At 49.9% G+C, this 144,179-nt stretch overlaps 1 protein-coding gene across 2 annotated transcripts; it reads right to left on the reverse strand.

Annotated features, from left to right (window-relative positions):
- Positions 1-8,226: 8,226 nt before the first annotated feature.
- Positions 8,227-107,613, reverse strand: PPARGC1B (PPARG coactivator 1 beta). Of its 2 annotated transcripts, XM_069483935.1 has the most exons (12): positions 107,535-107,613; positions 32,646-32,819; positions 26,494-26,706; positions 22,992-23,108; positions 20,533-21,637; positions 19,613-19,649; positions 18,943-19,007; positions 17,087-17,882; positions 13,773-13,848; positions 11,522-11,643; positions 9,412-9,566; positions 8,227-8,496 (listed from the first exon to the last, which is right to left on the reverse strand). In XM_069483935.1, the coding sequence occupies exons 1-12, from the start codon at positions 107,610-107,612 to the stop codon at positions 8,396-8,398; spliced, it is 3,039 nt and encodes a 1,012-aa protein (XP_069340036.1). In that variant the 5' UTR covers position 107,613; the 3' UTR covers positions 8,227-8,395. The 2 variants fall into 2 exon arrangements, with proteins under 2 accessions (XP_069340036.1, XP_069340037.1); XM_069483936.1 differs by lacking the exon at positions 22,992-23,108.
- Between the last annotated feature and the right edge of the window lie 36,566 nt (positions 107,614-144,179).

The following is a 144,179-nucleotide window of genomic DNA, read 5'->3' on the forward strand; positions in this document are numbered from 1 at the left end:
CCTAAGTGGAAACATCCCCGTTCATTTTAATGGGGAAAATCCTGACGTGTTCCCTTCCAACTGAAGAAATCCAAACAGTTTTCCCAGATTGAGAAAATAAATCACCTGAACAATGAGAATGTCTGTACGTGAGTTTATATATGTAATAACAATTTGAAAACAGCTTGCCCATAACATGAAATGGAATGGTTCGTTGTGCCTGTTCTTGTTTGTACGTAATTCCCTTCCCAGTGTTTCAACACTGTGGCTAGTGAGTACCTTGCACTCAAACTGCACTTAAAGGTAAAGCAAAGAAACAGCTTTAGGGCAACATAAAGGCGAAACCCTTTGAAACATGAGGAAATGACACACACGCGCAAGACTGAGTCTTGGGAGATGCCGCTTCCTCACCCCACTTGCTGGAAACACGCACAGAAAGGAAAATGTTTCCAGTTCACCCAGATATGGCACACGATTCAGATCTGCTCTCTCTGATCCTCTGACCAGAAACCGCTTTGTAATTATAAATTGATGATTGCTTTGCCTGAAACCATAACGTCAAAATAGCTCTTACAGCACCTCTATTTAGTGTGCTTGGGTGCAAAAGCTGGTATTACCAAAACAAGGAAGTCTTTGTTCAGAAAGTGGTATACCTTTATAAAGTCATGGCAAAAAGTTGTTAATAAACAGCTGTTACGTGAGATGAGTCGGAATGGTTATTATTAACCTTGAAAAGTATTGCGAAGGAGGGAAAAGTAAACTGAGAGAGTTTGGGGGAGGAGGGGGAGGGTGGGCACACCTTGACTGGGGTCTTGTCTGAGAAAGTGACACTGAAACTGGGATCTCCTCCCCACTGAGTGGCCCGTGTCCCTCAGTGAGCTCGCAGGACCAATAAAGACACACCTGGGCAGGGCTGTGGGTGGCATTTTCTTTTTAATCTCCATAGTGTATTTGTTAAGTTTATTTATAAGCAGATCACTTCACTATTTACAGTACATGAGCTTAGAGATTCTACAGTTTCTGTGATGTAAACAATAACTCCGCAGTGGGAGTTTGAGAAAAGAAGCCAGTTCTGAAGTATTTACAGACGTTAAAATAGAACTTTATACTCACAGAATAATAATACATAGAGCAATTTGGTTAAATTATCTATGAAACTATAGAATCTGACAATGTACAAATACAGGAAAACATTTTCTCATTTAGAAGGTAAGACAGATAAATCACACCAGAAATAAAACAGGGACGATGACAACCACAATAATTAAAAGCAAAGAAGGTTTCTTCCTTGCCTCTTACAGATAAAGTATTTATATAAATAAGGACACAACCCAACAAAATGGAAAAAATATATAAAAATCCTCTACCAATTAAAAAAAATAGCAAAACTAAAAACTCGATTCTCAATCATTAGCAGTGTCCTTTAAAAAATTAAAATTTAGCTTTCTATTATAAATAACAAAGCAGATGTGTCCCTCTGTGTAGGTGAAATTCTTGCACCTTTCTCAAGAAATGCATCAATGTAATTCCACACCCACACACACGCACACATGCAGACACGCGTGTGCACACGCACACACACCCACACACACAACACAAACACAGCCTTACACTCACACACCCCAGGCTGTAGTTACCTTATTGAGCTTCCTAATAAATAATGCCCCCTACGGTAGTACCCCTGGGGATGACAAAACCTCACAAGTTTAGCCATTCCCTGGTTTGACCCTGTCTCAGAGCCAGGGAAAGCCCTGGCTATTGCTCAGAATTCTCTAGGCTGCATGGTCACACCAAGAGAAAAGGATTTGAGTCCAAGATTTGGAAATGCTGGAAGGGACCATAGGGACCACCTTGCCCAGTCAATTAAGGCAAGCTACAGACACCTTCTCTAGAAACCTGGGGTTGGGGAGAGGGATCTTGTGTTGGTTTCAACATTAGCAGCTGCCTCTGGCAGAAGCAGATGCTCCAAGCCAATGCTAAGAACATGGCACAGGAGGTGAGGGCGGTGGGTGTGAATTTCCAGAGCAGACTGCACTAAGCTGGACTTCCGGATGGCCATCTTCCCCAGAAACCATCTGGAAATCCAAGCGGCCCACGTCTCTGTTCCACGTACCACCCTGACCACACTCCCCTCGAGATTTCCAACCTGTTTCCATCAGAATCAGAATATCCTTCAAGAAACAAAGTTGGGAATAGTTTATGACTTTTTATTCCTAACACAAAAACATCTGACAAGATTTTAAAATACAAAATACAAAACCAAAAAAATCAAACAAAAAACCCTATTTGGCTATTCAGTGGACCATATCAAAGGTCATGGCTAGGCCCCCCGCCCCAGAATCCTTACAGCCAACCTCTTCGTGTGTCCCGAGGGTGTAACGCAGGCCACCTAGCAGAGGTTCACCTAACAAGGGCAGCAGCTGGGCTGCCAGTATTGCAGTTACAGTAAACCCCTCCCGGGCACCTGGACGCAGGGTCCGCTCCAGTCTCCTCTGCCCACAGCGGAGGCTAGTGCATCTCTCCGTCTGCGTGAGAGCCTACGGAGTGGTTGCTTCTGGAGTCTTGCGACCCTAGCGTCACGCTGGGCTCTGAACACACAGACAGTTCGTCCATGCTATTACATTTCACTCCATTCCCAAAGTGTTGGACAGCAAGGTGGCCATAAAGATGTATTTGCCTTCCATCTGGGTAGCTGGTGGATACAGTCTCTGGCCACTAGATGGCGACCACATGTTGATAAGGCAAAGTGCTGAGGTGGAAACTGACCAATCCCCTCCACAAGTAACCCATAAGCGAGGCTGGAGAATCCTTTGACAAAAAAATATACCAAGGAGGGGGTTCTAGCTATATAAACACTCCTTTGAGGAGGAGTTGTTGCACAGGCCAGGACTGACCACCTGTAAAACCTTATTTTCCAAGCCCCAAATTCAGGCAGTTGGATTTTTGTACTCCTTCCGGCTGTGCAGAGCATTCTAATGAAAGAGAATGTCTGAAAATCTGTCCCCCAAATCCCGAAGCCTCAATCACTGCTGCTATACCATTAAAGAAACAAAAAAACAAAAGCTGCCCCAAACATATGCAGTGTGATCGATGCCTCCTGTCGCCCCATATGTTTTACAATCATTTGAAAGAAATGTGTGAAAAAGTGCCTACGTTAAGCTGTTTGGAAAAAACAAGTGTATTGCTAGTATTGTCTGAGAACCAGAGAGAAACAGCTGAGTGGTCACAACATTCAGATTAAAAGCTGTTCGGTGGGGACAATGACAAGGCTAATGTGAGATTGATTCCACATCGCCACATAGCCAACCTGGGGGTTTCATTCCTCACCATCCCCACTAAGAACTATGGCTTAGATCTGTCCTGGGGAGCTGGCCTCCTCGTATAAGGCAACTCAGTAAGGACCGCGTGGGATTGAACCTGTGGCTGGTTGGTTCTTGCAGAGAAACCTCACCCTGAACAAGAGCTGGGCACAGCCAGAGCATGAATCTGGTTGCACAGGGGAGTGATGGATTCCCACGCCCCAGGGTGGGATTCCAGGCCTCTCACAGGTGACAGGGACTTCAGTGCTCATAGTCAACATTCTCATTGGGTAGATGAGAAGATGGGCCCAAGGTCACACAGGAAGTAAGGAACATTGGCGTTTCTCACACTGAGATGGCTTATAGTTAAATGATTTACTCCACAAACCCTTTTCACTGGGCCGGGCTGTTTTTGTCTTTCTATAATACGAAAGTAGGTACCAAGATCCAAACCCGTGGCTCCCTGTTTCTAGGGCTCCTGACAAAGAGGCCACCCAAAGGCTGGCCCTGGCATTGGCTCTCCTGTGGCCGATGCCTCAGAAGGCATCTCTGCCCCCTCCTCCCTCACACCCCCCCATTCCCGGCCTCCTGTTCCAATCCCTAGGAGAGCACCTCACACAGCCCAAGGAGATCCATATTTTCCAGTGCAGAAACATGGAGCCAGGCTAAGTGTTGTGGTTTTCTCCAAGTACTTTTATTGGTTCATCAAAATTAGGCTCTAACTACTTCCTAGGCGTCCCACAGCCGGGCCCCGGGGGCTCCCCCAACCCATGTCCGTTCTGGGACAAAGACATCTCTGTGCACGTGAGTTTCTAGCTCCCGAGCTCTCTCTCTATTTACCCTGTACCTCCAGAGTCGCAAGCAGCCCTGGAACCATCTGTGTGTGCAAATGTTTCAGGGAGTTGGGGACCAGCTTTAACATATTGCACATAGTACGAATCGGTTTCCTTCCGCCCCAATGGGAAGGAGTGAGGGTCCCTCTTCTTTGGCCAGTGAAACCATTAGGTTCACTTTCTTTGCTATTGCACATCCAATTTCTCTCCTTGATCATATCTGATGGTGGGATGTAGGGTTCCCCCAAACTGAGGGCAGCTGCTTAATCTCATATGCTAAGAAAAATACCGTAATGTTGACATCAGTGAATCAGATCAACACGTGCTCTAAGTTCATTCTGTTTCACAGTTGGGATGACCCATCTCTCAAACCACAGGCTCGGCTGAGATTTCAACTGAACTCAAGGCCTAGGATGGGCCATGAACTGAGCTGTCCATGTGGAAGGACTGGGCTGCCCTTCCCAGCCCCTCCACAGTGGCCCTGGCAGGCATATTGCCCATGTCTAGGAGAAATAACTAGAAAAACTAACAAGCACAGGTTTTAGGCAATGAAAGATGTCTTATTGCATCTCTTCCCACGCCAGGACTCGAGGACTGAGTCTTTACAGCTCAGAGCGTTCCTCCCTTCCTCCTCCAGCCCCCAAAGCCCTGCCTCTTTTCTGGGCACATCCGAAACTCAGTGCTGTGAGATCTCAAGGCAGATGCAGACCCAACCAGTGCTCTTTGACTCAAAGCCATTTTCTGGTTGGGGGGCCAAGGTGTGAGGGGGGGAAGAGGGTGGGGGTCCTAGCTGCACTCCATCCACTCATATTCTTTACCTCTTTGATGCATTTTCCTTCGGTAACCAGAGCCCCCGAGAGTGAGGATTCTGATTCAGCCTTGTACAGACTGAAGAAGGAGATGGAAGAATTCCACTTAGTGTTTGGATCAGACATTTTTGGAAAACACCAGCACGGCACAGAGATGGACAGCACGACCTGCCCCACGAGGGCGGCTACTGACACAGTCTACAGTAAGCTTGTAGGGTGATCACATGTAAACATCATTGAGAGCAAACACTAGGACAGAGCTACAACGAGATGGTTGCCAATGGCAGCTGCTCCCTCTGGGTTACTCCTTAATTTGGTGGGAAAGAGACAAAAGTTGACTAGTTTTGCTGGAGAGACCTTGGAGTTTCCTTGGTAAATAATCACAGCACCGAATGAGTCCTTCCGGATAGAGGTTGTCTGCAGGGTTGGTCAATTTGAGAACTTATAGCCTTTTATGTATGGGATGGCAAACAGAGACTGCTTGGTGCCCTTGGCAGGCAGTGTCCCTCATTCGTGGCCACCAGCCCTAACATTAGGCATGTCACGACCCAATGCCACACTCACATCTCTGCTCTGCTCAAGGGCCAACACCTAAGTAACTTCAAGTGCCCTGGATTAATCCGATGTGAAAGGGCGGCTTCAACTGACCCCAAAAGGGGGTGGGGGCGAGAAACTCATCCTTCGCTAAAAATCTGTATTTCTTTACCCTAAAAGACCACCAACCAGCTCAAGGCAGACCCTCTGGCCAAATGCAATCAAGCAAAGAGGAGGGGCTTAGAGACATATCATCCAACTCCCTCCAGCATACTGAGGCCAGGCAGGGGAAGGGACTTTAATTCTTGGTGAAGTCGGGACTCTTCCCAGCTCTCCAGACTCAGCATCTAGTGCTCTCTCCTACTGGCTTCCGCAAGGTAAAATCTTTGTTTACTCCTTGATGCAAAGCACGACTTGGTGACTTAAATTCGACTCCATTCCTAACTGTTTATTGTGTGCCTACTATGTGCTAGGCAGTGAATAGCTATAAAGGAATTCTGAACGAACAGGTCTGTGCTGCGCAAAATTTCCTTTTTGGTCCATCCTAAGCCCTGCCTTCCCCTAATATGTTCCTGTCTGCTATTCCACTACCTGCCACCACCACCCTGCCCTACCCAGGTGCAGCTGTGTGTCACAGTAGTATTAGGGGTCTTGTGCCAAGGAATGGCTTTAGGAGAGTTTTCTCTCATGGATCAGGACATGAAAGACAGGGATGGGCCAGCAGGAAACCCAGCCAGCATATGTTTCTATGTGATTGACGGAAATCTTCCAAAGATTAGACCAGCATGTCAAAGAGATTAAACTTTGATCAATTAGTAATGGCTTCCCAGAGCACTGTATTGAGGATTCTTATCCAGGCTCAAAGAACATGAGTGCTGTGATTGATTAGTTATGTCTGCATGGGCCTGGAGACGTGTGGGAATAGTAGTACATGTGCTGTGTATTTGCCAACTTGAGCCAGATACCGCCTTAGCAGAAGCTAAGACTGTTGGAACTTGCCTAATTCTCCCCCTCAGTCCATTTCATGGAAAAGGGTCCAGAGAGGTCAGTGGACTTGACACACAGGAGCTCAAATTCCCTATCCCTGCTAAACCCTGTCTCCCCCAGCCTTATCCAAGGGCTGGGAGTGTGCTCACCACCCAAGACGAGATTGTGGGCTCAGTTTACCTACCGAGGTATTTGATAATCTTAAAAAATAAAATGAGCTACCAATTCTCAAAGGACTAAGCTTGGCATTAGCAAAAAATTCAATTAGCTTGTTTAATGAGTCACTTTCAAATTTTTTAAAGCAATGGGACTTTTTTTTTTTTTTTAAATACAAAAATTTCCCAAGGAACCCTGATGTATGAAAGAGATCAGGAAGAACTGCTCTGTCTGAAGCAGAAGCAATGTACTCATACCCTGCCTGGCCACGCTCTCCCTCACGAATGGCCCCCAAGGCACCTGCAGAACATCAAGCTGGACGTAGCTTTGACATCACTCAAGAACATAAGGTTTAAAGTAAAGCCCAATTAGAATGTTTTCTAAGTTGGAGGGAGCTAGGAGGGAGCTAGGAGATTGTCTTATCCATCCCCGACCCTCACGTCCTCTTCCTGGCTCCCCCTGCCCCATGCCACCAAAACAACTTTCCAGACGAGGAAAAGCTCAAGACAAGGGACTAGCTGAAGGGAGTGGGACGGCTTGGGAGTTGGCTCCCCAAAAATGATTGCTCCCAGACCTGTCTGTACCACTGCCAGGAGGTCACTGAAGCTGTGACGGTGTGTCCACAGGCAGAGGCAAACCGCAGGACCATCCGGGATTAAAGCTGATGGCACACCAAGACGCAGGCCACAGCTTGAATTCGCCCGATGCTGGTGAGTCAACTGCCAACTTAACCCCTGAAATGGGCCCTCAGGCTACTAGCCTGGTGCCCAACGTAGCCAAACTCACCTCTACCAGTCCCTGAAACTTTGCATCTTTACCCCACCTACTGCAAATGCATGGGACCCGGAATCAGAAGGCCTGGTCTGGGTCACCGCTCTGCCTTCTCACTGGCTATGGGACCTTGCTCAAGTCATTTTGCCTCTCGGGGCATGACCAGCCCCACCCGGAAAACGGGAGCAATACAGCTCACGCCACCTTCCTTCCAAGGTATCTGAGGGTCTGCGTACTGATAGACGGGCACCCACTCTATGCGTGAGCTGGGCACAAGATAGGGGCTCTCGTTGTCATTCGACCCAAACTAGCTCAATACAAGACAGGGTAGGGCTTGACAGAAATGGCCTGGAAACCTCTCTCCATGGCTCCTCATTGTGGCTGCAGGCCATGCTTTCCGGGGACCAGCCTACCGGCCACCCAGCACCTCCAGGGCGATCTGGCAAGGGGAGCAGGGCAGCTCAGTGGCAAACACCTCATGCCAGTGCATAGTTAAAAAATCAAGGAAGCGATACAATAATCCCAGGCACAGGACATCTGAGCCATAAATACATTATTTTAAGGATATACTTTTTTTTTTCTTCAATTAAAAATGAGTTTATAATCCTGATTCTATTCACAAGTAACGAGTTCATCATCACACACTACAGACAAGAAATGGTAGGGGGAACACAGCTGCGAGTCTACGAGAGGAAGGCCGTCGGGACGGCGGGGACAATGGGTGACCGACCAGCACTTCAAGGCGCACCCGGGACAACCCGTTGGAAGCGCGGACACTAATGTGGCAGTGGAACGTCAACACCATGGAAACTCACAGACAGAAGCAGCTTTGTTCAATGTAAACATTGATCTTTTTTTTTTTTTTTTTCAAAAGGACAGTAGTTTCAAGTCTCTCTCTCACGTGTGTTCTGTCTCACGCGCGCTCGCTCTCTCTCCTTCTCAGATACTTGACTTCCTTGAAAACGTAAACATATTGGAAGGGCCTTGTCTGAGGTATTGAGGTATTCCTCGAGGGTTAAGGCTGTTGTCAATGCAGGCTCTGCTGGGCCTCTTTCAGCAAGCTGTCGAAATCCATGGCTTCGTACTTGCTCTTTGCTGACGCAGGAAGGGCCTCGTCTGAATTGGAATCTGCGCGTGGGGGCGGAGAAGTCAGTGAGGGCGGAAGGCAGCCAGAAACGTAGAAAGGCCAATCGCAAGATCTGCCACTAAGGGTCACCCCGTGGAGTGTTGTGGCCCAAGGTCTTGGGGGGCAGGCATGAGCACTGACTGACCTGTAACCACAGACTGCCATCCCGTTGTGACATCTTGGCCACGTTGACAGCATCTCGGGGCTTTGGCTGCCCTGTCTTGTAGAGCCGGGGGGCTGAACCAGAGCACTCCAGAGCGCCTGTCCAGCCCCGACACTCTGTGATTCTACTTCCCCTAACAGCTTCTCGCTCCTTAGTAACCTGGTGCAGGGTCCTGTAACTAGATAGGTAGCCAGGTGGGGCACCGCCTGGCCTGGAACCCACCTAGGTCCCTGACATAGCCCTGTCCTGTGAAGGCTGCACTGGACTCTCCCCTATAAATAACGCTTTCCTACATCTTTGCCCTTCATCACTGTCTTGTCCTCAGATGGCAAGGTCATGATGCCGGCATGGTTTCACTGTAGTCCATTAATGGACAAAGCGGCTGCCTTGTCAGGGGTCACCATGGAATGCGCCAAGGAGGCAGGGCAGCAGCTGGCCCTGTGAGACCAAAGAGACAGTGGCCATAGTTCTACCGGCTGGCTGTGCACACAAGGTCAAACCTTCCTAGAGGCCACGGGAGGCTCGACTCTCTTTGGTTCCAGTCATAAGACAAGACAAGATGGACCAGAGACCAGAAGAAAAACAAGATGGTAGCCTCCAGGTAAAGGGCTGCTGAGTCACACCAATCAGCACACTGGGGGCTTGGGTACGGGAACTGTGTCCGGAGGGGCTTTAGGGCAGGGTTTCATTCAAGGAGTCGCTGTCCCTCGTGCTTTGGGTCTCACTAGATGGTCGCTGGGCCTTGGGGACTTACCGTAGTCAGTGAATCTGGGCCAGCAGAAGTGCCGGAGCCCTCCGGAGCTCAGCTGGAAGGCGGGCTCGTTGCGCTTCCTCAGGGCAGCGCCCTTCCTCAGAGAGAGGGCTGCGTGCTCGGAACACCGGTAGGTGATGAAGCCGTACTTCTCACCTCTGGGGGGCAGGACAAGGGGGGCATGTTACCGGACCGGCTTGGTGGACGCTGTCAGGCCACCCGTTACTAGATGAGGCGCAGAACGCCATAAGGATTCGGTACCCACGTCACGTGGCCGCCTAAATAGAGATGATGCTGATGGCTAAGCTGAGCTCCGCAATATAATCGTAATAAGGGCAGCTGACTTGTTGAATTTGTGCCAGCTGCTGGCCACCACAGCTGGTCTCACATGCTCCTTGGATGACCCTGTGAGGCGGGTACTGCTGTTATGCCACGGATGAGGAAGCAGGCTCCGTGGAGTCTGGTAATTTACCCAAACGCAGTGGTAGAGCAGGGATGCGAACCCAGGCCTTCCTGACATTAAAGTCAGTGCCCTTAAAAACCTCTACTTCCCTCATTATTCCCATTTCCCTGGACTTGCCATTCCTACCCTCGCAACTATACCACTCTCTGCGTCCTTCAAAGCTGGGCTCAGCCGTCACTTCCTTGGCTGCTAACTTGGCTGGCACCTCCCCTAACACGGCTGGTATCATCCTTCAGGGTAGATATCTATCATGTCTGCCTGCTCAGCATCTACTCCCTTTCCTCTGACAGCAGCACTGTGTGGTCAACCAGCCTCGGGATGCCAGGGTAAGTCACATGACGATAGCCGTCCCAGACACAGTAGTTTGTTCAAGGATGAGCCTGCCACCCAAAGCTGAACCCTAAAGAATCCATCCCAGGTCTTTGCTGGAGCCATGCCGGTGACTCCTGCTTCCCCCGGGGTTGGTCTCTAAGCTGGTGGGCGGTAAGCTTGGAGCTAGAGGCAGCCACTTTGCAACCAGGAGGAAAGTCTGCGTATGAAGGGCCCAAAGTCAGTTCTACCTCAACTTTTCACTCTTATGAACAAGAAATTAGGTTGCAATGAGCTACTATATTCCAGCCTCAGTGACAGAGAGACCTTGACTCAAAAGAAAAAAAAAAAAAAGAATGAAAGAAAGATTCTGTGGTTATGTACCCGTAAGTGGAAATGCTGGATCATATTGTAGTTCTATGTTTGATTCTTTGAGGAACTATGATATTGTTTTCCATATCATCTGCATCATTTTACATTCTCATCAACACACTATATATAAAGGTTCCAATTTCTGCACGTCCTCGCAAGCATTTATTTTCTGTTTTTTTGACAGTCACCTTTCTAATAGGTAAGAAATATGTAATAACTCTTACATAGAAACTATTTTCTTGCTGAAGCTTTTTATTATTATTATGAAATTAGAATTAAAAAACCCTAGTAACTTAGTTTGCAGATATAATGGGAGTTAATTTAGAAATATTTCAGAACTGACAAAGTTTTGACACCTACATTGTGCATTCATAGGCAATCTGTTCTTTTTGCGGATCCCCTGACAGAGGAAACGCTGCTTTTCCCCGTGAGTGAGGAGAAACGGGGGCTGTCAGCAAGACAGAAGGCTGGGGGCTTGCTGCTGCCGAGGGAGGGGGGGATGTGGGTGGCACGGAGCTTGTAGAACAATCGGGCCCCAACGCAAGCGTGTCTTCTAGCTGCCAGCAGCTGTCTGCTGGCCTGCACTGTCTCCAGGGCAAAGGCCCCGAAACAGACATGCCGGTTCTAGTTCCTGCTCTGCCACAAACTAGCTGCTCAGTTAACTTGTCTGGGCTCCTCGAGAAAGGAGAGCCATGGAAAGAGTAAGAGTGCCCACTGCACAGGCGTGCTGGGAAGTCCAGATGCGAGACTGCGTGGAGACTGCCTGGCGCTTGGGAAACCGTCAGCACGTGCTGCCGTCACTGGCTGCACCATCGTCATCGGTCCTTCCTCTGGGCCGAGTTTTCCAGGTCCAGGCTGTGGATCTCATCAAATTCATTTCGCAAATCTTCCTGGGCATCTTTTGTGTGCCCAGCCCTGGACTGGGACCCTCCCCCCTTCCCACACGTGCCACGGCTCGACTTGACTCACCTCTTACTTCTCGTCAGCACCTGGCACTCTACGATCTCGCCGAACACTTCGAAGCGCCTCTTCAGCTCTCGGGAGCTCATGTCGCTGGAGAGATTTTGAACGTACACCACGCGGCCTTCGCCCTGCCGGAGAAGAACACAGAGAAAGAGAACCAGTCATCGCGCCTGGCTTCCTGGGCCCCCGGTGGTGGGCGCCTGTGGAGTTTTCCCCCAGTTTGTGACGCCTGAGCAAGCAACACCAGCTGGACTCAAAGAGAGGACAGTGACAATCTCTACGCCAGAGGACCTGCCCTTGTTGGAGGACGGGGCCTGCAAGTGTTGGATGGGCAAGTGGCTCCAAAGGAAGCAGCTGCTTACATGGAGGGAATGAGCAGAGCTGGGCTGAGAGGGACAGGGACTTATCGCCATTAACATAACTGCACACTCAGTAGCTTCCGGACTGTGGTGAGTCTGAGGAGGGCAGGTGCTGAGCACGGTAACGGGGCATGGGCAGTCAAGTCGTCAGTGGGAGTCAGAGTGGGTTGCAAGGAGAGGTAACGAGACAGGGGCATCAGGGCTGCTGGAGCCACCAATACCTTTGGTTTTCCCTGGGCAAAGTGGCTGAGCTGAAAGCCACAGTGTAGACGCTGTGACCAAGAAGTCGCCTCTGGGAGAGCCTGATGCTAAGCCAGCAGACACCCCCAACAGGCCGGCAGAGGGAGGGGATGCGGGAAAGCCCAGGCTAGAATGTTCCCTCCTCTCCTCTCAGATCTGTGATTTGATCGAGTTGAAGCCACTGCTACTGGAAGAGTCACTGTGACCCGCTAGAGAAGTCCAGCCTTGTTCCTGGAGACCTGTGCTCCCCTGGGCACAACTGACAGTTTCTGGTTCGGACAGGCTTTTTCTGGGAACGGTAACAGCCCGTGATTCTCCAGCCATCCCACCCACAAACTATAGGTGGCAAGGAAGAAACCCCAGGCCCGGGGTCCGCAAGCAAGGTCACGGGAATCGTTCATCCCACGCCGTAACATGTCTAGGTTCAGCTCAGTAGAGAAATCCCCTCCTCCCGGCCTCCTTGCAGCTTCTTGAATTCACATAGCTGTTCCCTGCCACCGCCCTAAACACTCGTGCCCCCGAGTCTTTGCTGGGTTGCTCCTTTTCATCCCTTAGGGCCCAGCTCCTTGGAGATGCCCTTCCCTGACCACCTACATAAGCACATCCTCCCCAGCCATCCTAACACGGCTGTTTATTTCAGATATTTCAGTCATGACATTATTAATTTCACGGTGCTCATCCTGCTCTGTAATTACACTGTTTACTCCTTTGTTTACGAGTCTTCTCTCCCTTCTGCCCAACCACAAGAGTGGGGACCTCGTCTGTCTTGTTCACTGCTGTCACCTAAAGCCTAGGACAGAGCTTGGCTTGTAACTACTGAACGATCACTCAGGGACTCCAAGAAGATGCTCCATGTGCAGCCTGTATTAAGTACCTGCTTACAGACAGCTGCGCACCTCTGGGGTATGTACACGTCCTGTGTACCCCACTCCTCCAAGCACCATGTCATGGGGGACAACCCAGTGGGAGTCTGTTTGTCTGAGTTCCTCTCCCTCCTCTCCGGTAACATGGCATAGCCGGCCGGCTCCAGCTCCCCAGGGCAGGCTCCTGATGTATTTTCTCTATGGGGAGCTTTGCAGTGGGTTCGCCAGGCAAACCCACAAGGCCAGGCAGGGCCTGTGGACTAACTCTTGCAGAGGATCAGGGAGGTAGAGGGGGAGGAAGGGACAGGCTCTCTTGGTCCCTTAGCCCTGATCGGGTTGGGGGAAGCCACAGCAATCACAGGCCCAACTCTCTTATGTACAGATGAGCAAAGCAAGGCTCAGGGAAGCCGGGGGACCCGCCCAAGGTCACACAGAAGGTGGTGGCAGGGCTGGCTTACGACCTGGTCAGCCTGGCTCTGCTCCCCCCACCACAACCCGCCCTCTTGGCCCTCTCAAGGCCCCAGGTGCTGAGCCTCAAATCACCCCCCAGCTGCAGGCCTCACGGCCAGTCTCTTGGCTGGACTTCACATGGTGCCACCTTTGATGCCCTTTGGGGACCCTCGTGCTTTTCAAATGAGAGAAATAAAATTGTCTTCTGTAGGCCACAGTCTCTTCCTCCCCAGCCAGGGGCTGAAGGCTGAGGAGCTCACCAGCCAGCCTCAAAGGGCTTTGGGTCCATGAAGCCCCCACCCTTCCTCCTTGTCCCCGCTCGCTCTGGGGCCCCAGGTCACTTACAATGGCCTTTTCCCGCCGCTTCCTGGCATGCCGGACGCTTGGCGTTCTGTCTGAACACGGCCCTCTGCTCTCACATCTGTCGGTGAACAAGCAAAGCAGAGGCACTCACTCTCGGGAGGGACCACGGGGCAGGGGGACGTGCTCCAGGAGGCAAGGATGCTGCTTTGGGGCTCATTCCAGAGGGCACATGTGTCCAAACACACTCCTGCAGAAACCCAGCTTCCCTTCAGCAAGGATGGCCCGGGGCTGAGTGTGGGTCTGAACATTTGGACACGGTGCCTTCTGCCAGCTTCCAGGGCCACCTCACTGGGAGCCACTGCATTGCTAATTATAACCCACCCTTCTGAGCCTTGTCTGCGCCCTCAGGGGTAGGAAAGCCCTTTTGCTTCATTACCTTATTTGACCTGATGAAAAAAACCCTAACAGGCCTTACGCTTCCCAATTTTCCAGATAAAAAGTCTGAAGCTCGGGTTTGAGATGGGATTTGCCTAAAGTTAGAAGGTAGAGAAGTCAGAGCTAGAAGCAAGTCTTCTGATTCTAGAACTACTGCTCTCTCTATAGGTTTGTGCCTCGGCCAAGCAACAGCCCCCTGCCCACAACAGCCCCCCACTTCCGGTCCGGCTATCAGGCTAATGAGTCCGCAGAGCCTACGCGGGCTCCTGGGTGCCACACGCCTGCAGCCTTCCTCGCCCGTCTGCACGCTGCCCTTGCTCCTCCAGTCTGAGTCCTCGAGAAACAAGGCCCAGAGGACAAGAACTCGGGCCCATGAGTCAGACAGCCTGTGTGTGGACCCCGCTCTACCGCCTCCCTGCTGGGTGACCTTGGGCCAGGTACAGAAGCCCTCTCAGCTTCAGTTCTTCTTCTACAAAACAGGAATAACCAATTGTGTCCACCTCCTTGGCCATTTGTGAGGATTAAATTAAAAAAATGCATGCAAACCCTTAGCCCAGGAACTGCTCAATAAACGTTTCCTCTATTTTTCCATTTAACCTCGCTGAGCCTCAGCTTCCGCATCTATAAAATGGGGATAAGAAGCAGACGCACCTTCCAAGTCCATCTGTGAAGCTCAAACACGGTAACAGAAGGGGGTGTGACTTGCAAACTTTAAAGTGCTATATAATTATGGTATTCTCATCCCTCTGCAACTGCGCTGGTAGACCGTCCCCACCTGAAGAGCTGAGTGTGACTGGAAGGCACTATGGAGTTTAGGGTTTGTGTTGTTAAACTGGCTCAAAGTGCTTCCTGTGGATGGATGTTTGGTGGTGGAAGCGCTGGTCAGGAGAAGGCTGGTTACTAGTTGACCAGGCTTACCAGGTACCAAACTCGGCAAGAACCCAGTTAACCAATTAACTTTCTTCAGTGAGCAGAAAAAGCCAGCCTTGAACCTGGCCCAAAGGTGAGAAGAGGAAAAGGAGAATCCATGTGGGTTTCTAGAGAGGTTGTTAACTGTCCCCTGACAAGTGCAGGAATACAAGCCCTGCCCGAACACCCCTGAGCTGGGCAGGAGAGGAAGGAGCCCAGGGAAGCTCTGGCTTTGGCCCTGAGGATGTGTTTCAATACGAGGAGAGCCCTGGAAACTGCCAGTGTGGATACTGAGCGGTTTAGCTCACAGCAAAGCAAGGCTAAAGCCAAACCCTTGACCTTGGAGGGCAGTAAGGCCAGGGCTCCTCCTGGGGAAAGAAGGGAGCCAGAAAGAGGCTCAGAGAGGCCTGACAGACGCCACCTTTGACTGATGGCTCCTGGCTTATTATACAGAACGGTTTGTGGGAGAAATTGCTGGGGAACTCATTGAGGAATAGAAAATTTAGGGCTTCTTAATATTAGTTTGTGGGGAGCCCACGAACTCCCTAAAATTGAATGCTCAGTTTGATGTTTTTTTTTTTATTTACTTATTTATTTTTTTTTTTTGAGACAGAGTCTTACTTTGTTGCCCAGGCTAGAGTGAGTGCCGTGGCGTCAGCCTAGCTCACAGCAACCTCAAACTCCTGGGCTCAAGCGATCCTCCTGCCTCAGCCTCCCAAGTAGCTGGGACTACAGGCATGCGCCACTATGCCCGGCTAATTTTTCTATATATATATTTTTAGTTGTCCATATAATTTTTTTCTATTTTTAGTAGAGACGGGGTCTCGCTTTTGCTCAGGCTGGTCTCGAACTCCTGACCTTGAGCGATCCACCCACCTCGGCCTCCCAGAGTGCTAGGATTACAGGCGTGAGCCACCGCGCCCGGCCTCAGTTTGATGTTTATGCACATTTTATTGGGGAGAGGGGCCTTTGTTTTAATCAGATTTGCAAACAGCTAAGAGCCATTGGTGTAGACATATAAATATAAAGCTAAAGTGCTCTAAGAAAAGGTAACTTCATATGACCTGAATCCTGGTCTCAGAGTACGGTACTCTGGCAACACCATCGTCACCTGGCATTGTTAGGAATGCCAATTCTCCACCTGCACCCCCACCCCACACATCAGATGCTCAGGGTGGGCCCTGCAAATCCAGCCTAAGCCCTGCAGGTGATTCTGGGCTCAGCTCCGTACCCAAGAGCAGCACCTAGTGGCCACTCAGGCTCTCCTCAGGCACAGGGCTGGAAACCAGCCTCCCCAGGAAAGACCAGGACCTGCTGTCCCGCTGTGATCAGAGACAGGCACCATCTCCCCACACCCCCTACACCCAAGCTGCCAAACCTCTATTCTTTCCGCCCAGCTCCCTGGCTGACTTTTGGACGGGCGCCTTCTCCAGTCTGGCTCAGGGAGCACAGAGGGTTTGGGTGAGCAGGCCCCTGGCGCGCCGTCCCACACTCAGGTAAAGCTCTCACGGGTGGCTGACTGCCGAAGCCACAGCGCAATTCAGCAGGACCCAGAGATGGGAATAATCACTGCTTTGAATCCAGGGACTTTTCCAGAACACAGATTAGCGTTAGGCTAATCTTTCTCTTACACGTAAATATCACATAGGTTTTCAACTGGGCACGTATATGTTTGCACAAAAACCTATCCATTTTAAATAAAAAAAGATGAATAAGGCACAAGTTCATTTAGGCATAGTGCCACAATCAGCCAGGAATTGGGTTTTCTTTTTCTCTCAGGCCAGGAAATTTGGGACACTCACGATTTCACAGACCAGGCTTTGCTCCGGGACTCACCTACAGCTCCCCGGAGGAGGAGGAGACCACCTTCAGGGCCTCTGACCAGGACACAGGCCGCAGAGGGAGATGTAGCCTCAGTTTCCAAGCAAGTCTCCTGGGGCTCCTCTCCCCGCTCACACCCTGGAACCTGGGGTCCTCAGCTGCCCACTGCCCCTGAGGCCACCCGTCCATACCTGAAGTTCCTTCGGGTGGCTGGTGACCAGGAGCGGCAGGATGAGGAGCCAGAGCTCGAGCGGCTGCGGGAACAGAGTGGCCGACTGGCCTTGCTTGGTGGGCTCTGGTAGGGGCAGTGGTCAGAGCGAGGGGGGCTGACCCCTGAGTCCTCTTCTTCATTGTCCTCCTCCTCCTCTTCCTCCTCCAGGAGGAAGCTGCTTTCGCCACTGCTGCTGCTGCTGTCCTCAAAGACGGTGTCATATTCAGGGCTCTTACACGAGGCCAGGTCTTCATCGTCCAGGGCGGTCTCCAGCAGACCAAAGTGCTTCGTGAGGCTGGCGCGGATCTCGTGGTCTCTCAGCAGCATACTGTCCTTGGGTGGGATGCCAGCATCACAGCTTCTGTCTTCCTCCCTGCCGGGGGCCTGTGCCTCAGCCCGAGGGGCACCCAGCTGGCACCAGTCCTCAAGGTGGACCCCAGATGGCTCCCAGGACCTCAGCACCTTCCTCTGCAGGGCGCCCTCTGGCCTGAGCACCTGGCAGTAGTCATGGTCTCCGAAGGAACAGGAGAAGGGGCGCTTCTGGCCAGCCCGGGAGGCCGGCTGGGCTGTGGCATGCCGCAGGTGGGACAGGAGCTCACTCCGCTCTGGGTGCTTCTTTGGCAGCTTGTGGGCAGGCCCCAAGGTGGCCCCGAGCTGGAGGCCCTCAGGAGAGGGGAGGCTGGGAGCTGTGTCTTTGCCCAAGCTGTGCTTGACGTCTGGCTTGAAGGGGTCCTCCTCTGTGGGCTTGTACGGGGGTGTGGTGGGTGGGGTGAGTCCTGCCCAAGCAAGAAGAGAAATGTGAGGTCAAGACAGGTCGCTTCTCCAAGGGACACTAAACCCTACTCTGGGATTGCAGGCATCACTAACTGATCCCTGCCCTGCTGGCTGAGCCTGGAGGTGGCCTGGGAATCCTTCAGTCCTCTCGAGTTGGTATGTGATGAAATCCATTTGCCATCTCTTCTGCGACCTGGTAATGGCAGCTGGAGCCTCCAAGTTATCTGAGATATCTCTTCCCGCTTCACATCTGGTCATCCAACTACACCTCCTAAATGCCTCTGGGTCTCCCTGCATGGAGCCGGGGCAGATGCCAAAGACTAAACTGCCCACTGGATCTGACAGTGCCCTCTGGTGCTCCTGCAGCTGACTCTGGTCTCCATTCTCCCCAACTTGCCAAAATGCCCTTCTCTTCCTCGCTGGGGCTCCTGAAGCCTATGGGAGAAAGAGCAAACACCTCTGCCCTTTTGGCCCATTTGTCTCTGCTCCTTCCTGCCACCTCCCTTCTGCCACACAGCAAGCCCAGGTGATTAGTGTCTCTGATGCACCCTGGGCTTTCACTCCCCAGGGGCTTTGCTTGCCTGACCCTGGTGCCGGGCACACCTTTCCCTTCTTGGTCTTTCCAACGTCTAATCATCAAACCCAGCTCACATGTCCCCTGCTCTGGGCGCCCTGCAGTCTTCCCAGGCCACGTTCCTACCCAGCCCTGCTCCTCTTCTGTGACCCAGAGCTCCTGCACATACTTTGAAATGAGTCACATCAAACAGTGCTCGCCATGGTGCAAGTCTCTGTCTCTCCCAAGAGACTGTGGGCCCCTCTGGGGAAGATTCGTGTCTCTTTGCGTCCTGATCCCGATATCACCTTATGTGCCGATTACTGGCAGCTGAACGGCTGACCCCTCCTTGGGTATCTCAACACCCAGCACAGCCTGTGGGGCGGTGGCAGGGAGGGCTCTCTGGGTACCCCCTCACTGCCCGAGGGGCTCTTCAGTGTGGGGGATTCATTGCCAGGGGGCTCTCCAGCTCCCTCAAAGGTACCCCAGCAGCGACCCCCCCGGCTCACCTGCTGTGCCACAGAGCTCCACTGTCAAGGTCTGCTCAAAGCTCTTCTTGCCAAAAGGAGGGTCGCTGACGGGGGCAGGGGAGACAGAAAGGAAAGAGGCAGGTCAGCAGCAGCCTCCACTTCCCCTGCAGGGCGGGTAGGGACACAGGGATGGACCCGCTTCTGCTGCCCATGGAAACGGAGCCTGGGAGGTCTGCTGGGGGGCCCCTCCCCCCACCGGCTGTGAGAGGAATTCAAGCTGCACAATTCTTTTAGGAGATGCAGGCGAGGTTTGCTGGAGTGTGGAGAGAGGACAAGTGTTGTCAGCCTCCTTGTTTTACAGGTGGAGCCACTGAGGCCCAGAGGGAAGAAGGGACTTGCCGGAAGTCACACAGCACTGCCAGCTTTTCCCCAGGGCCAAAACAACTCTTTTCAGGGTCCCAAAGAGGACAACTTATGAACTGGCCTGAGGCCTGATGCCCCGTCTTTCTGCTGGGCCTGCAGAAATCAGCTTCTAAGAACCAACCCCCTCCAAAGGAGCACAGCTCCTGGGGGCCCCAATGACAATGAGGGCAGGGGCCTGGGGACGGGGCCAGGTTCAGCAACTGATGAACCCCTCCCACCCCCGAAACACACACCCAACAAGACAAACTCTCATGGAATACTACGCCAATAATTCCGAAAAATCTACCTTTGTGACAAGGCCAGCATGAGGCACCTGGGAGAGTCTGAAAAGAAGACCAAAAAACAGAAAAATCAGAATCCCCCACATGGCATCACTAGCAGATGTTTCCCCTCTGGAGGAGACCCCCGACTTCCACTTGTGCCAAGCCAGCTGCCCTTTGGGCAGGTGACCCAAATGCCTCTGCATTTTTAGGGACGGGCAGGAACAACTCAAACCCACCTTCCCCCCCAGGCTCTCAGCCCAGTTGATTTTGCGGGAAGAACAGATGGGCACGAGGCTGACACCTTCTGGCCAAACAGTGTAGCACAGGGAAGAGCTCTGACTCCCAAGTCCCACAGCCTGGGGCTCTGGACAGAGTCCTGCGTAGGACTGATGGCTCAGCAGCGCTGTGCCTGTCTGTGTCACTCGCCGGAGACAAGAACTGTGCCCACCATACAGGCTTCTGTGTGGAGCCACCGAGCATAACCTGTGTCACATCTGAGACCAGTGCCGGGCACAGGAAGTGCACAACAGCTAACTGTTACTGTTATCGTCACCACGATTATTAGCCGACTTTATAGACACATGTCCGTCACACCATCCTCACAGTACCGCTCACAATCTGTAATTACCTTCCTTTTGTGTTTACTTTTTGACCGTCCCCCCTCTGAAACATAAGCCCCATGAAGGCATCGTGCTCCTCGTTTGTTAAGTGGCATCCCGCCCTGCACGACGAAAAACTCAGAGACCTGTGGCTGTTTTCCTGGAGATCTGCTCTAATCAGCCCAAAGAGAAGTCGAACCCCAGAGCAGAAGGGACTTGCCCGACCTCGCAAACATGTGGCGGGGGCCAGGGGGGCTTCCACGCAGGGCCCCTGCTGCCGGTGCAGAGGTATGCCACCCCTGTCCCTGCCCCTCCCCTCCTTGCAGACCACCGACTCTGACTACCTCTGGGAGGGAGCCTCGGGCAGCTGGGGTCCTCATCCGTGTCCCCACACCCACTCTCACAGGGGCTCTCCAGGGCGGGAATCTGGGGTCCCAGTAGAAGCTGCTGGTCTTGGCCGGTGTCCTTGTCCGTGGGGCTGCCCAGCTCCCCCTCAATGTTGTAGGCCTTGGGAGCCAGGCACAGCGAGGGCAGAGCACCCTGGGGCTCCGACGGGACTAGCGACTCGTCAGCAAATGTCAGCCAGGGCCCCAGCTCCGGGTTCAGTCTCCGTGACCGCCGCACGGGGCACACAGAGCTCCCCAGCTTCCTCCCCAGCTTGGTCCACAGCAGGCCTCGGCCTGGCCTTTTCCTGCCCCACTCCTCCTCCTCCTCCTCCTCCTCCTCCTCTTCTTCTTTTTCTTCTTCCTCTTCCTCATCTTCTTCCTCCTCCTGCTGCTGCAGCCTGGCAGGCCGGCGGACATCCCCTTTCACCTCCAGCCGCAGTGGGCGCAGGCTCGGTCTGGGCCCGGTGTTCTTGGGCGAAGCTGCGATCCTTACCTCCTCCACAGGGGGTGGGTGGCCAGGGGAGGCCTGGCCGTCTTTGGGGGGCCGGGGCTTGGACTGTGGTGTGAGGGAGGCGTAGACAGGCGTGGCGAGGCGGTAGGGTTTGCTGACATCGCAGAGGACATCTCGAGCCAGAAGTTCCCTCAGAATGGAGAACTCAGCCCAGGAGGCTTTGGAGGGGTGCTGGGGCCGGGGCCTGACTTGTGTGGAGGGGCTGCCGCAGGGCAGGGGGCCCGGCAGCTTCCTCTGGGGGAGGCAGTAGGTGTGCATGTAGTGGATGAGCTGCACCACGGCCTGCATGTCCTCCTGGGGCACCCGGGCACCAGGCCCTGTCCTGGCTGGCTCTGGGGAGTCCCGGGGAGAGGCTGGAGCTGGCTGGGGGCTCGGGCAGTCCTCACCCGGCTCCTCGTCCTCCTTGGCAGGAGGCCGGGGACTCCAGGGGGGTGGCAGCTGCAGGCCCCTGTCCGGGGAGTGGGCTTTCGAGGTGAGGTGCTTATGCAGCTCTGTACAACTCCGGCTCTGAGGCTGCGTCGTGGGGGCCTTCTTGTCGTGGGTGCTGTCTACCTAGAGAGGGAAGACGCCAGAGTGAGGAGGGACACCCACACCGCTCCTCCCTTCTGCCCCATCCACGGCCCCTGGCCCACCTGCAGTCTCACCCCGACCGTGGGGACAGGCAGGTTTCCTTCACTCCATCCCAGCCTCCAGTACAGAGCCGGGCACCGGGCCGTGCTCAGCAGATGAGGAATGAGGGGATGGCCAGCCTCCTACCAGGTCTCCCAGCCACGCAGACCCTTCCAGGTTCACTGCCAAAGCCCTGCTCTGACCATCCCACTCCCTGCTCCGTACCCTCCAGTAACAGAGCCAGGAAGTGGACTCGTGGCTGCCTAGGGCTGGGTGTGGGAAGGTCACACTGTAAATGGGGGTCTGGGGGGTCTTCTGGGATGATGGGTATGTTCTAAAATGGGATTGAGGCCATGGCTGCATGACTGTAAATTTACTAAAGATTGCAGAATTGTATTTTTAAGATAGGTGGCTTTTATGTGTGCAAAAGCACCTCAGTAAAGTTGTTTAAAAGAAGCAGAAATTCACTAGCTCCCCCGTATCCACGGGATCCCGGGGAGGCTCGCTGGCTGGGCGGCTGAGGCCCCCTGCAACCTGGCACCAGCCGACCCCGCTCCAGCCTCATCCGCCCCACTTGTCCACACGGCGGCTTTCCTCCCAGCGTGACCAGTCTTTCTGGCGGGGCCTTCTAGCGATGGCTGTCGGTGCAGCTCACCATCTAGGGAGCTTCCTAGGCTCCCAGAGGGCAAACAGGAGGCTCAGGAAGGGGCATGGTTGCTGCTCCCTCTACAGAATGGCACACAGGAGGGTGGGCCTTTGTTTCAGGTCAGCCAGGACAAGCAGGGAGGAGTGGAGGCTTTCAGGATCAAGAACCCTTGGAAATCACCTGTTAAACCTCTCCTTGTTAGGCCTGGAAGATGGGGCTCAAGGGGGAAATGGGACTTGCTGGGACCCTGTGTGTCCACGACAGAGCCTTAAACCCTCCAATGGCTCCCAGAAAAGAAATCCAAGCTCTTTAGTTACTGTGGCCTCTACAACCAGCAAGGACCTTGCGTTTGGGTCTGTCATAGCATTAGAATATAAGCCCCCAAGGGCAGGCCACATCTTTCTCGTCCCTGCTCTAACCAGTGTCTGGAACATTTAAGTGTGAGAATTCCAGGGCTCTTTCTAGAACTCCAGACTGGGCTGGGTCGCAAGGAGCAACGCCCAGGACGCCGGCTACAAGGGCTGTGGGAGGAGCAGGAACTGAAATGAGAAGTTGATTGAACTTGACACCCTTCACCAGACCTGAAGGCTGCGTCCCCAAGAGGTCACCTGGGGGGGGGCTGGGCAGATTTGGGGGCATGTGCAGAAATACCTTGACATAAGGCCGCTGACTTTTGGACCTGAGGCCTGCCTGGCGCCAGGAGGTCCCTTCCTTCTGGGTGTCAGAGCTTGATGCTGGGGAGGATGTGGCGAGGAGGAGCTTCTGCAGCTGAGGGAGAAGCAGAGAGGTCAGGAGCTGGGGCGGAGCCACAGACCACACGGTCAGCCCCTCCAGACCAACCATGCTCTGACCCTGGCATCACAGATTCCATGACCTGGGGTGATGTCCCCACGATATTAAGTGCTGATGGGAGACTGTCTAACAATCCCAGACACACACAAGTATCCCAATGATGTGTAAATCCTTTTCTGAGTTAACGACCCTGGAGAATAGCTGTGACTTTGAGAACCCGAAGAAGTCTTGGGTAATGTCTGTCTAACGTCTGTCCATTCTATTGTTAAAATATTGTGCATACTTTATCAGGACATAGCATGTACTTGTGGTACACACACACACACACACACGCACACGCACACACTCTGGAAGGTTAGGTGCAAAATGATTCTCAGCTGTGGAATTCTAGCTGCTTTCTCATTTGTTCTTTTTGCTTACTCATATTACCTTTAAGAAAAAAGACAGGCCGGGCGCGGTGGCTCACGCCTGTAATCCTAGCACTCTGGGAGGCCGAGGTGGGCGGATCGTTTGAGCTCAGGAGTTCGAGACTAGCCTGAGCAAGAGCGAGACCCCATCTCTACTAAAAATAGAAAGAAATTATATGGACAGCTAAAAATATATATAGAAAAAATTAGCCGGGCATGGTGGCACATGTCTGTAGTCCCAGCTACTCGGGAGGCTGAGGCAGGAGGATCGCTTGAGCCCAGGAGTTTGAGGTTGCTGTGAGCTAGGCTGACGCCACGGCACTCACTCTAGCCCGGGCAACAAAAGCGAGACTCTGTCTCAAAAAAAAAAGAAAAAAGACACATCACAAATACTAAAGGGTGGACAATTAAAAGCAAGTCTGCCTCCTGCCCAAAGTCCCTTTCTCCCTCCCAGAGGCAACTACCAGTAGCCACTTTCTTGGGAACCTATCACGAGGTGGGCTTTGTTCATACAAGAATACACAATGCATATATTACCTCCAACCCACCCTGCTGTCTGTGCACAAGTGGAAGAATACTGTAGACTTAGCTTGTCTTTTTCTTCCAACTGATTTTTTTATAAAAATAATTAAAACTCTTCTGCACCCTGAGGCCAGGTGCACAATGTGTCTAAGCCGAGAGAACAAGAAGCTGAATACACCTGGAAGTTCCACCAGGGATCCTACCATAGCCCAAGTGGGGACAAGTTGAGAAACATAATGAGATTTTTAATACAGCACTGAGTGTTTCCTTGGGGTATGTGCCACCCAACTCACCCCAGCAAGGAGCCAGAGAAAAGGCCACCCCACACCCTCCCAAGGAGCTGGCGGATCCCCACCACCCTACCTACATGTTTGTGACTCCCTGGCTTTGGACAGATTCCCTGGACCGGAGGAATTAGATCTCGTTCTAGCCTCACTTAGGCCCAACTCACTGTGAGACCTTGGGCAAGTCATTCCCCTCTCTGGGCCTTGGTTTCTCCACTGGTACAATGGGGGCAGGTAGACTAAATGACTGGATCTGAAGTTTTTTAAGACTCTAGGAAGACGACAAAAGCTGCTGACCTCAGAAAAATGCACAGATATGTAGAAGTCCATGGGTCCTTGTAAGTCCCTTGCTGGACTCTGGGATCCACGGCCCAACCTGGGGTCTGGATGACTTCTCAAGGCCTTTCTAGAACTCTGTCTGTATGCTGGGAGTCTAGACAGGGAGTCTGTTTCCTGTGTGCCTAACACAGCACTCAGTAAACATGTGTGGAATGCACGGCACGGGAGGGAAACAATCTGTGACCAGCAGGGGCCACTCTTTGCCTCCCCAAGGTTCGGGCCCCCGCCAGAGGCCCCACGCAGAAATGGCCCCGAGAACTCCTGTCATGACTAATGGCTGCGCCAGAAGTATTACTTAGCTAGTGTGTACTGAGCAACTCTATGTGCCAGGCCCTGTTTTAAGTGCTTTACATGTATTATCTGCTATGATCTTCCTAAAACCTTTGACATAAGCGCTGTTATTAACCCCACCTTACGGATCAGGCATCCACGCCTTAGAGAGGTTCAGGTCACGTGCTGGAGGGACACACATGCCCTAACTGGCAGGGCTGGGATTCAAACCCAGGCGGTCTGACTCCTGTCTGCAAGCAAGGAGGAGCCACAACACAGGACCGAACACACTCCGTGCCCAGCACGTGCTGGGTGCTCACTCCATGTGTCGCACTGCTTTGGGGAACTTGGAGGCAGCGGGAAGGAAGGGAAAGGGTCCTAGACCAGGAGTCGGAACACCTGAGTTCCGGTCTTTGCTGGCACACTGACTTGCTGTGTGACCGCAGGAGATACCCTCCCTGCGCTGGGCCTCGGTTTCCCCAGATGGGCCTTTCCAGTGCAGACTCTGCGTGACTTGAGAACCCTCTCAGCTCCGGCGGGCTCTGGTTCCAGCTAAGGCCACAGCACACGACAGCTCAGCTTTGGGCACCAGGGGCCCAAGTTGAGGGCAGCGGCTTTCAATAATTTTTAAGGTCCAGATCCTTTTTCTGACAAAAGCTGAGATCTTCTCCTTAGAAAGCTGCTATTCCATGCGCACATTTCCACATGTGCTCACAAAGCACCTAGCTCTTGCTGATGGGACTGTAAACCAGTCCAACCTCTTTTGGAGGGCAATCCGGAAGTATCTGTCTAAACTGAAAAATCACGTATTCATAGAAGCAGAAATTTCATTTCCAGGAATTCACTTACGTGTCGAAAAGGCCTGTATGAGGAGTCACTGCACCACTGTTTGTGATAATGAAGGAGTTGAAACAACGTAATACCCAGGGACTGGTTAAATAAATCCTTAGCAAGGAACACTACACAGCCAACAAAAAGAATGAAACAGAGTACTAAATGCTCATCTGGAAGAGTTTCTGAGATACACAGTTAACTGAGAGAGCAAGGCACAGAACAATATCTAATGTAGGCTCCCTTTTGTAGTAAAAAAACAAAAACAAGTAGAAGAGGAATGTCACATAACAGATCAGTAACCATGGTTACCTCTTGGGAAGGAAAAAACCATTGAGAGAGGGCTAAGGAGGTTTTGCTTTTAACTGTTCACATTTACTATTTGGATTTTTACCATGTGCATATGATCTTTAGGAAAATGTTTCCATGTAATTTCAAGGATTTAACACATGACTAGGTCAATCCTTGAAATCCCCAAGAGCCTGCAGGATGCAGGTGAAGCCTGTGTTAGTCCTCCCGTCCAGGTGGGAAAGGTGAGGCCCAGGGCGGCCTCCCTCCTCCTGCCCACACTCTCCGCTGTGAACCAGGCTGCGGGTGGTGCACGGGGACCCCTGCGGGGCTGGAGCTGATTGCTCTGTGCCCACCCCCTACAACCAGACATCCAATCCCAGGGCAAAACCTTCACTTCGGCTGGAAACAGGTTCTCACCAGCGAGAGCTCATCCACCTCAGGGGCTGGGGCCGGGGGTGTCTCCAGAGCAGGGCTGGGGGGCGCAGATGACGGGGCAGGTGAAGCTGAGGTGCAGGTTGGCACGTCTCCACCGTCCAAGGCCGGGAAGGCAGCCAGAGCCACGTCATCCTCAGGCATGTCGTCCAGGGTCTTGGTGAGCTCTGCCAGGAGGGCCTCATTCTCACTGTCGATCTGGAGTGAGGAGGGCAGGAGCAGTAGGAAGGAAGAGAGGGAAGATGGTTAGTAACCACTTTAACCTTGGCCTTCACAGTGAAAACCGACTCTTCCCATCCAGCTGGGCCACCATCACTCTCCGGCCACCACACCCCCCTCACCAGAGCTGCTCAGTATCCCTGGGATAGTAGATGACGGTGGAAAGGGCCTGCCCTGGAAGTCCCAGTCTTGGCTCTGTCGCTCATCAGTGTGTGACCTTGGGCACAGAGGCCGTTCACCTGAGCAACGCCTGCCTCCTCCACCAAGGACCGAGGAGGTTCCACACACTGGCAGCAGCACCCCATTGCGGGCCCAGCCCTCGGACCCTGGGACCCAGGCAGTGTGAAGGCCAGAGCTCCACGGTTCAACCATCACAATGACAGCCACAGCCACGCTTCCCAGAGCCTACCCTCCTCGTTCACTCAAGGACAGCAGTGAGTGTGGTGGTTGGAAGCCTGGGCTCGGGAGCCGGGCCTGAATTCCAGATCCCACGCTTATCAACTGTGGGTCCTTAGGCAAGTTAGTTTCCTCGTCTGTCAAATGGGATAACAGACAGTATATATTTCATAGGGTCATTGCTGAGGGCCAGATGAGTCAACATAGATAAGACGCTTAGAAAATAGCGCCTGGCACAAAAGAAGCACCAGCTACTATGACGACTGCAACCTTGACCATATCTATTGCTGCCACTACCATGATGCCTGCTATGATGATGACGATGACGACGACGACGATGATGATGATGATGATGATGGTGGTGACGGCAACTCCTCCCCTTCCTTTTTCTTCCCTTCTTCCCCCTACCGCATGGCTACGCTGCACCCTGGTGACACGGCATGCCAAGGGGACATGCACCCTGCCCCTGTGGGGCTCACCCTCCGTGGAGAACAATAAAGAAACAGGATCATTTCAGAGAGTGAGAAAGGCTGGGAAGAAAATCAAAGGAAGCCGTGATGAACATGGTGGAGATTTATGGGGCACTTAGGGTGGTCGAAGAAGACGTCCCTGAGCAGCTGGTACTGAAACTTAGGCTCGAAAGACACCAGCCAGGCAAAGGGCTAAGGAGAGAAGATCAGGCAGAGGGAAAACCCAGTCAAAGGCCAGGGACGCAGGGCTTGGCTGAAGAGAACAGAAAGGCTTTTCTTTCCGTACTGCCTCGGGCAGCCCCCACAACCCCTCCGAGGGAGCACGATTCTAATCGCCAGCCTGCAGTTGAGGAAACAGAGACTCACGGAGGCTCAGCAACTTGTCAGGGGTCACACAGCAAATAAAGGGCAGAGCCAGGCCTTGGAACGAGCATCCCTCGCACAGATGAGGCAAGGCTCTTGCTCTCCTGCTGTCTGAAATCTGTCAGGAGGACCGGCGAGCACGCCGGTGCCCCAGGCCCTGCACCGTGATCACACTCTTCCAGGGGAGGTGGCGAGGGTCTCCCTCAGCACAGCCTGGCCCCGGCCTGCTCCGGCGGAGGCACATTCTGCCACGTGACGCCCCCTCGGCACTCTTTCCCACCCCGGGTCGGGCTGTTTATCCTTCCTTCAGGAAGTTCATCTGAAATACGCATCTCGTGACGGCCTTTCGGCTGCACTAAATCTGTTCCAGGCCTTGCAGCCAGAGCAGCAGCTGAGTAATTCGAAGGGGGGACACGGGGAGAGGAGAACAAACACGTTTGTAATTTTTAGAACAGCTAAGAATAAAAGAAAGGTCAAAAGAAGATTTTGGTTGGGCCTGACCCAGGCCTTGGGGGATGGGGGCCCAAGGCCAGATCAGGACTGCCCCGGTTGGACTCCAGCTCTAGAATGTGATGGGGCTCACTTGGCTGCCCCCCACCCACCACCTGTGAGTCTCCTTCAACCCTGGGGCCGGACTCCCAATCCTGCGTTCCCAGAATAATTTCTCCAGCTTGACGGAGAGTTAAGATCCTGGAACTTGAGGCTCAATGACCGCTCTTGGGGCTGAACACATGGCGCTCTGCCATCGACGGGGTGACCTTGCGCAAGTCGTTTCCCTCCTCTCTGCCTTTTCCTGTGAAATGGGAAGACATGATCCCTGGCCAGCCTCCCTCCCAGGGGTCCCACAAAAGCCAAGTCTGGAAGTGGTGGCGAGGGGGCTTTGTAGAAAGCTCAGGGGCCAGCTCAGTGCCTGGGAGGCTGGGAGGCGCAGGGAGCGCCGTGGCAGAGCGATGAATGGACCAAACAACGGACAATGGCGGGAGGCTGAGCTCAGTGTCTCAAAGACCAGATTCTGGAGGGAAGTCATCCAGAAATGACATCATCAGCACTGCACAAACTGAGAATTCCCACTCGTTTCCAGGGCGGGTAGCGAACGGCCCAGAGACATTGTGAATTATCACAAATATCAGAGCCGGAAGGGCTCGCAGGAATCACGTAGTGCCCAGGGATGCCAAACGCACGGCATGCGCGCTACCGCTCCCCTGTACTGTCAACCGGCTGTGGCACCGGTTCTTCCACCCCAGCATTTTCCTCGGTGCAGGGCTCCAGGGGACAGCTGCCAATCAATCACAGCTGGCACTCACGGCCATTCTTTATTTTTTGGTGTGTTGGGGGGGAATGAAGCCCCAGGAAAGAGACTTTTCAAAGTCACACAGCAAGTCGGGGGTCCCGGGGTCAAGGACTAGAACCCGGGGCCGAGAGTGCCAACACTGACTTATGGAGCGCTGGGTACAGAGCTGAAATGAGTCCAAAAGGGCAAAGACTCAAGAAGCACCCGTCAGGTTGGGTACAAACGGAAATGACTAACAAAATTCTCCCCTTGGCCCACTCCTCCCTGGGCTGTTCAGCTCTGGAACTGCCAAGCGGGCTTGGAGGCCTGAGCCCGGCTGGGAAGCACGGCCACCCCTGGCCATCCCTGCCCACGGCCACCCCTGCCCACGCGGCCGCGGCTCCCCCAGGCCAGCCGTCGGCACCCTAAGGCAATCCATCTCGGGAGCCCTACCGCCCCTCTCCTCTTCCCCAGGCCCATTAGCTCGGCTCCTGCTCCGCTTAGAAACAGAGTGCAAATTAATGGAGAGTTAATCAGCTGAGGAAGGGATATTAATAGACTCGCCCCACCCCCAACTCTCCTGAGCTGATCTCAAGCTGGAGGAAAAGGAGCCTTCAAGAAATCTGAGGGAAAAATGCTTCATTTTGAGAACCTAGAGTGGCTTGAAGGAATGTCACAGAACAGAATTAGGTTATCAGGGCCGGAGGAACACTCAGAGATCCTCCGCCACCCAGGGGGCTTAACTGAGGTCCAAGAAACCCAGGAAATTGCCCCCCCCTCATTTTTCTAGGAGTGGGTCCACGATTTCATCAGAGTCTAAAAGGACCCACTGACGACTCCTCCACCCCAAGAGATTAAGAGCCACAGATCTGGTTCATGTTCCTTCCTCACTCCGCCGCCAGGAAACTCAGGCCCAACCACACGGAGCCATGTGCCCAAGGCCACATGGCAAATTGTGGCAGAACAGCCAAACACCTGCCGACTCCAGAAATATTTACCAAGTGCCTGCCGTGCCCAGCCCGAAGAACTCCGGTCATACAGAGGTGGCAGGCAATGTCCCTGTCGCTGAGAAGTTGTCAGCCCTTATAACTATAGCATGCTCTCCACTCTCCCGGTTTGTTTCCATAGCAATGGTGCCATCTGATTGTCAGAACACAGGTCCCACACAGGCAGCAAGCCCAGCATTCCCACTGGCCTCGAGGGAAGCGGCCCGGCTAGCACCAGGAGGAGGATTAGAACCTACGGCCCCAGATCCCAGCTCAAGGTTTTTGGAATGGGCCAAGAGATGAACAAAGTATTGTTTGCCCTCAGGGAGCACACAGTCTGAAGGACAAACATGCGTGCACACGCGTGCGCGCGCACACACATGCACGACAGACGGGAGCCCGTGAGCGGAAGTAACCGCCCAACTGCCTTTGGAGGAGGCGACGTGAGAGCTGGGTGTTGAAGGGTTTGCTCATCTGATGAGGAATGGATGGAGCTGGCTGGCCTGGTCTTGGGGGAGCTGGTGGGGTCTGCAGCCATGCAGGGGAGAGGGGCGGCGGGGGGCAGAGTTCTGCCAGCTGCAGTCATTAGTAGCCCCTCAGCAGGGGCTTGCGGGTGGGTCTGGCCAGTCTCTGAGGTGGGGGTCTGTGCAGTCTAAGTGGGGATGGTCTCCAGGCAGCACCCAGACCCCTCTCGCTCGTTAGCCCTCTGCAACCTGAAAGCATTTTCTGGAAGTTGGCCCCTTAAGAGGAAAGGAGGAACACAGCGAAGATACCAGCCCCATTGTTCACATAAGGCAATGGAGGTCTCTAGATGGAGCCAGAAGTACAGCCCAGCCCTGCTGACTCCTCACAGGGTGGGTGAGGGGGTGAAGGTATGGGTTTCCTACGTTAGAGTCTTTGCCCTGATCCTTCCCAGCTGTGTGACCATGGGCCAGTTGCTTAACCTCTCTGAGCTTCACTTTCCTCACTTATAAAATGGATTATCAGTAGTATGCAACTTATAGATTAGAACAGTCTCAGGAAAACTCCAAACTGCTCACCATGGCCCACAAGACTGCATGATCTGGCCCCTGCCTACCTCTCTGGCCTTTTCTCTTATCACACTCCCCTTCGCTACTACCTTTCCGCCTTGCTATTCCTCCAACACCGCAAGCCTGTCCGGTTTCGTGGCTCTGCACTTACTGCTTCCTCTTTCTAGAAAGCTCTGTCCCTGCTCTCACGCGGCTGCCTCTTTCTTGGAGAGACCTTTCCTGCCCACTCAGCCTGCAGATCCTTCTCTCCTCCTGGGTTCATTTCCTTTTTTGCCCTGGTCACAAGTGATCACTTTCTGTTTACATGGTTACTGATCTAAGGTAAGTCTTCCCCTCTAGACTGCAAAGTCCACTTATGAACATGGTGCCTGACACACAGGGGGCTCGACAAACATTTCTAGAAGGAATGATAACATCCATCAGGGCTCTTTGAAATGATGCTTGTGGAACACAGAATGTTCTATTGCTGCTGTTATACTGCCCAATAGGCAAAGGAAGCTTCTGCCCCTACTCTTTATGGGGAAGAAAATTCCAAGAAAAGAATAGTGGATCTGAATGTGCAAGTGCCCATCATACAGCTAAACACGGCCAATCTTTTTTCATCTCTTACCCTCCAAGCCACACACTCCCACCCACACATGCAAATCCACGCAGAGCTTGCTTTATTCTGAAGCAAGTCTCAGATATCATAATGTCAACCATTACGTGCCCGGGGCTGGGTGCCGGAGCACAGAGGGGTGGGAGAGGCACGTGCATAGCGCTTCTTGGCACTGCCTCTTATTAAGAACTTCTAGGCACCAACTGAAAAATGGAGATAACTGTATTTATGACTGAGAGCAGTTAAGAGATTTAAATGAGTAAATATTCACAAACAGGGACAGTCCTACCACAAACTATTGCTCAATAAATACATTCTCACTATGGTGTTGTCATGGTTATAAAGTTCTGGCTCCGGAGGCAGAAAGACTGGGTTTGAATCTAGTTCAGCTACTGGCCAGGTAAATCGCCCAAGGCACATGCCTCAGTTTCCTTATCTGTAAAATGGGAAAATAATGGAGCCTGACTCACAGGGTGGGGATGAAGATTCAATGAGATAATGTAGGGAACAGAGGATCTGGAGACCCCCTGGCCCACAGGAGGGGCTTGGTTCTGCCTGGACGGCACAGAGAACAGCTGATCCCAGCCCTTACTGTCTGGAGGTGACAGCGCAGGCCAGGTGAGGGGTGAGAGCTGCCTCAGATCAGGCGCAGATCCAGCATGAGAAACAGGGTCCCAGAGCTTTGGGACAAGAGGACATCTTTGCATGAGTATGTGCAGGAGAAGGGGAGCAGGGCAGAGCCAGGCTTGGAGGGCAGAGAGAGGCACAGTGGGGTGGGAGGTGAGGAGACCTGAGGGGGCATACCTGGAAGAGCTCAGAGTCATCGGGGCTGTATTGGCTGGGTTCAGTTTCAGAGTTCTCCGGGCACCACTGCAGCTCCCCAAAGCAGGTGGCCGAGTCAAAGTCGCTGGCATCCAGCTGGGAGAGGTCGAGCTCCGGAAAGTCTGCACACAGTTGCTCCTCCCCGGAAGCCCCAGCCTGAGGAGACAGGAAAGAAGGAGGCAGATCAGAGCTGAGCTCGGCTATACCCAACAGGGACCCCCTTAGCCACGATGCAGCCAATCTGGACCCTTGGCCAAGGCCCGATTTTGCCAGCTGACCAAGAAATGGAAAGATCTGCCCCACCCCTTGCAATGGTGAAATCTGCTGGTAGCTAAGCCAGGCCCTGGCAGCACAATCCCCTCTGCTGCTCTCTCGTCTGCACTCCTACACACCCCTCAAAGCCCTGCCCACATGCACCTCTTTCCTCTTCCCAGAACTGTTTTGTTGGAAACTTTATTAGAGCCGGTAAATAGAGAGCTACTCCTTTACATAACTGCCCCCACCTAGAAAGGGATTTCTTAAAGCTAACAAGCCCCCTGTATCAATAATGAAATAAACAGCAATAACAATGGCTGACATTACCGATGGATACTAGGTTCTGGGCAAACACTCGCCCATGCTCCCAGGGATTTTACAGGAAACTTCTGTAATGTCTAAAACGTGGAAGACCACATCAGTAGATGATAGGTAAATAAAACCACAAAACACCTGTATCATGAAACGCTACAGTGCTGTGGAAAAGACTGAGGCAGATGTATATGCTCTCCCTAGCCATGATAAATAAAAAGGCCATGTTGTAGAATATCAGCACGTAGAATAGAATCCCACATATATGATCCCAGGATCCTCGGCACCAACATCACCTGGGAACTTGTGATGTTAGCAATAATGCGTATCCTTAGGCCTAATCCCAGAAGGCGATCGCTCTCTCACCCTGGTCTCCCAAGTTTCACAGTTACCAACAGGAGGGCTGCCCCGCAGATGAAGAGCTAGTCTGCACGGAACAGCTAACGGTAATATAACAAACAATAATAATGATAATCAAAACAACGGTGTTTTGTGGCAGGAAGAAAGGGGTGGGAACTGTCTCAGAGAACAAAAAGAGGCGTGTATGTGACACTTAAGAGAAATAGGTTTTGCCCAGGCCTTTTCCTTAATTGTTCCCACTTACTAGGCCTCATAAATTATGAATAAATGTATATTATTAGCTCAACTTGACACAGGAAAAAGGCTTTTATCCAAATTTGGGTCAAATGTCTTAATTGGCATTTTGTAAGAATACTGCCTGCACCGGCAGCCCCAGGGCGGGGTCCTCTCACGTGGCTGGTCCCTGCTCTCAGGCCAGGCAGCAGGGTGCCCAGCAAGTCTGTCTCCAGGGACACGCCCTCCCCTGTCCCCGGCCTGCCCCGTTCTTTCTCCAATCCACATGCATTCAACCACCCGCAATAGAGGGCCGCTGCCACCAGGCACTGTGCTGGGTACTACACACAGCCAGGGGTGGAACAGACAAAACCACTGTCCTCTTGAAACTTACATGCCAGGGGTGGGGGAGGATGACACTAAATAAATAATCACACAAACAGAACATGTTATTATAAAGTTTGACTTTCCAGAGAAGAGCTGAACGCTTCTGAACCCGGTTGGGAATTAGAACATGAGAGGGACACAGGCGCTGCCTGAATCTCTGGGTCCCCAGGGAACCCCCAGCTGTCATCCACCCTGGCTGTGAACCCCCAGCACTTAATGGATGCACGAGCTGCAGACTCAGGCGGACTCTCTCAGCTGCCTTTTGAAACTTCCTTTCTCCTTCAAGCCCAGTCAGGCTCTGGGATGCCGGAGGTTTTGCCTGTTCTAGATGGACAACTGGTTTGTTTCTAGTTCTTGGCCATTTCGAATAAGTTTGCAATATTTGTGTACAAGTCTCTGTTTGGACATATTTCTACTTCATTTGGGTAAATACCTAGGAGCGGAATCGTTGGGTCATACGGTAAGTGTGTGCGTAACTTTATAAATCTACAAATTCTTCTCCAAAATGGAAGAACACTGACTCTGTCCACCCACCCGCCTCAGCTGTATAAGAGTCCAGCTGTTCCACGCCCTCACCAACACTTGGTATTGTCAGCCACTTTAATTTTAGCCACCCTAGTGGGCGTGTTCAAGCATTTATTCAATGCTGCTATGAGCCAGGCACTGTGACGTGTAAGACTCAGTTCCCTCTTTCATGGGTTGACATTTTAGTGAGGGAGGAAAATACATAAATATTTCCTTCCAGATTGAGTTAGTGCTATGAAGGAGAAACAAACCAGGTACACACTGATGGGGGACAACACAGGGAGTGGCATTCCTTCGATGGGTGTCAGGAAAGGCTTCCTGGAGGAGCTGCCATCTGAGTTGGGACTCGAAGGAGGAGAAGCCAGGCAACGGAAGAGGTGGGAAGAGCGTTCCAGACAGAGGGACCAGCAAAGGCAAGGACCTCGGTAGAGACCGAGCCTACGGCACCAGGTGCTGAGGTCAGTGCGGCCGCAGCTCGGTGAGTGGGGGTGGCAGGGACGGGAGATGACACCAGAGGGGCAGGTGGAGGCTGGGTCAGGCAGGGATTGTAAGGGATTTGGGCTTTACTCCAAGTGTGACGGGGGTGGGGCCAGCACAGAAGCAGGGAGATGGGCTAGGCCAGCGGCCCCCAACCTTTTTGGCTCCAGGGACCGGTTTCATAGAAGATAATTTTTCCACAGACTTGGGGGGCGGAGGTTTGGGGGTGGGGATGGTTTTGAGATGATTACATTTATTGTGCACTTTATTTCTATTATTACTACATTGTAACATATAATGAAATAATTATGCGACTCACTACAATGCAGAATCAGTGGGAGCCCTGAGCTTGTTTTCCTGCAACTAGACGGTCCCATCTGGGGATGATGGGAGACAGTGATTTATTATGGTCTCTGTGCAGTCAAATCTCTCTGCTAATGAAATCTGTACTTGCAACTGCTCCCCAGCGCTAGCATCACGGCCTCAGCTCCACCTCAGATCATCAGGCACTAGGTTCTCATAAGGAGCACAACCCGGATCCCTCGCATGCGCAGTTTACAGGAGGGTTTGCTCTCCTATGAGAATCTAATGCTGCTGCTGATCTGACAGGAGGCGGAGCTCAGGCAGTGATGCGAGCGATGGGGAGTGGCCGTAAATACAGATGAAGCTTTGCCTGCCACTCACCTCCTGCTGTGCGGAGACAAGCCAGCGGCTGGCTGGGAAGGTATTAATACCTCTCAGACACCACCTAGGGCCTGCGGGACAGGAGGGAGGGCCCAAAGCAGAGACACACGGGTGATGGGCAGCTGGGGCTTCCCTGGCCAGCAAAGGCCCAGCAATTAAGGTCTTGGGGGAGCTCTTTCAATATGTTCCTGATCCCCAGTAACTCAGAGCAGCCACTTCTGTAGAACTTACTTCTTAGAAACAGCTTTAGAACCAGAGTCCCGGAAGCCCAGACCAGCCAGGAAGCAGCAGCCCTGAGAAGTTATCCAGGCCAGTCATGGTGGACAATTAGAGAGTCAGAGGCCCCTTCAAAAACCAGACAAAAGCTATGAACACTTTTCTGCCAAGATGCAAGTATGTGTACAAAATTTATACTCAACTTTTAGGCCTTCACAGACCCAGCTTAAGAACTCCCGACCGTTGCAGTTCTATCTTTCTTTCTATCTCCTTCACTTTGCAGAGATAGAAACTGAGGCCCAAGGAGGATAATGGACTTGCTCAGGGTCATCCAGGGAGTGTCCTTCCCTCGAAACCATTCCACCTCCTTTATAAAATGCCCATAAAATGGCTGTGATGACTGCATTTATTGATTCCCCATAGCAGCTCAACATACTCAAAGTGTACCCAGTATATAAAAACAAAGAAACCTCATCTTCTTGGCCTTGTCAATTAGGCCTAAGACCACTCTCTAGCTAAAAACCATTAGGCACTGCATTAATAGTGATTTCTCTGGCCATCTCCATTTTCAGAGAGGCTTTTGAGGGGGTGCCTCAGGTGACCCAGTTCTCTTTGAAAGGTCTGAACTAAGGCCTTCTTGTCTGGCCTGGCCACCTTCCGCAGGGCCTGCCAGTGGACCTGGGAGGTCACAGCACAAAACTAACAGCTGCTGCTGTTATTAAGTGCTTACTCTACACCAAGGGCCATGCTAAGTACCTTACGTGCATCTTCTCATCAGAGCCTTAAAACACTACTGCAGGGTAGGTGTTACTGTCCCCATGTCACTAAGCAGTGAGTCATTTAGTCTGCTATGGCTTCTGCAACAAAGGACCATAACTGCTGGCTGGCTGAACAGAGTCTGAGATCAAGGTATTGGCAGGGTTGGTCCCTTCTGGTTAAGCAAGGACAAGTCTGGGGCCAAACACACCAAACTGCGCACCAGCCTTGTGTGCACGGCCTCTCTGGCCCCTTCCTCTAGCACCACTGCACTCCTTCTCGAAAGGCCTGTGGCTGCCCCATGCCAGGGAGATAAATGACCCTGGCAGTGGATTAATGGGGTTTTTCGTCCAGACTCACATAAGTAGCTTCATTGGAAGCTTGTGTATCTTGTTGGAAATCGATTCCCTGCTTCAGAAGGAATGCATCTTCAGGAAAAATTGGTGGCTCCGCTTTCCTGGCTACAATCAGCAAATCACCTAGCTCAGTTCCTGGCCCAGAGCAGACTCTCAGAATTCCTGAGTGGAAGGAAGCAGGAGGGGACGGGAGTGGGGGTGGGAGTGTGGCTGCAGTGACAGCTTGGGTTCTAAGCCCATCAGTACTCACTATGCGTCCTTCAGTGGTTCACCTCCCCTCTCTGGTTCTCACTGTCCCCTCTGGAAAAGAGAACATAAAACTAGACAGACCCTCTGGACCCCTCCTGCTCAAGCACGTCCTACAATTCTGTCCTTATCTAATTTCCGAGAGCCATGTAGGCTTTGGGGAAATATTTAGGTAGAACTTAACATTTAAAAAACAAATACAGGAATGAATGAATGAATTTCCAGAGGGGAGACAAAAGTGCAAAACGGTCTGTCTTCAAATGAAAAGAAGCCTAGACAAGGGGGACGGCTACACCCTGGCTGTGCTACTAATAATAATTCTTTGAGATCAAGACACTAACTTTTACCGCCTCAGTCTCCACTGACAAAATGGGAATAATTAAAAGAATTCTACCTCCAAGGGTTCTTATAAAGTAACACAGGTTGGGAGCCTGGCATGTGTCAGACACACATGAATGGTGGTCACAGATTACTATGGTCTGAATAGCAATCTGTGCCCACCCACTCCCATCCCCCACCCCTGGTCAAATCCATGTTGAAATCCTAACCCCCAGGGGGATGGCATTAGCAGGTGGGGCCCGTGGGAGGTGACAGACCCAAGGGAGCTCGTTCACCCTTTCCACCACACGAGAATACAAGAAGTCACCATCTATGAACCACCAGGAAATGGGCCCTGGTCAGACACCAAATCTGCTGGTGCCTTGATCTTGGACTTCCCAGCCTCCAGAACTGTTGAGAAATAAAGTTCTGTTGTTTCCAAGTCACCCAGTCTATGGCATTTTGTTACAGAAGCGGGGACAGACTCAGACACAGATATGGCACTTTATAGTTCCCAAGTGACACTCTCAGCTATGGTCTCATCGGTACCTTCCCAAGATGCAGGGGAGGGGAGGGGAGTGGAGGGTCAGTGCTTAGCATCCCCATTTGACTGATGGGAAAACTGGGGCTCCGGAAGGGTCTTGTCTTCTGACCCACATCCTCAGTCCTCAACCTGCTGGCTTTCCCAATCCTTTTCTGCCAACCTTCACCAACCCGATCCTGGTGTTATGGTGGCTCACGGTTTCTGTTGGGGGAATGATCTTGCTCTGCCAGCCAGAGCACGCGGGCTCCCTCCAGGCCTGCCTGGGAGGATAGCGTGTTAGGCCCTCAGCCAGGCTGCCCTGCACCCCTGTGACTGCCATCAGACACCCTAAGTCCTGACCTACCACCAACTTGGCACCTCTTCTTCCGCTGACAAGAAGCCGTATTCGATGATCTGAGGCAAGTTTTCCTTTTTAAACTGCCGTCAGGAACACCCAGCCCTGCAGTGAGGCCTGCTGGGGAGGCAGGTACACAGCACTGGGCTCCCCTTCCCTCTCCCCTCTCCCCTGAAGATACCATTGGCTGACCCCAACCCCACCTCCGGCTGAGCCCAGGGCCTTCTCAGCAGGAGCCTGATCAATTAGAACTGGCCTAGTCTAGACTGTGACCCTGTGCCTCCACCTGCCTTCTAGGAAGGAAGGAAGGGAACTACACAGGAAGTCCCCACAAAGCCATTTCACTCTGCAAATGTTTTGCTTCCTTCTCCTCCCACCTCTGTTATTTGGCCTGCCTACAGGTGGGAGCCCGTCCCCTACACCGCAGGTAAGCACAGCCTGGCCAATTAACATACATTGTCCTCTGGCCACACCAACTGGTTCAACCGGGTAAGTCAGGGTGAATACCAGGAATTTGCTGGAGTGTTTGGACAAGGGGACTCAGCTGCCTGAATTTCATTCTAGAAAGCCAGCAGCCATCTTCACCATAACCTGCAAAGAGCCTGCCTGAGAAAGAAGCCAGCACACAGAATGCAGAGCCAAGAGAGGGACAGAGATGGATTCCTGAAAAAAATAAAGTCAACACTTGGATCCAGCCGTGCCTGAAGCCAGCTATTCCCTGTGCCCCGCAGCTATGTGAGCGACTAATCCATCTCCCTTACATTAGAAAAAAATCCAATCTTCCCGCTGTTTTCCAAATTAATACAAAACTCCTAAAGAGACTTCTACTAGAACAGTAGGAAGAATAGCTGATCTTGGTCTCCATAGAAATACAGCGTCATCTGAAATAAGCCTCAGAAGCCACAAACGCAAAGTTAAGCTCCAGAAAAAATAAGTAGACAAAATGGAGGGGCTCTTAGCCCAGCCTAGAAGACAGAACACCCTGAACTCAGAGATAATCCAGACCACTCGCAGGGCCTCCCACCAAAACTAAGCATCGCAAGCTGGCATTCGAGGCCCTTTCCGTGTGGAAGCATCTGGCCTCAGGCCTGCAGAGCGCCATCTTGGTGAGCTCAGCTCGTTATGGCCAGGTTCCAGGCCCCTGCCGTGCAGGTGTCTGGTCAGGGCTTGGCGTAAGGTGATCCCAGAGGTGGTAACCAAGTCTGACAAGAGGGCGTCCTCCAGCCCAGAGGCAAGATGGGGTCCAGTGTTCAGATATGGGCCAACAGGCTGGGCTGGACCCAGCCAACCAGGAAGGGACCCTGTTCTCAGTGACCTTGAGAAGGCAGCTCTGCATGGTAGCCATGGTGATGGGATGGGGGAAGTCAGGGTCCCTGACGCTGCCTTGGGACATCTGCCCCAGGATCCCAGAGAGAGGACTTAACTCTGAGTTTGTTGAACTTATCATTTTGGGGGAAGCTTTCTGTTACTTGCAGCCCAACCTAATCCCGTCTAGGCTCCCTCAGGCCTTTGGTAGAACACAAGTTCCCCTTGACCAACTTCCACCTAACCAACCAGCCGGGTGAACCAACGCTCTCCATCCTCTCCCGTAATCACACCCGTCACTGACACCCAAGGCACCCAGAGCCCCGGCCGGTCTGCTCCCACCAGCTGAGCGTTTCTTTACCAGGACTCAGTTGTTCCTTCTCAGACCCACTTGATACTATAATTACAAAATTTGACTACGTGGTCCATAAACAGAAAACGTGAGTACCAAAGAAGAGATTTCAGTGAAAACTAAGGCGAAGGCTGTGGAAGGATTCAATAAAGCCGAGTTGCTAAAAACAAAACAAAACAAAACCGCTGTCAAATTTTGTATGAATGAGATCATGGTAAAAGATTAGGAGAAATATGCAGGAATCTCGAAGGATTCTGCACTCACATTGCTTCACAAGAGTCTAAGTTCTGTATCCAACTGAACGAACCCCCAGACTGGAAATTGGAGCCCGGGCACTGCGGCGGTGACTTAGAATCTCCACCCTGGCACCACAAGCAGTCTGGCAAAAATTACGTACAGGTCATATGGCTTCGCTAAAGACAATGTTGGGCATTATGTTTCAGGATTTTGTGCTTTGTCTGACTTTTCCCAGGAATTCCCCTCCCCAGCTGTAGCTCCACTCTCATCAGATAAGAGGGTGACGGCTGTACACGCCTTCCGGCCTCCACAGCACAGGAAATAAAGCCTTACGCTGGACAGGGGGCTGGGTGCTGGCAGAGTCTGTTGTAACACCTTTAGAGACAGATCTCTTATTTTGCAGATAAGGAAATGGAGGCTCAGAGGGAGGGAATGGGGAGTCACCCAAGATCCACACAGCCAGCTCTTGGCAGGGCCAGGCATGAACTGGGATCTCCCGTGTCCCCTGCCCATAGCTCTTGCCAAAATGACACGCTACTTCCTCAACAGCTGTGGTCCATCTACCAGAAGTTCTGTGTGAGATCCTTCCCCCTTTAAAGGGCAAAGGAAAGAAAGAACAGGCAGTCTCCTGGGGCAGGTGTTATCTTACACAGTCACCTCTTCCCCCACTCCCTGTGGCCTGCAAGCAGCCCCTTATCCAGCGGAGATCTGTAAAGTCTCTCATTGCTATACCCAGGTGAGATTACCTGGGGTGGGGCAGGTCCGGGATGGCCTGGCTGCGCAGAGCCCAGAGTCCCTACCCTGCCACTGAGGTCTCAGCGGGTGCTGTCAGCAAGGTCTCCCTCCCCATTTTTGGCAACATGGATCCTGGCACCTGCCAGGGGCCACCTGTCAGAAGGTACAAGGCCGCTCTAGGCTCAGGAAGGTGGCATTTTTTTTTTTGAGACAAGAGTCTCACTCTGTTGCCAGGGCTAGAGTGCCGTGGCATCAGCCTAGCTCACAGCAACCTCAAACTCCTGGGATCAAGAAATCCTCCTGTCTCAGCCTCCCGAGTAGCTGGGACTACAGGCATGTGCCACTATGCCCGGCTAATTTTTTCTATATATTTTTAGATGTCCAGCTAATTTCTTTCTATTCTTTTAGTAGAGACGAGGTTTTGCTCTTGCTCTTGCTCAGGCTGGTCTCGAACTCCTGAGCTCAAACAATCCGCCCGCCTCGGCCTCCCAGAGTGCTAGGATTACAGGCGTGAGCCACCGTGCCCGGCCTTTGTTTGTTTTTAAACCATAAAAGGTTGAAGTATATTCTGTACAAGGTGTTTCAGGGCAGTGAAATACCCACATTGTGTTTGCCTGCACTCGCAGTCAATTTTATGCACTTGAACTCAAGGGCCTCTTGAATTCAAAGGAGAGCGGCAGGAAAAGCACTTGCCGAACTGCGAAGTGAGGTGCAGGTATATGTGGCTGAGCTTTGCTGAGGCAGGGCTGGCCCAAGCCTGGTGACAGGGAGTCGCTTTGCCTCTCTGCATCTCCAGAGACCAGCCTCCCTCGTGGAAGCATCGTGCGGCTGGAGTTTCCACCCTGGGGCCTCTGTGCTGGCAGCTCCCTCGGCCTGGAACGAGTCTGCTCTCTCCATCTTCCCATAGCTGCTTCCTTTAGCATCCCCGTCCCAGATCAAATGTCCCTCCCATGGGCCTCCCTGACCCCTGTATGTGGAAGTGGCCACCCCACCTCCCGCTAGAATGTCCTCAATTAGCACTATCCATCCTCTGATGGTCCCCTGCCCCCTTTTTTCAGTATGTTTTTAAATTGTGGTGAAATATACATAACATGAAATTTACCATTTTTAAGTGCACCGTTCCGTGGCAGTAAGTACCTCCCCATTGTTGTGCAACCATCACCACCATCCATCTCCAGAACTTTCCCCCATTTTTAATTCATCCACTTATTTCTTGTTGCATCCCCCAGTGAGCAGCTCCATTCGAGCAGGGGCCTTGTGTGCCTAGATCCTGCTGTGTCCCCAGCACCCAGCACGATGCCTGGCACGTGGCAGGTGCTCAGTAAAGGTGAGTTCAAACACAAACCCAGCGCCTTGGGAGCTGTAAAGCATCAGAGTGCAACATGTGAATTTTTGTCAAACAGCCTCGGGACAAGGCCCAATTGCCTTGTGGCCTCAGTTACCAGATAACGGATGTCAGGTTTTGTCAAAGTCTGCGGGGGCAAAGCCGCTGAGAGCTCCATTCCTTTCCAGGCCCCTCTGCGAGGTCAAGAAGGAAGATACACGAGCACACAAGCCACCTGAGAGCAACACTCACCATTTCAACACACCAGCTCTACCCAGAGCAACACGCTATCAGTGGTTGAAGGGCAGGCACAAAAATAGACCGCAGGGATCAAATGCCACCCTCAGCTGCTCTCTTGACACTTCAGAATGGTTGAAAGGCCTTGGAATACGAGGACCCCGAGGCCTGGGGACCCGAGAGCAGGGGTCATCTGTCACAGTAGGGCACTGAAATTAGAAGGTAGAACTCGAATTTGGGTGATGTGGACACCAAAAAACTCAGTCATCAAGGCAGGTCCTATTTTAATGCAGTATTTTTTTAAAAAATAAAAATTAATGTAAAAAACCCATCCATGGTTAACAAAATTCCAAAATTCTAAATAAAGGAGGGGTCAGTAGTACTGATGTTTCTCTTTGGCCCCAGGCTCCTACACGGCTATGCATGGTGCTCTTACTGTTCATGCCTTTGTTTTTAAATCTGTTATTTTGTTCAGCATGGATTTTTCACATCAATTATTATTTTCGAACAATGAATTGAAATATGATTTATCTTGATTACTGAGTTTTTTGGCATCTCCTTAAATTTCGTGCTGGAGCCAGGTGCCTCCTTTGCCTCACCCTGGTCCCCGCCTGGTGGAATGAGATGGGGAAAGAGTTACTGTCTGTGCAGGTGACTAAAATGGGACCATGTCCCCTGGTCACGTCGCTTAGTAGAGCCTCAGTTTCAACATTTTTACAACGGGGCTCATATCCTTCCAGTTGCTGTGGGACTATTCCAGCCCCGTCCAGGGAGGTATTCTGGATGGGAAAGTGTTTGGGAAAACTATAAAGTGCTGTCCCGATGTGAAGGACTGTTACTAAGTTCTCTCAAAGGTAGTGAATGGCCTACCAGAGTGGTGGGTGTGAGGTCAGTTGCAAAACATGTGCCCCATTTATAATGAAAGTTTGCAAAATGAGTTGATTTTGCTTAAGAAGAGAAGAGAGATTGGAGCAGATCCCTGGGTCTCCCTGCAATCAGGACATTCTCCGGCGTTCCACTCACTAGAATTCTGACCCCATTCGTGAACGGGAAGGAAGGCAAAGGGTTACTGCTAGCCCTGGGCAATGTGCCCATTCCACACGGCCAAACGGGGCAACCACCACCATCATTCTCATCACGAACCAGCAGGTGCTACCCTTCCTTGCCACATTTTGTGGAGTTTCCTCAAAATATGACTGTGCCTGGGGACAGGGGAGGAGACTGGCATGTGCCAGCCATCTCCTGTGTCAGGCACACGAACAAGTGTGGCTTTGGGATGATGGAAAAGTCCTATAAATGCAGACTGATGACAGTTTTACAGCATGGGGAATATACTTAATGGCACTGTTTTATACACTTAAAAATGGTAAATTTTATAGTATGTATATTATACAGCAAGAAAATAAAAATTAAAAAGTCCCAGAGACCTGGAAGACCAAAGTGCCCATCTGGAGGTGTTCTCTGGCTCTATTTTCTGTCTCTTGCCCTGGCTGGCAGGAGGGGCCAAGGGAGCGGGGCCAGGGCTCGTCTGAGAAGCCCTTTTGCCTGTAAACATTGTTATAAATAACCCAGAAAGAGGCACAAAGGGGGTCCTGGCAGGAGACTGAAGGTCAGGCAGCCCCTCTGTGGCATTTGAGGAAATGTCACACTCAACAGGCCAGCAAGGTGCCAGCTCACACCTTCAGCCCAGTGCTGCTGGAGGCTGACCGCGGCCCTGCTGCCATGCCAGAGCCCTCGGGTGGCACTCCCTCCCAGGACGGGCAGCCCGAAGGTTCTGTGCAGGCAGGGGACCCTTGGGCGTGTGGAGGGGCAGTGGGTAGCTGAGGAGTCCCCCTTCCCAGTAGGCTGATGGCCTTGGCAGGCAGGGCTGAAGTCAGTTCCCCAAGCACCCAGGCCAGGGCTCCACACCAGCCTGGGCTTGTCAGCCAACACATGACCAGGCCAAGGGAGAGATGACTCAGCAAAGCTCAGCCCACAAATGCCCCCACTGCTGCACGGCGTGGGAGCTGGGGGGCCTCACAGCCCATCTGGTCCTGCGGTTCCCACGCTGGGCTCCCTGGGGAACCCCTGCAACCCCCGCCATGGCCTTGGGCTTTGAAGTGGGAGGGATTACGAGGGAGATAATTAGGTTTTCCATTTTTACTAACCAGAAGCCATACAGTAGCAACCCATCATACTCCTATTTAACCTGAATGAATTCAACCTTATGTGCTTGGCAAAAACAAATTAAATGAAAAGCCAAATTTCTATTTCTTTCTTACACATTAGAAATAGGATGTCATATTCTGCATGTGAATTCTCTATTTGCATATACTCACACACATACCTATTATTCATACACACTATTTCATGGGCAATTTAAGAGCTTTATGAGGTTAATTTGACTCAAACCCCAGACTAAGAAACCACTTTCCAAGTACACGGTAGCCACCACTCAGAGCACCTGGGTGGCACATGAGAGCCCAGCAAAATGGGTGTTCTCCCATTTTACAGATGAAGAAGACGAGGCTCAGGGAGCCGACGTGACTTTACCACGCTAGAATGTGGATCTAGAGTCTAGACCTAGGCCCCGAATTCTCTGCTGCTCCCACTCTGGCTGACCAGGGCTGTTAACAAGGCTGCAAGATTATCTGTTAGGCCTTGAAGTAACGGGGCAGGGGAAGTCCTCAATGCCTGCTAGGACCTCCGGGAGTCTTTCTGGGTTCAGTGATGTACATCCACGGAGACAGCACAGGCTCCCAGCAAGAGGGGCCGGGCCTGCCCCCCACACCCAGCAGGCGGCGCGCATAGCCGAGACTGGGTTATCACTCACTCACCTGCTGAAACCCTCCCCTGGCTTCCCACTGACCTTGACAAAAACCCGAAGTCCTCATGGGGCCTACAATGCTGAGCGCAGCCCGCGCCTGGCCTGCTCCCCCATCATCTCCAACTCTCCTGTTTCCTTCCCCGGAAACACGACTCTCTCGGCTTGGGCTGTCCACGTGGGACACCTCCCCGCCCAGGTCACCGTCATTCTCAGTGAGAAAGGCGTTCCTCAATACCCCTGCCCACTCGCTCAGTCCACAGCATGAACCCAGGGACCGTCTCTCTCCCCTCCAAAATGTGAACTGTGCGAGGGCCCAGCCTGGAACAGGGCCCAGCACAGAGTAGGTGCTCACTGAACCACTGGGGGTGGGGCGAAGGGGCAGAGAGCCCCCATTTCCCAGGTCAGTTTTGGCATCCCTGTCCCACACTGTTGCGAGGCCGCAGTTTCCCTCACGCTCACCCCCTTCCCAGGGGTGGTGGGGGGCGGTTTCCTTCCGCATCCATTTATTCCCCACGGAAACTCCTGCCTTTCCTCTTCCAGTGGGTCAGATGATGAGAAACCCAGACCCACAGGCTCCCAGATAAAGCCGGTGGGAAACAGTCTCTCTTTGGCCCCAGCCGGCTCTCCTCGGTCACGTGGCCAGCCAGGGCCCCAGGCCAAGGCGGCTGCCGAGCAGACCCCGCCACCAGGTCCTGGGGGCCCAGGCACCGACTGGCCTCCCAGCCACCGCTGAACCTGCTTATGTAAGTGTGTCCCAGAGTGAAGACCTGGGCACGGAAAGTGAGCTAGTGTCAACCGAATCACATGTTTCCACACGCCTTTTTCTGAAGAAATAGGGATGGGTCCCGCGTTGGGGTGGTGTCGCCACGGGCTCCCCGCCCCCGGCCGCTTTATTGCGCACTAGCAACAGAACAACGAGCACCTGAATTAAGAAAGGGAAACGCTCTGACAATGCTTGATTATCACGAGAGCCTCAGAGGAAACAAGCAGGAAGTGAGGTGCTCTAAACACAGAACAATGAAATCTTTTGGCGAGTGAAGCCGCCACAGGCCCTGCATGTGAGCACAGGCCACTTGAACCCTCTTTCCTGCCCTACTGGGTTTCCCCCACCCTACTAGGACCGGGGGTCTCGGGGTTCATAAAAGTCCTTTATGCTGTAAACTAGATATTCCCCCATTTGATCCCCACAGCAGGGCAGAGGTTAAGCCATTTTTTCCAGTAAGCAAGACGAGGTTCAGAGACGGAAAGTGACTTGCCTAAAGTCATACAGCAAGTAAAAGAGAGGACCAGGACTAGAACTCCAAGATCTCTGACTCCTAAATGAAGCAATAACAGAGAACACTAGACAGGGAGTCACAGCCCTGAATCCTCTGTGCTAATGGCATGAGACCTTGGACAAGTCCCTCCTACTCCTCTGAGCCTCAGTTCCCTGTATTACAACACTGGTCAGCCTTGGAGACGATGATCAGTCAACCAGCGCCCTGGGACACACAGGGTCAGCACGTGACATCGTCGGCATGGTAGGAAAGCGGCAGGTGCCCCATTAGCAGATCCTAACAAGGAAGAAAGACAGCGGAGGTGGTGACTATCGAGGGCGGAGTGGTGGTGTGTGCCTGCACGGGCATCACGGTGGGCATGCTACTCAAACTGTGGTCCACGGACCAGCAGCACCGGCCTCATCTGGAGCTTATTAAATAAGCTGCAGACGCTCATCCTGAATCCTGCACACATTCAAGCTTGGGAAGCAAGAATTTTAAAATCAGGATCCTATCGTGTGTGCAACACCCCACCATGGGTGCCATACTTGAATCCTCCCAGCCCCTGTTTCCTCATCTGTAGACATGATGGCGTGTACGCCTCACAGCGATGCCATGAGGTCGTGTACGCCAACAGCCTCGCCCGGACCCCCACAGGTAACAGCTGCCCAGACCGCTAGTTTCTTTCCTTCCTGGGAAGACAGAAGGAAGGAGCCCCCTGCTTCCACTCCAAGTCCTGCCTGCACATCTGGGAGGCGAGGAAAAGACCCCCACAGGACAGCAACAGCTGGGGACAGGGTGGGAGCAGAGGGAAAGGAGGAGAGGAGAGGAAGTCAAGGAGAAAAATAAAAACAAGCAGCAGAGACCATCTGAATCCCAGGAGACAGGCCACATGCAAAACCCAGAGACACAGCCAGTTCAGCTCACGTGCTAAATCAAGTGCTGCCAGAAGCCAGCAGGCTGGGAGGGACAGAAGAGCGAGGGCCACACGGCTGTGTCCCCTCAGGCCACATGTGACAATGCTTTCTCAGCCCAGCTCTGCGCTGGTTCTTGTGGCCGGGGCAGACATGACACCGAGGGTCACTGGAGCAACCAGACAGAAGCTGGGGCCTTGGGCCAAGCCCTGAAGAGGGTCAAACTGGACCAGAGAACACTTATCCAGGGGACTTGTCAGAGGAGCTGGAGGCGGGGGGCGGGGGGGGGGAGCGCTGAGCTGTGCAATCACGGCCAAATGATTTAAAATGGAGGATAACAGCCCTACCCACCCCCGGGATTCCTATGAGGATTTTTTTTTAATTATTATTTTTTCAGACAGGGTCTTGTTCTGTCACCCAGGCTAGAGTGCAGTGGCGTCACCATAGCTCACTGCAACCTCAAACTCCTGGGATCAAGAAATCCTCCTGCCTCAGCCTCCCCAGTAGCTGGGACTACAGGCGCGCATCACCATGCCTGGTTAACTTTTCTATTTTTTGTAGAGATGGGGGTCTCGCTCTTGCTCAGGCTGGTCTCGAACTCCTGAGCTCAAGCAATCCTCCCGCCTCGGCCTCCCAGAGTGCTAGGATTACAGGTGTGAGCCACTGGCCTGGCCTGGCCCCTATGAGGATGTAACGAGAAGGGCTTTGCACAGTGTCTGGTGCAAGTAAGTGCTCAAAGACAATGGCCGTTAGTGAGACTCCTACACAGGAGTCCTGAAGCTACTGCTAGAACAGCTGTAGCCTCTGCAGACTGCCGGGCCTCCCTGCAGTTCCCGATCACCCAATCACTGAGTTAACCCCTCACGCCTGAGACTGACCCCGTTCACGCCACGATCCACTCACACCTCAAAGGCAGCCGTGGCCTCCTGCCTCTACCCTGGCCTCCACCAGGATGCTGGGCACAGAGCAGCCACAGCCATCTTCTCAAGATGTAGATCTGACCCAACCGGCTCCCTCTGATTCCTCCTGGGTAAAGACCGAAACTCTTCCTGTGACCTGTGAGGCCCCGCACGGTCTGGCTCCCACCTGCCTGTCCCGCCTCATTTCACAGCCGCACCCACTCCCTACAGCAGCTCTCGGCCCTGCTGGCTTCTTTCCACCCCTGGCCAGATCTGTCCCCCCACAGAGTCTTTGCCTGTGCTGTTCCCTCTCCCTGGAACACGCCTCCCACACACACAGGCTTTGCCTACCCATCTCCTTTTCATCCTTGCCTCTTTGCTTCCTCGCGGAAGCGTTCCTTGAGGCTGCAGACCACGTGAGGAGCCCTACCATTCCCGCTCACAGCCTTCTGGAGGGCTGGACCCTTCTAGGGCTTGTCACGGTGGGTAATTAAACACTTACGTGTGCATTTTATTAACACTCGCTGCTGTATTCCTGGCGTCTGGCACACAGTAAGTGCTCAATAAACACTTGGAGAGCGGATTAGGGGCCTGGCTGGTCCCTGGCGACCATGTCACCCGCTCAGTGGTGATACATGAGTGTGTGATACAAGGTCCTGCGTTCCCTCTCTCCTCCTTCAGCCCCAAGGCCTTAACCCTCCACACGTGGGACAAACCCCGACACGGCCTGATCCCCAACCTACGTCCACGACCCACAGGCCCCGCTCCAGAGATCCAAACATTTCTAGATCTGATTTTCTTGAAAGCAGCTCTGGGCCATGGCCAGGGGAGGCGTGTGCCGCCGGCCTCAGCAGTAAACGCTGATGAAGCTGTCTGGACCAGCTGAGCAGAGATCAGGAAATGCCAAGATTTAAAAGCATCCGGAACCCGTTTATTTATTGTTGTTCTTGCACTTCCAGGCTATTCTGAGCCTCAGATCGATCGGCTGGCCCGCTTCCCTTTGCCTCCCTCCAAATATCACTCCTGAAACACTCAGCGAGCACCTGGCCCCACCCATCACATGACAACAATAGTAGCAAAAATGGGTGGTTATTCTCATTTCCTGGGTGCCTCTGTGGGCAGTAAGTGCTCTCACCGAAAGTCCCCAACGGTCTCCAGGGGAGGTATTATTAGCTACATTTGACGGATGGGGAAATTGAAACTCAGAGAGGTAAAGAAACTTGCCCAGGGTCACACAGCTAGAAAGTGCTGAAACTGGGATTTGGCCCCAGATCTCCTACATCCAAAGGCCAGGCTCCTAATCACTGGGCAATACTGCCTCCCTCATTTTGCCTTCAAAGCTCCCCATTCATATGGTGGCTTTTCTCATCTCTGAGTTCTGGATGACACCTTTCCAGCCACCTGCAGTGACCACCCCTGTTCTCACACCGCTGGTCAAAGCCATCCCTCCCCGTGAGCACTGCTACGGGAACACTGCCAAGAGGGCTGTTACATCGAAAGGGACGTTAACTGTACGATCCTGTTTGAATTTTTTTAGTGATAGATGGATGGGTAGTTCGTATATCCATAGATTATTGCTAGAAGGACCCATAGGAAAATACGAAGAGTTTGAAGGAACAGGCATACAGAGTTGGTTGGGGATGGGGGAGGTCAAAGAGTACTTTCTATTTTATGTCCTTCTTTGCTCTTTGAAGGTTTTTATTTTTATTTCTCATATACATGCTTCAACACATTCTTCAAAACCCAGTTCCTATGTCACCTCCCCCATGGAGCCTGCCCTGATTGTTCTAACTTACCCCTCCTCTCAACCTCTCTCTGGACACTCAGGCCACTGAGCCTGTGTTCTCGATGTGCGTGCATACTGGAGCTCACAGACAGGCAGAGCCCCGGGGCCTGGGTCAGTGTCCTGGGCCTCTGGGGTCTCCCCTCCATACAGATCCTGAGCCTCTGCTCAGGTGGGGGTGCGAGAGCCCCGATGAACGAATGACTGCTTTGCTGTCTATCTCGATCCATGGCCTCCTGGAGCCCAAGGAGCTGGGAACTCTAAAATGGAGCTTGGGGGTGGGGAGGAGAAGAGGACAGCAGAGAATCAGACGGTAAATTCGGCTCCTGGAAGCCTGCCCAGTGCTCCTCCCAGGGAGAGGACTCAAGCGCCGCTTATGCCAGCAGACAGTCCATCTGGGCCCTGAGGTCACCAAACCGCGTCACAGCCCCGCTTATTAAATCTAGAGGTGCGTGAAATAAAGCCACCACTTCTTGTACTGGGACTCTGAGGAAGGGACAGCGAGACAGGGATGAAAGGCGGGGAATCTGTCCCCCGTCCCCTATCTTTGACTGCTCACCTCGGACGATCTCGGCTGTGACGGAGCCTGAACCACCAGGTCAGACTTGGCTCTTGGCCTAGGCAGGAGCTCAGCAATTGTCTCATTTTACCTCTCAGGCAGCAAGGAGGTCTCTGCCCTCCTCAGCACCCAGCCCCTGCCTGAGGACCTCTGGCAGCTTGATAATATTTAGCCAGTAATAATCCCTGCCCTTTGTTGAGCCCCTCTTTTGTGCCAAGTACTTTACAGACATCTCATTTATACTGTCCAAGAAGCAAGTAAAGGCAGGTAGACATAGTATCCAGCCCATTCTACAGATGAGGAAACTGAGTCCCAGGGATGCTAGGTAACGTGCTCAAGATCACACAGCTAAGTTAGTGAGAGTCAGAATTGGACCAAGGCCTCCTAGCCATCTGAGCCATGCCAAGGCAGTAGCAGGGGAAGAGCCGGAACCAGAACTCCACTGGCTGGAGCTGTGTGACTACAGGCAGGCCACCACAGGGCCTAGGGGTCAGTTTTCTCATTTGCTCAGTGGGCCACCTGCTCACAAGGCAGCACTGGAATCAGGTGAGCTGAGGCCGCACTTCTCTGTCTCTGACCACACAACCACTGGGACATGCAGCACAGGGCCATGCTCAAAGGCACAGGACAGGCTGGTGCCTCTTCTCGGAACTCCATTTTACCCCCGAGGTTTGACATAACAGAAAGTTAAATCATTTAACTGGTAAGGAGAACATTCTTCTATTACAAAAAAAAACAAGATCATGTTAGAGACTAGAATACAAAAGCTGTGTTAATTTTTTCAGATAGAATATGAATTATTTTGTAGTGTGGAGTCTGCCCAAACCAGCTGTAGGTTTAGCTGCTGGGGCTACTTTGGAGGCGAAGATGGACTGTTAAGAATATTGACTTTGGAATCAGAAAGATCTGTATTAATTTGGGGTTGGTCAATCAACCAGCTGTGTGATCCTGGCTAAGATACTCAACCTCTCTGAACCTTAGCTCTTTTATCTGTAAAATGGGAATGATAAAATCATGCAGGCTTGTAAAACAAGGGTCCTTAACCTTTTTTGAGCCATGGGTCCCTCTGCAATGTGGTGTAGGCTATTAACTTCTCACAAAGTTTATGAATATATAAAATAAGTGTTTTCAAATGCATAAAACATACAATTATAAAGGAAACCAATATCAAAACATTTATAAAATATAAACAGTGAATGTATGTTATAGTGATATATATTGCCTTGTTAACATATTAAATAATGAGAGCTATTTGCAAGCCTAATAATTACCTATAAATTCATAGTTGCAATGAGTAGCAATATCTAAATATTTCTAGATATCTGCAACAACTGTAATGTGATGTGGAAATACCTGTGATTTCCATTGGTGACAAAGTCACAGGTACCACTAATACTTTTTTTGTCACCTACATTCATAATTAAAGGAAATGCTAAATTTCAGTTAGAGGTTAACGAAAAATAAAGACGTAATTTTTTTTTCCCATCCAAGTTCACAGACCCCCTAAATACGAGGTTGTAAAGCATTTTACAGTGTCTGGCGCACTCTGTGTTCTCCAGGGCTGGGTGGGTCACGCTACACCAGGCTCTGTACCCAGACACAGCATGGTTCACGGCTCCACCTGTGTGCCAAAAGGGGTCCAGGAGAGGAGTGTTTTGAGCAGCCCTGAGCCCACCCAGGGCTCAAGGAGGGATGTGGGTCACGCAAGGCTGTTGGGTGAGGGAGGGAGGTCCTTAAAGCTAATCCAGAAGCTTAGAGCTGGACGAGGGTTAAGCCCCAGCTAGATAGCACACAGTCTGTCTCAGGGCACTGCAAGCCACGTCCTCCCATGCGTGAGCTCTGTCCTCGGCTACACCAGCAAAGGACCCTTTCAAATCCTGCCTCCTTGACATCTCTACCTTAGGTCCAAATGGAATTCTATTTCCACCCAAGCCAGTTTCTCCTTCAATCTTCCCCAGGTCAGCAAACAGCAAACCCTCCGCCCAGCTGCTCAGGAGCAAAACTTAGTAATACTCTTCCCTCACCCTCACATGCACGTCAGACAGCCCTGTCGACTCTGCTCTCTCTCCAAAACACAGTACTAATCTCTCCCTCTCTCCTGCCACCGTACTAGCCCGGGCAGTCATCCTCTCTTACCTAGACGTCCAACAGACGCCCAGCAGGCCTCGCACTCCCACACTTGCTCACCCCACCCCAAGTTGGTCTCTCCCACAGTAACCAAAATTATCTTTTTTTTTTTTTTTTTGAGACAGAGTCTCACTTTGTTGCCCAGGCTAGAGTGAGTGCCATGGCGTCAGCCTAGCTCACAGCAACCTCAAACTCCTGGGCTCAAGCGATCCTACTGCCTCAGCCTCCTGAGTAGCTGGGACTACAGGCACGCGCCACCATGCCCGGCTAATTTTTTCTATATATATTTTAGTTGTCCATATAATTTCTTTCTATTTTTAGTAGAGACGGGGTCTCGCTCTTGCTCAGGCTGGTCTCGAACTCCTGACCTTGAGCGATCCACCCGCCTCGGCCTCCCAGAATGCTAGGATTACAGGCGTGAGCCACCGAGCCCGGCCCAAAATTATCTTTAAAAGTTGCAAATCAGACTATGTCACTCACTCACTGCCCAAAACTCCAGATGCTCCTGTTGCTCTTACAATAGAATGAAATCTAAATATCAAAATGGCCTATAAAGTCCTTGCCTACCATGCCAGCATCCTCTCCTGTCACTTTCTGCCTCACTGCCAGGCTGCAGGCATCCTGGCATTCTTTAGGGAGTGGAGCTCAATAGCTGGTCAGTGCCTCAGGGCCTTTGCACAAGCCATCTTGTGCAAAGCATGGCTGGCTCCTTCCGTTTAGATCAAATGTCACCTCTTCCAAGAGGCCTTCCCTGACTGCTCACTCTGAAGTGACCAGCACCTCCCCAGACTCTGTCACATCCCTGTGTCTTATTTTCTTCATGATCTGTATCACTGTCTGGAATGATCTTGTTCACTCAGTTCACGTGTCTGTTATTTGGCCTCCCCCACCACAGTGGAAGCCCCTGAACGCTGCCTTGCTTCCCGCTGTACCTTAGCGCATAGCAGGCACTTTTCTGATTTTACTGAGGGGCTTATTTTGTGTGGGAAAATGAGCTGCGCTCTTGACATGCATTATGTCATTTAATCTTCACAACTGGTATTACTCCCATTTTACAGAGAAGGAAACTGAGGAGCCCAATGAGGTTGCCCAGCTGGTTGATGGATGTCTGACTCCAAAGCCAGGTTCTTAATCACTGTTATTATACAGCTTTAAAAAAACATATATTATCCCCAAATAGAAGACATGAGAAGGATGATTCCACAGAAAAATGCAGACAGGTGGGGCTGAGGTGATGGCATCACAGGCCTCGTGACGCTGTGACCTCATCCTGCTTAGCAGCTGCTGCCCTCCTGACCTGCTGCCAGGGGAGATGCCGGCAGGGACGGGCACCCTCACCTGCACTCACGATTTGCATGCAGTGCCCTGGAAGCTCCCCGGGGCTTCGGGCCTCTAATCACCAGCTCAGGTTTCCCGAGTGTGGAGTGTCCTCTGCTTAGGAAACTCCCCAGCCTGAGAGGTGGAGGTCTGGGATGTAGAACTACAGAGCCCCAGGTGGGAAAGGACCCTGACAGCCACCGAGTCCACCCCTCCGCTTTCTGCTTTAACCACAATAGCTGCAGGCACCTCATGGGGTAGGTTCCCTTTGCATCTCCCCTTTCACAGGTGAGGAAATTTGAGGCCCAGTGAGGTTTGCTAACTTCCCTTGGGGACACCCAGCTAAGCAGGTAGTAGAGCAGGGACTGGAACCCAGGAAATCTGGTGTCCTAAGCCATGACACCTAACCCCTAAGCTAGAATAAGAGCAAAGCCTTTTCGTTGAGAGTGAAAGGGAACCTTAGCCACAACCGGCTCCAACTCTCCTATTGCACGTGGAAGAAACTGAGGCCCAGAGTGGGCAAGTCTCTTGTGGAGAATGTGGCTGGTCCTCTGACTGCACCAAGCTGCCTCTTGTGTGTCCCCGAGGCCCTGGACACAAGACAGGGTGCACAGGTGGCATGCGTCAGTAGGCACCGGCCCCCATAAAGGACCCACCCCAGGACCACACCCCCAGTGGAGAGCTGGGAAGACCCTGGTGCCCGAGTTCCGATCTGGTTCCAGCAGGAAGGGCAGGTGTTGGGCAGGTGTTGGGCAGGCAGCGCTGTGCCCACAGGGCCGAGAGGCAGCTGTTGTGCGGGAGCCGGCCTAGAACTCCCTGTTACCATTCGAGCCCTGCTGCCATGGGGTGGGCCTGGCTGAACAACAGCCTCCTTATATAGGGCAAGGCAGGAGTGCTTGCCCACCCTCCTCCTGCCTCAAAGCAATGGGCACAGAAAAGATAAAATAAGCAACTGCCTCTTAGAGGCAAACATATCTCTTTGCCATTTTACTTCTTGGAGAATTTTGGGGGGGGGGTGTGTGTGTGTAAAAGAGCAATCAGAACAAAGCGTTCTGGCCTGGATGCCCCGAGACCAAGTTCTGCCACCCTATGCTCTCCCAAGCAAGCGCCCTTGCCTCTGTGGGCCCGGCCTCCTCACATGGATACGTGTTAATAGAAGAGTCACACTAGACACTAACGTCCTTGGCTGTAACATTTGACAATTGTATGAAGTCCAGAACCAACACCTGGGGAGACATCATCATCAGCCCGTCTTCTTGGAAGGCCTTCCCCAAGAGATGTCACAGCTCCTGGTCTTTCTCCAACAGACGCTGAATTTTAACCTTCCTTGATAGCTCAGATCATCAGGAGTCGACACACTTTTTCTGTAAAAGGCAGTTAGTAAATATTTTAGAGTCTTTTGAGCCATAAGGCCCCTGTTACAATGACTCAACTCTGTAGTGCAAAAGCAGCCACGGACAACACATACACAAATGGGCGTGGCCGGGTTCCTATAAAACTTTACAAAAACAGGCAGCTGGCCGGATTTGGTCCGCTGGGCCAAACAGTTTGCTGAGCCCTGGAATCACCGTGATGCATACGCGCCCTGTGGTCCTTTGCTCTGAGCCGCAAGCTGCCCTAAGGGCACCGGTCTTCAGACCTGCTCATCTCTGCCGAGCTGGTCAGTCTGAGTGTCTGCCCGTCAGTTTTCTCCTCCTTGGGAGAGAGATTCTCGGCTTACACATCTTCTGGCTATGAGTCTGCTGTCTTCAAGAAGTTCTGTTCCCCTCTGCCTAGGTCCTGCTCCTAACCTGCCGCAGACTGGTGAGCCGGCTCTCCAAGCACAAGGCTGTATCCAAAGCGAGAGTCACTGGCTCTGAAGGAGGAAGGTTTTGGGGGACAGCAGTGCCTGGTCTTTGTGACGATGGTTTTAGCAACCACAGCATTCTGCACCAGACTGCAGAAGGCAACCTAGGATCTAGGATCCAGGAGGCTGCGGGATGAGATGTGTCCGAAGGCATGGGGAAACCGGGGTGGGATCTGTCCTCCCCACGGACGAGTGCTGCATGAATGCCAAGCGGGGCGGCGTAAGGGCATTCTTTTAAACAGTGCTCCGAGCTTTTTCAGAAGACAGGATGCCCTGACGAACCGACTTCCTTCTGTTTTTCCCCTGGGACTTGATGATATAATCACTTCTCCCTTCTGGCAGGAAAACATCTATGAGTCAGGGGCTTCTCCTGGCAGGCAGAAACCACTCCCCTGCCCAAGAGGAGCTGCCCCGCCACCTCCTCGCAGTTCTTAGGAAGCAGCTGCCCCCACAGAATGCATGAGGGGGTCCACAGGTCCAGCAGCGCCAAGGGTGGGGAGGGGAGGGAAACACGGGGGCGGGGGGGGGCAGACAGAAGGAAGACACACCCACCACCCCACCCAGTGACCAATGTCTGCTGCAAGGCTGTGGTCACCATGATTTTATCCACACCTCTCCAAAGCTCTTCAAGGAGAAGAGGCACAATCTACGTTTGTGGAGCCACAAGGGCGGATGCAAGATGACAGTGGGTAGAAGTCAAGGGTCTCAGGCACCCAGGAGTGCGGACCGATTTAGGAATGAACGCATAAAAAGTCTGTATCCTATCCTCTCATCCTTCATTAGCATATTCTTTTGAGCCTCACAGTATACTCAAGATAGAAATTAGTATCATCCCACTCTCCAGATGGGAAAACTAAGGCACAAAAAGGTTATATAACACAGAGGAAAAGGAGTACAACCAGCCAGAATTAGCATCCCAGTGTTCTAGTGCCAGTGTCTATTCAAAGTCACCTAAATGAAATCAAGGATCTGAGCCCCTTCCCAGTCCTCTCCTCCCTAACCCTGCCCCACCCCCAGGCCCAAAAGGGGAACGAGTTCATTCTGGAAGACCTTGGCCTTTCTTGGACTCCTCTTGCCTCTGGGTTGCTGGTGTGAGGAATGAGGGGGTCGGGACCCCAAATCTCAGAGGCCCTGAGAAGGGAAATTTCTGCTCCCCCCATCCTGCCCAGAAGGACTAGAAGTCTCCCCTGGGAGACCCGGAAGAGCCCTGCTGGCTCCCGAAGGCCGACTGATGCCAGATCTGTTTGCTAATTCCCGTTTTACAGCCTCATGTCCCGCTCGCCCCCACCCTTTGCTCCAAACAGCCCGCAGGGTCCCACCTCAGCGCCTCTGTACGCGCTGTTCCACTTTCCGCCACCCCGCCCGCTCCACACCTTCCCTGCCAGGTGACTCTGTTCTCTGCACAACTTCTTCAACATCCCGCCCTTCCAAGTCTCACCTGAGGGACACCCTCCGCCCTGCCGACACCCCACCCACGGCTGCAGCATCAGGGCCCTGTAGGCAAGCTTCGAACTCCAGGCCAGGGATTTACGATGTGTGTCTTGGGGTCCCCTGGACCCAGCAGGTGCTCGTTCATCCAATGTTTGTTGAATGAGTGAAACTTTTATAGACATATCCTTTTATATTTAAACGGAAAAACCATAAGGCACTGGGATACAGTCCTCCTTATCTTAATCTGTAAAAAGTTGTAAAAAGGCGGGGCTGGGGGGTGCTCGACATCAACCAATCGCAGCAGCTCTACCTGCTGTCTCCTTTACTCACTGGCCTGCGTGCAAGGTTCTGTTTGCAGTGGGGAGACACGGAGTCCTACAGCGAAACACTCCCTTCCAGGTCTAATATTCTCTACCACTCATTCTGCAGAAATTGACTTTTGCTCTAAAAGACTGGCCTTTCCAGGCCATGAAATCACAGCGCCATACACCAGAGAAGACTTTTCACACACGTGGGCTCGCCCAGCCCCAACCTGAGCAGGCATGCTCTGGAGCTCCCTGCACACCTCCGGGGACAGGGAGCCCACGAAGAGGCAGGGGGCATAGCTAGAAACTCTTCATCAGGAGCTCTGGGTGGGAGTCTTGCAGGGTCTTTTGGCTGCCCCAAGAGTTGGGAGTGAGGTGGCTCAGAGAGGGAAGCCCAAGAGAAAGGTGATAGAATCAAAGAATATTCTTAAGGAGAGACTCCATTTCTCCAGGTTTGGTACTCTCACCACGTACTGTAGAACCTCCTGGGAAGCTTGCAGAAATGCAGGGTGCTGGGTCCTACCCCAGAGGTCCTGAATCCATCTCTGACAGAGACCCAGTAATGAAGCAACCATTACGGTCCACTGTCCGGATTCCTGGAACCCAGGCATCTGCATATTTCACACACTCCCCATAAATCACCAGGCCCCATGTCACACCGGGGGTCACCAAGACCCACTCAACAGAAGGGACTGCACTCAGAGTGACTGACAGGAAAGCAAATCATCAATGAGCATAGTCATTCATTTCTTTGCTTATTTATTGGGTCCCAAAACAAGGCACTTGTAAACTCTCAGATGCCTCAGCCTAGAATTGGAATCTCTCCCAATTGTGCTCCTTGTATAATAATTATTTAAGCCTCAAAGGCCTCCAGGAAGTGCAGACTGCAGACCAGCTCACTCTGGATCTGTCTGGTTTGGGGCTGCGGCAGGCTGGACAGGGAGTGCAGCTCTGGCCACCGACTGCAGAGCATCTGTGCAGGGAGAGCGGACAGGCGTGCAGGGGTCAGAGCACAGGCGCACCCTGGGGGGTTAGCGAGCCCCATGTTCTGAGGGGTGGAGGAAGGGTGGCTTCCACCCACCCAGGAGGGGAGAATGTGCTCAGAGCTGACCAGGGCATCACTGTAAATGATGCTGCAGAAAGGCCCTGGTCCTGAGAAGGGCAGCCCATGCCTCCCATTTCTGGTCCCTTTGACCTCTGCTGTACCACCACCACCACCACCGCCATCACCACTACGGCCGCCATCACCACTACGGCCGCCACCGCCATCACCACCGCCATCACCACCACCGCCGCCATCACCACCATCTCCTCCCATACTGAATATTTAACATGTCACCAAGCACATCCCTTAGGTTATTCCTTTTAATCCCCACAATAATCCTATACAGTAAGTATGATCATCATCTCCATTTCCAGATGAGGAAACTGAGGCTCAGAGAGGACAGGTAACTTGCCCAAGGTCACCCAGCTACAAAGTGGTAGAGCCAGGAGATGAACCCAGGCAGTTTGACTAGGGATCAGGGCAGATCCTTAGGTTTACACTGCCTCCCCCTCCTTCCCTCCCATGAGGGCCTGGAAAGGTGTCACTGGGCCTCGAAAAGGCAACACACAGACCACAGCAGACCATTTCACCTTCATAGGTGTTAATGGTGGACTGGATTAGTGAGGCCATTTCCCGAGCAAGAAAGGATTTGGAGGTGCTGCTTCGGGTAATCCCTTTCAGGTGCACAGCCCTTTACAGTCTACAGTGAGAAGCACCATCAGGAAGGGATTCAGAGCAGTGAGACCAGAACCAGGCTGCCTGGCTTCGAACCCTCATCTGCTGCAGCTGTGTGATCTCAGGCATGTGACTTAGCATTTGTGCTCAAGTGTCATTTTCTATAAAGTGAGAATAACAATATTAACTACTTCATAGGATTGTTTTGAGGATTAAATGAGGACAGAAACAAAGCACTTAGAAGAACAGTATCTGGCACATAAAAAGTGTCATTTAACTGCTTGCTGCTATTATGACAAAATGATTTCACATTTATTACTTCATTCAATCCTCTTAGCAACTCTGCTTGGTTCACAGTACTAGATCATTCATCCTACTTTGCAGATGAGGAAAGCAAGCTTTAGCAAAAAAAAAAAAAAACAAAAAAAAAAAAAACAAAAAAACATTCTACAAGGACACAACCAGTAGAGTAAGTCTCTGAATTCTCAGGTCACTTCCCAAGCAAGCTCCCATCTTGCGTTTGTCTCTTTTTTGAGCCCCAAGCTTGCCCTCATTTGTTCTGTTGATTCATGTCTAAAGTGAGAGAGCTGAAAAAACTATAGGAATGGCTACTATATGACAAACACACCACAACTTTCAATGTCTTTGCCCAGGGCAGACATTACTAATCAATCACAGGTCTCTTTCCTGCTGAGCCAGAGCACAGCTTTGGACTCTTCACCACAGAACTCTAGATAGTCATTACCAATTCACTGTAGATGGTAGATGACCAAACCACATCCTTCTATTGTATAGACAGAATCTTCTATCCAAACCTGGGTTATTTCTAAATCTGGTTACGATTGGGAGACAGGGAGCTCATAGCCCAGTCCATGGCCCCACATGTGTCAGCCTCCCTGCAGATCTCACTTGTAGATGATGGTGTCCCTGTGCACAGAACATGATCACAGCAGCATCCATCTTCCCCCACATCCAAGAAACTGCTCAACACATACACCTCGCTTAGGGCCGGCCTCGCAGCCTCCCCTTCGTGACTGCCGAATCACATCAGCAGATAGATGTTCTTAGCATTCTACATCAGCAGGTCTCCTCGGTGTGACGGTGGACACCAGTGAAAGGTGTGGTAGATGATTTGTTATTAATCACATTTTAAAATCCCAACCTGGAAAATGGTTTGGTGTTTAATATAAAAGTGGAGTGGTTCAGTGGGCACAAGGGGTTTTTATCTCTCCATCGTCTCTCTGGAGAACAATGCCTCCCACCCCAGTTCTCATGGTTCAGTGAAGCCGAGCCCACATTTGTACTCTTGCTCTAGGGGTGGGCCCATGACCTAGTCCCAGGCAGAGAGCCATCCTTCCCAGTCATCATGACTGGCTCACGGCTGAACATGTGTCCTCAATCCAGACGATGAGAGTCAGCCCTAAGACATTGGCTGGTACCATTTGGGGGAAAAAGTGCTGTCTTGTTGTGGTTGCTAAGCTGATCCACAAAAAAACTTGAGGCCATTTTTTCCCATTGTTTAGGAAGAGGTTGTATAAAAACAGAGCCCTCACAGAAGAAGGTAGACTTGGGAGATAGAGCTCCTGGATCCAACTGAACCTGAACCCCACACTTTCAGTTATGAGAACCAATCAACTCCTGTTGGGAGGATGATTTTGAATCAGCTCTCTGTCATTTATAACCAATAACAGGACCTGATAGTTAAATATTTTCTGACATGGGTGGGGAAGAACCCAGCAAGCACACAGTACCTGCAGCTTCTCTTATCTGTGCCATGGTGGTAATTTGGGCATGCACATGTGAGCGGGCCTGTCTTCTCTAACATTCACCTTGTGGTAGGAAAAAGTTTGGAGAATCACTGAGCTTAACCCTATGATTTTTTTTTCTGATGTCTTTTTTTTTTCCCCCTCCACTTCTGACTCTGGGCACTCACTAATAAAATTGATAAGCCCTGCGCCAAATATGTTAATGTTCTGCTTCTGAGGCTTGGGAGAGGACTCTGCTTCTATTAGAAGGAGAAGACCTTTATTCATTTGTTTGTTCGTTCATTCATGTATTCATTTCACCAACATTTATTGATGTTTGATGGTCTCCACTCTAATCCCTAGACTCTTCACCTTTTCTGCTGCTGAAGATATTCCTCCCCTTGACCTTCTCAACTCTGTTTCTGCAGACAGTCTGCGGCACACGTGCAGCAGCGGTTAGACGTGAGTCCACCCTGTGACCAGGGTGTCTGGGGAGGCGTCTGCACACATACCTGCCTCTGGATCTTGGCTCCTCCCCCTGGGGCATTTCCCATCAAGAATGGGCGCCAGGCTCAGCCTTCACTCTCTGGCAAGCCTGGCCCAGACCCTTCAAAATGTCAGGGAAGGGCCAGCAAACCCTTCTATCCTCTGGCTCACTTAATGCCAACCTGGGCTGGGGTGCCACCAGCCCCCAACAGTCACAAACTAACACACAGCAGGCTCCACAGACACACCTGAACCACCACTCGTGTGGCACCATCAGGAACCAAAAAAAGAGTTTTTGCCTCTGTGCATGAAGAGGGGGAACCAGGACCTCAAGAGAGGCAGAGTGGAGGGAAAGGCCTTATGCACAGCAGCCTCTCTGTAATTATTAAGCACTTGGGACCACAAGATAAAGGGGGAAAAGATCCCTTCTTAATGATAAAGATTTATGAGACACTTAAACTGCCAAGTTGCACCAACAGATTGGAAACTGAGAAGGAGGGGCACCACTTACTGTGTGCTTACTAAGTGTCGGGCACGGGCGGCCCCATTTCATTCTCCCAGCACCACAAGAAGCATCCCCCTTCACAGATGACAAAACCATGATGATCTTACCCCTAGATGAGGCCCAAGATCACCCAGCCAGTGGCAGACAAACGCAAGCTTCCAACCTGGGTCTGTCTGGCTGCAGAGGCATTGCTGTCAGTCAGCCTCTTTGCCTTTTTCCTCTCCTACCTGTGCAATTAGAAGGGCCCGTAGACAAGGACATCTGGTCCACCCCTTGTGGTATAGATGGGAGACTGAGGCCCCAAGAGAGACTGCCCACTCAGGAAGAGGCCTGCCCGGGATCGCGGGTGTCTGCCACCCTTGTTGAGGCTTCTCTCCAGACCTCCTGAACCCCGAATATCAGTATGGAGACCCCTTTGTAATTAAGGTCAAGGTCACCCTGAAAGAGTATATGAACACTTTCCTCTTTTCTAAACCTTTATTTCAGTGCTAACCTGCACCAGGCCCCTACTGTGTACTAGAGATACAGCTGTGATAGAAAGATGGGGTCCCCACGATACAATCAGATGGCAGGGACCCCAGACCAGGCAATTAGGACATGACACGGAGGAGGAACTGAGAGAAACTCAGTTGGCTGGAGAGAGGGCCGGGGGACCCGGGAGGGATGTAGGTGGAGTAAGCAGGGCCAGCTCCTGACGGGACTTCTAGGCCATGGTAAGGGTGGCCTTTGCCCTAAGGCCATGGGGCCACTGAGGGGCTTTCTGCAGGACAGTGAGATGACAGGTTTGTACTCTAAATGACATGTGGGGATGAGGTCAAAAATGGCAGCAGGAGGCCCAATTAGGTGTTGAGTTCGAGGTACCTGAGAGCAGGTGAGCAGTGCCGTCAGCCTCAGGCAGGCCAGCTCGGGGGTCTCACCGCCCACCGCGCCCAGGCTGAGGCAGGCGTGTGTATGAACACGGCTATTGCCTCACTGTTTACATAATGCTACGGGGCAGAGTCACACACTCTCTTATCTGGTCCTCAGAACATCACGGTAAGGCCGCTGTTCTTCCCATTTCACAGATGACGAACTTAAGACCCAAAGAAGTCAGATAACCCTAAGGGCATAACTCCGGTCCATGTTCCATGTTTTCCATCTCTCATGTGCCACACAGTCGTCACCAAGGTCACTTGATCCCCTTCACTCCGGCACTCTACTCTCCTTATGAAAAACTCTGCACAGCCTATACTGAGTCTCCAACAGGCCAAACAAGGCAAATGGGCTGATCAGCCAAGATGAGTTCTCTAATCCCACTGGTGCCTGCACATCTCAGAGGAAATAACTAACTGGCTGTTGAGGGTGGGAGGAGGAGGAGGGGGGAAACAGATGAGCCCCAGCGGGGAGGAAGGCCCGAGTGGGCCAATGGTCTCTCCCTCTCTCTTATTCCAGTGTGATGCCAGGACCCAGGAGTTCCAGTGCCCACTTCAGGGACCTCTGCCCTAAGCGCCCTGACTCTCTGTCTACTCTGCAAGCTCGGAAACATTGGCTGGAACAGCCCCGCGGGCTGCCTTCACACAAGCCCTTTTTTCCCTTCTTCCTTTCTGCCTCCTACCCTCTGTCCCAGCGGACACTTGGCAGCCCTCTAGAGGCCTGCTGGGAGTAGGGAGAGAATGCCAAGCATCTGGCCAGGGCCCAGGCCAGCCCTGTGGGTTCATATTAGGGCATCTGCTAATGTGCGGGACCCTGGGGCCAGTGGCCCTGTGATTGGCTGGCAAGACCAGGCATCGGGCCATCCCAGCACCCAGGGCCTCGTGACCCCAAATCCAAGCTATTAATAGATGAGAACCCATCAGCCCCCCTGCCCATACTCAGCCTCCCCTCTCTCTTGGCCAAGAATAAAAGGGCGCCTTGAAATGGTGCAGAGGCCCGGATACCCAGCTGCTCTGGGCCCGAACCTTCTGCTGACCTCAGGGGAAACACTCCATTCTCCAGAATCCAGGGATCTGCAGCTGTCCAGGGCCTGCGTGGCCCACATCCTTGCTTCTTCCCCGATCACTATCCTGGTGTAGCTACTGCTTTCAGCCCCCAGGTTTCTGAGTCATTTGGATCTCACTTTAACTCGCTGCCACCAACAAGGCGTTCATTAGGAGCCCACTGCTTGGGGAGAAGGAAGGGTTTAGATGCGTATTAAGGTTGTTGGTCTTTGCAGGAAAAAAAATTCTTAAGCGCTTCTTCATTCCTTACACAAAGGGAATGGCCTTACCCAGGGGCACACAGTAAATGAGTGACAGAGCAGGGATCAGACTCCCAGGCCAGGCTCACTCCAACCCCCAGCTGACTGGGGGCCTTCCCCAAGTCCACCACCACTCGGACTTTTGCCTACACCAGGCTAAGGCCCAGAGGGACCTCCCTGCTTCTCATTCCTTCTCTTAATTTCCCCTCTCCTCTTCCTGGGCTTAACTCACTACTACCTCCACCAAGAAGCCGTCCCAGTCTAATTTAATTTAGCTCACAGCTGTCCCAACCCCCACTTCCCGCCAACACATGCACTCCCCTTAATGCATTTACTGAGCCACTCACTTGGCGCTGACCAAGAATGGCATTAATAATTATTTTCCTTTATGCCCGAATGGCAGATAGAGTCTACTTCATAGGCCAAGTCCTATCAGTTAGCAGTAGCTATCATTGTATATGTACAGACTGCGAGCCCGTATGTCAAGATCAGCAGGGAAGGGTGCAGTGATTGATTAGTGATGTCTGCCTTGGCTAGTGACTAAGTCAGCGCTCTTGCCATGCATTGCTATTTACCCTTCGCTCTGTTGCCCACGTGAAATTTAGCTAAACAGGTCAGTCAGCTTGAACTGTAAGAATAGGGATTCCCCCCTCCCTGCCAGCCACCCAAATGTCAGCATGGTGGCAAGCAGACAACTTAGAGGGAAAAAAACAACGATTATCCTTTGCTTGCTTTAGTGGTTGCACCACACAAGGACTCCACAGCCATAACTTCGACTAATCTGGACAAGAAAGCTGAGCGGCAGACAGGTATTCTCTCGTTTTCACATGAGGAACTGAGGCATGAGGAGTTAAGTGACTGTCCCAAGGTCCTCTGGCAGGCCTGGACCTGTTCCCAGGTCTCAGAATGGCAGCCATCCAGAACCAGCAAGGAATCACCCAGTCCAGTGCCCCAAAGGACAAAGGACAGCCAACCTGTCAGGTGACCAGCCACCTGCCCTCTCATACCTCCCATGACAGGAAACTTCCTATCGCCCAAAGCAAGTCAGGTCATTCCATCTGGGGGCAGTCCCGGCCATTTGGAAAGCCCCTTCTTAGCCTGAGCCAGAACCTCTCCCCGTGACCTCTGTTCACCAGTGCCACCCCTCTCCCATGCTACCTGCGGGCAGCTCTCACGCCCCCCTCCAAAGCTTGTTTCCTCTGGATTGCACACTTCTGCCAGTTTGGAAGAATACCTGGTTTAGAGTCATCTTCCTCGTTATGCAGCTTTCCCTGAGAGTTGAATATCTGTTTGCCTACTTTGGTGACAGAACCATCTCCTCCCTAGTTTTAGGCCCCAGGCTTCTATTAATGTAGCCTGATACTCAGAACTGTCAGTAATTTTTTGAGATTCATCATGCTTCACAGTATCCACTCCCCCAACACGCTACCCCTCCTCTGCCAAGGATCTGCAAAACCAGAATAATAGGAATAACAGATCATTACATCAAGAAGTACCTTAGCGACCCTTAGCTCAAACCTCTCCCTGTACAGATGGGGAATCTGGGGCCTGGAGAGGGAGAAGGGCCCCGTCTCAGGTTCAGGGGCTTGGAGACCCTTAGTTCAAACCTCCCCTTGCACAGATGGAGAGGCAACCTGGGTCACACTGAGAACTGGTGACTAGTGAGGTTGAGGATCTGAACGGCACAGGCCCGGGGCCAGGCCTTGGCCACACTTGGCTCGGTTGCCCGCCACACACGCACACCAGTTAGAACCTGTGCTTTGGGTGTCTGGGCCCTGGGCTGCCCCAGTCTCACGTGGCTCTGCTCCCCTGCCCAGCCCCAAACTCTGCAGCAGAAACAGGCTTTGCACCTGCGGGCCTAGGAGTTCATCCCGGCTTCCTCTCCTTCCACCCCTGCCCACAGTAGAAAGAACTTTCACCCAGATCTCCTTGTAGGGCTCGGGATAGGGAGATGGTCGATCGCTGCTGCCAGCCAGAGGGTGTTAGGAATTGAAAACACCTCCATGAACTGGGAGAGATCTTGTTCAGACCAAGCCCACGTGGAGGCTCTGAGAAGGGGCTCCATCTACTCCTTGATCACTCATGGGGCCCCCTACCCCAAGTCCCAGACACACCCAGGGCCAAGACACCAGCACACATACCATGGGGGCACAGTGCATGCATGCCCTAACCTGGCCAGCTCTGAAACCCTGTCCCCGACCCCCAGCTCCACACCAGCCTCCTCTTGCAATCCCTCTGGGCCTTTTCAAATGCTCTTTCTTGTCAGGAGGTCTCAAAAGTCACTCTTGGATCAAGCCTTCCCTGATAGTCCTAACCCTCCAGTATTTCCTCCCTCTCTCATCTTCCTGTAGCTTGTTGCCATTCTGTCTGGTTTGTCTCCTTGTTTCTGGATCTCTAGAGACTTCATGATGTAGCAGCCTGTCAGTCATTTCATGTCGTAGCCACAGTGCCCCGCATTCAGTAGATGCTCAATAAAACCCCCTAAAGGCATGAATATTGCAGTAGTGCCTGAGGTGGTCCTGCAACACTTGGGGAGGAAGAGATTCCAAAACTTGACCTTGAGGGCAGAAGAGGCAGCCCCTCCCCCAGACGCAGGAGCCTGTTGTTTTTGTTACTGAGCACTGAGAATGTACCGGCATGGTACATACGCCATGGTGCATACGTTCATCCTACTGAATTCTAACATCCCTCAGCCCATCTTATCAGCGGGGAGACGCCAAGTTCAGAAAGGCTTGGTGATCTGTCTGAGACCATGCAGCCAAGATGGGGCAGGGACAAGATTCTAAACTCGGGACTCTCTTTTTCCATGAGCAGCGCTGAGATTTGGAGCCTGGCTGGGATCAGATGGTGACGGGCCTTCCCAGGAAAGAGTCTGGACTTTATCTAGCAGCCAACAGAAATCCCAGGAACACCTTTCGGAGGAAGGGCTGATATGGGCCCTTCGTAGCTGTGACATTCAAAAATTATTGGGAGTAACACCTTTCTGGGGCACCTACTCCCTTAAACACCGGTCTGCAACTAAAGTCCCCATCAAAAAATAGACACTGGGCACAGGTCATCTCCTCTACGTTTCTTGAACCTTCCAGATAATCTTTTGCATGGAATCCAGAAATTGGGGGGATGGTTCTGTGATTACATAGTCCATCCAACTTCCTTTTTTTCAAAAGCTGAGACCATGAGTGCCAAGTTTTGCCTGAAGCCACCCGGCCATAGCCAGGCGGTGACAGATCCAGGCTGTCTGGCCTGGGGTGCTGGTGGGGAACTTGGGCAGAAGGGGGCAAGAGAGCTGTGACATGCAGGAGGGGCAAGCCTTGTTCTGTGAGGGCCCACAAAGCCAAGATCACAGCTCGTTGATCCTAAGGAAGCCCTTGTGACAGGCAGAGCTGCCCAAAGATGGCCATAGGCAGCCCTGTGGCCCTGAGGGCTCTGCAACTGCTGCCTGGGGGGATGGCAGGGACACAAGCACCAGATGGCCAGCAGTTTCCATGAGACAGCTGGAAAGTCCCCTTGATCCAGGGAGCCTGAGTCCCACTTCTGCTCTGAGCCTCTTCTTGCTGCCTCTGGGGTCTTTCTGGGCACTGGAGGGTGAGGCCAAGGCAGGGAAGGTCACAGACCTCTCTCTACCTCTCTGGCCACGTTGCAGGCTGGGGCTCAGAGACAGGGGTGAAAGCCTTTTTGCTGAGAATACGTGCGTCCTTGCCACCCCTGGGCCACGGGCCTGCCTCCCCACTGCCATGCCCCGCAAGCACAAAGCCTCTGCTGAGATGCAAGTGACACGGCTCCACGTGTGTGAGCCGACGGATACTGAGTGTGTGCGTGTGTGTGTGTGTGTGTGTGTGAAGAAGAGAGTTTCCAAACTTCAAATCCCTACCTCCCAGGGCTCCCCTCTGGGGAAGCTGGCGGCTCTGGGAGGTGCAGCCCTCGTGGGGCGAGAGGACCAAAGAAGGCAAGAAGTAGGATGCAGCGGGAGGGGGCCGGCCACCCAGCAGCTCCCGAGGAGACCCAGGCTGTAAAAGGAGTGAAGAGGCCTCCGTGATCCATGAGGGACGAGGCAGCCACTTAACTCTTCCCTCCCAGTGGGAGGGCAGCGGAATTTCCCCACACATTCCTCAGCTGGAGCCAAGGGGGCCCGGGTGGAGCCAAGGGGGCCCCTCCCAGGCCGGCTGTCAGCGCAACTCGGGCCAGGCCTTGCTCCTGCGCAGGGGCTGGGGGTTTGCAGGAGGTAGGCGAGTTGGGGAGGAGGGCAGGAGGTTCTAGAGAGAGCTGGGCAGTCTCGGCATGGCTTTCTGGACTCTCTGCAGAGAGGTTTCCACACCTGGACAGTGGGCAGAGCGTGGGTGTAGGGGTCTGTGTGTGTTTGGGATAATCGAGAAATGACTCTAAAGCCCTGGCACATACCAAGTGCTCGATAAGTAGTAGATGAAACAAACCACAAAACCGCCTCAGCAGCGACAGCAACAACAATGGCTTTAGGCTGAATTCTAGCCCTGGCCCTGCCGCTTACGGCACGTCATGGCACCTTTCTGAGGCTTAGGTCCGGCATCTGCAAACTGGAAACAACAACCTCCCTCTCATGAACTAAAAGTGCCATCAGGCCGGGCGCGGTGGCTCACGCCTCTAATCCTAGCACTCTGGGAGGCCGAGGTCAGAGGATCGCTAGAGGTCAGGAGCTCGAGACCAGCCCGAGCAAGAGCGAGACCCCCGTCTCCACTAAAAAATAGAAAGAAATTAACCGGACAACTAAAAATATAGAAAAAATTAGCCGGGTATGGTGGCGCAGGCCTGTAGTCCCAGCTACTCGGGAGGCTGAGGCAGGAGGATCGCTTGAGTCCAGGAGTTTGAGGCTGCTGTGAGCTAGGCTGACACCATGGCACTCTAGCCCAGGCAACAGAGTGAGACTGTGTCTCAAAAAAAAAAAAAAAAAAAAAAAAAGAAAGAAAAGAAAAATAAATAAATAAATAAATAAAAATAAAAGTGCCATCTGCAGGGAGATGGCTGTTGCTATCATGGAGGAGCTGGGCGGACGGCAGGGTAGGGCTCATGCGGAGGAACCGGGGAAGAGAGAGAGGGTGAGCACACGTGTGTGTGCATAGTACAGGACGCCCGCTGCCAGAGGGGAAAGGTTACTGGGCTATTTCCATCAGCTGAGAACCACACACAGCCCTGCTCAAACCTGCCTAAAGCCCCAGAGCTAGCAATTGGCAGAGTGGGGATTTGAACACAGGGCTAGCTGCTGAGGGGTGTTTCATTCCTAGGGCCCCTGATGTCTTCCTTGCATCCCAGCTGCAGCTGGCACCAGCGGTCCACCCAACTCTCCCCAAACCAGCATCCACCTCACACACGCTCTCAAGATCCCCAGTCAACAGTTGCCAACCACGGGTGCTACCGCTGCCAGGGAGCATTCATCCGGGTGCTCCACCTTGGCCCAGTGATTTGACTCCGGGGCTTGGGTTGCTAAATGTCCTGAGTGCACGGGCCAGTCCCACACAGTGAAAAATTGCCCAGCCTAAAAAGTTGCTGGCACCCCTTTGGGGAAACACTGCATACGGGCAAACTTTTCATAGTGCAGATGGGGAAACCAAGGTCCAGCGAGGGAAAGGAATCTGCCATGGTGCTACAGCAAGCTGGCAATGGAAATGACGCCATAGTTCAGCTCTTGGATGAGGAAGCTATTAACAATGATGGGAGGGGTGGGATCATGGTATGGCAGGGAAGAAAGGAGGTGGTGGGGAAGAGGGTTGGGCAGTGTGTGCGCTCTTGATGCCAACCACTAGGGGGTGATGTTGGCTTCAGACAGCTTGGCTGTGTTGGAAGACTGTTCAGAGGCGGCCCGGGTAGGGGCAGATGGGAGGACTGCTTTGTATCTCACTAGATTCACTGCCTTTGTAGACAGTCCAGTACACCTAATGCCACAGCTCCCTTCAGTGTTGCCTGTGCAGAAAGATTTGGAGGAGAGAAGGGGAGGGTGAACTGGAGTAGGAGATCCAAAGACAGATACCCATCAGAAAAACCAGAGATCCAAAGCCCTGAGTACTTCCTAGCTCCCATCCTAGGACAGAGGAAGAGGAGTGGGTAGCCCTAGCTGATGCCCTCAACACAAGGCATGCCTTGCTGCAGACTCGGCATTCATTTCTAGATAGATTTCTCAGAAAATGTTAATTGTAAGTACCAGCTTCAAATAATTGGAGGACTGCCTGAGAGTTGTTTTGCAAAGGACTCTGTATGAGGCCTGTTGGGGTTCAGGGGTAAGAGTGGGAGGCTGATTAGTTCTGCCAGCCATGGGTGCCAAACGGGGCATTTCAGTGCCTGTACCGTCTCAGTCATGACCTTTACTCCCTCCACGAAGCTGCCACGTGCCTCACCCTACTGCGTCCTCCAAGCAACCTGGACAGTGGGCAGGGCAGGAATGACCGAGCCCCTCTGAAGGGAAAGCAACTGAAGGCCTGCAGGGCCAGGTAAACTGTCCAAGGTTGCACAAGGCCTTGATGATAATCTCTCCTGTGATTACTACATCCTCTGCCCCCTGCCCCAGACCCACAAGAGTGCATTCTCTGCTACCTCTCTGCCACCATGGGACTGTAGTAACACCCTCAGGAGGGGTGAGAGTTCAGCCACGTGGGGCTGGCAGGAGGCCTCTGCAGCAGGGAGTGGCCGTACCGTATCCCTACACACCCCTCGGCTGCCCGTGAACACACCCTACCAAAGGGGGAAAGGGGAGGAATTTCTAGGTGGAGTCGTGTAACCAGTTCCCTCCGTCTACACCCACCCTATAGCTGCCAGCACCCTGCTCTCTCACTGTGGGGACCCCTGGCTCTACCTACTGGTACTGAAGTGGCCAGAGCCGGCAGACACCTCCTTTCCGACAGACAGGTGGACAGCACAGGGGTGGGGGGCTCCTGGGGACAGAGCACCAACATCCCAGAGAAACCCCAACAGGGTGCCTGGCGGGAGAGGCTGGGCAGTCCTCATGAGAGTCACCATCCAGCCACCCCACGCTGCCAGGTGCCTCCACCTCACGCTTCAGTGTCCAGCATGCGCCCACCCTGCCTGCCCCATCTCAGTCCCTCCCTGGCTGTTCCAGCCCCACCACCACACGTTAGCTTCCTGACACTCTCAGTATGTAATTACACACTGACACACGATCACTGTCAAGCCCCCAGCCTACCCTGGCCGTGAAGGTGGCGCTGCCTTTCAGGGGCAGGGGTCCGGGAGGGGCCAGGCTGAGCATAGAGGCCGCCTTGCCTGCTCCTGCCCACAGCTCAGCATGGGAGCCAGAGGTGTCTTCCCCTTGTGGGCAGCAATGGCTGAGCAGGGTCAGCTGCCGGAGCCACTCATGCACCAGCCCCCCAAAAGGAGCCAGGGGCACACAGCTGCCTCGGTCAGGCTTTGGGAGTTGCAGCTGTGTTTCCTTCCTCTGGAGGCTGTTCTGGATGAATAAAGCACATATAGGTCTCATCTGGCTGCACAAGACACCAATATGGCAATCCCTGCCCCCTCCACCACAATCCCGGCCTGTGTGGTCACCCCAAACACCAGCAAGGTACAGAAAGCACCAGCCCAGCCAACGCTGCTCACCAAGACACCAAGCACAGGCAGGACGACGTCTCCCAGACACCCTCCGGCAATGCCACCAGTCAATCCCATGACTGCTGATGTGGGACACCGTCTTACATATACAATCCTTCGCAAGGTCACAAGCGCTGTCACCTCAAACCCCACCATGACACCACCACCACCACCCAGTTAGTCGTTACAGAAAACACAACCATCACAGGCTGAATTGCATCCCTCTCAAATTCACACGGTGAAGCCCGAACCTCTGGTGCCTCAGACTGTGCCGATTTGGAGATAGGGTCTATAAAGAGGTAATTAAGTTAAAATGAGGTCATTATGGTGAGCCCTAATCCCAACATGACTGGTGTCCTTCTAAGAGGGTGAGAATAGGACACAGACATGCAGAGGGAAGACGGCGTGAACTCTCAGGGGGAAGATGTCTCACCTACCAGCCAAAAGAGAGGCCTTAGAAGAAGCCTCTTCTTGGACTTCTAGCCTCCAGAGCTGTGAGAAAATAAATTTCTGTTGTCCACGTCCCCCGGCCTATGGTGCTTTATTACAGCAGCCTCGCAGAGCAGTACAACAACCAACACCACAGAAACCCCTGGAACCTCACAGCCAAACACAGCCCTCATGCCAAGCACCAGGACTGGAGAATGCCTGCCTCGTCACACACACACCGCATCCCGTGACAGCCAGCACCTCACAGACACCGTCACACCCTGACCCCCAACACGTCACAACCATGTCCCGCCAAACAGCCTCAGCAACATGTCACGATTGTCAACTCAACAAGCTCCCAGCAAAAGCCTTCACCACCACAGCTACTAAAACAAATTCTGACCCAACACCTAGCATGCCCTTGTGGCTGCTTCTCCCAGGGTTGGGACAACCCAACCCTGACCAGAGCAGGCCCGTCAGAGCCTTGCACCTTGCGGGGCCACAGCCTGCCCAGTGCGGTTCTGGACTCCACTGGTTACTGACCCCGCACCGTCTAATGTCCACCCTGGCCCCACAGCGTGGCAGATCAGGAGCAGCACAACTCTGGCTCCCCACTCCAGTGCTCTTCTCAGGCCCCTTCGGGCCTTCCCCACCCCCTCCCTCTCCCACAAATGTTCTCTCTTTCCAAAGGGCACGTCCTCCAGATGCATGCTCCCATCAGTCACACTGGCTCAAACTCTCACAGAGGAGATTCTATTAATAGGAGTCCAGAGGGTTATAGTTTTAAAAAGCAACCAGGGGCTCTGACAGTGAACCCAACTCCCTGGGAAGCCCTGTGGTAGAGCCCAACACCAGCACCTGGAGGAGTGAGAGTCCCCCTTAACCTCCACGTCTTTCAGGTGACATCCAGCCCTCGCTAACCTTGGTATCAGGCAAGAGAAGGCCTGAGGTCTGGTAGTGGCAGCAGCCCTCATCAGGAAGGGGGCACTGGGTGTAACCTCAGTCTCCTTGTCTGCAGAATGGGGACAACCGTCTTGCCAGCCCCAGCTAGTCCCTGCTGAGTAGATGCTCCTGGGCACCCCTTGCAGGGCCAAACCTGATGCAGAAAAGCTGGCAGGATGCTGGCTACGGCCTGGGGCTTGTGGCAGGTGTATTAGTCAGCTTAGGCTGCCATAACAAAATGCCACGCACTGGGTGGCCTGAATAACAGGAATTTTCTCCCAGTTCCAGAGGCTGGAAGTCTGAGATCAAAGTGTCGGCAGGGCTGCTTTTGGGGGAGGGCTCTCTTCCTGGCTTATATATGGGCTTCCTTTGTGCTTTGGTGCAGAGAGACAGAGATCTCTGTTGTCTCTTCCCCTTCTTATAAGGACATCAATCCTATCAGATCAGCCCCACCCCATAACCTCATTTAACCTTAATCATCTTCTTAAAGGCCCCACCTCTCAATACAGCCACACCGGGGGTTAGTGTTTCCACGCATGAATTTGGGGAGACACAATTCAGTCTACAACGGGTGGGGACGCTCCGTGTACCGCCATAGGTTTGGAAGTCTGGCACGCCTGGGTTGGAAACCTTCACTTCTCTCGGACCATTTCCCGCCTGTGAGTCTCGGATAATGGTGCCTAATTCACAGGGTGGTTTGAGGATTAAGAGGAGAATGTAGAGCAAAGAGTCAGCTTGGAGACAGCATTCAGAATTCCACTACATTGGCAACGATGCTCTAGATTCCCCTTGTACTTCTAAGCTCTGACTCCACTAACTCTGAGACCCCGTGCCTGTGAACACATCCTAACACCATCTCCCCACGCATCCACTGAGCTTCCTGGTGTCTCCATGGACTGCAAGGAAAAACCAAGAAGAAGGCTCTTCCCCTGGGAGCCCTGGATAAACAAACCATCATTTCTAAACAATTATTTTATTATCAAGGAATCTTTCCAGGCTGCCTCACCCCAGCCACATCCCCTAGAGCAGGGAAAAGGGCTGGAGGCACAGGGATGCATGTGTGGGCTCTGGTACTTCCCTGCGCAAACACCCCCATAGGTCCCAGAGCTCACCTCCGTGAACTTGTCCCCTCCCAGCAAAGCCAGCTTGGGAAATGGGCCGCGACGCCCAACTTGACAGAAAGAGGACTTGTTCTCTGGTGCGAGGCAGACTTCCTCCCCTGGCACGGGGAAGACGTCCTTTCCAAGGGCCAGGGAGTTGCCAGGACAGCTCCCTCCCCACTCAATGCATCAGTGCGAGGACCTGGTCCTCATCTCCATGACAGCCTCGCCAGTACCACCTGCCAAACCTACTTGGAAAGGAACATGCAACTTCTGCTTCCTCCTCACACCCCTGCCACCTCCCCCCGGGCTAGTTCCAGATCCAGGTTCTCAAAGTGCAAGCAGGGAACCTGCTTTTCTCTCAGAGCCACTCTGAGAACATCCACGTTCCCCAGAGAGGCCACCCACCTACCTGACTTGGTGCGTTGGGGGATGTAGGGGGGCAGGTAATTCAATCATCCCACATTTGCCTTCGGTGGCATCCACCAGAATCACGATGGGTGCTGCGTGTTCTGTAAAGGACACGGGCGGGACTGCAGGGTGTAATCCCAGGCACGGAAGCAGAAACCCAGAGTGCGGCCCATTAAACCCTCTGGAATTAAGGAACAGGACAGATTTTTGGCCTGGCCTTGGTTGAGAGGTTCCTTCTTAGGAGGTTAAATCACCCTGGTTCAGATTCCAGCTCTGCCATACACAAGCTGTGTGTTGTCGGGCTAGTTACTCAGTTACTTCTGAGCCTCAGTTTCCCTTTTTGAAATACGGCACTAATAATATTGATCTTGTTATATAGAACGGACTACAAAGAATGCATGCAAAGTGCTAATCAATTGTTTGCCCTAGAGAAAGACCTTAAGATGTGATACCTTTAAATATATAGATTAGTTGATTATTAAGGCTCTGCCAGGTCTGGTATTTTATAGTTAACCAGGTAAAGATACTTTATTTTAGCCTGTCCTTCCTGGATACCCTGCAACCAGGTAAGTCTAGATTTTCTGACTGATCCCTTCTTTCAGACCACCTCATTCTAGCAAAAAATATATAATAATAATAATAAACAAAAAACAAGAATTAAAATAAAAACAAACCCTGAGCCTGCAATTTGGGTAAGTTGCCACAGGGTGGCAGATTCCTTGATGGCAATGTCAATTGTAAGGTCCAAGCTTTGCCTGAGGATTCAGAGGTGATAGTTCTGCTCCTGTCACACAGATTAGTAATCATCCAATTTCTAGATGCATTCATTAAAAAATTATCTTTATTAAAATAGCAATTGTCAAGTACTTTAAATGCATTATCTCATTTAAAATCCTCAAACCAATCCCACAGATTGGGGGACATGGCCTGTGACAGCTAAGACCTGAGTTCATCACTTGACAGGCCCTGGGCAGTTGGGGCAGCTCTTACAGCCACCAGCCTCACAGATCAGAAGGGAGGAGGCATGTCTCCAGTCCCCCATCTTTGGACTTCAGAGATGGTTCTGCTCAGGTGGGAGGGGGCCTGAGCTCAGGGTCCTACAGAGAAGCCCTAAGTAACATCATCAGCCCCCTGGGTCCCTTCTCTGCACCATTCCGGGGAGGAAGCCCACCCCAGGAAGGAGACAGGGGGCAGGATGTGGGGGTCCTTCCCTCTGCCCTAAGGGGGCCCACCCCTTGGTCAAACCTGTTAGTCGTGCATCCAGCCAGGTGTCGAGGGGGACGGTTCCCAGGCCAGCGTCCTGAGAGTCACCTTATCTTTCTACACCCACTACTGCTTACTTAACATCTGTCTTCACATCCACTCATTTTGTCCTCTTAGACCTATCCTTAGCAACAAGTTATGTATATTAGCTATACTTTCTCAAATGTGCATTTAAATAAACACCGACTTAGCTCTATTAAAACTTAATGACCTGACTCTCTTGCCACCCGAATCCCCAGGCAGACCGCCCCTGCCACACTTGCAGAGTCTGAGTTAACTCATCCACATGCCAGGACTCAGTTCCCTCCTCTATAAAATTCTAAAACAATAGCATCCTTGAGGTCTTCCCGACCCAACACCTAGTCTCCCTGGGTCTGGCACCGTCACCGGCCAAGATCACGTCCTCCCCATACCAGGGTCTGTCTCGACTCCACCACAAATCACAGGTTCCACATCTTTAACCAACCCCCACCGCCCACCCTGGCCTCCATGTCTGGACCCAGCCTCCTCTGCAGGGCTGGGGGCCCTCTGGTCCTCCTGGCTCAGCTCCCCACTGCTAACCCTGTCCCCATCCGCACATGGCCCAGCCCTGGCTCTGGCTGAGCCACCCCAGGCTCCCCTCTGCCCTCCTGTCAACGATTGTGAGGTTGGGGGGTGCTTCCCTGGACCTCAGTTTCTCTGTCTGTAAGGGAAGGTGGAAGGCCTCAAACAGACGTTCTTACTTTGGGCCTGTGCATGGCTTTCAGAGAGTCTATAAAATCATAGGCAAACTTGTCTGTGTTTTGACATTCTTACACAAAGAGAGTCCACACCATCTTCAGACTCTCTGATGGGGGCTATGACCAAAAAAGGGTAAAAGCCCCAGAAGTGGATTGGCCTCCGACGGCCCCTCCGAACCGAACCGTCAGGACCTACACATTCCACTCGGCCACACCCGAGAGAGAGCAGCACAGGCCTCAGCGAGAGACTTCAAACACCCACAGCCCCCATACGCCCACCCTCATACCCCTGCTGTTCTCTGAACTCCACTCTTCGAGTCTAAGATCCCCTGACAACAGGAAAGAAAATCACACCCAGTATTTGATGGCTTTTACTCAACTTAAGAGCCAAAGTGAGCTGTAACTTTAATAGGAGGGAAAAAGAAAAAACATTCAAGAGTCACCCCAGGACCTGGGGCGATGGCAAAGCTCCCTAGGAATCCGGAATGGGACCTGCAGGACCAGGGCCAAAGGCCAGAGGAGGGAGGCTGCAGGGCCAGGAAGGGGGGCAGAGAGGACGCAGAGGATGGCAGGTCACCTCCCTCAAGGGACCTGAGGGGGCTGAGGGGCCTGGGTGCTCAGAAGGAGAACCAGAGGGTGGAGGTGAGATTCAGTTCCACACCCAAACTGCCAACACCGTCCCCAAATAAAATCGGCTGCCTGCAGGGGCAGTGAGCACCCTGCCCTTCCACACTTGGGAGCACCAGGTATTGTGTTGGTGGATAATGCGACACGCCCTCTAAATCCCTTCCATTCTTGAGAGTCTTGGAATTCTCCCTTGGGACAAGACAGAGGGCGGGGAGGCCCTGCCAGAATGAGCAGGGCGGCATGCCCAGGACAGAGAAAGTCTGACCTAAGGCACCCACCTGCCCGCTGCTAGTCCCCGCTCTTGCATGTCCACCCGTCCTGGCGAACCCAGGGAGAACCAGGGTCTGGCCAGAGAAGGGACGGATGGGAAGCAGACGGAGCTTCCCCAGGGAGGAACAGCAAAGGACAGTCAGAGCAATAATGTGTGCCGGGGGTGACAGGCACCGTGCTAGGTTCCTGAAACATGCATCGTCCCACTCTCCCCTCACCGTTCCACAGGGGGGGTGGTGTGGCTGTCATCCACCCACGGGATAACAAGGATGAGGACACTGAGGAGAGCAGGACCGACAGCCCATCAAGTTAAAAACACACAGACTTTTCTAGAGTCTACATGAGCGAGATCATGTAACATTTGTCTTTCTGCCTCTGGCTCACCTCACTTAGCATAATGTCCTCCAGGTTCATCCATGTTGTCCCAAATGGCAGAATTCCTTCTTTTCTTAAGGCGGAATAAAATTCTATCACATGCATATATATACCACATTGTCGTGATCCATTCATCTGTCAACAAACACTTGGTTGTTTCCTTATCTTGGCTCTTGTGACTAATGTTGCTATCAATATAGGAGTGCAGATCTCTCTGGATCTTATGTCCTTTGAATATACACCCATAAGTAGGAAAAGCAGGGAGCAGGATGGTGATGATTAGGGGCTGATAGGGAAACGGAGCCATTAGTCAGCTGCTACAAAGTTTCATTTAGGTAGATGAAGCTCTAAAGACCTAAAATGCAGCAATGTGACTATAGTTAACACTACATTAGGCCAGGCGCGGCGGTAATCCTAGCACTCTGGGAGGCCAAGGAGAGAGGATCGGTTGAGGTCAGGAGTTCAAGAACAGCCCAAGCAAGAATGAGACCCTGTCTCTACTAAAAACAGGAAAATTAGTCGGGCATGGTGGCACTCGCCTGGCATCCCAGCTGCTGGGGCGGTGGGGGAGGCTGAGGCAGGAGGATCGCTTGAGCACAGGAGTTTGAGGTTGCAATGAGCTACGATGATGCCACTACACTCTAGCCCAGGCAACAGAGCAAGACTCGGTCTCAAAACAAAACAAAAAACACTATATTATATATTTGACATTTACTTAGAGTAGATCTTAAATGCTCTCACCACACATACACACAGACACACACACACACAGATAACTGAGTGAGGTGGTGGATATGTTAATTAGCACGTAGTAATCTTTTTACAATACATGCATACATCAAATCATCACATATGCACCTTAAATACATGGCATTTTTATTTGTCAAGTATACCTCAATAAAGCTGAAAAAAGAAATAAAAGTCACAGAGGCAGGATTAGAGCCCAAGCAGCCTGCACTGTGGAGTGTGAGAAGGAGCCAGAGGCGAGCCAGCATCATGGAACACATTTGCTCAGATGCCTTGAGCTGCTTTAATAACTGGAGCAGCAAGAAACGCCTGGGTTCCAGAAACTTCCCTGCTTCTCCCCATCCCCGAGTTCAGGGTGTTAGGAGCCTTTTATTTTACCTTTACTTCAAGGATGGGCAAGCTCTCCTTGAAGGCTCAACAGGACTGGCTGTACACTGTGGGACGGTCAGATGGGACCTGCTACACCTTGGGGCACATTCCAGAAATAACTCCTCTCCTCCCCTCTTAAGGGCAGCCATGCCCAGCAGGCCACGGTCCCTTTCTTATTTGTGTGGCAGGACATGAGATTGTTAGTAGGACAATGTGTCTCACGTGTGCACAGCATTTGAGCTCCACTTACATGTCACTCTACAATGTCCGAGCAATGTCAACTCCAAGTGTGTCCCAGGCTTCTCCGCACCTGCTGCCACCCCCCTGGGGGGAATAATGGCAATGGAGAAGTTGGTGATGATGATAACCATGTGTGGCTGCTGGAAATACATTTATTCTGCTTTAAATCTTTTTTTTTTTTTTTTTTGGAGACAAGGTCTTGCTCTGTCACCCAGGCTGGAGTGCAGTGGCGTCATGATAGCTCAATGCAGCCTTGAACTCCTCCGCTCAAGCTATCCTCCTGCCTCAGCCTCCCAAATAGCTAGGACTACAGGTGCATACCACCATGCCTGAATTATTTTTTTATTTTTTGTAGAGACAGGGTCTTGCTATGTTGCTCAGGCTGGTCTTGAACTCCTGGGTTCAAACGATCCTCCTGCCTTGGTATCCCAAAGTGCTGGGATTATAGGCACCAGGCACTGTACCCAGCCTATTCTCCTTTAATTCTTACACCCACCTTGTGGGGTAGATAACAGCATCCCCATTAAACATAGAAGCAGCTCAAAAAGCCAAGCAACTTGCCCAAAGTCAAACAGCATGCTAAGTGGCAGAATCCTCAGAAACAGCACTCAAGTTGGCCTGAGTCAAAAGCCCTGCCCTCCCACTCAATGCCAAGGCCATGGCCCCGCTTACAGGAGCACTGTAGCTGGGTTGCTCAACCTTAAGTCCCAGCCCTGGCAATTCTTCCCAGAAACTACCGGCCAGAGCCCTCTGCTGCCGACACAGAGCTCTCTTTCCCTGTCTCCATCCTCTGACGGTTCGCTGTTTGCTGGCCCACTGTGGTCTGCTTGCTCAAAGCTGTGTCCATGGTGCTGAGCGCAGAGCCTGGCTCGGCAGATGCGGAAGGAATGAACTAGTAGACGTCCCTACTACATGCTTGGCTCCTGCAGCATTTCCTGTATTATGTGTGCACCATTTCAGGAAGAACCAATCTTCTGTGTGTCTGTCCTCCCAAAGCTCCAACACATAATGGCTGCTCCAACCCACTGAGTGCGTGAGTCCAACACGGAAGATGTAGTGGAAAATCCCAGCTCTGCCACCAACAAGCTGCCTGACACAGGCACACAGGACGGCCTCTCTGAGCCTCAATACCAGGAAAGGGGTGGGAAGCCCCCAGCCTGGGGGGGATCTTGGCAGCCCAAGCAGCAGTCTTGCAGCTGTGCCACTCGGCTGCTGGAAGCATGCCTGCCGAGGGACGCGGGTCATTCTTAACCAAATGCACTTCCTCTGGTTTGTGAGCAGAGGGGCCCGAGGAACCCATCTTTGCGATGCACCAGCTCACGCCTGCCCAGGGCCCAGTCCAGCTTTCATCTGTATGCTGCCCAAGTCCAACTCTGGTCAACTGCCGCTAAATGCAGGTGACTTAACCCTCAGACTCCGGCTCCTGGCCACCAAATCAGAAATGGTGGCACTTCCTCCTCCCTTCCTGCTCCAAGGTGGCAACTACTGCTATGGCATTCACCAGGACTAGGCCCAACTTGTTTAAGCCTCACATCCACTCAGAGAGAGGTACGGTTATTTTTCCCCTTTTGCAAATAAATAAAGAGGCAAACAAGAGTCAATTACTTGCCTGAGGTCACGAGTAAAGCTTAACTGGCTCCCAAGAAGACAGACAACAAACCACAAGACAGAATCGTACATGAGGAATCCTATCCTGCAGTCATCAAAATGGTGAGTTCAAAAAATGTGAGGCCACGGAAAAGACCTTCCATAGACCTTAATAAAGATAGATTTTCCAATATACTGCTAAGTGATAAAGTCAAACGGACAATATGATCTGATTTTTTTTAAATGGAAAAATATATATGCGGGAAGAAAGAAAAGAAACATTCGTGGTAGTCACTTCTAGACAGTGAAATTTTTTTTTTTGGAGACAGAGTCTCACTCTGTTGCCCCAGCTAGAGTGCCGTGGCGTCAGCCTAGCTCACGGCAACCTCAAACTCCTGAGCTCAAGTGATCCTCTTGTCTCGGCCTCTCAAGTAGCTGGGACTACAGGCGAGTGCCACCACACCTGGCTAACTTTTCCTATTTTTAGTAGAGATGGGGTCTCGCTCTTGCTCAGGCTGGTCTTGAACTCCTAACCTCAAGCCATCCTCCCGCCTTGGCCTCCCAGAGTGCTAGGATTACAGGTGTGAGCCACAGTGCCTGGCCTAGATAGTGAAATTATGGATGGTTTTTATTTCCTTTGGAAGGGTATATCTGCATTTCTTTAATTTTCTTCAACAAAGATTTAATTCTTTTGTAATAAAATTCTAAAAATAACTTTTTGTTTTATATGTAAAAGCCAAAGCAGGAGAAGAGACTCTTATATGAACCATAGGAATTATGAATGTATAAAATTAATGGCCAATTCTTTAATTATATCTTCTTTTTTTTTAATTTCAGAGTATTACGGGGGTACAAATGCTTATATAAATTGCCTTTGTACGGCCCAACATGCATGAATTATATCTTCTTTAAAAACTAGAAATATAAAAATTTAAAACCATTAGTGTTGAATTTAAGAAAAACACCCCCCCCACACACACACACAAAAGGATATAACCGCACAATAGAGATGCAAGACACCATGGAGCCTGGAAGGAAGGCTCTAGACCATGGGGGTGGGGCTGGCCTGCGGCCTCTGTTTCCCCAAGGTCATGAGCTCCTGGGGGGCGTGTAGCTGCCCACCCCCTGCTCCCAGAGGACGGCACCTGCCCAGGCACACGGCCGCACAGGAGCTGCCCCGTGGATTCTGATCCTCCAGCCTGGTTTGAGGTACGTCTCACATCAGAAGCTGCCATGCGCGGTGTCGGTGATACAGAGTCATAACTTTAACAAGTATGCAATTCATACGCCAGCCTCTTCTCTTCCCGGCAGACTCTAAGCTCTAAGAGAGTAGAGACGGTCCACCCCTGGCATCCAACACAGAACCTGGCACGGACTGTGACTCATTAGTATTTCCTGAATAAATGATCAAGCAAAGGGACATGTGATTGATTAGGTGAATGAAAAACGAGTAAATGGATGAACGAGTGAATTCTGGTCTAGAACAAGTTGAGTGGCTGGACTTGCCCAAAGGACAGGGTTACTCAGCCGCCGGTGTCCACTGAAGAGCTGGCCAAGTGACCTTTAGCCCTGTCACTGTGAGCTGTAGCCTCACATGGCCATGATGCCCAGATCTAACCCCAGCACCAGCTGGCTCTGACCACATGTGTGGGTCTGGGGGGACAAGGGTCATGGTATAAGGGGGAGAGAAGGAGAAAAGGTAACCAGGACTCAGGTTGTTACTAGGAGAGATTAATCCAAGCCAGAAAATGCCCCAAGGTGCCCACTGGCCTTTTTCTAGAACTTAAACTCTTGAGGCTACAAGATCTTTCTCCCAGGGCAGCAGCATCCAGGAGAGTCCAAGGCCTCCACGTTGGTCCATGTCACTCCAGCTGTGATCAACGGCTCCCTCTGACCGGGCCCCCCCTCCTCCTCCCGGCCTAGCCATGCTGGTTTCGCCGCATCATGACCCTGCCCAGGGCCCAGCTATTCCAATTCTGGAAACCTCCTTCTTATTAAGCAACCCAATTAGCCCCACTGACCTCCACTCCCTGCAGCTCTCCGAGCAGCCAGGCGTTAAATCGCAGATCCGAGAGTGGAAACTGGCTTTGTGTCGGCGGTGGCCGTGGATGCTGACACCATTAGGAGAGCTGGTGAGGAAGCCCTCGTCCACTGGGACAACCCGCCCGGACTACTATGAATTCAGAAAGGCCTCCATTCTGCAACTTACACACGCCTTGTGGATTTTACTCATTTCAAATAAATACTGTAGCTCAAGCCCTGGCCTAAAATGCATTTACCCACTCACCTCACCGGGGCTGACTTGGCCATCCCCTAGGGCAGGGCCCGCATGCCGATTTATATGTAGTACATCACCTGCTCTGAAAAAACGCTCGAATACACCAGGTTTCTTTATGTAGCCTCCTCCTGGGTTCCGTTTCACAAGTCATTTGTATATGCTGTGCAGAATGGGCCTTTGCCCTTGTTTTTCCCGCTGCCTGGAACACTTTTTCCCCAGAAGGTTGCTTCCTTTTTGATTTCTCGGGCTTCAGCATGAATATCAACTCAGAAGGGCGTCTGGGCCGCCCCTTTCTAATGTAACCTGCCTACCCTCATCACATGTTCTTGTTTATCATCTTACAAGACTTATCACTAGCTGAACTCCTCTTGTTCATTTTCTATGACCCTGTGTCAGCTCCCTGAAGGCAGTGGTGGGGTCCAACTCGCTGCTGTATCCCCAGGTCCAAGCATAGTGGCTGGCACATAGGAAACGGGCATTAAACAGGGAGTGGATGAGCAACAAACTTCCCTTAGCAGAACAATTAATGAGGCAGGAGACACAGGCCTGGGGTTGCAGAAGCCAGATCCAGTCTCAGTGGGACGCTGGGTGAGTCACGGAACATGGGGCTACGGCTCAGCCAGGTGAGGCCCTCACCCTTCCCCTGTGGGGGAGGAGGGAGGCAGGCTGAGGCAAGCTTCCTAGGGCGACACAAAGAGAGCATCTCACAGGAGGTGACCTGCAAAATCCACAGGGATGGGAAAAACCCTGAAATTTGCCGAGGGAAGACGTATATCCTGTATCTTCTAGGAGGGGCCCAACGGAATCAGCATCAGGACCTGACACTAGTTCCAAGGCCAGGGACACTGCTGTTTTTCTGCTAAATCCCCAACGTCTGGACAGGTGCCAGCACAGAATAGGCACTTCAGTGTTTTCTAAGTAACTCACTTATTAAGTACCTCCTATGTGCTAAGTACTTTATACACAAAGCCCACTGATTCTTCAAATCAACCCTGTACAGACAGGACTCCTGTTAGTACCTCGGAGAGGTGAAGCAATATGCCTACGGACGCACACCAACAAAGGGGAGGAGAGTAGGGCCTTGAACCCTGACAACTGGGCCGACAGGCCTCCTGCAAAGCCAGGCAGCAATGGGACCGTCCACACCAGACAGGCAGGGCTCCCCCGCTCCACAGTCATCCTCTCCACGGCCCTGTGTGCTCCACAGAGAATGCAACCGTGGCCCAAAAAGGTTAAGCCCCCCGGCCTAGGGTCTACAGCTAAAAACCGCTGGCAGAAGTGGGGTTCCAACCTAGCATATTTTTTAGATGGGAAGTATGGGCTCTCAGAGACTCAGCCACGACACGGAAAGGCTGTCATGAAAGTTGGGATTCTGTACTCTAAAAATTAGGATGCTCTCCAGGACATTGCACATTGCCCGTGGCTCCTACAAGACAAATCAGGATCCGGTTACCCATCAGGCCCAGCCTCTGACGCCTGATGCCGGCGTGTCCTGACTCCTGTCTCCCCTGGGCCTCACTCTGCTACCTGTTTAACCAGATGACTGGGCTCTAAAGTTTTCGGTGTCTGAAATCTTATCACTCATTTGAAACCAAGAAAATATGAATGTGATATTATGTTGTGACAGCTTTCTACAGTTTATAAAACACTTCTACACTGATTAATCTCATCTCTCCGACAACCCTGCTGTTGAACTAATATCCTCACTTTACGGAGCGGGAAACAGTGACAGTGAGTTTCGGTGACTTAGTCAAGCGCACACAGCAGGTAGGTGGCAGAACCAGGACCGGGATCCTGACCCTCGTCCTGTGGACATTCTCCTCCAAACCAGGCTGCCAGAGACGTGGGGGGAGCCCAAGGAGGTCCTGGGGTCATGTGAGGGAATGTAGGGAAAAAACAAGCTCACCCACACAAATCAAGAGAAGAATCAACAACTGACAGGCAGTTGATAGGAAACCTGAGCGAGAAAAATTATAAATTAAAACTTCAAAGAGACACCGGACAAAGATCAATAAAGTTTAATAATAAGCCATGTTGGTGAAGGAGTGACGAAATAAACATTTCCCACTCATTTCCATGGGAACATAAACTGACACAATTTCGTGAAGGGGGAGGTGGCGGGAGGTGGCAATATTCATCAACATTTTAAACGCACACACCCCTTAACTGGGCAATTCCACTCTGAGGCATTCATCCTATGCATATAGTCACGTGTGCAAAATGACACTTGTACAAAGATGTTCACTGCAGACGAGTAGCACTAAATTAGGAATAACCTAAACACCCAACAGACGACTAGTTAAACAAACTATGATCAAGCCAAAAAATGAAGTATTATTAATAGGTCTTTATACATTGATACAAAACGATCTTTAAGAAATATTAAGTAGAAAAAGCAAGTTGCACAACAATGTCCTTAGTTTGCTATTATTTGTGCAAAAACTGGGAAGCAGGAAGTTAGACTATCTATGTACATGCTGGTGTCTGTATGGTTTACCTCCGGGAGAACACACTAGAAATTGGTAGCAAGGTTGCTCTGGGGATGGAAACACAAGAATGAGAACACAAGCGATGACTTCCATTTGTAACTTCTATAATTTTTTAAACCAGGGTCTATATTACATTTTTTCAAAACAAATACAAAAGCAAGTTCATTGTCTTTTCCCCACTGAACCATGGCCCATGTTGAAACCAGTATGAAAACTAGCTCATCAGGCAGCTGGATCTTCCTAGGGCCTGCTCCGCAGGACCCCACCAATCTCTTCCCCTGGGTCTGCTCCAATTGCAGCCTGAATCACAAGGTGGATCAGTTAACACTTCAGACAGCCCGGCTGAGTAAGATTCTAAATCGGGAAGCCTGGTTTTAAATGCCTTCCCTACCAGCAAGGGTGTTTATCTTGCTCTTTACATATTAACAAATGCATATACAGACAGATACAGTTTACAATGTGTGGACTAAAAGCCAAAGCTTGGGTGTGATTAAAGCCTGGGGTATAATGGCCACTGGTTATGTGAAGTACTTGAGGGTGATTGGATATTGTCTAAATGTGGCATTATTTGAGTTAAAGCAGGCAGCAGGCAGGGCATTATGGCTCACACTTGTAATAGGAGCTATATGGGAGCTCACTTTGGGAGGCTGAGGCAGGAGGATCTCTTGAAGCTAGTAATTCAAGACCAGCCTGAGCAACATAGCAAGACCTCATCTCTACAAAAAATAGAAAAATTAGCCAGGCGTGATGACACATGCCTGTAGTCCCAGACACTTGAGAGGCTGAGGCAGGAGGATCACTTGAGCCCAGGAGTTCAAGGTTGCAGGGAGCTATGATTGCACCACTGTACTCTAGCCCCGGCAACAGAGCAAGACCTTGTCTCAAAAAAACAAAACAAAACCCCAAAAACCAACAAAACAAAAAAACCAAGAAAGAAAAGAAAAAACACAAACAGGCAGCAATCGCAGTAGCTAGCGAGGGCGCAAGGTGAAGTAGCAGCACAGCCTTACATCTGTTTATGACTCTACAACTTGCAATTAGCTTTCAGAACTATTATAAATGTGTTCTCACAGCAATGCAGGGATTGCTCCCATTTTATAAAGGAGGAGATAATTAAACTATGACTACAATCTAGATTCTTTCCCTCTCAAGGTCATGGGCAGAAATCAGCCCATAAAAGAGGGCTGGGAGGCAGGAAAAGTGCACCCAAGGAGGGAAGTTTGGCTACAGATAGAACCTACAATGTTACCTTTTTTTCTTAAGTACTGCTTATGACTGGTTATTTCTGGGTGCTGGGATTACTTTTATTTTCTTTCTTTTGCCTATTTGTATGCTCTCAAATTTCAATGAATTAACACCTACCACTTTTGTAACAAGAAAAAAAAATACAATTTAGAGAAGAAGAAAAGAGATAATCACATATTCATTTGAAAGGTATTTAAACACATCAAACTGCTATGAGTGGCTGTTTCCCCGAGTAGAAGAGACGGCGGGCGGGCTGGGATAACCTCACTTTCTCTGACAAATGAGTCCCTAACTCTGGAAATTTTTAAAATATCACATTAAAAGTGGTTTTACTATTAAGAATTAATTGTATTAAATGTATATATATTTTATATCTGTTGAGTGAAACAAAATATAAAATTAAAAAGGAATCTAAGGCAATAAGTTATTTCTCTAAAATATCTTGGGATTAATGGTAAATTATGGCACAGTTAAATGTCTGAGTTACAGAAATATACTGCTTTGACATTCACGTGCTCTGTAAGGCTCAGAGCACAGCTTCCCCTGGCTGTAGACAAATCCTGTCTTCCAGGCTGAAGCAGGGCCAGGCTATCTGCACAGGCACCCACCGTGTGCACTTGGACCTGCCCATCAGTCCCACGGACACCTAATCCACCCGGCTGCAAAATCCGGCAGCTGGTGCAGGCCAGAGAGAGTCGGTGGCTCTGGTGTTGAATTGCCTGTTGGCCACATGGTACCGTAAGTGTGGTCGCTCTTTTTCCACTTGATGTGAGCTTTCTTTAAATAATTACAGACCTCATGGCTGAGACAGCAGCAGCTCCGTAAGCAGCTCTGTGTGAAAGACACCAGGGGACAGGGCTCGAGAAAGGCCACTGTGAGCCTCAAAGAGCAACCACAGCCAAGTCGCAGACCCCCCGTTCATCCAAGCACCCACTGACAACTTCCCTCCTCTATTAACAATTTTTTTTTTTTTTTTTTTTTTGAGACAGAGTCTTGCTTCGTTGCCCGGGCTAGAGTGAGTGCCGTGGCATCACTCTAGCTCACAGCAACCTCAAACTCCTGGACTTAAGCGATCCTACTGCCTCAGCCTCCCGAGTAGCTGGGACTACAGGCATGCACCACCATGCCCGGCTAATTTTTTGTATATATATATTTTAGCTGTCCATATAATTTCTTTCTATTTTTAGTAGAGACGAGGTCTCACTCTTGCTCAGGCTGGTCTCGAACTCCTGACCTTGAGCGATCCACCCGCCTCGGCCTCCCAGAGTGCTAGGTGCTAGGATTACAGGCGTGAGCCACCACGCCCGGCCTATTAACATTTTCTTAAAAACTAAAACAGAGGGGAGACTTAAAAGGCAGTTAGTTTTATAGATTAAAAAATAATTCAAGATGTATAAAATAGTACTGTGGAAAAAAGGAAGAAATCATTTTAGATATAATCTGTCAGCAGAGGACTTTGAATGACTTGCTCCTTTAAAAAAAAAAAAAAAAATCTGGCCCAAAGTTCCCAATTTTCACCCAATCTTTCCACCCCCATGAATGACTTATCCAATGTTCCGTGATTCACTGGGGAGGTTGGAAATCGGGGATTCTCTTGCCTGGAGTTCCTCCTCTGCCTTCTCCTCCTTCCAAACCCACTCGTTTAAGGCACATGATCCCAAGACACATTTCTTCCAACTTGCAGTTCAAAGAGAAGTCAGCACCTGTCACCAGGAAAGGGGACACAACCTGGGGAGTTAAGAACCTGCAACTGACTTTGCCCATTGGCTGCAGGGAAAGTACATCACCCATCTGAGATGTGACTGTTCCCTTGCTCCATCTGTCTCCATAACTAATCTCCCTCTCTATCCAGTACCTGGTGGCTCGGCTCCAAGCAGAATTTTACCAAAGCAAACAGCCCCCACAATTCATAATCCTCGGTTTAGGACACTCTAAAACAGCTCCAGTATAGAAAGATAATGAGTCACAGGATGGCAGAGATGGGAGAGATTAGGAAACTCAGGCCCAGAGAAGGGGCAAGGCTTTATCTAAGTTCACACAGCAAAGAGGGGCAGCCCTGGCCTCGCTCCAGACTCCACGCACAATATTCTCACCATGACAATCTAATCGCCAGTGGAGCTGCAAAATTCTTGAAACAAGATTTTCTCTTTCTTAACTCTAAATTAAAGAGAAATCAATGGAAGTTACAATTTTCTGGGGGCGTTTCACGATTGCAACTGTTACAAAAATCACACAAGGATATTGCAACTCCAAAAAGACTGGAGATCGTTGCTTCAAGGAGAATTCAAGATAATCTGGGGAATTCAGTCTAGACGAGACACAGACATGAATGGCTGAGGGGCCCCTTTCAGAAACGGTCCCTTCTCGACCAGGCAGACTTGAGGGGCCACAAGTCCTGCATTCCTGTCGAGTTCCTGCAACAGTGACCTTATTGGGCAAGGCACTGCAACATCCCTGGGCCTTGGGCTCTTCATCTGTAAAACAGAAATGAAAATCCTCAGGAGGATGTGAAAATGCTGTGTGAATTTCACAGTGATTGCTAAAAGGTACAATGGCAACTAGGAGTAATAATTATTATTATTGCAATAAGTATCATCATTGTCATTAAATTTATTGACGGTTATTCAATAAAGCAACTAAACTTCTCCCTCTCCCTTGGGAACCTGGTGGTTCCATGGGGCCTGGCCCCACCGATTCCTGCTCTACTGTGCGAGGGACTTCAGTCAGGACTACAGATGGGAAGTTGCGCCCCAGCCTTTGTGTCAATCCTTGTGCCTCCCACTCCACGCCCATGGCCTGGGGATGAGCTGTCCAGGTCACGGGGTAATACCACTCATTCCATACTGCCTGTGACACCCAGGGAAAACCTAGTCACTCTCAAAGTCACCCTCCTCCTAAAACCTTCCCGAGACCTCTCCACTTCTCCAGAGCAGCCTCCAGCTAAGCTTCTCAGGCTGGGAATCTCAGTGTTCCTACTTGTGATTCTCCCAGACACTTCATTCATCCTGTCTGTTCTTCACCCTCGTGGGTCGTCCCGTCAGCTCAGATCCCCCCACCGGTCACTTGCCGCTCACCCACCAGCCACACCACGTGCTGGCCTTCCCGACAGCCGGGTCCCTCTCCCGGAGGCCCCTCCCATCCTGTTGGTCAGCCCCTGCTCATCCTTCAATATCCTTTCTGTTGTAAAAGCTGTCTGGACACTGTCTAAACTGGGCACCCTCCAGGGCCGTCTGCAGATCTGCCCTTCCAGGGCAGGGAGCAGGGCTTGCTCAAATCTGCAGCCCAGCTTCCCGTACAGAGGAAGTGATTGCTGCATGGACAGAAAAAGGAGGAGGTATCAAATGATAATCCACAGTTCCGTAACTCATGGGCCCACTAGTTTTCTCCACCAAGCTGTCATCAAACCATCTGGTCATGGACCATGGTCGTTATTAGTGATAATAACAACACCCAGACACTGCACTAAGCTCTTCAGACGTTGTATCTTCTCATCTTTTCAACCACTCATTGAGATACATATTATTACCCCATTTCACGGGTGAGGACACTGAGGCCCAGACAGAATAAATAACATGACCTGAGTCACTCAGCTGCTAAATGATAGACCCAGACTCAAAGCTTTGTTCTTAACCACGGTTCTAGTCTGCCTCCCACTGCCCTCAAAACCCAGACCCCGGGCTGTGCACACCACCTGGAACTAGCTGATACTGCTTCTCCTCTGGTTGTCTCCTAACTAGATCATTGAAAATTTACTGACAGGTCATCTGAGCAAAGGAAGTGAATTCTGGGATGAGTTCTAAGCCCCCTCGTCCCTCTCCTACTTGTCACCTCACTCCTCCTTGAGCCTACCCTGCTTTCCCCACGACTTGCTCCACCACTCTGGGCCTACTCTGACAAAGCAGCCTCGACCCACTGTCCCCTGTGTTTGCCTGCTGCAGTGCCTGGCCCAAGGTCCACTACCACCCCTGGGCAGGAGGGGCCGCAGGCTCAGCAGAGATTGCCACATTCCTGCTGGGGGGTGGACCAGAAAGTGCAAGCCAGGCAGCCACTCCTTCAGCTACTAGGACAAAGAGCAAGGGCGGGAGAAGGCTGCAGGCCCAGAGCACTGCAGAGCAGGTAGTTGGTGCCCACACCCACGGGACAGGGAGGAGCTGTTGCCCAACCCCGAGGAGAAAGTGGTGTGAGGTCACTGGGGCACTGGGGCATGACTTCTTGGGGCAAGGCCCTGGTCATGCCTGCCTGCTGGGCCCTGGGGGCCTCTGTGTGGCTTGGTCAGCAAAGGAGCTAACCCCCGGCCCAGCACTCACCCCTTGAGCCTCAGGTCCCTCATGAGAAGGAGCAGGGCTGATCCCATTTCTCTCCTGGGGCTGCTGGGAGAGTTAGTGAGCTCAGCGCAGTGGTTAGGAAAGTTTAAGGGCTTGGCCCATTTACTCATTCATTCATTCAAGAAACATTCAGTGATGCAAAAGAAGTGGGACTCTTACCTAACACTATGTATAAAAATTAACTCAAAATGACCTAAATGTTAGCGGGTGGGGAACCTGCAGCCTCAAGGCCACATGTGGCCCTCCAGACCCCCGAGTGCGGCCCCTCGACCAAATCCAAACTTCACAAAACAAATGCATTTCTTAAAAGGATTTGTTCTGTAAAATTTGGATTCAGTCAAAGGCCACACTCAAGGATCCAGAAGGCCACATGTGGGGCAAAAGCTTCATGACATTGGATGTGACAATGATTTCTTAGATATGACACCAAAGACACAGGCAATGAAAGAAACAATGAGACTACATGAAATTTTAAATTTTGTGATTCCAAAGATACAATCAACAGAATAAAAAGGCAACTCATAGAATGAGAGACAATATTGCAAATCATGTATCTGATCAGGGAGGAATAGCCAGAATATACAGAGAACTCCTAAAACTCAACAATAAAAGTCCAAACCACCCAAGTTAAAAAAATAGGCAAGTAACTTGAATAGACATTTCTCCAAAGAAGATATGCCAATGGCCAGTAAGCACATGAAAAGACGCTCAGTTAGGGAAACGCAAATCATAACTACAATGAGATACGACCTCACGTCCATTAGGATGGCCACTACCAGGGAAACCAGACAAATAACTGCTGGAGAGGACGTGGAGAAAACCGAACCCTGCGTGCTGTTGGTAGGAATGTAAAATGGTACGGCCACTTTAGAAAACTACGTGGCAGTTCCTCAAAAAGACTAAAAATAGAATTACCATATCATCCAGCAATTCCAGCTCTGGGCATACGCTCGAATGAGCTGAAAGCAGGGTCTCCAAGAGATACCTGTGCGTCCACGTTCTCAGCACCGTGATTCACAACAGCTAAAATGCGGAAGCAACACAAGTGTCCGTCAACGAATGGGTAAGCAAAAGGTGGCATACACATACAATGAAATATTATGCCACCTTAAAAAGGAATGAAATTCTGACATATGCCACAACAGGGATGAGCCTGGATGACATTAAGTGAAATAAGCCAGTGAAAAAAGGACACATACTATAGGAGGTACTCAGAGTACTCAAACTCACAGAGCAGAAAGCAGAATGGCGGTTGCCAGGGGCTGGGGGAGGGGAGAACGGGATGATTGTTTATATGGGTACAGAGTTCCCGTTTTACAAGACGAAAAGAGTGCTGGAGGTGGATGGAGAGTGGTGATGGTTGCACAAGATGAATGTATTTAATACCACTGATCTGTGCACTTAAAATGGGTAAAGATAGTCAATTTTATGTTATGTGTATTTTGCCACAATAAAAAAATTGGGGGGAGGGGGAAAAAAAACCAGAAAAGGAAATATTCAATGAGTTCAAGCATGCGCCAGGCCCGACTCCAGGTCCTACAGACACAGCGGGAATCGGTCAGGCAACGTCTAGTCCTTGTGGAGCTTCCGTTCCCAGAGCGGTGACAGGCAACAACGAGGAACAAATTAATAAGCAAAAGCATCCGGGAGTGGTACCTGCCTTAAGATAAGAGAACAGGGTACGGGGACAGACAGCAGGCAGGGCAGGAGGGCCAGGGAAGGCCTTTCCGAGGAGATGACACCCGAGAGGACCTGAAGGAGTGAGGGAAGAGCATGCCGGGCAGAGGGAACAGCAAGGGCAAAGGCCTCTCACTACGCCAGCTCAGAGACTACCGCTGTTGTCACTCGCGCCACAGCCTGCCCGCGCGGTAGAAGCTGCACACACAGCTGGGAGGGCAGTGCACTGGGCATTAGAAGTAGATTCTAGTCCTGCTGCTACCCCGAGACTGCTGCATGGCCTGGGACTGTGACCAGTAACCTCTGATCTTTTCTTTTTTTTTTTTTTTTTGAGACAGAGTCTCACTTTGTTGCCCAGGCTAGAGTGAGTGCCGTGGCATCAGCCTAGCTCACAGCAACCTCAAACTCCTGGGCTTAAGCGATCCTCCTGCCTCAGCCTCCCGAGTAGCTGGGACTACAGGCGTGCACCACCATGCCCGGCTAATTTTTTTTATATATATTTTAGTTGGCCAGATAATTTCTTTCTATTTTTAGTAGAGACAGGGTCTCGCTCTTGCTCAGGCTGGTCTCGAACTCCTGACCTCGAGCGATCCACCCGCCTCGGCCTCCCAGAGTGCTAGGATTACAGGCGTGAGCCACCGCGCCCGGCCACCCTCTGATCTTTAAGGGTTCTGCTACATCAAATGATCACTGGTCTGCGGTCTGTAGGTGACGTGCATCCTCTCAGGTTCCCCTCTTCCCTCTCTTCCGACCCACTCACCTCCGAAAGCAATCCTGATGCCCCACCTTCGATGCTGAGGACGAAGGAGGACAGATACAGGGATAAAGACAAACGTTCGAAAACCGATTAGCTGCAGGATCCTATCGAGTCACGCTCTGTCCTCCAGGTGCCCACCTACGACGTGGGAACACGCCTCTCCTTTTGCCTGTGACACGAGACTTCGGTGAAGATCAAGTGTAAATAGCAGATAAAGAAGCTGCCCTGCTCCACACAGGCATTAATTATGAAGCTGCCTTCCATCTGTTCTTTGGCCATTTGTACGCCAAAGGCTACCCTGTGTTCGAAACTGAGGCAGGAAAGACAGAGAGGGAAGGGAACCAACAGTTAATAACACTCTCCAAACAGCACCTGATTTTTTAGTACCAAAGCAGAGGTGTCAACGGAGAAGTTTTTCAAAAACGTAGAAGCTTGGCCGGGCGCGGTGGCTCACGCCTGTAATCCTAGCACTCTGGGAGGCCGAGGTGGGCGGATCGTTTGAACTCAGGAGTTCGAGACCAGCCTGAGCAAGAGCGAGACCCCATCTCTACTAAAAATAGAAAGAAATTATATGGACAGCTAAAAATATATATAGAAAAAATTAGCCGGGCATGGTGGTGCATGCCTGTAGTCCCAGCTACTCGGGAGGCTGAGACAGGAGGATCCCTTGAGCTCAGGAGTTTGAGGTTGCTGTGAGCTGACACCACGGCACTCACTCTAGCCTGGGCAACAAAGTGAGACTCTGTCTCCAAAAAAAAAAAAAAAAACGTAGAAGCTTAAGGGCCTACTCTCAAAAATTCTCACTCAACAGGTCTGGGGCAGCCCCAAATGTGTAATGATGATTTTTTTTTTTAAACTACACTGTTGATTCTGACGTGCACTCCTGGCTGAGAACCACTGCTTGGTTCTACCAAGCCCGGGAGGTAAGTCCTGTGATCACTCCCACTTGGGAGCTGGCTAACTAGAGCACAAGGCAGCTATCTACCTCCGTAGATCACACAACTAAACATCACAAAGCTAAGATTTGGACCAAACAGTTTCACTCGAAAGCCCAGGCTCTCATCCATCACGGAGTTCACTGTTTCTGAGGCCGGTCAGCGTTTGCCTAACCGTGTGCTCCTTGTGCCGCCCCACGCAGCCCTGGAGATGGGAAAGGCAATACCTCATTTTCTGAGATGGAATTAACTTTCAAAGAAAGTTTTCTGGCTAGACTAACGCCTTACTCATCTGGCATCATCAAGGAATAATGTGTGCTCACAATGAGCAAAGTTTATAAATAACCTGGAATGCCAGAACTTTTTCCGGCTTTTGAGAGACTTCCTACGTTTGATGGTAATACCAAAATGTACTTCACACTTCCTTGCTTCCTCAAAGAGAGAACAGGGAACAGAGTATACCTTTCCTCAGGGGTGGTACACTGTCTTCACCCTGCATTAGCTTTGCACTTTCATGCAGTCATGTATTCAGGAGCGAGAGGGGTGCGCAGGACCCCTTTGGCCCTTCACTAAACGGCCCCCAGCTGCCTTCAGCGCTGCAGTCCACATGTTTGTCTCCAGTCCACATGTCTGTCTGCCTCTGCTAAGGCCTCACCTCTCACCCCACGCAGGCACACACAAGCAGAGCTGATTTGCAGCTTCTAATGTCATGAGGCCTGGACGTGACTGCCCAGCTTGTAAGAACTGTGTGCAAACTAAAAGTAAATTGGCCCTAAGTAGGAAGGGTGACCAGTAGGACACGTGAGGGGATTCTGAGCAAGGAAGATGCATACAGCATAAAGTTAATACTCTTGGGCTGGACACCGTGGCCACAGGTCCCCAAGTCCTCTCCTCTTCGTTCCCCTTTCTTCCCCCTGAGTGGAGGTCAGCCTGCCTAGTCCCTCTGGAATGAGTGGTTGGGCAATGGGCATGAGGCCAGTGCAAGTTGCTGGTTTTAGTCTTCCTGGAGGATGTGGGGACATTTGACCAGACACCTCCCTGCAGATACCAAGACTCCTGAAGCTCTGAGCCCCTCCCCAGTTGGGCCAGAGCAATGCCCTGTAACAGACTGGATTCCTAACAGTGACTTAACATTCCACAAAGACCTGCGCGCTGGAGGTATATTCTGATCGGGGTTATGGTGGCTCCCCAAGTGTTTACCTTTGATTTCTTTGTGTGTAAGGCTTATCTTGGTGACAAGGGCAGTGGGCTCCTGGTGGGGACTGATACAATACCCCTGGACTCACCTCACCCACACATCCTAGCACAGCACCCAGCACAGAGAAGGGCCTCTGGGGCCAGGCAAATGTTAGATGAATTTTCTGAACAATCAAACAGCACTTGTTCATTCATTCAGTCACTCAACAAGCATTGATTGGGGGCCTACAGTGTGCCAGGAAGTGATAAGTCACTGGGGGATTTGATGGTGAACCGGCTTGATGAGGTCCCTTTCCTTGGGGAGCTCCAGGCCTGACTGGGTAGAGAAGAGAGAACAGTATCTAATAAACACATAAACCAAGGTTTTAATAGGCTGAGGCTACAGTTTTGCATTTAACCAGACTCCAGGGAAGGCCAGGGAAGGAGACAGAACTGGCCCTGAATAAATGGATGTCCTCCCCATACAAATCCTCCTCCGCACCCCCACCTCGGCTGGGAGGGCACCACTCGGAGCCCCCTGCACTCTGTGCCTTCTCTCCCATATCCAGCAACTTCCACCGACCCCACTGATGAGGCTGGGCGCAGGCCCTACCGCCCACCTGGGCTGCACCACAGAAGCCTGTCACCCCACTCCCGGCCTTTCTCTGTGCTCAGCCAGACTAGCCACACTGCAGGGGGCAGCACCATGTGCTCTGAAGCCAGGCAGACCTAGGTTCAAATCCCAGCCCTGCCACTTCCTAGCCAGGGGACTTGGGGAGAGTCACTGAACTTCTCTAAGTCTCAGTTTTCTCATGTGTCATAGTACCAACCTCACTGAGTAGTTGAGGACTGAACAAGATAATACACCTAAAGGTCCTGGCTCAGTATCTGGTACGTACCAAGTAGTCTCTAAGTGTTGGCTATTATACATGATTACTGTTATTAATAATAATGATAGTGAAATCCTTTGCTGACTCCCCACTGCCTGTCAAGTCCAAGCCCCTCACCTGGGCGTTCCAAGCTCTCCTCCTTAGCCAGTTTCCCCAGTCTGTCACCAGGGTGACAGGGCATAGAAGGAAGAAAGGGGACACAAGGCATCTGTAACAGACTGTGGGACGGCAGAGCAAAAAGGGGGCAGTTCTGAGAGGGGGGTGAGAGGAGGGAGCACCTGGGCTGGGCCTTGAAGGAAGCAGCTGGAGATGGGGAGGGGTGAGGAGGAGGAACAGACTCCACGTAGCGATCACCTGCATCACCACCTGGTGTAGGGGAGGGACTGCAGACCGGCAGGAGCACCACAACTCTGGATCAGTCTAGGTCCACCCAGTTGTAAAATGGGGATACCCGTGGGGATTGCTCCATGGGGTTCCTCCGAGGTTAAATGTGATTATATGTGAAGAACATAGCACAAGGCCTAGCAGAGTAATTTCCTGAAAGGGCTAGTGGTTGTTAACTGTTCTCATCATCATCATTACTGTTAAAGGACATGGTTGAAGACGAGGCCGACAGAAAACCCCTAACACCAGGGTTCATGTTCAGAATGTGGTTCTGCTCTTGCAGCAGTGGGAACAGTGAGGCATGGCCACACACATAGGGGTCGATCAACAGATGGACTGTTGCATGGATGGGCAGGTGAGGCCTTGAATGCTAAACCCAAGAGCCTGCTTCTGCAGGTCCTGTAGGTGTTTTGAGCAGGGGCTGCTGTGATCTCGGATCACTAGCAGCATGAAAGCCAGGTCGCTCTCAGTGCCAAGGAGCTAGGGGCAGGGCCTTCCCCAATGTTCCAGGTACCACACTTCCCTACGAGGAGCCAGAGACCAGAAATAAAGGCGTGAGCAGCCACGTTGCCAAGGCTGTTTGCCATGGCAACATCAGGGAGCAACTCGTGGGCCGGCTGCTGCAATTGCTCAGGGCCTGGCTGGTTTCTAACGTCTTCTCGCTCTCCCTCTGCTAAATGAGTGTGTTCTGTCAGGCAATCACAAGGAAAAAATACGGCTGCAGAGCTATCGGGGAGCATCCATCTCAGCCAAGCAGGGCTCGCCCGGCTGAGTTCCCAGACAGTGGATCCCAGACAGTTGAGTCCCTGCTCCACAGAGCCAGCCCTGGCCGAGCAGACGGCAGCCGAGGGTCCTGTCCTGCCTCTGCTGAGTGACCTGAAGGCACCCCCTGGGCTGCTCCCAGTCTGTTTCCTCACTTCAAGGTAAGGGTATTAAGCAAAATGGTCTCTGAGGCACTCCCAACTCTGGGAAAGCTCAAGTTGACATTTATGGTTTATATTTTACATTATTGTCATTGTCATCATCATAATAGTGACTACAATTTACTGAGCGCTTGCTATATGTCAAGCAATGCTGCAAGCCTTATTTATCCTCTGCAGTTATACTATGAATACCCCCAATTTTGTAACTGGGGTCAGAGAGATTAAGATACTTGCTCAAGGTCCCGCAGCCAGTAAGTGGTAGAGCCCTGATCCGAACCTTAGGTGGTTAAACTCCAAAGCCCAGAGCTCTTAACCACAATCTGATATTTCTTCTCCTCTCTTCAAGTGGCATCCACCTGGATTTGGTTTCCTAAGTCAGTGCTGCGACACTTGCTAAGGCTGGAAGGGATCCCTCTTCCGCTCCCCAAGAAGTACGGGGGGAAGGAAAACAAAATATTCCAGAGAGGAAGCTCAGGGCCTCAGCAGGCTCAAGGACCAAGAGGTCAGGGAAGATGAATAGTAGGGTGTGTGTTTTATTTGTCTCTTTTAATATTAACAGGGCTACTATAATACTAACTGAGCATTTCTAAACACGTTACAGGCATTCCCTCAATTCGTCTTCACTAAAACCCTTTAAAGTATGTGCTACCATCAGCCCAGCTTCCTAGATGAAAAACCCAAGGCACAAACAAATTCTCTGCCAAGGCCACAGGGCTCGGCCCAAGCAAAGCCCAATCCTAGAACTCAAAGCTCTCTCAGCTACCTAAACAAATTATTAGGGCAAATGTTTGTTTTCTTACCTAAAACACCAAGCAGCAATTACAGGTCTTGGGGGATAATTAATCAATGACTTTCTCCTCCCATCTGTAAAAGTCTCTCTGGTCTCCTACTCTAGATTTGGGTGGCAACTCCAGCTGCCACCATGAACCCATAGCCGCTGTGCCCAGCCCAGCTGTGTGACCTCAGTCCAGGCCCCTGCTCTCTGAGCTCTGTGGACACAGGCTGCTGACTCCTCAGCCCTGTGTCCCTCACTGGGTGGTCCCGAGCATCTAATGAGAAATCCAATAGGCAACAGCAAGGGGTGCAGGTGGGACCTTTGGCAGTTAGGAAGAAAATGCAGCCTGTCCAGGGGTGATGGTGGACCTTGCCCAGGGCTCCACAGCCACCCAAAGCCCAGCCACCCTGGGCAACGGTGACTCTTAGAGGAAAACCCACCTTGTCCCTCCACCAGAGCCAAGCCCTGACACTGGAAAAGAACTGGTAGGGGAGCCAGGGACCTGGGCCTCCTCCAGCTATGTGGCTTCTCCTCCTGCACCTCTGTGCCCCCTCTTCTGGAAAAGGCAAAGTAGACCCGATGCTCTCCAAGGGCTCTTCCAAGCCTGGCAGGAGAGGGAGCCTCTCACATCCAAGGTTCAAATCCCAGGTCAGCTACTCACTAAGTGGGAGACCCTGAGCCACTGACCTAACCTCCCTGCACCTCAATTTTGTCACTTACAAAATGGGGAAAACTGAGCCAAGCTCACAGGGTTGTTGGAGAAACCCGCACAACAGTACTCCTAAGTCTTCCCACAGATATACACTGAAATACTCACGGACAAAATGATGCATTGAGCAGGTCGATGGAACTAGAACTGCCACAGGTCGGTCACAGTGGAAACTGGGTGACAGGGGCATGTGGTTCACTGGACTGTTCTCACCACTGTCTACATCCTATGCTAAAATGTTTAAAATACAAAGTTCTTTTCAGAGAACCTGACACCTAAACACACAAAAAATTCTCTTGCTCAAAAACTTTTCTACTTAATGGGTAACCACATGCTAGTCCAGGATAGAAATAACTCCTTCTTGCCCTCCCAGAGCTTTCAGTCCAGTTGTAGGGACACAAGCACACACAGATACCATGTGGCAGTAAGTGGCACGTGCCACTGGGGAGGTAGAGGCAGAAGACCAGTAGCTTACAAGGCTTTCCGGAGAGGATAGGGTTTCAAGCAGGGGCTTGAAGTCCTGGTAGGCTATGAATACATTAAAATGGCAGGGATGGAGGTGGGGAGAGAACATTCCCGTTCATTCCGCGAGCACTCATTAGTCCATCCCTCCTCAGGAACACATGGACTGAGGATGTAAAAGGAGCAGCGGTGTCTGCCCTGCAGAGGCTCACGGTCCAGCATAGCCACTCACTCAGGAGGATTTATTAAACGTCTCCTATGTTCCAGGCACAGATCTGTTCATTGTGGGGGAAAAAATGGTGAATGAAACAAAAATCCTTGTCCTCGTGGCGTTTAACATTCAGGAGTGATTCCCAAACTAACACTTAATATGATCTCTCTGAGAAGAGCTATCTCTATGATTTGGTGCTCATTCTACGCCAAGCCTGTGTTACGTGTTTTAAATCCATGCTGTCATTAGATTTTGATTGACTCTTCACAAGAATCTCATACGGGCAGTCTGGTTTATGATTGTTTTCCCACATGCGGAAATGGAAGCTCAGACAGGTTATGTGACCCGCCGGAGGCCTCAGCCGGGAAAGCAGAACCAGGACTCAAAGCCAGTAAGGGGATTCCAGAGTGAGTCCTCTGCCAGGCCTGCATACTCCACACAGGGGACGGAGCAGCTGGCCTGCAGGTGAGAGAAGGCATCACCAATGCCAGAAGACAGGGGACACAGAAAAAAACAGCAGGAGCCCAAGCCCAAGGAGGAAAATTCAGGGCCTATAATGGGGAAAGCCAGGACTCCAAAAGGGATTGTCTGCTTTAGACAACTCAGGATAAATTCAGGGGTCTAATTCTCCAACTTCCTCGGACATCAGCTTAGAGTTTAGGCTTTAATTTAAAAGTCTCTGAGAGCCGAGATATCAAGATATGAAAAGACATGTTGGAAACTTAAATACATATTACTAAGTAAAAAAAAAACCAACCTGAAGAGGCTACATACTGTATGATTCCAACTACATGATATTCTATAAAAGGCAAAACTATTGAATCCGTAAAAAGATCAGTGGTTTCCGGGAGTAGGGCAGGGAGAAGCGAATAGGTAGAGCAGAGGGTTTTTAGGGCAGTGACACCACTCTGCGTGACACTGCAGTGCTGCATGCATGTCATCACACGTGTCTGAACCCCTAGGATGTACAACACCAGCGGGGAACCCTACCATAAACGTGGACTCTGGGTGATAATGGAGTGTCAGTGTGGGTTCATCAACTGTAACAAATCTACCACTCTGGTGGGGAATACGCATAATGGGGGAGGCTGTGCATGTTGGGGGCAGGGCATACGGGAAATGTCTGTACCTTCCTCTCCATTGTGCTGTGAACTCAAATCTGCTCTAAAAAAATAAAGTATCTTAAGAAAAAGTATTGAGGAGGCATGGGAGATGCATGAGCAAGGGAGTGACATCAGACACGCACTGTAAAAGGACTGATCTGCCAACGGGGCCAAGGACGAATGGGAGAAGACAAAGCCTGGTATGGCAAAGACCTGTTTGGTTGCAATTTCAGGAATCCCGTTGTGAAAGGGCGAGGCCCTAAACTGGAGGAAGGCGAGAGGAAGAGAAAGGCCAATGCAATCCAATTGATTCTGCAACGACTGAGTATGCATGGGACAGATAAGGAACTGACCCTGCTCATTCTCTTCCAAATGACTTCATTCAGGTTCCCCTTCACCCTCACATAATAAGAATTACGCTTCTCTTTTTTATGTAAAAAAAAAAAAGATGGCATGCATGAAAATTAGCTTTATACTTAATCCTGTCCTTCTAAAGTGCTTCAGAGAGAGAATTTCCAAGTTTTATGAGCAGCAGGCCAATGTTCATCTTACATCCATGATATTATTTCATTCCCAACCCTGGGATTGAGAGAGCCTAGAGAAGCAATTTAGAGAAGCAAAGGGACTTTGCTTCTGTCTAGCATTCTGTAATTCTCTCCATACAATGTGCCTCCATTTGCTCTTGGTGTACAAGGTATTAAAAAAAACAATGATGAACAGAAACAGAGAGTATCCCTGTCTTCAAGGAGCTTGGAGTCAAGCGGTCTGGGAATGTTGCCCACTAATCCTGGATCTTCCGCTCACTCAAAGGTAACGTAGGTAACATAGTCTTTAGCAAGTCAGTAAGTTTTCTGAAACTGTAAGATCTGTACAACTGTCAAATAGCACCTACACTTTGCAGAATCTTTGTGAGAATGAAATGTAATAGCGCAAACAAAAGGCTCAGAAGAGTGCATGGGAACTAGAGGACACTCAGTAAATATCGTTGATGATGACAGTGATGAAGGAGACAGGAGAGGTGAGCGCTGCAATGCTCTTGCAATGCACTGCCAGGCCTGAGCCCCCATTTGCAAGGCTGCGTCTGACTCAGGCCAGTATTCTTTCTACTATTTCAGAGAGAGAAGGAAAAGGGTGACTCACATTGTGGCAGAGTGGCACTTCTGGCTGGCCTGCACCTGCTGGGGAGAAGAGGGCCCCAAGGTAAAGGGGAAATATGAGCCCCCAGGGCCCAGCTGCTGGGCCATTACCTTGCCTGGGTTTCACAGGCATCCCAATCACTAGCACCAGCCGGGAGCCCCAGTGAAAGTGGAGCCCAGGTCTCCGGTGAACACGGCCCCTTAGGGACTCAGGTGAAGAAGTTACTCTCCCTGGTCTCACAGAGATGAAAAGGTAGACAAGTGCACCCAGCAAAGGACAAATGTACCCTGCTTCTGTACATGGCTAGAACTTTGACTTGGAAAAGAAGTTGGCCCTGGCCTCAAGGGCTGTAGAGGCAGCAATATTCCAGACCTAAGAAGTGAACACTAGGACTTAAGCCCTTTTCCCAATTTTCCATGTGGCAGGATGCTCAGTTCCAGCTTTAGAACAATGAGGGGACAGGATATCAATTGCAAATGGGTCAAGTTCACCAACACCAAACAAATGGCCCATGATCATATGGGAAAAAGTTCAGCATCACAAGTAATCAAAGAAATGCACATTAAACAGTAAGAGTGACAGAATTTATTGAAGAACAGACTGGTAAAAATGAAAAACAATGAAAATACCAAGAGTTATCTGGACGTGGGCAACCAACCATTCCGACACAATGCTGGTGTATAAATTAGTACAATCTTTCTAGAAGGCAGTCCAGGAATGGGTTTACCAAACATCTGCACAATCCCTTTGATGGAGTAATTTCATTTCTAGGAATTTAAAGGAAAGAAAAAAGACATATACACAAAAATATCCATTTTAGCATTACTTACAATAGCAAAAAAAAAAAATGTAAACAACTTACATGAGTAACAATAAAGGATTGATTAAATACATTTTGGTTAAACTCTCAATGAAATACTACATAACCATTAAGATATTACATAGAATATTTATTGATTGAAAAGATGTTCACAGCATCTTGGTTTGGAGGAGAAAAATTAAGTCACAAAAGAGGATGATTCCAAGTTGTAAATTAATACATTCAGAATGACTCCATTTTTGCAAAAAAGATGAGGTCTACATGAATAGGAAAGAAAAAAGTTTGGAAATATATATGAAAATTAATAGTGGTTATCTTTGGGTCATGTTACATACTTGTAATTTTCTCTTTATGCTTGGTAGTATTTTCTAACAATTCTATAATTAAATATTTTTAAGTGATAAGGGGTTGGAACAGGTGATTTCTAAAGTCCCTGCCAACTCTGACATTTTGGGCATCTATGACTGATATCCCAAGCAACTTCAAGCAGCCCATATTTAGTGTGGGCTTACTTGTGTGGCCTTCAGAGCCTCAGCTTTTGCCCACAGCTGCAGGCCTCTGCATTCCTCTCTCCCCACACTCACTGCCCAGCTGTCTCCCCTGCCAGCCTGGGAGCTTCTACTTGGCAGGGCCCAGCTGTACCCCTGTCTGTAATCCATGTGCCTAGCCAAGAGCTGAGCAAAGGAACACAGCTCAGCATGCTGACAGGTGCCATGTGGGCACAGAGAGATAAAAGGCACAACTTTAGCTCTAGAATCTTACCAGACACTGGACTCACACATAAAGTGCTTGGTTGTATAACACAGACAAAGAAAACCAGGAGAGAGAAAGCAGGGCAAGCTGGGCTGGGAGGCTACTAGAGGAGAAGGCCATGCAGGATGGGGCGAGTGGGGGGGGGGCACTCTAGGCAAGACACAGCCTGAGCAAAGGTGAAATCACCCAAAGTCCTTTGGGATATATGACCCAAACCTTTCCAAGAAACTTTCATCATCCTTGTTCTGCTAAATTTCTGTACTTTGGTCCCAGTGGGTAAAAGTTAAGTCTCCCAAACAGAAGTTCTCCTTCTAATCTAACCCTGGATTAGCCACTGAACACAACAAAAATCTTCTGGACAAAGACAATGAATTACCATTTTATCCACTTTCTCCCAAAGCTCACAAAGGGAGAAATGGAGGAGAGGAGGGTCAGGGAAGGGCAAGGGGAGGAGAGGGGTCACAGGAACAACCAGACAGCTCACATGCAAACACTGCTCACCCCTACCACCAAGCCACTGGATGCTCCTGCTGGCGCCACCAGCCCCATTTGACAGATGGAGGAAACGCGGCTGTGAGAGTTAAAATGGCTTGCTGCGGGGTCACCCAGCCAGAGAGTGGGGAAGGTGACTCCACTCAGGCCTTCTGACTCCAAGTCCAGTGCTATTTCGAGGTAACACACAGGACCTGGAGTCAGGAGCCCTGGGTGGCTCTGTCACCCTCTGGCTGCGTGGTCCCGTACAAGCCGCTCACCCCTCACAGCCTCTTTCCCCAACTGTAAAATGAGGCGGCGCACAATGGCCCGCCCAGGTCCCCTTCTGGCTGGGCCCCATGAGCCTTCTAGGGGCGGCCGCAAAGTTCGTCCTATCAATTACACTTCCCAAGTTGGGCTGGCCAAGATCACCAGAAGATCCTCGGCCTGTCACGTGGTCACATAAAAAAAGCAAATGTCCCAGATTAACTTTCATTGCACTGATCCTACTGACATCTGATTGCCCAATTTGCTAGTTTCCTTGGGTGAAATATCCCTGCTGGCTAGGCTAAAGGGGCAAATAATTATTGTTGAGTCAAACACGGAAGAAGAGTTAAAACGGGGGTAAGGTTTTTCTTGCCATCGGGTCTCTGACCGAGTCTCCGGCTCTTTCAGGCCTCCCTCTCCGAGTCTTAGTCAAGAGATTTGGAGACGCCCCCAGGCAATCGATCAGGACAATATCAAGGAACAGTATCTTCCCGGGAGCCATCCTGCCCTCTCCATCCCCACCCCCGATCCAGTCCCTCTGGCCCCAGGCTGTCGGCTCCGGAGCTACAGAGGCTGGGACCCGCCTTCGGCGCAGACACCGGCGCGGGGCGTGTGACGGAACCCGGCGACAGCGGCGGGTGCTCCACCGCAGTTTCGTCAGAGGTAAAGGTACGCGCCCGGCGCGCGCGGCGTGTGCACACACATACACCCGCGCGCACAACCCGCTGATCACACTCCCCCCAGACCTCGAGAAGCGCAAGCACACGCCACTAGCCCCTTCGGCCTCTACCACAAACCCACCCGAGCGCGCCTGACACCGACCACGCGACCCGCGGCTCCCCGACGCAGCGGCGTTCGCTGAGGGCTAGGGCCGGCCTTCCCCCGCGCGTGGCGGGCTTCCTCTCGGCGACACCCCGCCACGCCGCGCCGTCCCAGCCGCCAGCCCGAAGTCGCCACCCGGAGTCCGCCCGAGATGAACGTCGCGGCTGCTGCGTCCCCTCCAAGTCGCGTTTCACCGCAAGGAGTCAGCTTGCAAGCCTCTCCCCGCCCACCCGGTCCCATGACAGCTGCTGCCGCCCAAAGACTGGCAGATTATAACAAGAAGCAAAGTTTCCCTCTCTCTCCTCCCACCTCCCGCCCCCCCTCGCCTTCCCCCTCCCTTCCAGTGTTATGCAAAACGGGCCGGCACCAGCGCTCCCACTCCAGGTACCAAACCAGCCCCCGTGAGCCGCGCCCGGTTCCGCCCAGCGGCCCCTCTCCGTGCCCAGGCGTGCCCCAGCATCCGGGGTCTCCTCCAAGGTTCCGCCGCATCCCCGGCCTCCCGGTGACCCGCAGCCGGGCGCCTAGAGAAAAAGCCCTAACTCTGGAGCCAAACTTTATGCTTGCAACAGGCGTGGGGTGGGGGAAATGGGGGAAGGGGTGGGGGGCGCGCACTCCTTGTTGCAGACGTTTTCGGTAGCTGTTTGTCCCAGCAGCTCCCTTCTCCCGGTCTCCAAGCCACCAGCTTCCTCGGCGCCCCCCCCCCCCCCCGCCGCCCGGCACACCAAAGCACCCTCTCCTGTCACGCGCGTGTCGCCTGTGGGGCTCCCAGGCTCAGCCTGAGCCCGGACGCCGCCTCGCATTCCCTTCCCCCTGCATCGTGGAGCGCGCGCCGGTGCCGCGCGCCGCAGGGGGACCCAGGCGCCCCCAGACAGTCCTTCCGCCCCCATCCTGCCCGGCTTTTCTCCCAGGGGGCTCCGCCAGATAGCAAAACCAGGAAGGCGCTATCTCCGCCCGCACGTCCACGTGCCCCGCAGACCCCTAAGCCCTTATCCGGCAACTGGCAGGAAACTCCGCTCTGCGGGCGCCGGTGGGCAGCCGCGGGGGGCCAGCAACAGCAATCGGGAGACCAGAGGCTGGAAGACTAGGGGACTCCGGGGACAGGAGCACGCGCCTGTGCCGGGGCCACAAGTCCACGTGAAAGTACGGCAGCAAGTGCCGGGCGCTGAGGGCGCTCCTCCAACACACAGCGCCAGTCTGAGGGTCCCCCACACCTTGGCGCGACTCCACCTCCCCAAGGAAGCGTGGTAACCCACAGCTCTGCCCGCGGGGGGGCGGACTCCAAGCGGCCGAAGCGAGACCCCCCCCCAGCGGCCGTAGCGCCCCCAGCGCTCCAGCACGCGCCGGGGGCCCTCCAGTTCCCAGCCCCCGTAACGGATCGCATCGCAGGGCGCGTGGAAGGGGGGCTCTGCAGCCTGGAACCCCCAGATCCCCCAGTGCGTCCACCGCCGCCTCCCGGCCTCCGCAGCTGCGGCTGCAGCCCCCGCAGCTCAGCACCCCTGGCCCCGGGCCCGCGACCCCGGCGGGCCGTACCTGCGTGTCAGCGAGATAGTTAAGGAAGAAGGAGGAGAGCTCTTCGTCCAGCAGCGCGCCGCAGTCGTTCCCCGCCATCTTCCAGCCGCGGCTGCAGCGTGCGGCGGAGTCAGAGCCGAGCCGGCCCGGGGGGAGGGAGCGAGCGAGCGAGCGAGGGAGGGGGGAGGCGGGAGCGAGGCCGGCGGGAGGCGGAAGGCGGAGCTCGAGCCCCCGGCTGCCGCAGGGCCGCTGGCTGCGGGGGCGGGGCCGCGCGGCGCCCGAGCGAGCCGGGGGTCGCGCTCCCACTTCCCTGCGCAGCGTCTGGCGCCGCGTCCCGCTCCCGCGGCCCCCGGCCGGGAGGAAGGCGCCCGCAGCCGGGTGGCGGTACCCCAGCCAGCAGTCGGCTGCCTGCGCAGCAATGCGGGCGGCCCCCCGCTCCTGCCGGAGAGAATCACGTTGCGTTAGCGTTGGGCGGGCCCTGCGAGACAACCTGCTTCTGCACAGCTGGGGAAACTGAGGCTCGGGGAGGCGTAGGACCTCGTCTTAAGCCGCGGGCCACTTCAGTAGCAGGAAGGGAAAGGGCAGGTCTTACTCCCCGGAGGCTTGAGTTTCTCTACCTAGGTTACCAAGCCTGAGAGGGAGGGAGAAATTACCATAGATCAAAGGCTGAGAAATCAGAGAAGGCTCCTCGGAGGAGGTGGCATTTTTTTTATCTTTCCCTTGAAAGACGCGTTGGCCCATATTCTGTTAAACCTCACCATCTCTCTCCTGTCACCCTCGACATCCTCCCCACAAAAAACTTCAATGACTTCTCTTATGGTGGCCCACAATGGCTTTTAATGCTGGTTGTGAACACTAAATACCACAATGGCTGATAGTGAGGTCCTACCAGCCTCCCCAGGCCTACTGGCCTCCTCCCAGCCCCTGAGAGGAACCCTCTCACAAGGGGACTCTGCACCCAGCAGCCATTCACCTAGTAACCACGTCTTCAGGGCATCTTTTCGGATGACCCCTCAGCGTATCAAGCCATTCCTTCTCCTCCCACGCCACCATCATGGGCTTCCTAAACTCTGCAGGCCTTGCCTTTAGAAACTGGTAACAGTTGCCTTTTTGCATTTGTTTCTGTGAAGATGTGATCTTTGTGTCTCTTTACTAGACTCTAAGACCCATGAAAGCAGGGCCTAAATATGCTTTTGCACTTACTGTATTTCTAATTCTTGGCACATAGTAGTTGCTTAATAAATAATGTGTTAACTGAAAAAGCTGCAGAATTTTGGTCCTCTGCCACCACCACCTCACACGAACAGATAAGGAAATTGACGGTCAAGGGTGCACATGGAGCGAGTGCCTGAGCCAGAACCAGAACTCAGGCCTCCTGACGCCAACCTTGAGCTCTCAGCACCGTGCCTTGCAATATGCCAGCCAGGAGTGAGGGCACGGCCTGGATAAAGGCAAGAAGGCGGGAAGATTTGGGCATGTTTTATTGGGCACGCCTGCCTCCTGCCCTCCTCCCACCCTCCACACATAAGGGTCGCCCCACCCAACCCTCCCAGCAAGGTCTCCCTTGGAGCCAGAGAGGAAGCAAAGGGAGAGTCCCCAGCACACCTGCTTAGACTTGAACACCAGAGCAACAGCTTCCTTCTTCTCCAGCCTAAGGTTCCCAGAACCGCAGGGCGTGATTTCACTCTTTGGGCTTGAAGCCAGCATGCTTTTAAGGAACAATACATTCCAACAGAGAGCCTACGTCTAACCTCAGAGCACTAGGCTGGGACTCAGGAGTTCTGGGTTCTGGTCCAGCCCCTGCCACATCTTCTTCCAGTATTGGGCAAGTCGGGAGGTTGAGAGCATGGGCCATGGGCTCACACTGCCTGGTTTGGAACCTCAGCAGGTCATTTAGTCTCAGGCCTGGGTTTCCTCATCTGCACGAATGGGGATCCTACAATCACTTACTTCACAGGGATGTTCTGATGATTGAAGAGACAGTATATATAAAGTGCTTGGCGTGGTGCCTGACCTCATGGGGAAAAATGCTAAGCCCTCTGCTCCTCTGTTTCCTCATTTGTTAAAATGAGGATAAACTATATGTCCCTGGAAGTCACTGGCCAGTGTTACTTGCCTTTCTTCCAGCACTGACAGGCCGCTGGCTTACCCTGGACTCCAGTACATTTAGATTTGGATCCTAAGGCAAACTAGCTATGTGCCCTTGTTTATTTACTTAACCTCGCTGAGCCCCAGTTTCCTCATCTGTAAAATGGGCATAGTAGTGGTGCTGCTCCACATCGGGATCTTGCGAGGACCGAATGAAACAATGCATGTAAATTAAATCGCTTGGCCTGGCGTCTGGCAGATAGGAAGTGCCCGTCACCACTGTCATCATCACCATCATCGCCATTAGCACTAAGGACTTGAACTTTCCCAAGACCCAATTCTTCTGCTGCTGCTCTGGGTACCAGACTCAGAGTCATCTGGGATGGTTTCCAGAGATGCCCCTACCAGATCCAGCCTGGCCCCCGACTGGTTTTGAGGCCAAACTTGGAGGGTCCCCAAGGCCAGTCACCTCTAGCCTTGGCCTTGCGGAGCCACGGTGCCATTCAGTTCCTTGCCAGGGAAGGCCTCAACAGCACTTTTCCAGAGCCATTTGTTTTTAAAACTCTGATGTTGACAGAAAAGCTCGAAGATTGCCCGGCCTCGCCGGCCTCGGGGACCTTCTCACTAATCCCCGTTGTATCCTCAGAACAGGCTTCTGGCTGGCAGGATACTTAGGTGAGAAGGGTCCCCACCTGAAATATCTAACATCCTTTTCAAAAGCATCTTGTCCCAGGAATTCCTTCATCACAAGCCACCCACATGGTCTCTCAGCCCCTTCACCCTCTCTGGCCCACAGAGGAATTTGAAGTTCTTCATTAAAAGCCCTCAAGGAACCTAAGGTGCTAGCTGATCCCGTGCCGTCTGCCTCCCCTCTCTGAAGCTGCTTTTCCTACCTAGAAAATGAAAGGGCCGGGCTAGATGAACCGCTATGGAATCCTCCAGCGCGGATGTTGTGGTAGTTTGTAGGTATCAGCCCAAACTTAGCACTTTTCTGCACTAAGCATGTGCCAGAACACTTGAATTTACATCATCTCTAACCTTTCAGCAACCCTCAGTAGAGTAAATTGTGATGCCCATGTTATGAGTGAGGAAACAAAAGCTTAGAAGGAGTTAAAGCAAGTAGCCCCAGAACAAGCAGTTGGAGACACAGCTGAGACTTGAACTCAGGTCTGTACACAATCTAAGCCACAGACCCTTGAAAGGGAGTGAGAAAAACCTCACACCAGCTAACCACTCCAGGGAAGCTAGAATGGCGGCACATTTCTTGTTTTATGACTTCCAAGTGAAGGGCAATGATAATGCCAAACGTGGACGTCATGTGACTTGACTCCTATCTTCTCCACCTTTTTATCAGCTTTGACTTCCCCGAGATTAATGAAAGTGAGCCCCGTGTGTGCCCAGAGCAAATCCCAGAACTCTCCAGCCTCCAAGGATATGACTACCGCAAAATGAACCTATCGGACTTGAATATGTTAGTCACTACCAACAAACACTCAAAAGTAAGCACATCAGCGTTTTCTCCCTTCTGATAACAGGAGAATGCTTTATCCAGACACTACAGCTGTGGTTCTCAAACTCTGGAGGGCATATCGGTCACCTGAGCCCTATCACCAGAGATTCCAATTCAGCAGGTCTGCGGTGGGCCCAGGAATCTGCATTTAATAGGCTCCCCTCGATGATGCTGCTGCAGGAGACTACCCATCATTCAACAGATGTGTAATGAACACCTACTGTGTGCCAGGCGCTGCCCTAGGCAGCATGGATAAATCAGGGAACACAACAGCCGCCATCTCTGCCCACACTCTGCTCAACACAACTGCTGAGTAAATTTTTGTTGAATGAAGGAGGGCTCTTGATAAACACTGAGGTTTCTTGCCAGCCACCCACAGCTCTGTGATTCTATGGCCCAGGCCAGGGAGCCAGATGCTCATCTGTTTCCCACTTCTGTCCAGGAGGCAGGGACTCAGGCCAAGCGGAACTAAAAAGGCACCTCCTTTGTATTGTTAATTCTGAATGCCATCTCCACCTCCCATTGAACGATGGAACTATAGAACTGTGGAGGGGCGGTGGAAAGGTGTTCTCCACGGCTTCGTTGCACAGGTAGAGGAAAGTGGCCGAGGTCACATGCCTTTCTGTGACAGGGCCAGGACTAGAAGCCAGGTCTCCAGATTGTCTGTGTGGTGCTCAGGTAGCTCCCATAGGGTGAACTTCTCCTCCTTTAGAAAAACATCGCCTAGATGTGTCATTTGAGGGTCTCAGAGTTGGGGGTGGGAGGCTTTGGCATGTGAAAGCCCATCGCGAGCAAGGCCCTCCTTCTCGTTAAGCAATGCCCTCTTCTTCCTGTATGGTTCACCTATGAACTCACCCGTACCAGTGGGGGAAATGTGTAGCAGATCGCTTTCTCTTTCACATGCTACAAGTGATTAAAGGGCTTCCAAATCAGCAGGTGAGGCGCATTAAGCAGCCATTAAGGCCGCTACTACTGTTCTCAGTTTTGCAAGGAGTATTCTTCATTCATCCTCCTCAGCCCCTTACGTAACTGCGCAAAGCACGGCAGTGAGGAAGTTGAGTAGGGGTAAAAACATGTGCTTTTTCCTAAGCTGCTCACAAAGCAAAAGATCCTAGACAGGGTCCTTCTTATGCCCATTTAATAGATGGGGAAACAAAGGCCCAGAGATGCGAGTTCTGTTTTTTTCTACAGAGATCCAAATTCTACCAGGTTATCATCAAATATATATATATAAATTACATTATATATATGTTAGAATGATATATGACACATATTTATATCAGAACAGCAACATTTAAAGAGCCAGTCACCTGACATTAAAAGACAACATGGTTTATGTTTAGTTGATACTAACTAAATTTAGTATACCTGTCACATAAGGCAAGCAGATGGACAGAGTCCTTGAGCACCTGTTGTTCTTTATACTTTGTCTCTTACTGGCTTTGGAATCTTGGGAAAATCACTCCTTGGTGAGAGTCATCCTATCTGTCCCACCTGACCTAGAGTTTTGTGTGGATCAAGTTCCCTTTACACAGGACTTTGAACTTTACATTCATTATCCTAAGTCATCAACAATGCTTCTTTGGGGAATTTATCCTAAGGGTCTGATTCAAAAGATGGGAAAACTGCCATGTGATGTTTATACATACTTTGATTCAACAAACATTTTAAGATTCTGTTGGATGCCAAGTACCATACTGCAGGTCCATACATGATGACCATGATGCAATCTTTGCTGTCACGTAACTCACAGCTCTGATCTCCATCACGCGTGGGGGAGAACTGCATGTCATCACGCAGTCTGGTAGGGTATCATAAGTTCTGCAATGGAGAAAGTTGGAGGGCTGGAGACGGGGGGTGGTGAGGGGCCAGTTAGAGTTGGAAAAAGAGCCCAGGGGAGAGACGGGGTCCTGAGCCAAGACAGGGGAAATAGCAGGAGGGATATGAAGGAATGGGTGGGTTCAAGCCGTACTTTAGAGTGGGAATCATGAGGTTTTGGTAACAGGCTAGAAGTGGTGGGAAATAAAAGGGAATACTTAGGACACAGTTTCTGGCTGTGTGGATGGGGGTTCTTAGAGGAAAGGTGGTTTGAAGGAAAGTCTGGGGGGGCGGTTTCAGATGATGGGGGGATGTGGAACATCCAAGTGGAGACATCTAAGGGGAGCACATTGATGCCAAGCAAAAATTCAGAAGTAACCTCAACATCTAGTAAGGCAGGACGGTTCAATTTCATACCTAGGTGCAGATAGCAGACAAAAGCTCATATATGTGCACAGAGAACTGTGTCCAAAGAGGTTCACTGCAGTATTGTTAATTATGATAAAAATATAGGGTACTGAAAAAATGAACTGTGATGAGATGACACAGTGGAATACTAGTAGTGAAAATGGAAAACATCTCGAACTCCTGGCCTCAAATGATCCTCCTGTCTCGGCCTCCCAGAGTGCTAGGATTACAGGCGTGAGCCACCACGCCCGGCCAGAAAAAAAAAAAAAAAGAACAACACCTACATGAATCCACACAGGTACATCTCAAAAACAGTAAGTGAGACAAGCAAGCAGCCTAAGGATACATACAGTATGATGCCACTTAGGTAGTATTTTAAAATGTGCAAAACAATACTCCATAATATTGGTCAGTACGTGTACATGAAAAAACCAAACTTGAGACAACAAAAACACAGATCAATTTTAGGAAAGTGAGAGGAGAGAGGGATGTAGAACCAGCTTCATGGGTGTGAAATCTGTGCTATAGCACTGGGACCCACACTTAAAGGGGCCCTGTGCTTGATTTAATGCTCTGGTGTCACCGTCTTGAAATTCATAATGATTTTTGAATAAGGGTCCCTGCATTTTCATTTTGCACTGGGCCCGCAGATTATATAGCCCATCCTGAGGGGATTAAAGTATATAATACTCAAAAAAGCTCCAACTCTACCTATGACGTCTGTCCAGAAAGTATCCAGCCAATGTTAATATAACGAGAGCATATTACATGGCTGGATACTTTTCGGATAGATGTTGAATAATTTTCTATTTTATTTTGAAAACCTCAAAAAAATATTTCAAAAATGTTTATTATTTGTTAAATATGCATACTGTATTAGTCCTTGTGCTTTTCTGTATGATTGAAATATTTTATGATATAAAAATAATTAAAGTATAGCTACATAAATAATGGTTTATTTACTTGATGAAATACTCTACAGAGGGTAGAAAGCTATATCAAAACATGTATGGGCAAACATATATAGCATTAAGTGAAAAAAGATTATAAAAAATATATATAAGGCTGGGCGAGGTGGCTAATGCCTATAATCCTAGCACTCTGGAAGGCCGAGGCAGGAGGATTGCTTGAGCTCAGGAGTTCAAGACCAGCCTGAGCAAGATTGAGACCCTGTCCCTACTAAAAATAGAAAACTTAGCTAGGCATCGTGGCGCGCACCTGTAGTCCCAGCTACTTAGGAGGGTGAGGCAAGAGGATCACTTGAGCCCAGGAGTTTGAGGTGGCAGTGAGCTATGATGACACTACTGCCCTCTACCCAGGGCCACCGAGCAAGACTCTGTTTCAAAAATATATATTATATATATAAATATATAAAAAGATTACAGCTAAATGTATAAATATGCAGGTAGAGTATGTATGTTAGAATGACGTTAAGTAATGTGAACAAATGAAACATGATCAGGATGGGAGAAATAATTTCTTTTAATATTTTTATTTGTGCTGTTACAATTTTGTTTTTACAATAAAATAAAATGTAACTGTCTTCTTTCCAAGTAAAAACCAGTGCTCCTGATAAACTATGTTGCAGGGTGCTAAATGCGTTAAGCAAAAGATACACATTGGAGTAGGGACATTCTGGAGACCCAAGGGGTAGTTATAATATTATGGTGGAATTTTGGGGACCCCCTCACCTACATGAGCACTGAACTAGGAGTCGGGCTGGAGTCCTGCTCTGGCTGGCACTGAACTCGCAGTTGGACAAATCTTTTCTCCAATGGGGCTCACATTCCCACTCTGCACAATGATTGGCTCGAACTGGATCAGCCATCCCGAACCTGCTGTGGATGGGCGTCTCCCCAGGGCCTCTGCCCTGACTGTGAGATGCTCTGATTCCCTCTCTCCGTTGCGGGAGAAGTCATTTGGGCCATGTGCAGTTTGGCAGCGGAGGCGGTTGGAGTCAGGATGCTGAGAGGAGAATCCAGGTCAGTGGGCCAGTCCAGGAACATTTCATATGGGGAGGAATCTCCTTGGCTCCTAGAGCAGCCAGGAGAACCGCAGAATCCCAGAGAAAGGGCACGGCCTCGTAGGCACGGAAAGGTCTAGAAGGCATGACCCGGCAGCAGGGCGTCATGGGCATTCTTTAGCTTCCCCAAGAATCCTAACAGACACTTCATGAAAAAACAAGATGAACGGGAATATTCTGTCTGCCGTCAGAGTTGTATTATTATTTCATTTTTAAAACTATAAATTATCTGAAATTACACAAGTGACACATAATTATTTTATCTTTGTAGAACAACTGGAAACAACACAGAGAAAGGACAAGTTTCTGTGACCACTCCCTCACCAGAGGTGTCCACTGTTAGTGTTTCGTCAGTGGACTTCCCGGCCCTTTTCTTTGATCTACACTCATTTATGTTTATAGAGAAATTCAAAGTTTTGTTTGGGAGACTTTGTTTTTATGAGGATGGAATCTTAATGTGATTACGAGTTTCTAATTTCCTCCTTACTGTGTCCTGGAGGTCTTCCCATATCAGGCGTACATATACACCCATCTTACTCCTCACCTCACATGTTTTCCCCGTGTGAGTGTGCCACGAACTTGATTTGTAACTATTGGTCCATCATAATTCTAGACTTGTGTTCTCCAGATGGTCGTGTGGTCCTGGTTAGATCCCTGAAGAATACGCAAAGCTAGGGGTAGTTTGTTAAGAAAATAAAGGAACGATGGATGAGTTCCTTTATTCATTCAACCCACAAAAGCCTATGGAATGCTTACTTTGAGCTTTCATCTTTTTAATACACAATCAAGCCAGATCTGCATATATGAGTTCAGTGAATAACATTAATCATGCTGCTACATTGTTTGAAATTCATTCATCATTCCTTCGTGAGCAACCTACTTTGTACCAGGCATTCTGCCAAGTTCTGTGGGACTGTATTAGTTGTGACTTCTTTGGTTGCAATGAACAGAAAACTCTACCTAAAGGGGCTTGAACCGTTAATATATTGACTTACATAATGAACACATTAAAGGCAGGGTTGTTGTCAGGAACATGCGGATGTTCATTTCTCAGCTCTGCTTTCCTCTGTGTTGGCTTCCTTCTGAATCAGGTTCTTTCCTGGTGATGGCAAGGTGATATGTCCCAGGCCTTAATCCAATCCTCTCGGCAAGTCCAGCAGAAGGAACTCTCCCTGTTTTCTAGCAGGAGTCCTGGATTCAGTCTGCATCCATTTGGTTCAAGTGCCCATTGCTTATCCAAGCCCTGCTCTGATTGGCCAGTATTGGATTACATACCTATCTCTGAATCCAGGCGTCAAGCAATTCCATCTAAATCCCCCGAACCAGAGTTTCTTAATAAGGGACCATTAATTTAGATGGGAAAAAAAATTATGTCTCTCTTTTCACTATCTCTAACTGAAATTTAGCATGTCCTTCTATATGAACGTAATCACAAATTATGGTAGTGTTAAAATTACCTATAACTTTGTCACTGATAGCGATCACAGATGTCATATGACATCAAAATTGTCACAGATATCTTAAAATATCATTTATGTTCATCACTACTTTGAAATGACAGCCATTATTAGACCAACTAGATCTTGTTATTTAATGTGTTAATAAAGAAGTGCATATATTACTATATCCCAAATTTGTTTTTCTAATAAGTTGACAACTATGTAAATATAATTGGCTTCCTTTAGACCATATGTGCTATATAGCATACATTTTAAAAGATTTATCTGAGGAGGGGTCCATGGGTATCTACAGACTTCCAGAAAGGTCCGTGGCACAAAAGAAGGTTTAGCTATAATGTAGGCGAGGTGTGTCTCCCCAAAGAGAAAGGAGGTGACTTTGCCAGAAGGCCAGAAAGGGGTGCCAAGTAGGCAGAACCCACAGATGTCTGAAGGGACACAGAGAAGAGGCAGATGTGAGCCTGCTCCAAGCTAGTCGGACTGGAAGAGCCCTGGAGGTGCTGGGGTCCGGCCTGTTCATTTTATAGACAGAAAACAGTTAAGACCCAACAGAGGCAGGGAGTCTCCAGAGGTCACTGGTCAAGTGGCAGTATCAGGACCAGGCCAAGGCTCCTTGACTCTAGATCTGATTATTTCACTCCAGCCTCTTCAGGTGAGTGGGGAGGCTGCAATGAGACCCCACGCTCCAAAAATTAAACATCCAATGATAATATGATATAATTTCCTACAAGAGTTGAGTTTCTGTGTTACTGGATGAATTCTATTGGGTAGAATCATATGAAACCATAAGAAGTCATAAGCATAAAGTTCCTGTATCCACTTAATTTGTTAAGGAATTTGAAATAAAATTAAATAATCAACTTTTTTTAAAAAAAGAATGATACAAAGATTACAACAATGGGAAAACATCTCTGGATAAATGTTAGCCACATGGAGAAATGAAAACTGTTAGTGTATTTGAATAGTGGACTTTATATAAAAATTTACTTTTCTGATTTCCTTAATATTTTCAGGTTCTTAATAACAAATCATTTTACCACAGTTCCCAAATGGGAATAAAGTTGTGAAAAAAGCATAGAGAGCTAAAAACAGTGTATTTGAATTTAGATTTTAGTGAAAATGTTCTCTACTAAAATATATTTTAATTCGAACTTCATAAAAAATAATTTTAATGCAATTATTAAATAGAAAATGTGGTCATTATGTAATTTATCCAGTGCTATTATGGGCCCAGCAGGGAGCTAAGTGTTTGGTTTGCAGTCCTTTATTTATTCAATAAATAGCAAAATCCAGAGCTCAAGGGGAGGGCTTTCCACAAATTTGTTCTGTGATGATTCCCGGCAACTCTATGTTGTCAGTACTGTTATTATCCCCATTTCACAGATGAGAAAACTGAGACTCAGAAAGGTTAAGGTACTTGCCAAATCATTGAGCTTGAGAGTGGCAAAGCTGAGATTTGAACCCAGGTCTCTTGAGTCTCTCTTCCCATCAATCCTTACTCCTCTGCCTCTAGTAGTCCACACTGTTTATGGACTAAATAAATAAACAGGGAAAGATCAAACAAGTTGGTGCACAACAGCACGGAGTCAGGAGACCTGGACTTGGATTCTGACTCACTGTGCGGCTGTTCCCACTGGACCGCCACATCCTTATCGGCTTCATGGGGGATTTGGACAGATATTTGGAAAATCCTGGACAATAACTCATACCATAATCCCTTGGACCTTAATTTTAACTGATTATAGTTAGTAGTTGAATCCTAAAATTGTACTAAAAAATATGCCAATGGTACTGATACTATTTAAATTAGCATTTGGACTTAAAATCCCAAGATTTAGGTTCAAAGACTGGTTCTACTTTTGAGTGACTTTGGGCCAGTTTTCTGGCTCTCTGACACTCAATTTCAAAGACAGTAGTAATCCTACCCTCTCTCGTTGATCATGGGGACCCAGTGAGGTAACCCATGTGAAAGAATTGAATCCTTAGTAAATGAAATAAATAAACCGATATCATGAGGCATCCATGTAAAATTATATAACATACAATTAGCATAAATCTCTCTGAATCATGTTTTCTAATCACTCAGCAATTCTTTGATAGGTAGATTTGTTATTGATATATTGTTTGATAAGACTTTCCACAAAGAAAGGAAGTGAACTTCTTGCCCTCCCTCTGTAAGATCCTTGAGGCAGGGACAATGTCTCATTCATAGTCACCCCCCAGGCCAGTACAGTGTCTGGTCCACAGTAGGTGCTCAATGAGTGTGTGATGCATGAATGACAACATGCCCACATCTGTTGACACCACAGTTCAGAGCCAGGTGGACGTTCCCTGAACACTCCCCACGCCCCACCGCCCACCATCACCCTTGGCTGGGTAGGGCACCCTTCCTCGTTTTTCCCGTGAACCCTGGGCTTAACTCTATTAATGCTCTAACAACCTGAGAAAGAAATTTTTCTCTTACAGGTACCATTTCCTCCCATGTGACTGTGAACCAGTCAAGGTCAGGGCTAGATCTTAGTCATCTTAGGTTCATCTGCTCTCACAGTAACTGACACAAAGTGAGTGATCAATAAATATTGGTTAAACTGAACTGAGCCAACAGACAGAGCCTGGAGATTTCTAACTGCAGAAAGTACTTTTTTAAAAATTATATCTATTTTATATGAATAGCAAATAGGTACATGGAAAGATGCTTTATATCATCAGTCATTAAGGAAATACACATGAAAATCACAATGTAATACAACTACACATTCCCTATGGTAACTAAAAATTTAAAACTGACAGTACCAAGTGTTTGTGACATTGTGGAACAACTGGAACTGTCATACAATATTGGCAGGAATGCAAAATGGTATAACCACTTTAGAAAATAGTTTGGCAGTTCCTAATAAAATTAAGTGTTTATCTTCCATATGCCCCAGAAATCCCATTCTAAATATTTATGCAAGAGAAATTAAAAAAAATAATGTCCACACAAGGATATATATGTGAATTTTCATGATAGGTTGTTAACAATAGCCAAAACTAGAAATAATCCAAACACTCTTCATCTGGTGAATAAATAAATGTTGGTATACCCATCCAGTGAAAGACTGTTCAGCAAAAAAGGAACAAACTACTGACACACATAACAGCCCAGATGATCTCAAATACACTACATTAAGTAAAATATGTCAGACTCAAAACACTACACAGGGTATGATTCCATTCAATTGAAATTTTAGAAAAGGCAAAATTACAGTGGCAGAAAATAGAGACCAGGAGTGGGGAGAGGGTGACTTCAAAGGAGCACAAGCAAGCTTTTCAGCATGATGGAAATGTCCTAAAACTGTTTTGTCGTGGTATTTACATCACGGTGTATGTTTCTCAAACTTGAAGAACTTTATATTTAAATGGGTGCATGTTATTGTACATAAACTATACTTTAATAAAACTGATTTAAAAAATACTTATCTATTCACTGTTTTGTTTCATTTTTTTAAAATGTGAATTGCTTTTTGAGGTCGTGAGTATCCTGTCCCTGGAGAATTCCAGAGACAAGCAGAATGGATGCGTGTCAAGCATGTTATGGAGGGGATTTCAGAGTTGGGGACAAGCCCAGAAGTGACAGCTTTTCAAGTATTTAGGCTTATGGAATTCAGGCTTACAGTCAACACTGTGTGTAGTAGAAAGAACAATGGTCCAGGAGTCAAGAGCCTTTGGTTCATTCACTCACCCACCTGTCTGTTGAACACCTACCACGTGCCTGACACTGCTTGACAATGTTGCGTTTAAGCTGCTTTGGGTTGGGTGTCTATGCAGTCGCACCTAAAGGAATCCTAATAAGTACAATCCCAGACTAGGTATTAAACTGGGGGATACTGACCGTACGTGCCAAAGGAGGAGATCAGTGAGGCTTGAAGAAGTCAGGGAGACCACCCACTTACCTCCATTGTCACAGCCTTGGTCCAGGCTGCCACCCCCTCACCTGGACAGTTACAGCAGCCTCCTCACTGGTCTCCCTGAGTCCACTCTAACTTCCTTGAGTCCATTCTAAATACAGCAGCCAGAGGGTTTAAGCAGCCACCTGAAATCCATATCTGACCCCATTGCTGTCCTGCTTCAAATTCTTCCATGGTGTCGCATTGCCCCAGATTAAATTCCTCACCATGGCTCACAGGGCTCTTTGTGACATAGCCCTAGGTTGAAAGATCAGCCAGGGAAGTGTCATGGTATGCCTGAGGGCCACAGTGGGGAGAAGGGGTAGGAAAGGATGGAATGGAGAGATGTTTAGGAAGCAAATCCATGTGAGTTCTGGCCTCAGCGTACAACCCAGGCCTCAGTTTCCCAGATCATCCAATCATGCATCAGGTGGTCTCGAGGGGACCCTTTCAGTTCCAGGGTTGTAAGTTTATGCTTCTTGGTTTGTTTCCTGGGCTGCCCCTCTGTCTCTGTCTCTCTGTGTGTTCCTATCACTCAACGGACACCTTTAAGAAAATTGTTACCTGTAGATGTGAGTCACAGATTATAACTGGCTTAACCTGCAGGAGGCTTCGCAGACCACCTTGCAGACATGATTCTCCCCCCAGAGGAGCCTGAGGGTCATGCTACTGACCTGAAGTGCAAATGAAAGCCTCGTGAGAGGTCCTTTGAAGTAGGAGAAGAGGGAATGCACTTATAGCCACCGATCCTGTCCTGGAATCTAGATTCCAAAAAGAGAGTGAACCGGGAGAAGGAATGGGCTATTCTTTCAGATCTTTCAGAGACTTTGGGTCCCAGGCACTCAGAACACTTCTGGGGAGGTGTTTCCTGCCAGTCAAGTAGAAAGGTCACTGAACTGGCCGTAAATCAATGGGCCACTCAGTCTTGGCTTGACCTTGACAATGTTGCTTGACCTTTACTAACCAGTGAAATGCAATAAGGACAGCGCCAGCTCATCCACCATTTCACATCGCTTTCAGTTTCACGAGCAATACATGTTGATTTTAAAAAGTATAAAGTGTGAATAATCAAAAAGGAAAAAATATTCTTCAATCTCACCATCCAGACGTGAGCAGATGTTTTTCTATTTTAACCGAAATGGGATTGCAGTTGCACCTCCCCTTCTGCACCCAATTATTTTCTTCAACAATATATTGTGCACATCTTTCCATGTCATTAAATTTTCTTCTACATTATGATGCTCAGACATGACTGTGGTATTCTCCAATGGAAGTCAGTCTCCATACTTCATTGCACCCTTCAAAAACACACACCCAGTTCCAAAAGCACTGCCAGGCATGTGTATTTTACTGGAGACCTTGTGGGCCATGGAAGAGGCAGCTGGATTCTTGCTCAGCATCCAATAAGCAACCTCAAACATCCCACCTGATAGCTCTTGATAGTCTGACTTTTCTGCCCCCTACCCAGGCCTCTCAAAAACCACCCCTAGCTCTTCTAGTCTACTTTTCTACCCCATGCAGCAAAATCACAGCCAGGTGGACACCCTTGGAAGTTAATTTCTCTTCTTTTATTCATTCCTCCCTTCAATAAATACTGAGCGCCTATTACACCATGGACATTGTTTTGGGTGCTGAGGGATTCATCCTTCACCAGGAGGAAAACACCTTGGCTGTCATGGGAACTAAATTCCTCATTGTTTATAAGCCCACTGAAGGAAGTCCCATAGTTTAGTTAACCGTCTCCTATTTTTGGACCTCTGTGTTGATTTCAGTTCACCACGTCCCAATGATAAACAACACCGAGGTGAACATCTTTGTAGCTTAGGTTTGCATTTCACAAATTCCAAAGATCTTGCCCTTGACAGATCTTGATTTTCTCAGGATGATCTTGAAAGATGTTTACTGAAAAGGAAGGTAAGGGCTAAGAAAAATCAAGTAATTTCCCCAAGGTTACATACTTGGTTATTCGGTGGTAGATAAAAAGTATGTTTTCAGGAGGAAAATGGGAATCCACATCACCTGGAGCCAGATGGCCTTTGAGTTCCTTTCCCATGGACGGTAGTAACTGGAGCGACTCACTGTGTGCTGCCAACCCCAACGCATACCATCCCATTTAATTCTCTTATGTTGTCATCCCCATTCCACAGATGAGCACAGGAACAGCAAGTGAGAGCAGGGCTTGAAGCCAGGTAGGTCTGACACCAAAGCCCATGCTCTGGAGTACTCCTTTACTCTGCCTCACTACTCTGAGTGTCTGATTCCAATCACAGCAAACTCGTCTCACAGTCTTAGAAATTGCATAGAAATTTGCTAATGCCCCTGACAAATACCTTTTCTAGTCAGGCCAATTATTATTAGTTTAACTGATTTTTACCATAATATGGTTTTTTTGTTTATTTATTTGTTTTGTTGTATTTTGTTTTTGAGACAGAGTCTTGTTTAGTTACCCCAGGTAGAGTGCAATGGTGTCATCACAGCTCACTGCAACCTCAAACTTCTGGCCTCGAGCAATCCTCCTGCCTCAGCCTCCTGAGTAGCTGGGACTACAGGTGAGCACCACCACGCCTGGCTAATTTTTTCTATTTTTAGTAGTTCCTGGTTAGTTTTTTCTATTTTTAGTAGAGACGCGGTCTCACTCTTGCTCAGGCAGGTCTCGAACTCCTGACCTCAAGCGATCCTCCTGTCTCGGCCTCCCACAGTGCTAGGATTACAGCATGAGCCACTGTGCCTAGCCAAGAGATTGAATTGGTAATCAAAAAACTACCCACAAAGAAAATCACAGGCCCAGAAAGGATTTTCTAGTGAATTCTAAATATTTAAAGAATTCTTCACAAACTTTTCCAGAAAATAGAAGAAGAAACACTTCCCAACTCATGCTATGAGGACTGCATTACTTTGATACCAAAACAAGACCAAAATATTACAATAAAAGAAAACTACAGACCAATATCTCTTATGAACGTAGACTAAAAAACCTCAACAAAATACAAGCAAACAGAATCCAGCAATATATAAGATTTATACACCATGACCAAGTGGGATTTATCCCAGGAATGCAAAGTTAGATTAACATCTGAAAGTCAATTAATGTCATACACCTTGTCAATAGAATAAAGGACAAAAGCCACATGATCATTTCAATAGATGCAGAAAAAGCATTGGACAAAACTCAACGCCACTTCATGATAAAAACACTCAACAAACCAGGCATAGAGGGAAACGTCCTCAGCCTGACAGAGGAAATCTATTGAAAACCTGCAGCTAAATCACACTTAATGGTGAAAGACCAAACGCTTCCCCCAAGACGAGGATACCTCTCTCCTCATTTCTATTCCACATTGTACTTGAGGTTCCTGCCAGGACAATTAGGCAAGAAACTAAAAGACACCCAGAATGGAAAAGGAGAAGTGAAACTGTCTCTATTTAATTCACCTTTTCAACCAATAACTCGTCATCATGGTGGGCAGGAATTAATTCATTTCAGCACGCTTACTAATTGCCTTGAGAGGTATGAAGTCCTGCACCAGTGTGGGGCCGTCCTTAAGGAGCTTCTAGACAGTTTGGGAAGATGACACTGACCAACACCTGTGAGATGAGGTGGAAAGTGAGCAGAGCCACACGAAGGCACAGATGAGGGGAGTCTATTGGCATTCAGAGGAAAGGGGGTCACTTCCAGCTGGGGCTGGATCAAGGGAGTCTCCTGGAATTGGAGCATTAGGGCTGGGCCTTAAATGTTCGGAGTATTTCACCAAGTTAACAGAACAAGAGCAAGGTAGCTCTTCCTAGAGGCCCAGAGCATACTCAGGCACCAGGAGCTACCCAGAGCGGCTACAGTGAGCCTCACCTCATTTCATCTCAGTCCTCTGTCTACTGTGTGTCAAAACTTACATCCTGTCACAGTGTCAGGGGTGGATGTGGTAGATAAACAAAGCATGTGGATATTTCCCATGATGTGCCATGTGGGAGGATCAACAGGGAAATGTTCCCTACCCCTGGTGACCCAACCCCAATGAACCCAGCCCAACACTCGTGGGACTGCAGTCATCCCCCTTCTCCCTCCAGCCTTGTGGGTGCTGGGGAGGGACAGCCTGGCCAACTGGTGTGAACTTTGGCCCAGTGTTATCACTTTCCTGAGAAACTCGAAGTGGCCAAGCAATTCAAAGGTCTTTTATAATCAGGAGGACAAAAGTCCGCTCTAGCCACTAGCCATTGATTACTCCTCACCACACCTTGGGCGAGATCCTGGACCCAGTTTTACAGAGAGTGCAACTGAGGTCTCAGGGTTATTCCAACCGTTCTCTGAATGGTGCCAAGATGTCTTATCAAACGCCTAGGCTTGTTCAGAGAGAGAAGCCTTCTAAACTCACACCCACTAAAGTTATGTGCGCTGGAACGGGGGAGAGGGACTCAATGTCCTGTCCCCAGAGGACAGATTCACACTTAAAACCAGGATTCTTTCTCTCTTGGCAGAAGTGTCAATGGCAATCTATATCAAGAATTTAACAGTCTAGACCCTTTGGTCTAGCAATTCCATTTCTGGGAATCTCCAGTAAGAAATTAATCCTTAATATGGACAAGGCTCTAGCCACAGAGGTGTTCGATGTAGCATTATTCATGCTAGCTGAAAAGCGAAATCAACCGTGTCTGTGTTAGCAATAGGCGCATTGCTAACATTTGTTGAATCAGGCTATTGGCAAAGCGTTTTGCCTGCACTATCATTGAATCCTTACAGCAGCCTGCAAGATCGATACTAGTATTATCCCCACTTTGCAGATAAGAAAACTGGTGCACAGAGAAGTGAACTAACACGCCCTAGATGACAGAGCTAGTAGCACATTACAGCGAGGACTTAGAGTAACATGAAAAAATGCTTCCGTTGATACGATTTTCATAAACAAGTACCACAACTGATATATGGAATGATCCTAACTATATTAAACATTAATAATAAAAATGGCTCAGCGATTTATTTTTAAAGACCTCAAAGAAATACTCCAAAATACTAAGATTCTTTTTAGGTACTGGGTGTAGAGGTGTTTTGTGACATTTTTGGTGGTGGGAGGTGTCAGGGAGGGGTTGTTTCTACTTTCCATAATGATGCGTTTTGATAATTCAGGGCATAAAATGAACTTTTCAGGTTTTTTAAAGCAGGAATGTAGAATTGATCGCATGAAAGGATGATTCTCCAATAGAGGTATTTCAAGCAATAGAGGATCTATCGGAGACAGTAAGGACCCTGCTGGGTCGCCCCCAGCAGACCTTGGAAAAGTTTCTGGTGGCCCACTGTGATCTGACCTAGCATCCCCTGAGACGCGTGCAGGGAACAGCAGAGCAGAGAAGCCAGGCTAAGGAAAGCCCCAGGAGAAAAGCTCCAAACCCTTGGTCCTAGATCATGCGGGCAGCCCAAGGAGGTTTTCCAGTGGCGTGTCTGGGCCCTGGGAGGCCGGGGGCGTCTGTGTTTCCATCTTCCCTCGGCAGGGTGGGCGCTGGCAGGCAAACGTCAAGGTCCCTCCATGGCTACTACGCCAGCGGGGCCAGGGAGGGTGGCCCAGGGGCTGGCGCACTTCTCAATCTCCGTCAGGCTTCCCCGTCTTTAAAATGGACAAATGTTTGCTCAACCTAACATAAAGCATGAATAAAATAGTCTTCTGAAAACTTTATTTGTCTATAATATACTATCAAAGTAAAAATGCTGTGTTTGTTGGGCAAACACAACTTCAAAACAGCTATTCCAAGACAAAAAATCCAGAAGCGCCCTGCCCAGCTGTCCCACCCCAGTTCTCTGCAGGGTGTCCTGAGAGTTAATGGCCTGGCAGGCCGGGCAGGCCACGTGGGGGCAGCGGGACTCGCAGGGCCTGGGGTCTGGGCCAAGGAGGCTGCAGAGATCAGGGCCAGAGGGGAAGAGAGGTCAAGGTTAGGCCAGCACTGCTTCACCAGCTGCCTAAAACCCATGGCTTTATGTTTAAAAATGTAATTATAGACCTTTTTCCAACATAAAATAATAGATAGTATATAGAAAATTTAGAGGAATAGAAACCAACAGGGAAGAAAAAAAACATTTTTCTGATATCTTTGTTTTATTTCCTTTCTTTTCTTTACTTTCTTTTTTTTTTCTTTTTTTTCTTTTTTCTTCTTTTTCTTTTTTCTTTTTTTTTTTTTTTTCAAGAGACAGGATTTTGCTGTCACTCAGGCTGGAGTGCAGTGGTGTGATCACAGCTCATGGTAACCTCCAACTCCTGGGTTCCAGTGATCATCCCACCTCCCGAATAGCTAGGACTACAGGCACGTGCCACCACTCCTGGCTAAATTTTTTATTTTTTGTACAGACAAGGCCTCACCTTGTTGCCAGGCTGGTCTTGAATTCCTAGCCTCAAACAATCCTCCGACCTTGGCTTCCCGAAATGCTGGTATTACAGTAACGCGCTACCGCACCCGGCCATGGTAACTTTACTTTATAATACATTTTATTTATATTAAATATATTTTCCCTTTGAAAGTAAGCTGGGAGGAGCACTCTGTTTTCACTTCAAACATTTCTGTGTTTTTGAGTGTGGTAAAGAGTATTTACCTTTTTTACATGTTAAATAATATCTGTTGTTTTAAAATTCTTTATAAATTTCATAAATACAAAATAAGGCAGAAACAAAAACTTATTACATTTTACTTAAATATCTTTTATGTTTTGGAAACCTCAGTACCTAGCAGGTACTGAGGAAAAAAAATGTATATCTTTGAGAGTGCAGTACTGCCAAATACAAACGGTACGGAGGGGGTGTATACAGTGAAAACTCAGTATGCTTCCCTCTCTCCTGTTGCCCAGAAACCCAGTTGCCTTCCCTGGGGAAAACCATTCTTGCTGCTTTTTACTCATTTTCACAGAGCATATCTTTGCATTTGCAAATGTACTTGTGTACGCTTGTTAGTAATTATACATGTATGTGCATGTGTGTGTGATTACACTAATTGTGGCACTCTGGTCTGAATCTTGCTTTTTCACCCAATATATCTTGAGGATCTTTCCACTGCACGTACAAAGAGTTCTGTGGGCTGTGACCTCAACACTATTGACCAAAAGAGTCCTTCTTGGTGTCTAACCAGAAGCCCTTTCAACTCCCAGCCAGACCCCAGCAAGGCCTGCACCTCCAAGCTCATGGAAGGCATGAAGGGGGTGGGGTTCCAGGGCTCCCTTTTGTCCTTCCTCCCTTCCTCCCTCTCTCTCTTTTTCTCCGTTTTTTCCTTCTTGTTTTCTAAAATGAAAACAGCTCATTATGGATGGTTTTTATTCATTCTGATGATTAACACAAAACATGCTTCTTATAAAGTATTCAGATAGTACAAAAAGGAAAAAGTCAGTCCTGATGCCACCCAGAAATAATCACGGTTAACATTTTATTGTCCATTATTCCAGCTATTTTTCTGGAATAATCACAATTTTTTTTTTCTGTTTTCACCCTTTTAAAGCATACAATTCAGTGGCATTTAGTGCGTTGACAATATAGTTCAACTGTCACCACTTAGCCAGTTCCAGAACATTTTCATCATCCTAGAAGGAAATTCCGTGGCCACTAAGGAGTCACTCCCCATACCCCTCTGCCTCCATCCCTTGGCAACCACTAATCTCCCGTCTGTCTCCATGGATTCCCGTATTCTGGGTATTTCACATAAATCATCATACATTCTGTGGCCTTTTGTGTCTCACTCCTTTCACTTAGTGTAATGTTTTTAAGGTTCATCCTGTTTTAGCATCTATCAGTACCTCATTCCTTTTTATAGCCAAATAATATTCCATTATACGGAAGTATCATATTTTGTTTAACCATTCATCAGTTGAGGGACATTTGGATTATTTATCCCTTTTGACTGTTATGAATAGTGCTGCTATGAACATGTTTGTGTAAGTTTTGATTTGAACACCTATTTTCAATTCCTATGAGTATATAGTTAGGAGTAGGATTGCTGGCCAAATGGTCATTCTGTATTTAACTTATTGAAGAAACACCAAATGGATTTCCACAGTGGCTACACCATTTCACATTCCTACTAGCAACATATGAGGATTCCAATTTGTCCACATCCTTTCCAACACTTGTCATTTTCCTTTTGTTTATTTATTTGTTTTTTTAATTATAACCATCCTAGTGGGTCTGACGTGGTAACTCATCATGGTTTTGAATTGCATTTCCCTAATGACTAATCATTGAACATCTTTTCATGTAGTTGTTTATTTGTACATCTTTGGAGGAATATCTATTCAAGGCATTCGCCCATTGTAAAAATTGGGTTGTCTTCTTCATGTTGAGTTATACAAATTCTTTCTGTATTCTGGATACCAGACCCTTATCAGACATATGATTTGCAAATATATTCTTCTATTCTGTGGGTTTCTTTTCATTTTCTTGGTAGTGTCCTTTGATGCACAAAAGTTCTTAATTTTGATTAAGTCTAATTTATTTATTTTTCTTTTGTTCCTTTTGCTTTTGGTCTAAGAAACTGTTGCCGAATCCAAGATCATGAAGATGTTCTCTTCAAAGAGTTTTATAGCTTTAGCTCTTATATTTCACCCTTTATCCATTTTGAGTTAATATGTGTATATGGTGTGAGGTAAGGTCCAACTTGATCCTTTTGCAAGTGGATATCCAGTTGTCCTAGCACCATTTGTGAAGAAACTCTTCCTTCCCCCATTAAGTGGTTTTGGCACCCTTGTTGAAAATCAATTGGCCATAGTTGTATACAGGTTTATTTCTGGACTTTTAATTCTGTTCCATTGATCTCTATGTATGACTATCCTTATATGCCATTAGCACACGATTGTGATTATTGTAGCTTCTATTAAGTTTCGAAATATGGACATGTGAGTCTTCATGCTTTGTTCTTCTTTTTGCAGATTGTTTTGGCTATTTGGAATACCTTGAAATTCTGTATGAATTTTAGAGTCAGCTTTTCCACTGACAAATGGAATTTGTAGGATTTTGGGATTTGATAGGGATTGCACTGAATTTGTATATTGCTTTGGGGAGTGTTGCCATCTTAACAAAATTAAGTCTTCTAACCCATGAACAAAAAATATCTATTTATTTAGGTCTTCTTTCATTTCTTTCAGCAATGTTTTTTAGTTTCAGTATACAAGTCTTGCACCTCCTTGACTAAGTTTATTCTTAAGTGTTCTGTTCTTTTGGTGCCATTGCACATAATTTTTTAAACAACTTTTTTCGGTAACTTAACGTAAACATGTCATGGACATCTTTCCATGTTAGTGGTGTAGAGGGCAAAAATTATTTTATGGCACTTTATGGATATACTACAATTTATTTTTATTTTTTAGAGACAGGGTCTCACTATGTTGCCCAGGCTGGACTTGAACTCCTGGGCTCAAGGGATCCTCCTACATAGCTGAGACTATAGGCATGTACCACCATGCCCTGCTATAGTACAATTCGTTTCAACAATCCCTTATTATTGGCTATCTTGGTTATTTCAAATTTTTAACTATCATAAATAAGGATGCAATGAGCTCCTTTATAATGTACATCTTTGTGCACTTATCCAATCATTTCCTTTGGATAAATGCCCAGAAATGGACTTATTAGGTCAAAGGAGAGGCATACTTTAAAAGCTCTGATGAATGTTGCCAAATTTTCCTCCAAAAATATCAGGTCGACATCCACTCTGAACAGCAGTGGATGAGGTGCCTGCTCCTCATGAAGGGTCCAAATTGCTTTTCCCCCAATGTCACATCCAGAGGGAGAAAACAGGGGCTCAGGACATGCTCCTTCACTGGGCAGAAACTTTGAACAAGATAATAACACTCCCAATCAACAGAGATGTCCTCCTCTTAGACCTGGAAGGGTGTTTAGCAAACCTTTATTGGAATTTTTATTGCAAAGACAATTTGTCTGAGTTTTTTTTTTTTTTTTTTTCCTTCTGCTATTTGTCTCTTTCTCCCTCTAGATTGCAAGCTGCACGTGGCCAGGGATTGTATCTGGCTTGTTTACTGTGTATGCCCAATTTCTTATAAAGTGCCTGGCACAAAGGAGTTCTCAGAAAACATAAGCTATCATTAGGATGGGGAATAAGATAGCTTGCCACAAGCTAAAACTCCATGAGGGCTGGAATAGCATCTGTCCTTCTCTTTCGTGTCTCCAGTGCTAGGTCTGTCTCTGGCACATGGTGGTTGCTCAGTAAATATTTGTTGAATAAATAAATGAAAGTAACTAGCTCTAGAGAGTCAATGGTGGTAGTAGATCCGCAGACTCCTAGTTCAGTGCTCTTTCTGCCTGCTGAACCCTCTTACTCACTTTCATTCTGTTTGCACTAAATTTCCATATTCATGGTCCCTTGATTTCTGTGCTTCAGCAAAACCACATTACTGCTGCCAAACAGAGAAGCAGGGGAGATCACCTGTTAGCAGCTCTAAGTCCCATCTGACACTCCCAAACGACTTTCCGATGGCACGGACCAGGAAGGGAATTTCCCCACGCATGCCCAGCTCTGGCTCATCTGTGCCCCCTTCACTTGGATGCGGTTCTGTGGGCTGGAGTCAGCATGAAAGCTATTTTTGACTAAGTGGCTACCTAATCTTACATAACCCTCAGAGATTCAGGCCAAGGTCATTCAGCTTAGTGCATGAAAGACACTTCAGAGACCAGTGATCCCCTTCCCCAGAGTCCCTCCAGAGAAACAGAGCTGGGAAGCTAGTGCCCATGAGAGTGGCTAAGTCTCCACTGCAAAGCCCAGCCAGGACCTTCTGAGCACAGCTCTGCCTCTGCAACAACCCCCGGGAGAATTCTCTGAGTTCTTGTTCCCCAATATCCCTGGAACATGGGTGGAATTATGAACCCAGGAAGCAGGGTGTTGTGACGTCTCCCCCGCCCCCTAATGTGGAGATGCATGAGCTGAAGACACCTGAGAGAACCCATGGATGAGGAATACATTTGTCCCTCCTATGGGAGAAGAGATAAACCTACATTTTAATCTCAATTTTGTTGTATTGGAAAAAAGAGAGAATAGCATTCCAGGCCCTCTGGACTCTAATCCCAAATAGCTATCTTATCTTACCAGCAAGCCCTTAGCCAAAAGCCTGCCATATACTAGAAGATGCTCACCAAATGCATAGTGAAGGCATTCCCTGCCTGCTTCCTCATACTTCCTGCCACCCCAACCACCTGCCAACTCCAGGTCCCGCTGGTGAACACTCTGCATCTTTATACGTGCTGTCTCCTCCACTGATAAGCCCTCCATGGCATGCTCTACGGCAGGCTCTACGCTCCTGGCCCAGTTCAAAGCCCAATGCCTTGAGACCACCTTTCCAGATCCCCCTAAACAGAACTGGTTGCCCTTTCATCTCTATTTTCCTAGCACATTGCTCATACTTCTGTTTTGAGCTTCTTATAACATAACTGGCCATGTACTCATCACAGCCCATGTTCCATCAGATGGTGAGTCCCTTGAAGACAGGTCTAAGCTCTTAGTGGTCGCTATACCTCCAGCACATATTGCTGCCTGGTACTTACTGGGTCCCCTGTAAACATCCATTTGCTGGATGGATGTGCCTGGAGACCCTAATGACTTCTGCAGTCCACAGAACCACTTGCATTTCAAATCTAGCATGGGCTCGCTGAAGGAGACATGGGGACAGCGGCTGGAGTGGATGTTCTGCATATTCATGGAGTCAACAGAGCTCTTCTCTCTTAAAAAATTTTTAATCTCACAAATAATTGGTGTTTGTTGTAAAAAAACACAGCACAGCTGCAAGAAAACCACTCTGAATATTTTGGAGTATCTTTTCAGGCTTTTTTCCCCTATGCACCCCTTCCTCTAGAAATAGAACCTCATGGTGCTTTCTGTTTCTTTAACCACTTCATTTAACAATAGGTAGGAGATAACAGAGTATCAGCCCTGTCCTGTTTCCTAGGAACCACTCTTCCCGGCCTGCATTTAATTCCGGAATTCCCATGTTAGGTCGAAGAGACTCCGCCCCCTGGCCTTAGTTGATTGGTCCAGAGGAGGGTCTTGCCCTGAGCTGGGCCAATCACAGCACCTGGCTGCCTTGCCCACAGTTGACTGGTTCAGATTTGGGTATTTGATCTAAGGTGGCCAATAGATTTCTTGCTTGGGATTTCTGGATCTGGAGTTAGAGACAGCTGGGTCTTCCCTGTGTCCCGGACCTTGTTCCCCACTCTCTGGTCTGCAGTGGAGAAGTGAGGCTGACATGTAGGGAGAGGCAAACAGCAGGTGGAGAGGGTGTCCTCAAGCGGAGACTCAGATTCTACTTGTTCTCCAGGCCCGACCACACTGTGGTCCTTCCTAAACCGTGGCCGTCCAGCTCTCCTTTGGATTCCATGAGCCAACAAATCCTCCCCTGTGCTTTTTCCGTTTTGAGATGGATTTCTGTCAGTGGCCACTGAACAGCTCCTAACACACTCATAACGTGTGGCGGACGTGACTCCATGTCTGTGATATGCATGCACAACATCATTTTAAATGGTGGCAGGGTACAGGCTGGATTTCCAGTTTTAACCAATCTTCTGTTGGATATCTTGATTATTTCCATTGTTTCGCAGTGATGCGCAATGCTGTGGTAAACATCGTCATAAAGTCATCTTTGCTCCCATGCGCTGTTATCAGAATGAATTCCTAGAGGTGGAATTGCTACAGCAAAGGGTGTTTAAGGTTTGTGACACGGCTTTTGACTGCCTCTGTGCCCTGTGGCTATTCCTCTTTCAGGGTTGTTGCCCACACAGTCGTGGACGCCTCCACGGGATTGCATTATTTCAGACTGAGTCAGCCCCAGGGAGTTTGACCCTCATTGGTCCTTTGGCAGGGTGGGTCCAGGTTTTGGTTCCAATCTGCGTGTAAACTGTGCCCAAGCATTCTGTTGAAAAGTAGGTGTGGGGTCAGTCATGGTCACGAGCATTTTCAGGGGATCCAAGGACAAGTCCCTGAGTGCACAGTGAATGCTGAGTCTTACTGGGCCTGGGGGTGTTGACAAAGAAACGCTGAGCTTCAGGGTCATCGGCTGGGTCCCGAGGGTTTAGCCTAGAGGGCAAGGGAGGAAGGTGGCTATGAGGACATGTTTGGCACCCAATGCCAGGGAGCAGGGCACAGGCCTCAATCTGGGAGGTCAAGGGACAAATCAGTCAACCTTCCCTGTGCTGAGTGCTATGCTCAGTGCTGGGGTGACCCTGGGGGACCAAGCAGACACAGTCTCCATCACCCTGGAGTTCACAGTCTGGTGGGGAAGACAGTCACTGACAGGGGAGTGGGGGTCCTGTCAGGGGCAGCGCTGGGTGTCTTGGGGAAGAGCGTGGGGCTCTCCCTGTGTAGGGAATGCCAAGATGTCCTGAAGAAAATGAGGGGAAGAGGACACCTGAAAGATGTGTTCTGGTAAGTACAGTGAAGAGCAAGCCAGCACCCCAGACACAGGCAAAACCTGCAAACAGGCCTGCAGTGAGAAAGAACGCAGCACACCCGACAGAAAGAAAGGAAGCGCTACACGGCTTTGCACAGAGAACCTGTACAAAGAGTGAACGATGAGGCTGCAGAGATGGCAAAGCCTCCTCGTGGCCCGGCCTAGTGGCCTGTGCCCAGGACTCTTTCCTGAGGGCGATGGGAGCCTTGGAGGAGTATAGCAGGGGAGAGGGGAGAGGTGTGAGCCATGTTGTTCAGGGAGAGGCAGGGATAGAGATTGAATTAGAAGGAAATGGAGCCCATGTCTCTGGCAACTGTGGCTTGTCCCCAGGGTCCCAGGGATGTCTGAAAGCTTCTCTGCCTGTTATGTTTAGGTTTCAGACCTCTTGGCTCAGCCTTCCTGCGGTGAGAGCCAAACTCCTGGAGCCTCGATCAGCCTCTGCTTATAGCTGATGCCCTCTGCGGGGTCCCCAGGCACCCGCGCCAGGGCCTGCTCTCTTCTAATAGATAAATATAGCACGTTCAAGTAACGGCATAGACATGAACATATCTCTGAGTTCTACATAAAGACACAATATTCCCCCCACCCCACCCACACCTCGCAGACAAGAATCTTTGTCATGAAATTAAATGGAACTGAGATAATGGGAACAGAAAGTGCTTTGTAAAAGGGAAAATGGCTAGAATGGTTGCTTTCAAACTTTATTTTTCTCTTAAGTAACAGAAGTCTTTTTTTTTTTTTCTTTCCAAATAAAACCTCACTGGACACCCATATATCCATCTGCTCCCATGAAGTCACCTTTTGGAAACATCTTAAATTTTACGTGTCCAAAACTTAGGCCTTGGATCCTGCCATCCTCCTCGAAGATGCTTCTCCCCGCCTTCTCCGTGTTGGCTGTGACACCTCCGTCCCCCGAGGTGCTCATGCTGGTTGTGGAGAGTAGCGGATGCCCCCACCATCACAGGCCTGTGGGCTCTTCTCCAACACGTGCCCCTATCTGTCCCCATGTCTCCGTCACCACCACCCTCCTCTGGCCAACTACTATTCACCTGGCTTCTGCAATAGCCCCTGCCTCGTCTCCCCCAGATGACGCCCACCCGCTTTCTAGTTCAACACTCACTCACTGGCCAGAATGAAACAGACACACATTCATGCACGGATCCTGAGTGTTCAGCTTGGTGAGTTTGCTTACACTGAACACACCTATGTAACCAGCACCCAAATCAAGAAACAGAACGTCACCAGCATCCCAGAAGCCCACCCTATGCCCCTTATTGTCACCCCATATCTGCCCCAGGGCAATAGTCATCCTGACTTCTCGCACCATAGATTAGTTTTGTCTGTTTTTGAACTTAGTATACATGGATTCATATAATGTGTGCTATTTTACGTCTGCCTTAATCCGCTCATCATTGTTTGTGAGATCCATTCATTCTGTTGTGTGTAGTTATAGTTTGTTCATTTTCATTTCTGTATAGTATTCCATCATATGATTATATCGTTATTTATTTAGTCAAGTCCTGAGAGGCACTTGAGTAGTTTATGGTTTGGGGCTATTACAGAGGGCAGTTGTCAATATTCCTGTCTTTGGTGCACATAAGCATGCATTCTATTGGGTAGCTACCTGGGAGTAGAATTGCTTCGTTAGAAGGTATGCATATGTTCACTGAGTGATATTTTTAAAGCACAATCAGACTGCAGTATCCCCTTGCTTAAACCCTCCATGGCTTCCCACTCACTTAGAATAAAGTCCAAACTTTCTGTCTCAGCCCACAAAGGCCTTGCATGCCCTGGTATCCACTGACTTCTCCTTCCCCATCTCAAACCTGCCCTCGCACAATCTGCCTTCCTGCCATATTGACCTTCTTTCCATTCTTGGAGGCTGCCAAGCTCTTTCTCTGCCAAAGAGCCCGCCCACTTGATGTGTCGCAGTTTCCAACCGGCCTGCTCTACTCATCCTTTACATCTCAGGTCAAGTAGATTTTCTCAGAAAGCCCTCTCCTTTTGAAAGGAGAATCTCCCAGTCTGAAGTAGCAATCGGTGTCAGCGTCTCCCATTGCACCGTGCACAGTGGCATTTAATCACAATTTGAAGTGGTCTGGTTGTTGATCAGTCTCTCACCCACTAGGCTGTAAGCATCAAGAGACTGACCCTGTCAGGTTCACGCCTGTATCCCCAGCACCTAGAACTGGGCAGGAACATAGCAGGTGCTCAATAAATATCAATGTGGTAAAGAGAGTGGACAGAGGAGAACCAAAATCTTAAAGGCACACAGAGACCAAGGTGTAAATCTTGGCTGCATTGCTCACTACCCTTGCGCCCTTAGGCAAGTTGCCTAAACCCTCTGGGCCTCAGTTTCCTTCTCTGTAAAACAGGGATAATCCTGCTGGCAGTTCCTCAGGCAGGTAGGTGGTTGCAAGGGCTAAGTGAGAATATATGTATGTGTATTGCCGAGCACAGTGCTGGGCACATGGTAAGGGCTACTTAAGTGGTGGCTTTCCATGCATCTGCTCACTGAAGCTTCAGTACAATTCCCATCTCCTAGATCAAGAAACTAATAAATAAGGCCCAGGGAGATTAAGTGCCTCACCCAATAATTCTGGCTCTCCTCCACTATGGGACTAGTGGTAGCATGTAAAAAATCATTAAAAAAAAAAAAAAAAAACAGAGGAAGGGGCAGGTGTGAGTTCCTAACAGGCGACAGCTTCACTCACCCCCACAGCCTTGACGTCCATCCATCCCCATGAAACCCTAGTTTCATGAAACTAGGAACACAGTATGAAAACCACTGGTTACGCAAACATCCGTGGTTATTAATAGCTACAAAGGAAAAAAATAGAAAGATCTGATTGCATAAAAATTTTAAACTTCTGTATAACAAAAGACACCACGAACACGTTCAAAAGATAAATGAGAGCACAGGAGCAAATATTTAAACTTCGTATGACAAAGGCTTACTGTCCCTGGTATGAACAAGCTCTTGCAACTTAACTGGAAAAAAAAAATGAATGATCCACTGGAAATATGGGCAAAGAATGTGAACAGTTTACAGAAGAGGAAATGAAAATGGGCAACAAACATATGTATAAGGAGGAAAATGAAAACGAAAGAACAAGCTCCCATATGTCTCCTAATATTGGCAAAAACAAAAACATATTGGTAACATTTATGGCTGATAGTGGCATAAGAAAACCAACTCTATGATATCCATTGTTGGTTGTAAAAAATACAGCCTTTTAGGACAACTTTTCCAAAGTACTACGGCAAAAAATGTGACAACTTTCAGAAGTGAAAGTAATAATTCATAAGCAAGCTAGATACAAGAATATTCATTGCAACATTTTTGTAACAGCGAGAACCTAGAAACATCCTGCTTCCGTCAATACAGTTGCATATCATGTAGCTATTAAAACAAATGAGGTAGCTTTGTGTGTGTCAACTAAAAATTAGCTCCAAAACATATGACATGAAAAAAAGATGTTGAAGAATAATGTCTATGGTTTGATACCATTTTTATAGAAATCAAACAAAATAAACATACCCAAATCACCCTGAATACTTAAACAAGTAAAAAAAAAAAAAAAGGAAGAGAATCAAATTTTTAGTTACAGTGTGTCAAAGAAGTTGGATTGGAGGGTGTTAGTTTTGCCTTGGATGCATCTTTAAGTTTGAATTGTTGCAATGAGCATGTATTATATTACAAATAATAATTAATAAGCAATGCTCATTAGTAATGACTTAATAAATGCTACCTGCCCATCTAGTCTTGCAAAACCTCTTTTGCATTAACACTTACCTTGCTTCAGTTCCTACAAATAAGCTGTTGGTTAGAGAGAAGGTGTTAATTGTCTTCCAGAGCAACTTCCTCTGATTAACCTCTTGGCTTGCTCTCCTGCTCAGCCTCCTTGGGGAAAGAAAGCTCACATCATTATAATTTTAAAAAGACATATATGCTCTGAATATGCAAAACATGCGCATGGTAGAAAATTTAAAACGAACAATGCAAAGTGAGTCTCATTCTCTCCCCAATATGCTAGCCAGTATCCCAACCCAGATCTACCCCTGGAAGGCAATCAATGCACCAGCTTCTTGTGTCTCCTTCCAGAGATATTCCATGCATATGTGAGCATATATATGTATGTACAACATTGTGTTTTTTAAACATGAATGCAGTGCACAATGTTCATACACACAAACAAATATGTTCGTATGGAAGATGCTTTTCCATTCTTTCCAGTCAGGATCTGATTAGTTCCAAGGTTGCAGCTCCCTCTTGCTCAAGAAGCCAAATTTCCCCAACTGAGGCAACTTTTCCATCCATCCGTCCTCTAACATCTGAGCAAGTATTTGTGGAGCGCTCACTCTGTGCCAGGCACTAGGCTAGCTGGAGATAAGGAGGTGAAAGACGAAGTCCTTGCTCTTACCCAGCTGACTTTTTAGTGGGGAAGGAAGAAATTATGTAGAAGAAAACTAACAAATTTCAGATAACGGAACATGTCCCGGAGAGACTATTCTCAGTTAAGAGGGGAGAGGGAGGATGAAAGTAGGGTGGGGGAGAGAAGTCCTATTTTAGATGGGTTGGCCAGAGAAGATCTCCCTGAGGAGGTGACATTTAAGCTAAGAACCAAATGACAAGAAGCAGCAAATATTACCAGATTTCTTGCCCTGATGGCTTTCCAATACGAGTTTCTAGGGGCAGTGTTCCAACCTGATCCTCGTGGTGAAGACGCTGGGCCCTGAAGTCCTGGAGCTCTGCCACCGACAACTGAGTGAGTCCTGGGCAAATTAAGCTCTCTGTGCCTCAGTTTCCTCATCTGTAATATGAGGTTGTGTAAGAATAGTACCAGCCTCATAGGATTGTAGTGAGAATTGAATGGTTATGCAATGTGGACTGGCACAAAGAAAGTGATTTTAAAATGATAATATTAGGCAAAGCATTCTTAGATAGGACACTTAAATTATGATCTATAAAGGAAAAACTGATAAAAATTTTCTTCATCAAAATTAGAAATGTTTGCTCTATGACATACCATTAAGAGTATGAACAGGCAAGCTATGATCTGGGGGAATATATTTGCAAATCACATATCTCACGTGAGAATTGTATCCAGAGTATAAAAAGAACTCTTAAAACTCCACAGTAAGAAAACAAACAACCCAACTGAGAAATGGCCCAAAGAGTTGATCAGAGAGTTCACCAAAGAGGATTCACTAATGGCAAGTAAGCGCGTGGAAAGATACTCCGCAGCATTAGCCATCAGGGAAATGTCAAATAAAACCACAATGAGATACCACTACACAGAATGGCTTAAAAAACAAAAGAAAACAAAACAAAAAAAACCCCCACAAAACCAAAAAATGGGAAAAACCTCCAAAACTCTGACAGCAAACACAGACTGACTGCAACCCTCATACACCTCGCGTGGGAATGCGGAGTGCTACAGCCACCCTGGGAAACAGTCTGGCAGTTTCGTATAAAGTTAAACCTTCATTTAACGTATAACTGAGCCATCCCATTCCTAGGTAATTTTCCTAGAGAAATGAAAACAGACGTTCACACAAAAATCTGTACACAAATATTTATAGCAGCTCTGTTCATAATCACCAAAAACTAGAAGCAACTCAGTTGTCCTCCAGTGGGTGATTAAACTGTAGTATGTCTACAAGGCAGCTACTAGGAAGCTACTCAGCAATAAGATGGTGCACAACACTGATACACGCAACAACGAGTGAATGAAAGAGGCCAGTCCCAGGAGCGTATAGGTTCTATGATTCCATTTACACGACATTCTTGAAAGACAAAGCTAGAGTGATGGAGAGCAGATCTGCTGTTGCCAGGGGGTAGGGTTGGAGGAATCACATCACTACAAACAGGTAACTTGAGGTCATTTTTTGGGCTGATGGAACTGACTTATATCCTGATTGTGGTGGTGGCTACACAAATCTATACATCTCTTAAAATTCATAGAACTGCACACACACACACAAAGTCAGTTTTATTGCACGTTAATTTTAAAAATTAGAAAACTAAAAAGTGATCGATGATATTGTCATTCTGTCTCAGCCACTCACTCCCAGCCTCCCCTCCCTCCTCTTTTCCCATTCTCTGCAACCAGACGCTCCTCAAAGAGAAGGCACTTCCACCCCCTAAATATTTGAAGATGTTCTTAGTCACTTGGCTTTGTTACTCTCGATGCAAAGGTAATATATTTTTGTTGGGAAGAAAGGAAGGGCAGGAGAAATCATTACAGAAACGTGAGACATAGAAAGCAAGTGGCCTCAGGAATCCCACCCTCCAGAATTAGCTACTTTGGAGAAGCTTCCGCCAGGACTGTTTCAAAGCATATTGTGGGAGGGCCCTGGAGAGAATGACCTAAAGGGGTGACATCTGGGATGCGAGCCCATCCTCACATCAAGTCACAATGTTGCAGAGTTGCACGGAGTTTTAGGATGATCCAGTTCATTAGAGGTCATCTAGTTCCTTCCTGTCCCCGGGCCACCCCCCCAACAAGGCGCTGTCTCTCCCTGCAACTTCTTCCTCACACCCCTCCGTCCCAGCCTGTGCCCTGGCTGCCACTTCCCGTCAGCCAGATCCACTCGCAAATCACTGGTTGGATCATTCAGTGAGTGTTCAACAAGTCATTCATTCATTTGTTCCTACCTTCACTCATTCCAAAGTTCCGAGCACTTACTGTTTGCCAGGCACTGGGCTAAATTGTGGGAATACCTTGGCGAGCAAGATACACGCGGTTCCTGCTTACATTCCAGTGAGGGAGACAGATGCTAATCGCACAATGATCCCAACACATATTTCCACAACTGTACGAAAGCCTATAAAATGAAGCACGCGGTGTGCCGAGACTGGCCAGGCCAGGCTTCTCTGAGGAAAGAGCTGTTAAGCTGGGCAGGAGTTGGCCAAGTTCAGAGCAGGGGGAAGGGCATTTGAGGCAGAGGGAACTACACATGCAAAGGCCTGAGAGGTCAGCGTGGCTCAAGTGTATTGTGGGGACCTGCAGGTGCTGGGGACACAGGAGTGGTCAGGGTACAATGACAGCTCTTGAGGGAAAGGTTTTAGGGACTTTTGCCACTGGCTTTATAGCCTCCCCTCCCCCTTCCCTTGGGGCTCTTCATCAGAAACAGCTTTCAGCCTATGGGATCTGCAGTCAGACTGATGGATCCGGAGTCAGACTGATATAAACCATCAGCCCTGGGCTCCGTCACTATGTGTGTGCAAATGGGTCACAACTTAATCTCCCCGTATCTCATTTTTCCCACCTGAAAAAATGGGCATGCAACTATAACCTAGCTTTCTAGGGCTGTTGTGAGTATTAAATGAGTTAATCCACATAAAGTCATGGAAAGTCCTGAGCACAATGCTTGGTACATCGCAGTGCTCTGTGTGTGGTAGCTGGTGTTGCAGTTGTTGTTGTTGCTCTTACTAACATCATCAGAGGCACCAGGGTCCCTGGCCCTGGAGGTGCAACCTCTACATGGCTAAATGTGGAGTTAACACAGAGCCAGGCAGAGTCGCCCAGCCCCTGTGTTCCTGTAGACAAAAAGCTAGGCCATGACTCAGTTGGCATAGTCCTTGAATCCATCAAGTATGTTTTGGGAGTTGTCTTGTGCTTGCCAGGGCCACAGGCAGGAGAGTATAGGACAGCTAAGACCCGGGAAGGTTCCTTAGATGACAGATGTGTGCTGCCAGTTGACGTTGGTCCCCACCCCCCACCTCTGCCCCCCACCCCGAGAGCTGGACTGCCTTCCAAAGGATTCCAGCGACGCTGTTGGTAACGAGAGCACTACTAAGTCCCCTCTGGGCTGAGGAGTCACGGGTTCCGCTTTCCCAGAAAAGCACCTTTGCTCCAGTGGGAGAATGCCTTTGGACTGATAAAGACTCGCCCTGTCCAGTTATGGGTAGGAATATCGCAAGGAGGTGAAGCTATTTTTTGCCACATGCTCTATCTCTCCGGCAGGCACAGTGACATTGCTGGGGATCCAAATAGCCCCAGCCGTAGAAGGTCATGAACACAAGGCTAGAAGGCTTGGCTCTCCGGGAGCCAGGTGGGGTGGGGGATGATTTGCATCATGAATTGAGGGTCCTAGGACCTTTAGGTGTCACACCTTCCATCCCCCCTCCCAGCCCCAACCCACTGTCCCCAAGACTCCTGTTGAACTGATTCCTTCCTGGGCCCAGAGTCTGGTGGCAACTGTTTATTTTTAGCCTTTGATTCCCCAAGAATGCGAGTGGGCCCTGTGGAGTAGGGGAGGGAGGAGGGAGGAGGAAGAGGGACTCAGGGCTTGGAGGGTCAGGGAGGACACTGTCCAGCCCAAGCCCAGTCTCAGCCCTGTGACAGCTGCCGCAGGGACAGCGCCGAGTCCTCTCCCTTCTTGGCCCACCCAGCCTGGGACCAGATTGGGTCATGTTCCCGTTCCCCTTTTCTTCTTCCCTGAAGGGCCTAGAGACCCGTGGGCTTTCCCTTCCTCTTTCTAGCCACCCCGTGCTCTCCGTCCTTTGGGGTCCTCTATCCAACAGCAGTGGATGCAGAACACGGCTTCTCAGCGCCTCCCTTCCTCCTGCCTCCTGGGGAAAAGATGTCCCCAGGCCCAACTCCTCGTGCCTGTCTGGCCCCATAGTAGGCACTTAATAAAGACAGGTAGGCTGAGGACGGGTTTCACTGCTTCTCCTTGTAGGCAAAAGGCCTGAATAATGGAAGAACCAATAGGGGAAGTTATAAAGGTTTAGAAACTCTTACAAAACCCTGAAGTCATGGCCCCTGGTCGCTAATTCCTGCCGGTTTTCTGAGAAGCGCCCCAGAGCTCCCAGGGCCTCACCTTTGCCCCTGTGGTCCAGAGAGATATGTGCTTACCCTTCTTCCTCTTAGTCTACCTCCAGCCTTCCCTTGACCCTTCTCTCCAGGATACCCAGACCCTGTCCCCAGGCGGCATGAGAGTCTGACAAAAGGATCAGGTCGAGCTGGCTCAAACCCTGGTTCTGCCACACTAACCGTGTGACCCAGGACAAGGCATCCTGACCCTGCAAGAGATTGCAAAGCTCTCTTGAGGGTTGCTGTGAGGACTTGCAAGAGTGTGTGTAAAATGGCTGGCACATAGTAGGTGCTTAATACATGGTGGTGGTTGTTTTATTATCATTCAATAAATGGTGCAGAAAACCCAGCCTTCTTTTTTTTTTTAACATCTTCTTTCACCGTACACCTGATCATTCTTAGTATTTGTAGAGTGCTTTAATATTTTACAACGGACTTGCATATCCATTCAACCAGCTGGTCCCCACACAACCCCTTGAGAACGGCCAAGTCATCATTACGTGATTATTATTCCCATTACACAGATAAAGATACTTGTGCTCCAGAGAAACACAGACCTGTCTTGTGCACCGTTGTGTCGATAGCACCTGATACAGGGCCTGGCCCAGAGCAGGTGCTCAAATCAAAACAAAGCAAAACTCTGTTGATGGAATGGCCTATACGATGACATCCTACATGCCACTCACCTTTTCCTCCCCTGTAAAATGGGGATTAACACTGTAAGATATACAAAGGAAATTCAAATTCTAAAATTTCGCTACATTTTTAACAGGTAGAAGGTAGCGAGGCATGTTTATCCCAAACCCTTTCCCCTTCTTCGCAGAAGAGAGACCGCTGTGCTTTCTGGGGGATAATTGGGAAGTGCCTCTGCCAGGGAGTGGATACAGCTCATTCCCCAAAGATCCCCAGACCAGATCTTCCTGGGACTTTGGTTTCTCCAGCTGGAAGCTGGATTTAAGAGAGAGGAGATGGGCCTCTGAGTATGTAGGCATGGGAAGCAAATTCCAGAGGAAAAAGGAAAAGTTCCAGAGTAGAAATTAAGATTCCCTCTAATCTTGACAGCATGGGGAAAAAATTCTGCTACATTTGGAAGAGATGGGGTGGAATGGATAAAAATTTAAGAGAAAATTAAAATACGTGCAATCCCTTTTTAAGTCAAAAGTCATTTTATTAATTTAAGGACATAAAAATGTATTATGTATA

This window comes from Eulemur rufifrons, chromosome 10, assembly GCF_041146395.1.
Source record: "Eulemur rufifrons isolate Redbay chromosome 10, OSU_ERuf_1, whole genome shotgun sequence".
Classification (NCBI taxonomy): domain Eukaryota; kingdom Metazoa; phylum Chordata; class Mammalia; order Primates; family Lemuridae; genus Eulemur; species Eulemur rufifrons.

Bases quoted from the DNA above. Each gene is read 5' to 3' on its own strand.
- PPARGC1B (XM_069483935.1), bottom strand. From the start codon at position 107,612: ATGGCGGGGAACGACTGCGGCGCGCTGCTGGACGAAGAGCTCTCCTCC. The intron at 19,650-20,532 runs GTAGTCAGAGTC...TCTTCTTTTCAG, and splicing joins CCCGAGGCTCCCTCCCAGAG to ACTCTCCCAGGTGCCTCATG. The intron at 13,849-17,086 runs GTATGGACGGGT...GTTCACCGACAG, and splicing joins GCCACCCGAAGGAACTTCAG to ATGTGAGAGCAGAGGGCCGT.